This window comes from Aethalodelphis obliquidens, unplaced genomic scaffold, assembly GCF_003676395.1.
Source record: "Aethalodelphis obliquidens isolate GAN/ISIS:26980383/991018 unplaced genomic scaffold, ASM367639v1 scaffold4, whole genome shotgun sequence".
Lineage (NCBI taxonomy): Eukaryota > Metazoa > Chordata > Mammalia > Artiodactyla > Delphinidae > Aethalodelphis > Aethalodelphis obliquidens.
This window is the reverse complement of record NW_020837948.1, coordinates 74,381,837-74,495,847: the sequence shown is the minus strand read 5'-3', so window position 1 is coordinate 74,495,847 and position 114,011 is coordinate 74,381,837. Positions and strand designations below refer to the sequence as shown.

General features: G+C 37.3%; 1 protein-coding gene and 1 pseudogene across 1 annotated transcript; one reads left to right on the top strand and one right to left on the bottom strand.

Moving 5' to 3' along the window:
- Positions 1–13,471: 13,471 nt before the first annotated feature.
- DDX4 (DEAD-box helicase 4) lies at positions 13,472–81,975 on the top strand. Its single transcript, XM_027101094.1, has 22 exons — positions 13,472–13,576; positions 14,616–14,701; positions 23,537–23,597; positions 40,518–40,595; positions 43,456–43,533; positions 45,784–45,834; positions 50,028–50,087; positions 55,045–55,146; positions 56,111–56,191; positions 57,254–57,301; positions 58,939–58,986; positions 59,091–59,138; positions 59,364–59,506; positions 60,135–60,287; positions 61,422–61,576; positions 64,738–64,867; positions 66,250–66,416; positions 73,315–73,460; positions 78,518–78,617; positions 79,770–80,040; positions 80,501–80,611; positions 81,280–81,975. Exons 2-22 carry the CDS (start codon positions 14,630–14,632, stop codon positions 81,364–81,366), a joined length of 2,190 nt encoding a protein of 729 aa, XP_026956895.1. The 5' UTR covers positions 13,472–13,576; positions 14,616–14,629; the 3' UTR covers positions 81,367–81,975.
- On the bottom strand, positions 68,175–69,300 carry LOC113617534 (inorganic pyrophosphatase pseudogene; annotated as a pseudogene).
- Positions 81,976–114,011: the final 32,036 nt, after the last annotated feature.

Genomic DNA, 114,011 nt, shown 5'->3' with positions numbered 1-114,011 from the left:
CATGCATGCCTTGGTCTGGACCCATGCTCAGAAAAGACCTGAGAAGACCCTAAGCTCTCTTCTGGCTGACTTTCAGACTCTGTACAAGCAGGAAGTGAAGGCTAATGCAGAAATGTAAAGTATCCTGCTAAGCATTGAAGGAGTGCCCCAACACACAGCTAGCTGACAAAGACTGGGAGAGATTTTTTGCATTTTGGCTGGTTTTTTCTTTTTCTTTTTTGCTTATAAGCATTTAATAAAGATATCTCTGCTAAATCACTAGCTGACCACTAAGCTAATGGAACAGAGTGGTCACACAACGAAGAATACAGACTTTATAGAATTAGCTGACTGGTAGTTAAGTCTAGAAGCTTGATCACATTTAAACTTGATTTTTAAAATCAAGCATTTATAGTTGGTGTTATAGACTTCCCATCACATCAGGAAGCACATTTCTGGAATTCTTTCATTTGTGATATTAAGACTATTCAGTGGGCTCAAATATTGTCTCTTACAAAGTTCGCCTTTAGCTTTTCACCAGTCATTGATGATCAGTAGCCATTGATGATCATCTTCTAGATCAGAGGTTTGTGTCACCCTTAGTGTCTGAGTAAATTTTTCTCAGTGTCCTTAGTTTCTGTTTACTAAGTGGTTAGGTCCAAACAAATTAATATGTGTTTATTTAAATATATATGGAAATTGAAAGAAAAAGATTTTATTTCATTCTTTAATAACCACAATTGCTTACTAATTGGGTATATACACCTATTGGGCACTGCATAACTTCTCAAACCTTGAAATCAGATGGGACATCACTGTCTCCATTTCCTCTTCCACATTGGATTTTGCACAGCACTTGCTTGAGATCATAGGAATTGCTGAAAACTCAATTTTGAAAAGGTACGTTAGCCAAAAGAATTAACTTGATCTAATGTTGAAATTGTGAAGTACCTCAAGCGTTCACATGGTGTCTGACAGATATTGCTGTTTTCCTCAAAAATTTAAAATACTCTGTGAAGTCCTTGTGAGTTCCCTGTGGTAACCTCATAGCTTAGGGACTGCAGGTCACTAGCAATTATGTTCCTGGCCTAAAGCAAGAATTGACAAACATTTTATGTAAAGGGCCTAGTAGTAAGTATTTTAGGTTTTATAGCCATATGGTCTCTGTTAACAACTACCCAATTCTGCCTTTATGGCGTGAATGCAGCCAACATAGGCAATATATAAACCAATGAGGTGGCTATATTTTAATTTATTTATAGAAATAGGTATTAGACTGGATTTGTTCCCAGAACTGTAGCTTTCTGACCCTCTGGCCTAGAGAACACAGAGTGGAGATTTTCCTTTATTAGCTGGATTCTTCAAAGGAGAGGACTTTCCCCTTTCCTCCAGGATCTGAGCTCACTCCCTTTTTGCATTTGAAGCTCTCCAGCTTTGTTTGGGATTTATTTAAAGGTTTCATCTTTCTTGGTAAGGCCTTGTTTTGAGTACTCGTTTGGCACTTTGGTCTGATCTTGAGATCAGAATGTTTCAACTGAAGTTAGCTGAAAATGACTTTGGCCCAATTTCTTTGGGAAGGGGCTGCTTCAAATGAAACTGCTGGTTTAGCCTTCAGCCCATTCCTCTGGAAGGGCTGTTTTCTGGAGAATGGCAAAAGAAGGGAGGAAGAGAGGGAGGAAGGAAGGAGGGAGGGAGGGAAGGAAGGGAGGGAGGAAGGGCCTTTGTCCTGGCTCCTCAGGGACCAAGCTGTCTTCTTAAGACTGGCTGGGATGAGCTTGCAAGCTGTTTGAATTGAACCTATTGTGCTGTAAGCTGTTTAAACTGTTTGAAAATTGTTCTTGACTCTAGAGGAAAAACACCTAGAAAATGAGATCCCAGTTATCTAAGTATTTTGAGGGCACACCCTCTACAGGGACTTTAGCCAATTTTATGTTTAAAACCAAGGTCCTACGCGGAGGAGGAAGGGTAAGCTGGGACAAAGTGAGAGAGTGGCATGGGCATACATACACTACCAAATGTAAAATAGATAGCTAGTGGGAAGCAGCTGCATAGCACAGGGAGATCAGCTTTGTGTCCACCTAGAGGGGTGGGAAAGGGAGGGTGAGGGAGGAGTGGGGATATGTGTATATGTATAGCTGATTCACTTTGCTATAAGGCAGAAACTAACACACCATTATAAAGCAATTATACTCCAATAAAGATGTTAAAAAAAAACCCAAGGTCCTTCCCTTTGTGCACTTTTAATTAAATAGACTGACCTGACCAAAGACAATTGAGAATATCAATAGTCATTGTGGGGAACTTTTGAAATCCCCAAACTTAATATTCTTAAAACAGAATTGGACTACAACAGCTCAAAAATTTACAATTGAGTGGAATGCTTATTTCTATGGGTATTTTGAGGCTTTCTGAAATTATCAGGAGTCTAAAATTGCTTCTGCAAAATAAGACTTTAAGATTAACTGAGGCAGACAAATGATTAAAGAAAGGTAAAATGGCTCCTGAAGCCTCAGGCTCTTCTTCCTTGGCTTCTTTGTCTCAGGCTCTGCCTCTGGCCCCTTCTTGTTTCCCACAGCTCCGTCTTCCTCTTTTTTACCACCATCCCCATACTAATTCTCTCACCAAACTTCCCCCTTTCTCTGAAACTCTCCCTATTCCCTTTTTCTCTGCACTTGTCAGTACCTGTTGCTTTAAAATTTAGCATTCTGAGGATCGAGGCTAAAAGCTTAATTTCTTGATATTCTCTGGACTAAAGCTGAACTGCGAGCCATAGCCAAAGATTTTTCCAAAGTAACTGAAGGTTTACACAGATTCGCTGAGGAATTTAATATAGCCATTCAAGTGTATCAACCTGGTTTCTCTGATTAATATCAGCTAGTTGGTATATGCTTGTTGGTAAAGGCCAGGTCCAGCATTGGATGAAAACTGCTAATTGGGAAAGTCCTGAAAGAGCTCTAGAATTACAACTGAGAAACCAGTGCGCTAACTTATTTTATGATTAGGCTCAGGCAATTGCTAGATGACTTCATCGAGCAATTCCTAGGGCTTTTCCAAAACGGGAAATTTGATTTGAACAAAATTCAGACTTGCACACAAAAATCTAATGAACCTGCTCATGAATATTACAATTGACTTCAGAATGTTTTTAAATAAAATTCTGGTCTTCCTTCAAATGTTGATTCCACCTGAGTAGTTTCTAAATTTTTTTACTCCTAATTTATCCCTCATGCACCCCCTTTCTGCTTTGATAACCATAAGTTTGTTTTCAATGTCTGTGAGTCTATTTCTGTTTCATAAGTTCATTTGTATCATTTTTTTAGGTTCCGCGTATAAGTGATATCATATGATATTTGTCTTTCTTTTTCTGACTTGCTTCACTTAGTATGATAACCTCTAGGTCTATTCATGTTGCTGCAAATGGCATTATTTTATTCTTTTTTATGGCCGAGTAGTATTCCTTTGTGTATATATATATACCACATCTGCTTTATCCATTCACCTGTCGATGGACATTTCAGTCGCTTCCACATCTTGGCTATTATAAATAGTGCTGCTATGAACATTGGGGTGCATGTATCTTTTCAAATTAGAATTTTTGTCTTTTCCAGATATATGCCCAAAAGTGGGATGGCTGGATAATATGGTAACTCTATTTTTAGTTTTTTAAGGAACTTTCATGCTGTTTTCCATAGTGGCTGTACCAATTTACATTCCCACCAACAATGTAGGAGGATCCCCTTTACTCCACACACTCTCCAGCATTTATTATTTGTAGACTTTTTAAAGATAGCCATTCTGACCCATGTGAGGTGATGCCTCATGGTAGTTTTGATTTGCATTTCTCTGATAATTAGCAATGTTGAGCATCTTTTCATGTGCCTATTGGCCATCTCCTTTGGAGAAATGTCTATTTAGGTCTTCTGCCCATTTTTTGATTGGGTTTTTTTTTTGTTTTGTTATTGAGTTGCATGACCTGTTTATATATTTTGGAAGTCAAGCTCTTATTGGTTGTATCGTTTGCAAATATTTTCTCCCACTCCATGGGTTGTCTTTTCATTTTGTTTATAGTTTCCTTTGCTATGCCAAAACTTACAAGTTTGATTAGGTTCCATTTGTTTATTTTCCCTTTATTTCTATTGCCTTGGGAGACTGACCTAAGAAAACACTGGTACAATTTACTTTAGAGAAATGTTTTTTGGTTTTTTTAAAAGATTTATTTATTATTTATTTATCTATTTTATTTTTATTTTGGGCTGCATCGGGTCTTAGTTGCAGCACATGGGGGATCTTCGTTGAGGCATGCAGGCTCTTCGTTGTGGTGTGCAGACTTCTCTCTAGTTGCAACATGTGGGTTTTCTCTCTCTAGTTGTGCTGCACAGGCTCCAGGGTACATGGCCTCTGTAGTTGTGGTGCGCAGGTTCCAGAGCATGTAGTTTGCGGCATGCAGGCTCTAGTTGAGGTGTGCAAACTCAGCAGTTGTGGCACACGGGCTTAGTTGCCCCGTGGCATCTGGGATCTTAGTTCCCTGACCAGGGATCAAACCCGTGTCCCCTGCATTGTAAGGTGGATTCTTTACCACTGGACCACCAGGGAAGTCCCCATTTCAGAGAATGTTTTGCCTGTGTTCTCCTCCAGTAGTCTTATGATGTCATGTCTTATATTTAAGTCTTTAAGTCATTTTGAGTTTATTTTTGTGTATGGTGTGAGGGAGTGTTCTAACTTCAGTTATTTACATGTGGCTGTCCAGTTTTCCCAACACCACTTGCTGCAGAGACTGTCTTTTCTCAGTTGCCTCCTTTGTCAAAGATTGACTGTAGGTGTGTAGGTTTATTTCTGGGCTCTTTATTCTGATCCATTGATCTACATGTCTGGTTTTGTGCCAATAGCATGCTGTTTTGATTATTGTAGCTTTGTAGTATTCTCTGAAGTCTGGGAGGGTTATGCCTTCAGCTTTGTTCTTTTTCCTCAGAATTGCTTTAGCAATTCTGAGTCTTTTATGGTTCCATCCATCCGTATGGTTTTTAACTCTTATGGGTTTTTTTTCTTTTTTTTTTTCCAATGGGAAACTAGCTAAATTAATTATATTGCATATACACAATAAAATACCAGCTACTCCAGTTTTATTTTGATTTCCATTTGCGTGGAATACCTTTTTCCGTCCCCTCACTTTCAGTCTGTATGTGTCCCTAAGTCTGAAGTGGGTCTCTTGTAGACAGTATATATATGGGTCTTGTTTTTGTATCCATTTAGCAAGGCTGTGTCTTTTGGTTGGAGCATTTAATCCATTCATGTTTAAGGTAATTATCCATATATATGTTCCTGTGACCATTTTCTTAATTGTTTTGGGTTTGTTTTTGTAGGTCCTTTTCTTCTCTTGTGTTTCCCACTTAGAGAATTTCCTTTCGCATTTGTTGTAGAGCTTGTTTAGTGGTGCTGAATTCTCTTAGGTTTTGCTTGTCTGTAAAGCTTTTGATTTCTCCAACGAATCTGAATGAGACCCTTGCTGGGTAGAGTAATCTTGTTTGTAGTTTCTTCCCTTTCATCACTTTAAGTACATCATGCCACTCCCTTCTGGCTTGTAGAGTTTCTGCTGAGAAATCAGCTGTTAACCTTATGGGAGTTCCCTTGTATGTTATTTTTCAGTTTTCCCTTGCTGCTTTCAATAATTTTTCTTTGTATTTAATTTTTGCCAATTTGATTACTATGTATCTCGGTGTGTTTCTCCTTGGGTTTATCCTGTATGGGACTCACTCTGCTTCCTGGACTTGGGTGGCTATTTCCTTTCCCATGTTAGGGAAGTTTTCGACTATAATCTCTTCAAATATTTTCTCTGGTCCTCTCTCTCTCTCTTCTCCTTCTGGGATCCCTATAATGCGAATGTTGTTGCGTTTAATGTTGTCCCAGAGGTCTCTTAGGCTGTCTTCATTTCTTTTCGTTCTTTTTTCTTTATTCTGTTCCGCAGCAGTGAATTCTATCATTCTGTCTTCCAGGTCACTTATCCGTTCTTCTGCCTCAGTTATTCTGCTCTTGATTCCTTCTAGTGTAGTTTTCATTTCAGTTATTGTATTGTTCATCTCTGTTTGTTTGTTCTTTAATTCTTCTAGGTCTTTGTTAAACATTTCTTGCATCTTCTCAATCTTTGCCTCCATTCTTTTTCTGAGGTCCTGGATCATCTTCACTATCATTATTCTGAATTCTTTTTCTGGAAGGTTGCCTATCTCCACTTCATTTAGTTGTTTTTCTGGGGTTTTATCTTGTTCCTTCATCTGGTACATAGCCCTCGGCCTTTTCATCTTGTCTATCTTTCTGTGAATGCGGTTTTCGTTCCACAGGCTGCAGGATTGTAGTTCTTCTTGCTTCTGCTGTCTGCCCTCTGTTGGATGAGGCTATCTAAGAGGCTTGATGGGAGGGACTGATGGTGGGTAGAGCTGACTGTTGCTCTGGTGGGCGGAGCTCAGTAAAACTTTAATCTACTTGACTGCTGATGGGTGGGGCTGGGTTCCCTCCCTGTTGGTTGTTTGGCCTGAGGCAACCCTACACTGGAACCTACCTGGGCTCTTTGCTGGGGCCAATGGCAGACTCTGGGAGGGCTCACACCAAGGAGTACTTCCCAGAACTTCTGCTGCCAGTGTCCTTGTCCCCACAGTGAGCCACAGCCACCCCCCACCTCTGCAGGAGACCCTCCAACTCTAGCAGGTAGGTCTGGTTCAGTCTCCCCTGGGGTCACTGCTCCTTCCCCTGGGTCCCGATGCGCACACTACTTTGTGTGTGCCCTCCAAGAGTGGAGACTCTGTTTCCCCAAGTCCTGTCAAAGTCCTGCAATCAATTCCCACTAGGCTTCAAAGTCTGATTCTCTAGGAATTCCTCCTCCCATTGCCAGATCCCCAGGTTGGGGAGCCTGACATGGGGCTCAGAACCTTCACTCCAGTGGGTGGACTTCTGTGGTATAAGTGTTCTGCAGTTTGTGAGTCACCCACCCCAGTTATGGGATTTGATTTTACTGTGATTGCGCCCCTCCTACCATCTCTTTGTGGCTTCTCCTTTGTCTTTGGATGTGGGGTATCTTTTTTGGTGAGTTCCAGTGTCTTCCTGTTGATGATTGTCCAGCAGCTAGTTGTGATTCTGGTGTTCTCGCAAGAGGGAGTGAGAGCATGTCCTTCTACTCCGCCATCTTGGCTCCTCTCCCCCAACTCTTATGTTTATTAATGGGTGGAACTGGGACCTTTTCCTTCTAGTAAAAATGACCAGGTTGGAATGGAAAACTTTGTTCACTCCAGATTTAGTAAATCTGGCAAAACATCTCTCTCATTCTCTAGATGTTACCTTAAAGGAATACAGTCAAAATTCTTAATCTCCAACTCCAGCAAATGAATGATCCTAAATATAATCAAAACCTGCCTAGTTTCTAGATTGTTACAAAATTAAGCACTTGTCTTCCAACATCCTCCCAATTCTCAGTGACAGGGCTCCAAGGAACTATAGGTGGTTTTCCCAGCCCTCCTTCTTAACTGGCTTGAAGGAACATTTCTCCAGATTGGGGGAAAATCTCTTCTAGTCCTAACTGACAAAGGAGCTACACTCATTGCTCAATTCTGCTACTATAAAACAGCCCTGCCTCAAAGTACTAAAACAGTTCAAATAGTGCAGATCTTTAATGAGCCTCAAGAGGTTCTTGTCTCTGAACCTATTCCCTTTAGTTTAGGGCTTTTGAGAGATACTCACCCTTTTCTCCTTGGCTCCTCTGCCCCTACCCACTTATTAGGCTAAGACTTCTTAGAGAATTATCATGCCAGTATTCTTTCTCCCTGAAGGGGAAAATATAGAAATTGACAGTAGTCATCTAAGCAATCCACCAAGTGAATTAAATGACCCTTTGATATCTTTTATTCCATCTCTGACCGTGCTAGAGCAGATTCTGGCAACGCTGATCATTTGTCCCTATTGAATCAGCTCACACTTTCCTTATGAGCAAAATCTCCAAATGATGTTGGCAAAATTCATAGCACATTTCCCATTAAAATTCAGAGAGACTCCTCAAAATCTCTTCCCAGAATTAATTGATACCCTAAGAGTAAGGAAGCCATTCAAGGTGTAAAGCCTATAATAGAAGATTACAAGGCTCAAGGCCTCATTATCCCTTGTACTAGGCAGACACTCCCATTTTACCGGTGAGAAAACCTAAGGGCCAAGGGTGGAGGTTTGTCCAGGACCTCCCAGCAACAAACAACATTGTTATCTCTGTTGTTCCTAGCCCTCATAGTTATTAGGTAGTAAATTCTTTACTGTAACTGATTTATATAACGCAGTCTTTAGTATTTCAGTTGGTGAAGCTAGCCAATACCTTTTTGCCTTCACTTTGCAAGAAAGCCAATTCACCTGGACTGTAGTGCCTCAGGGTTATACGGAGCCCCTATTTCTTGGGCAAATCCTCAAGGTTGATCCCTAGAAATACTGCTTTGTTGCAACAAGTGGATGATTCACTTCTTTGCTCTCGTTCTCAAGCCTCCTTACAGGAAGACAGCATCCACTTGCTAAACTTTTAGCCTTAAAGGGACATAATATCACCAAAGAAAAATGGCAGTTTGCCCCAAACCAGGTTTGATATGTAGGGCGTCAGATATCAGAACAAGGGATACACTTAGATCCAGATAGACTTCATGGTGTCTTAGTTTCCCAAAACCCAAAACCAAATGCCAACTGTGAGATTTTCTTGGTCTAGTTTGTAATTGCTGAAATTGTGACAGGTTTCCTTGGGCTAGACCTTAATGGCTAAAATTTGATTCCAATTTTTCCCTCTTATGGCCAAACTTCTGTACGTTTTACTCAACAATAACAACACAACTTAATTTTATGGGAAGAATTGGATGACATAGCCTCAAGGTCTTAGAGAAGAGTTTGCTGAACCCACCTGCCCTTGAGCTTCCCAATTATCAAATTCCATTTTTCCTTGTTGTATATGAAAAGGAAGGGAATGCCCTTGGGGTACTCACCCCAAAACATGGATTCACCATTGACCCATAGGGTATTATAGCCAACAGCTGGACCCTGTGGCACGAGGATAACCCCCTTGCCTTGCTGTGATCCTTCTAAACCTCACATCCACCCCTTTTGGAATTCATAAACTCTCAACCTTTGAGCTAGTCACAGTATACCCAATGAACTTGGCTCCTACTTCTTTAACCTACAACTGATAAAAGGAGAGATACTCCAATATTGCAAAGGCCTAATTGCTTCTATTAAAAATAACCATGTTTTGGTGGATCAGTCTTTTCACAGTGCACCCTTGGGGGACAAAGACCTTAAGCATCACAACTTGCAACCTGGAGATTTCATCTATCACAAAAGATACATCCAGAAGAACTCTCTTCAACCTTGCTGGAAAGTACTCTATCAAGTACTCCAAACAATCCTTGTGCTTCCAGACTCGAAGGAATAGACCCCTGGATTCATGAGACACACCTAAAGAAAGCATCGAACCTTAACTGAAACTGCACATCATCTGGTGACCTGAAAGTAAAGATTTTCCAGAATTGAAGCAGATGACATCTGATAAGACAGCTTTCCCAAGATATCTGGACCAGGCCTGTTGGAAGTTTGTCACCAAGCCTTTGATGATGGCATAATGCCTCAGGAGATCTCTGATGTCTATGATTTTGATAACAGGACTTTAGATAAAAAGTGCCTGAGAGTCCTCCTTCCTCCTCCTTGTTACTCAAATGTGACCTTAATAGGCTTCCAATCTGTGCACTTTCCCTCTGATGTGAGACACTATACCCAGGAATGGTCCTTCTTGACATTGAGGGACAAAAAGCCATTGAAACTAAAACCCCTGACTCTTGATAGCAGTGCTTTCAGAGAAAAATCCTGATCAAAAGGGGAAAATGTAAAAAATTAATAAACAGAAACCTCAATTAAATAGAGTTGGGAGACCAGAAGGGGGAACTCTCACACCCTCTGGTGATAGAACCTAACAGGAAGAAGAAAGACTCCTTTCCTGGCAGGGACTCAGCCAATGAAAAGCTATGAGCTCTTTGTTTTATTTATGGTCTGTATGTTTTCACACTGGACTGAAGCCTTTCCTTGAAGACAGACGGCCTCTTCTGTGGCTAAAGTCTCTTTAGAAAAGGTTATCCCTACCTGGGGAACTCCTCTAGAACTGTGAGGAACCCATCTTACTGGCCAGGTGCTTTGAAAAGTCCTTTTCCTCTCTATAAAAGTGTTCTCCTTCCTTTGCCATGCCGGGACTTGCATGTGGTTTGGCATGGTTGCAGACCCCAAATTGCAATTCTCTGCTAATCCTGAATAAACCCATCTTTGCTGGAGAAATATTTGGCAGTGTTTTTGTTTCAGGTCAACAGTAGTCTGTGTGCTAGCATGTGCACTGCTAATGGGTTTGTCATTGTTTCTATGCTTTTTCAGTGGGCAGAGTAAGGAAATCCTTTTTATTTTATGAAGATAATATATCATGAGTTCATAATGATATTTCCAATTCAAGTTTAAGAGTATAGGGCTATTTCTTAACCTCTGATTTCTATTTCAATCTCTTTTCTCTCACACTAAAAATCTTAATTCTTAAACAATATTAACTTAATTATGTACTAGTTTATTACCAACAATATGATTACAGAATTAGTTTATTTTTTGCAGTTCTTTTTGCCTTATGATATATCCCACTAGGGACATATGGTCAAATTACTGTATTTTAAATCACTTGAAATAACTCTTCTCTGTGTGGTTAAGCCACTAACTCTAAATACCCACTAAAAAGCCACTAAATAAATATACATTTATTTAAGTGTATTTGGTTTTTTGCTTTAAATTCTAAAATAGCTCTTTAAATTTCAATTTAATTTAGTTTTATAGTTTTGCATAACAATCACATGGTTTCACAATCAAATCCACTCACTCAGAGACGTCTGGCACACATTCTTATCCTTTTCAACCTGTTCTCTCATCTCATAGGTAGTCTAATATTTGGCTTATCCTTCCATTTTTTAAAAATATAAACAGATACATCTCTTTATATATAAGCTAGCATACTTGACACCCTACTCTGTACCTGGCTTTTTTCCAATAATATATCCTAGTGATCACTCCATAGCAATATACAGAGATAACCCTCTTTCCTTTGTACAGCTGCAGAATACTCTGAAGGGGAGCACCCCAAAATATGCCACTTTGGCATATTGATTGGTTTGAATTAAAGGTACTTGAGAAACAAGTACCTTTATTATATGGGATTTAGAGAATTTGGAGAAAATAAGCTTTCCAGGGAATTTTGAGACACGAATCTTAAGGTTTTAAGTTCTGTTAGCCATTGCCATTCTTTTCACTAGAATGTCCCTTGATAGGTTAATTTTACCTATAGCATTTAGCATAGTACCTGGCATACAGTAGGTGCTTATTTAAAGCCTATTTAAGAGCTGAATGAATCCCTGCCTTTTCCCTATGTTGTGATTTAATACCATCACTAATTTAAGATCTGTTAGATGGAACCAGAAAATGGAATATACTGGCTTCACTTTCTTGGGACACACATTAAGGAGCAAGTGTTTACTAAATTGTTTGTCCTTTTTCACTGTTTATGTTCAATTTTTGAATTTCATTATCTTCATCCATTGTTTATCCTTTCCTCAATATTGAGCTTCAGTTCTCATCAGAATTCACTTTTTCTTAACCAGGGCTAGCTCTCAAAAATTATATACATTGAGTGTTTCATAAAGAACTATTTCATTGAAAGCAACAAAAATCTCTTCTCTCCAAGATTTAACAGCAGAGAATGTTTGCTAAATGTTTTAAAAAATATGCTCATTTTAGAAAATATCTCCAAACTTTCCATTCCTAAAATAAAAAATCTAGTTGGTTATCATTCTCTCTATACAATTTCATATTTTGCTCTTTTCACTTAATAAGTATTTTCCCGTGACATAAAAAATTTTGAAAGAATATTCAAAGTGAGTTAAAATACCTCAGAGGACCCTGTGTACAAATTCAGAGCACCAGAAAGAGTATTTGTGTCTCTCCCCCTTACGTATACAGTGATTGAAAGTGTCAGCTGCCTCAAGGGTATGATGTGAAAATTTTGTTTAAAAATAGAAATTGCAGGGGGTGTGGGTTCCATCCTTGGTCAGGGAGCTAAGATCCCACATGCCTCGTGGCTAAAAAACCAAAACATAAAACAGAAGCAATATTGTAATAAGTTCAATAAAGACTTTAAAAATGGTCCACATCAAAAAAAAAAAAAAAAAAGATAATTCACCTTGAAAATAGTCTGACAAAGTTTGGTGCTAACTAAATAAATCCTGACATATTTTTTACGGAAGAGACAGACCAGTACTGGTGGTTCTAGAGCTGAAAAGTATGAAGCGTGCCCATAAGGTTCCTCAACCTCTGTGCCTGAGTGCTCGACTGTGTTGGGACTTATATTTATGAAGTATTCGGGAATTTATTCAAAGATTCAGAGAACAGAAAGTGATGAAAATAGAACCCAAAATGAAAATGACACTTTTCAAGTAGACCGTTGTTATGCCTTTTGGAGGGATGGGAAAATACGGAGGGATTTCCCTGACTTTTTGTGGGGCAGAACAAGAATATCTGATTGGTGAGAACATAAGTACCAAAATGACCTTCGGTCACCCTTACGTTTGGCCAGTAACTCTAGGGATATAAACAGGTGGGCCACAAATCCAAGCGCTGATGAACGACCTACACCAGCAGAATTTCCTTCTTCCTTCTGGATCAGAGAGCGTATCCTTCCCAAAGTTGGACCCCCAACTCTATAAGACAAGCTACTTTCTTCACAGTTTTCTGGGTATCAGCGTGACAGTCTCATCCCTGCCTTCACTGGGAGGAAAAGGAATGCAACCTCCACCGGCCTCAGCCGTACGTTGAAGCACTCGGGAATCTCCCGGATGTGAAGCAAGCGCCTCAGAAATACGCCAACTGCCAGGGACTGCAATAGGCAAAAGGGGAGAGAACGCTTAAAGAGGTAGGTGAGAAGGCATTTTATTCCTCTAATTTTTTTTTTTTTTTTGCGGTACGCGGGCCTCTCACTGTTCTGGCCTTCTCCCGTTGCAGAGCACAGGCCCCAGACGCGCAGGCTCAGCGGCCATGGCTCACGCGCCCAGCTTCTTCGCGGCATGTGGGATCTTCGCGGACCGGGGCACGAACCTGTGTCCCCTAGCATTGGCCGGCGGACTCTCAACCACTGCGCCACCAGGGAAGCCCTGTTTTCAACTCTGACTCGCAGCTGTCGCATACGGAAATTCTATAGCCACTCCAGTTTGAGGACCCCACCCAAGACTCTAGAGACAAGCGGCGCACGGCCAGCTCTCTACCCCAGGCCTAACGGACCACTCTGGGAGGAGCCTAATGGGTCCCGCCACTGCGGCCTAGAATGCCAACAAGTAGGGTAGGAGAGGCTGGAGATGGGGGCGGGACGGCGCGTCTGCCTGACCGCTGATTGGCTGAGGGCACTCGTTGCCTGGCGCCATTTGTTGTTGGAGGGGCGCGCCTGACGCAGCCTGCGTCCTGCACGTGCAGCCGTTTACGCGGCGTCAGCGCCTGCGAGAACTCTGGGAGAGCAAGCAGCGGAGAGGTGAGTGGCCTAGCGGCTTTTTCCATCCCGTACGCGCCTCGTCCCGACCCTCTGGGCTTCCCAGTAGTTGGACTTTGGGCCGACTGAAGGACGGACGAGGTGGGCGGGGGTTTGAAGCCGTCCTTTGGCGTCATTCTGCTTTCTGCCGGAGGGTCCAAAAGCACCGTGGGTGCCCAAAGTCTGAGGTTGAGGCCTGCAGAGGAGGTGAAGGAGCCTTTTTGACCAGCCCCTGCTTGTCTTTTTCTCTGAGTAGGGATGGTTGTAGTAACACTGTGTATAAATCCTCCTTGGCGAAGCCAGTCCTTTGTTGGAGGTATTCGGCCCACCTAACCACTGCTTCCTTCCCTGCCAAACTTCGAGGCCTTGATCCCCGCCCCCCCTCCAAGAAACTAAGTAAAAAACCTCAAGCTAAACGGCTTACCTAGTTTTGAAGGGAGGCATGTGAAGGGAGAAACCTTGAGTAGTATCTGAAAAATGTCCCCTCCCCTTAATATACAATAAGACGTTTGAGGACCCTTCGATGGAGACGATAAATTCTTAACAACAGATTTTGGGAGAAAGCCTAAACATCAGTGGGGACATGGTGATTAGGTAAGTGGTTCAACTGATTTTTAAAGAGAAAAAGGATGGACATAAATGCTGTCTCTAGGGAAGAAACAAAACTTAATTGCTTGTTTTTTTTTGTTTTTTTTTTTTTGCGGTACGCGGGCCTCTCACTGTTGTGGCCTCTCCCGTTGTGGAGCACAGGCTCAGCGGCCATGGCTCACGGGCGCAACCGCTTAGCGGCATGTGGGATCTTCCCGGACCGGGGCACGAACCGGTGTACCCTGCATCGGCAGGCGGACTCTCAACCACCGCACCACCAGGGAAGCCCTAATTGCTTGTTTTGCAAAAACTTTTTGGGAGGATCAACACTTAGTTGAGTAGTTTGGAGGGGTATATGTGAAATGATGAGGGTTTATGCTTTTAAAGATATGATTCTGATCTCTCTGATTCTAATTGAGGCTAAATGTGCATGTTTGTATTTTTATGAAAATAGAACTGGAAGCCACCATGGGAGATGAAGATTGGGAAGCAGAAATAATCAAACCTCGTATGTCTTCCTATGTTCCTGTATTTGAGAAGGTAATAAAATTCAAAGTTTGCAGTTATTAAATGCTGCAGATTTTATCGAAGTTGAAAATCACTGTGGTGAGAAAGTTCTAAATTACAGTTTGTTGTGCTTATCTCGGTGTGATTGTTATTAACTATCTCATGGCGAATGATGAAGAGGCACGCTAAGCCTCAAATAGAATAAAATAGTCTGAGGTAATTTGATAATTAAAAACTAAAATGTATATAATAATATTAACAATTTAATTTAAATCTCAATGATTTAGGACTTGTGGGTGAAAGCAAGCTTATGCTAATGTGGTTGAATGTTTCTGAGATACAGTCATATAGAAAACTGAAAAAATTTAATTTGATTTTGGTTGATGTTTTGAATTCTGAAAATTGGTTTCCTACAAGCAGGGCTCTCAAGATAAAAACATTAGGCTGATTCAGATGGTAACATCAGTTTGATCTTCAAATGTACAAATCAGCAGATCTTTTTTCTCAATGGTGTTTGAAGAGTTACATTGGAATTCAGAAGAAGGGGTTATGGAGTGGGTTTTGGATTTCAGTTTTCACTTGAAAATTGACTTAATAAGGTGAACAGACTCTACTTTAGAAGATAGTGTATTTTAACGGGTTGCTTTTACATAAGTGTTACATACTTGAAAATGTCTCCAAAAGTTGATTTTTTTCCTTTTAGAATTTCCAGTTGGTGTTTATGTTAGTCAATTCTGACACTTTCTATTTCAAAGTGATGTCTTAGTGGAAATTCTTAATTTACCCCAAATCATAAGATAAGTAATTCTTTGTCTCAATTGGATTTGATCTGTATGTATATAAAGTTTATGTTAAAATATCTAAAATGTTAATCTGAATTTATCGTGTTTCTTGTTTTGGGACTTACTTTAGAAGTAACATCTTTTGTATGTTATCTTTTTACAGTCTTCCCATCATAAAAATATTGGAACACCATTGGGAAAAGAGGAGAAAAATCACCTAACAGTCTTGCTCACTAGCACAAATGCTCTGTTTTTAGTAAATTTTCTTCTATTTTTCCCAAACATGTTTTTATATAGATTGTAATGATAGTACATAATAATAATTTTTGATTTCAGCTTTTTCACTCTTCAGCATTAACTATTCCATATTACTAATTTCCTAAAAATAATTTCTAATGGTTATATAATATTTCATGGACTAGAGCTACCATAACATAAATAATTTTCTGTTGGTGCGAATTTAAGATGTTGTTATCTTTCCACTGTAATATTGTCATGAATATCTACAGTTTATTCTTTGTTTTAATTTGGGAGTATTTTTTTTCTAAAATGGAATTACTTGGTCAAAGAATATTTTATGGTTCTTTCTTTCCCTGGTTCTCAACAGATTTGTTCTAATACAAAGTTTAACTCACAAATACAGATGTTCTTCCACTTGGACTTGTCTAATTTTTATTTTTTCTTACTCTGAGATTTTGTCTTCACTAAATACTCTTCAAACAGTATACTTACTGCACTGTAGCATGTTGTGCATGGTTATTGCAAAGGGTGTCTGAAATTGAGGATGGTCAACTGTCAGGCTTCTAGATTTACCTTTTGGAAATCTTTGTGCTATTCAGTAACATACTTTGTTTCTTGATATTGGTCATACTGAGTTGAATATTAATTTATGTTAACATTTCTACCTTATGATTCTTAGTATCTATTTGTGTGGGGCCAGTTTGTAGTAAACTTTTTGCACTTGTCTGCAAACTTAACACCTGGTACTGGTTGTGCAATTAGTTATTTGGCCTACTTGACTTGAAGGAACATGGTGCAATCAGTGGCTCTGTTTGCCTGCCTTGGTTGAATAAGAAATGTAGAAACTTAAGGATAAATATATGACGTTTTTATGTAGGAAAAATGAGGTCTTTTCTTCAGCCTATTTTCTTTTTTTTTTTTTTTTTTTTTTTTTTTTTGGCGGTACGCGAGCCTCTCACTGTTGTGGCCTTTCCCGTTGTGGAGCACAGGCTCCGGACGCGCAGGCTCGGCGGCCATGGCTCAGGGATCCGTGTCCCCTGCGTCGGCAGGCGGACTCTCAACCACTGCGCCACCAGGGAAGCCCGCAGCCTATTTTCTTTTAAAGGCACCATTTTGATTGGTTGTTCTAATTGAATTTCCATTTCAAGAGACAGCTGGGCTTCCCTTTTGTTCAATTTATATTGGCTCTGAGACCATCTTAGATTGGTAACAATATCTGTGATCAGCCTTTTCTTTCTTTTATTAATTTTTAAAAATTGGAGTATAGTTGATTTACAATGTTGTGTTAGTTTCTGCTGTATAGCAAAGTGAGTCAGTTATACATATACACGTATATCCACTCTTTTTTAGATTCTATTCCCATATAGGTCATTACAGAGTATTGAGTAGAGTTTCCTATGCTATACACTAGGTCCTTATTATGTGATCAGCCTCTTCTGAATGCTTCTCAGGATCCTTACTTGGAGATTTAATATTGATACATGCTTATATAATTTTGAACTAACAGGCTACTATTCTGGTAGTTCTCAGAACTTCCCAATTCTAGTTTTTGAAGTGAGTGTACCACCTGAAGATAGAATAATAAAAGATGTGGGGTTGAGAGAAATTTGATAATGTTAACAGTTACAGCAGTCCAGAAAACCCAGTGGTTAGGCATTTGCACGTTGCATGCAAACTTGTTGGGATGAGTGGTGGAATGGATGAGTATGATGACTGTAACAGGATGCTGGGTTTGCTTGCTAGTTGTAATGTTTCTTGTTAGATGACCCTGGGAGTAAGTCTACACAGTGATCACTTCTGTCTGATCTTTTTGCCTTTTTTGTGGCATATTTCAAAGGCAGATACTCTTGTGATTAAAGTGGAAACAGCTTGAGATAATTAGTCCATCCACAATTATTTTATTAAGTAGTAAAAGCAAAGTTTGTAATAATTGTTTAGATAAGAAAGTAAAGTTCATGGCTTCTTTGTTCATGTTCATACTGCAGTTCTGAAGTAGCAGGGGAAAATGTGGTGGTTGGACATCGTTGGGTTGGCAGACCTAAGGAAGTTGATGTGCCGGAGCCTGAGGAAGATTTCCAGCAATTTCTGCTTCTAGTCATCAGTGAGATGTGGGAAGATACTGTGTCTCTTACTCAAGAGCACAGAAAATCATATATGTGGAATAGGAGCAAGTTGTGGGAGATACATAATATGTTCATCCAAATAAAAACCCAGGAAAGTGCTCTCACTCATCTCCCAAATCTAAATGACGGCATCAAGGGCAGAGTGACAAAAAAGTATGGGAAGGCTGAGAAGAAGGCTAAAGAGATTGCAATGATGGTAGAAATGTTGGTCGAGTTAGTCCAGGGGATAGAGAAAAGTGAATCCTCTTGAAGGAGGATTGGCAGTTTATGACCAAAGGATTCCAATGAACTGATGGAGATTGGCTGATGCCCACGAGAACCTAACACCAGAGAGAGAGTCTTTCGTTTTCTCCCTTTTTTCTCTGTATATACTCTGTCCTCACAGTAGGTTTGTGGTGTAGTCTGCAGTTGATAACGTCGACGTGAGTTTTGATTGCTAAATGTTTTTGTTTGGGGAAATAACTTTTATTTGGAAAATGCTGTCACATGCAGAAATTAGGGCTTAGGTTGTAAGCATTTGCAACAGACACATTTGTTCCTGGGCTTTGGTTATTGTTTCTATTTTGAGGTGATTTGCTCTTTCTTATGTGACATGATAGGTCATCTGGAACCTTAGGTCTGTGTGTGATACATGACACTCAGAGTTGGAGTTCTCTAGCTCTGGAGGTGCTGAAGGAGCTGCATTAATTCTAGAAGATGACTCCATGCAGCAATTGCTGGAGAAACTGAAGAAGGGACCAGACTTCAACTGGGAATGTGAATGGGGCTGATCTGGCTGGGACTGATGAATCAGAAGAAGGGATGGAGGATGGTATTGTCTGTATTTGGGGGCTTTAATTTCTGTTTTAGATCATAGGAGGAGAGATGTATTTTGTTCAAAATTTAAATTTTACATGGCATGCTATCTGATGCAACCTATCTGGTCAGTTTATTTGGACAATGTAACTCGGCTTTATTTGACATGGAACCTAGAATAGGAGATGAGATCTTGGTATTGTGTACAAGTTGATTTAGTACTCTGATGCATTTCAGGGTATTCTGGGCATAAAATGGAGGATATTTGCAAAGGTCCTTAAAGGGCTGGGGAAGAAACACATGGAACTGTCTGCATAGGTCACTGAATGGACAGGGAAGAGGCATCTTCAAGGTTCATAAGCTGTCCAGCTATAAGTTCGCTTGAGTAGCAGACCTGACAAGTAATTGAGATCAAAATTCTACCATGTTTTAAAAAAAAACAACTTAACATGTTAATGGAAGTATTCATTTGTTTGGAAAGACAAAAGATCTAAAAAAAAAAAGTAAGATATTCCAGAATAGAAAATAATAAGAGTACGTATAAGGTAAAAAGAAATGTGTTCATCAAAATGCAAATAGATTATTTGTAGCTACCTGTGAGAATCCTTATGTTTAAAACATTTTGAAATTTCTCAGTTGGTTCATTTGAATGGATAAAGAGGTTATAAATATTTTATAGCTAAGTGTTCTAAAAATAAGGTAATGTTAAGACCTGAGACTCATTCAGCACATTTTTATTATTATTATTATTTTTTGGCTGTGTTGGGTCATTGTTGCTTTGCTGGCTTTCTCTAGTTGCAGTGAGCAGGGGCTACTCTTCGTTGTGGTGCGGTGGCTTCTCTTGTTGCGAAGCACAGGCTCTAGGCGCACAGGCTTCAGTAGTTGTGGAGCGCAGGCTCAGTAGTGTGGCACACAGGCTTAGTTGCTCCGTGGCATGTGGGATCTTCCCGGACCAGGGATCGAACCCATGTCCCCTTCATTGGCAGGCAGATTCTTAACCACTGCACTGCCAGGAAAGTCCCAGCACATTTTTATTTCAGCCATACTTGGTGCTGGAGAGAGTGGTGAACGTGATAGATAAGGGGCTCACTGTCATGGATGTTCTGTTTTACTGGGGGACACAGAATAAGCACATTGAAAATCAAATATAGAGTGAAAAATATTATGAAAAAAATCAGGAAACTCTGTGTGTGTGTGTGTGTGTGTGTGTGTGTGTGTGTGAGAGAGAGAGAGAGAGAGAGAGAGAGAGAGAGAGAGAAAGGGAGAGAAAGAGAGGGAGAGAGAGAGAGAGAGAGATATTGGGATGGGGTAGATTTAGATTACTTGGAGAGGAAAAGCTTCCCTGAGACTATGACTCATGAGCTGGAGACCTGAAGGAGTCCCAGTAGGACATGATGTGTAAAGATCCAGAGAAGGGAACAAACTTGGGGTATCAGGGCAACAGGAGGAAGTACAATGTATTAGTTTCCTATGGCTGCTGTAACAAATTACCACAACCTAGGTGGCTTACAGTAACAGAAAAATTTCTCTTACAGTTCTGGAGGCCAGAAGTTAGAAATCATGGTGTCAGCAGTGCTGTCTTCCTTCTGTAGACTCTAGGAGATAATCCATGCCTCTTCTAGCTTCTGGTGGTTATGGGCAGTCCTTGGCTTGTGGCTGCCTCTTTTTCTGCTGTCTTCACAGGCCTTCTCTGTGTTTGTCTTAATACCCTTTGCCTCTCATAAGGACACTTGTGATGACATTTAGAGCCCACTGTGATAATCTGGGGTAATCTCCTCATTTCAGAATTCTTTTTTTTTTTTTAAATTTTTGGCTGCGTTGGGTCTTCGTTGCTGCGTGTGGGCTTTCTGTAGTTGCAGCGAGCGGGGGCTACTCTTCAGTTGCAGTGTGCGGGCTTCTCATTGCAGTGGCTTCTCTTGTTGCAGAGTACGGGCTCTAGGGCACGTGGGCTCAGTAGTTGTGGCACACGGGCTTAGTTGTTCCACGGCATGTGGGATCTTCCCGGACCAGGGCACGAACCCGTGTCCCCTGCATTGGCAGGCAGATTCTTAACCACTGCACTTCCAGGAAAGTCCCAGAATTCTTAATTATATCTGCTCGATCTCTTTTTTCCAAATAAGATAACATTTACACCTTTCAGGAATTAGGACAATATCATTGAGTGGCCATTATTCAATCTGCTATAGCTAGTATGGCTGAAGCACAGTGAGATAAGACAAGATTGGTAGAAAATGAAATCCGAGAAGGAAAGAGAAAAGGAGAGGGAGAGGACCCTGGAGATAGTGGTGGACATAGAGCTGATAGGACTGGATGGGCTGGATATGGGGAATGAAAGAGAGAGTGATGCCAGGTTTTTAAATTTAAGCAACTAGATGGATGATGGTGCTCTTTACTGAAATGGGAAATATGTGGAAGATGAACAAATTTGGGAGGGGAAAAAAATCAAGAATTCTGAATTTGCTGTGTTCATTTTGAGATACCTAAGAAAACATGTAAGTAGGAATGCCAGTCAGTAGATAATATGAATTTGTTGCTTAGGAGAGGGATCAGAGCTATAGATACAAATTTGGGAATTACCTATATATTAATGGGGTTTAAAGCTGTGAGATTGGGTAAAGTTAGATAGAGTAAAATAGACTGAGGGCTGTGCCATGAACTGTGGGGCACTCCAACTTTAAAGGAACGTTAGAGGAGGAGCTGGCAAAGGAGATTGAGGAGGGAGTGGCCAGTGGGGCAAGAGGAAAACCAGGGGAGTGTGTGTTCCTTAAGCCAGAGAAGAATGTTGGAAAGAGGAAGGAGAGTCTGTTGTTTCAAATGCTGCTGAGAGTTCTGGTAGGATGAAGCATAAAAGTAGTAATTTTATTACATAATATCCTTATTATAAGCTTTTTCAGAGCAGAGGTGAGGATGGAGGCTAGACTAGAGTGGCTTGAAGGAAAAATGGAATATGAGAAAGTGGAGGCAGCAACTGTAGACAAGATGTTTTGCCTACAAAGGAGCAGAGAAGTGATGCAATAGCTGGAAGGAAATATGAAGTTAATTCATTTTTAAGGTAATGAAAAAGGTTAAGGATTTTTTATGATGAAAGGTGAATTCTGTTGAAAAAATTTTTTTTAAAAAATTTGCCTTGGAATGTATTTGGGACATTAAATTCCACAGTCTGAAGATTGTCTAATAATAGTAATTTTTCGATTCTTTGGTGCCAGAGTGTTTCATTACTTTTTTATCAGTTATATAATGCTGAAAGCATTATAACAGTTATAAAACCAGCCCTTTTTGGGGCTCTATTCATCCAGTAATACTTTGGCCACTAGAAAAGAGAAAGAAGTCTTCAGGGTTTCAGTTTAAACAGGGAAAACTGGATTACTTTTCTTGTTTTAATGTCTATGGTAATCATAAATTGGAACTTTTTACTGTAGCCCAAGCCATTTCCAGGATTCTATTGTCTATTTTTAATAAGTTGGAAAAATAACTGGATGACTTTTGAGCTTTATAAAGGTAGTTTTTAAAGTCATTTAGTGTCTTTTGTGAAAGAAATTTTAGATAAAAGTATTACCTGAAGAGACCTACCTTGGTACGCTCCCTCCAGCTTTGGGTTTATTTAAAGGAATTTATTTGAAAAAATATTGTGATTCTTCTAATGCAATCAGTTAATTAAAGTATCATCTGTAAATTTTAGGTCACTTTTCGTTTTTAAATGATTGAATTCTGATTTTGATGTGCAAGAATTTCAGAGCTCTGTTCAAAAGTTTTGCCTTAAGTAGAGGAAGCTTGTTTGAGAGGAAATAAAGATTTAATGATGATAAGGACATCCTAGGAGTTGGAAGTGAGAAAAATGTTACTCATGTTGTCATTAACCCAGGAATACCCTGAGAAATGTTGGGAAGGTTCCAAAATTAACTTGACATTTAGCTATGAATTTTCTGAGTCCACCAGTCGTTACACCATTGCAAGCATAACGCATATGTATTAATAGCGAATAAATTTTGAGACTGAAGTAGGGAAAATGGGACAGTCAGTATTTGGGAGCATTGAAGGCAATCTTGAACTATTTCTGTGACAAATTTGATTGAAATTAACCATGAATATTCTGACCTGTAGCTGGCGTCCACCATTTCATTGGATTTTTAGTGCACCTGCGAGATAACATCTGTAGATACACTGTTTTTAGTGCATAAGTGAGGTTTTCTTTACTTTAGAATTAATTCTTTTTTTAATAATGTGAGTACATTAGTTTCACTTCATATAAAAACAATTGAAGTTTAAAAATAAATTTCTGTAGTGCTTTACTGTAGAAATTGTTATCTGCCACTCTCCTTCTGTGCTCTACTTTATTCTGTACAGATTTGATGAGTATACTGTAAAATACTGAACTCTGTAACCTATATTGTGTATTGGCAGGTATTGATTTACTCATGTATTACTTTGGTTATTGTAGTTATATAATAATAGTATTTGATTATACTTTTCAAGTAGGGTGGCTAAAGTTTTATTTGAAGTTGGGTGTCAGCAAACTCCATACAGGGCCAGGTAGTAAACATTTTAAACTTTGAAGGCCTTATGGTCTCTGTTGCGACTTTGCTATTGTAATGCAAAAGCAGCCATCGACATACCTAGATGAATTGAGCGTGGCTGTGTTCCAGTAAAACTTTATTTACAAAAACTGGTAGCCCACCAGATTTCTCTTGTGGCTGTAGTTTGCTGACCAGTGTTTTAAGTGATATATTAATACGCTATACGTACAATGTTAAAGTGGAGGTGTTTTAGAGTAATTAATAAAGGAACATGCAGTGACTCAGAAAATCTTACATTCTGTAATTGTTTTGTTCTGAACAAAACCCAGTTGTTAAAATTTTGTAGTATTTGTGAGATAGATTACACATTTTTATTATTCAAAGTAGAAAACTAGTCTTTTTTTTTTCTTACAGGATAGGTATTCTTCTGGAGCAAATGGAGACACTTTTAACAGGACTCTGGCTTCATTGTCAGGTATGTGTTAAGGCAAAAATGTAAAACCGTTTTTAGGTTAAGGGCTTCATCCAGTGGATGAGGAGCTGACTAGTAGATGTCTTGTAGAGGATGTTTTCTAAATTTTCTAGTGAGAATTCATTCTGACTTGAATATTTTGGGTTGGGGGCCACTTACAGCTAAAGGAGAGAGGAGAGAGTGTAGTGCTGTAGAGTGTATCCTTTGATTTAGTAGGTTTGCTGTAAAACCTTTGCCCGACCTGGAAGTTGCATGTTTGGCTTTCAGGCTGCTTAGGGAATTGTCAGGGTTCCTGATATAAGGCAGTAGGAGATTGGACTCTGTAAGGTGTTGAAGCAGGTTGCAGTGGTGGTGACCTGTCAGGATAACTGTTTAAACCAAACTCATATCTAGATAATATGAGTTTCTTTGGGATCTGAAAACAAATTTAGGGGAGGTCCTAGGCAAATAAGAGAAACAAATCAAGATAAGGGAGCTGTTGTTTTCTCCTACCATTTATTTCCATCTGGTTCGCCTACATATTTTATAAAGTTGATGGGAAGATGGGTGGAAGTGGTAGGTCCTGGGCTAGGAAGTTAAACTTATGGCAGTAGTGTTTCATTTTGTTGAAGTCCAAAGCAGGCTGAAATGCTATTTCTACTATTTTTCTTCAGTTTTTCTTATTGTGGTAAAATACACGTAACACAAAATTAACTGTATTAACCATTTTTAAGTGTACAGTTCAGTGACATTAAGGACATTCATATTGCTGTGCAGCCATCACCACCATCTACCTCTGGAATTTTTTCATCTTCCCAAACTGAAACTTCGTGCCCATTAAACAATAACTCGCCAGTACTTCGTCTCTTCAGCTCTTGGCAATCATTGTTTACTTTCTATGAATTTGAGTTACTGTGAATTTACTGTGAGTCTCTATGAATTTGAGTAACTACTACTTTTAAGTCTTACTCTGATGCAAGAGAGGGCCTGGTGACACCAGGTAGTTTCATTTCTCTCATCAAAAATTAGTGGATGAAGTAAAACATTTTATAGTCTAGGAAGCTACTGGCTCACTGAAGCCTGTCCCAAAGTGAAAAAACCTGTGGAGAGGTAGTTTCTAAAATGTGAAGGGGAGTTCGAGAATCAGAGTTCATTGGGTTAAAGCAAATTTAATTCCCATGTTCACCTTAATTTCAGAGTAATTCTCTCTCTCTCTCTTTTCTTAGAGTAATTCTCTTGATAGAAGGAAGTTGAGTTTAGAAGAAATGCTTTTGCTATTACCAAGATGCATTTGTCTTTTGTAAACATTTAAATGCAGCGGTTTAATATAGAATATTCAGATTCTCAGAAGTTTATGAAATTTATGCCTGCTGAAACCCCAGCAGAAGGCTAACCACATGCATGTGTGTGTACTTGAAGTATGCAAAAAAGAAAATTGGGTAAAAGTAATCTATACTTCTTAACACATCTATATGCATAGATCATTGCGTAATCAGGAGAAACCTTGTTCTGTGAGGTGTCAAAGATAATTTTTGTAAGGGAATGAAAGTTTGGGTCTATAGTATATTAAGGTATAACGTGACTTTGTAGTGAAATCATCAGTAAACTAGATTGAAATAGCCACCAACTAAAACCCTGGACTTTTCTTAGCATTAGATCTTGAATGTTCAGGCTAATGATATAAAATCAAATAATGAAAAATATAGATTGCCTGCTCACCTTCTGGATAACAAATACTTTGGTAGCTCTTTTTTAAGTAAAATATTTTTTTCATGAAAATAGATTTCCTTATTACAGAAATACATACTAGGCCAATGAATGCTATACTAAGTTAATACCTACATACTCTTATTGCAAAAAAAAATAGTGGAAAAACTTAAATATAGTTGTGAAAAGAAAGAAAATGAAGTGAAATCTTGGCTCCCAGGTTTAACCATGAGTGTCTGTTGACAGTCTTTCAACTCTGATTGTTTAGATTTCTGCATGAATCAACCAACTATGGATGAAAAATACTTGGAAAAAAATTCCAGAAAGTTCCCCAAAGCAAAACTTGAATTTGCCCTCCACTGGCAACTATTTATATAGCATTTACATTGTATTTGGTATTATATGTAATCTAGAGATCATTTAAAGTATGTGGAGGATGTTAGGTTATATGCAAAGATGACACCATTTTATATGAGGGACCTGTGCGCCTGGGGATTTTGGTATCCTTGGGGGTAGGGGGTGGGTGGAGGGGATTAGGTGGTGGATCCTGGATCCAACCCTCCTCCGATACCAATATTTAGCTCCCCCCCTTTCCCCTGTATACTCCACTCACACTTCTTCCCTTCGCACTCTCCTAATAGTTACCACACTTTTTGCATAAAAACCTATACTCAGTTTTTATATCATGGCTGTGTATATATCATTCATACGTGAACCATGTAATATATTATGGTTGCATTTCCTTTATTATTCAATCTTCTGTTTTGTTTTTTACTAGAGTTAATCATTACCTTGTTTACTTGATCTGTGTTTCTATTGCTAATTTACTTCAAAACCCTCTGCCAGAAGCACAGCTATTTATTCATATCTATTTATGTTCATAGTTTTTAACACATCTTTCTAAGCATGGATATGCATCAGACTATATTCATGGTTAGGTTCTATGACGTATACAGTGATCTATCAGTTTCATTTTTTCTTGATTCCTCTATCCTCTCCAGGATAGACTTGCCTCTCTAGCCTCTCATCCCAAGAATTACCCTTCACCTCTTTCATGTGTCACCTTTCTTTTCCCTGAATCCCATGTTTTTTCTATCTTGATTCCCCTGCCTCCCCACTTCAGTGGAGCCCATTTTCCTGCAGCTTCTTGGGAAAGGAAGCATGGGAAAGAAATTTGAGAGATTGCAAATATCTTTACTTTCATAATTGATTCATAAAAACAGAAGATTGATTCCCACTTTGAGTAACATTTTAGGTTGGAAATAATTTTCCCCCAAAACTTTATAATTGCTTCATTGTACGTGAAATACTAGTGATGCTGCTTAGTTTGATATGAGTTCTGGTCCTTTGTATATGACTTTTTCTAAACTCTTCTAAAGCTTTTAGGATCTTACTTTGTCTTCTGTATTCTGAAAATTTTATGATTGTGTAACTTGATGTGGAACTTTTTATTTATTATACACTTAGTCTATATAGACACTTAGTGAGTGGGCCTTTTAAATCTGAAATTCATACCCTTTACTTATTTTCTTATTTTTTTCTCTGAGGATTATTATAATTTCATTTGAATGTTATTTCTGTTCCCTGTGCTGGTTCTTAGACTTCTTTTCCCTGTGTTTGTTTTGTTTCATGTAGGTGACTTTCTTCAGAAGTCTGGTGATCCTTGCCTGCCTTTTTGTATTTAAGAGTGGAACATTAAAAACTCACCCCTGTGCCTGGACACAGCTTCTTGACTGATGGGTTCTACTCTTAAGTGATTGGGCCAGGGCTAGGCTGTTTTGTTGGGGAGAGCAGTTTTCTTAGAGAGGAATCATGTTGTGCTTTTCTAGAGGATTTAAGTTTTTTAAGCTCTCATTTCTTGTTTCATCCTTCCCTCCTCTCTCTTTCCTTGTTGTATTGAACAGATCCTGTGCTGCCTTTGCTGATTTCTTTTTTACCCATTTTTGAATGATTTGAATTCTTCCTAGACTAGCTATTAGAAGTGTCAGGGAATTCTTACTCCTCTACTTCCCTGAAGCAGCCATTCTTCTTGTGTGTGTGTTTTAAAAGATATGTTGTTACGTGTGCCTATTTTTTTGTGTGCTTGTAATTTTAACTTAGAAAAATGTTACTGTGCTGAAGATCTCATAATTTTTTCTTACCCCCCACCACTACGTTTATGACATATTCCTAATTGATAATTGATTGCATTATTTCTAACTACTGTATGGTATTTCATATACTTTATCACCAAGTTTTATATCCTCCCTATCCCCATGATGGACACTGTAATTACCTCTTATTCCCCTCCAGCACCACAAGGATGAACATTCTTTTACATGTCCCTTTATGGGTCTAAGTGAGAATTCTTTGGGTAATGGACTCAGGAGAGGAATTACAGGGTCATGGGGTGTATAAATACTTAATTTGATTAAATATTTAATAATTGCTTTCCAGAATAGCTATGTCAGTCTATACTCCCATAAGTAGGACCTGAGGGCTCTTATATTCCATTGACATTACTATTCAGTCTTGTGCTTTTAGCCAGCCTATTGGGTATATAGTAAAATCTCTGTTTTAAATTCGCTTATCTGATTATTTATTAGCTTAACTGTCTCTTCATATGCATGCATGTTATCTTTTTGGGTTTCCACTTCTGTAAGTTGCGTATCATATATTTAGTCCATTTTTCTATTGGGTTTGCTTTCTTCCTCTTGTTGATTGGCAGGTATTCTTTGTATGTTCAAGATTTTACACTTTTTTCTGATTTAGACGTTGTGAATATCTTCTTCCATTTATTATCTGTCAACTTTGTCCATGATATTCCTTGCTGATCAAAAATTTTAATTCAAAGCCATTAATTTTTTTTTGCTTTCTGATTTGCTTTTGCACTTTTAGTTAAGATGCTTTTCCCTACCTCTGTGTCAAAAAAGTAACCACCTAAGTTATCTTTAGAGTTTTACCTTTCATGTTTAAATTTTATTCATCCGAATCTGTACTTTAAAAAAAAAATTCATGATGGCCATATTTATTTGGGTGCCAAATCAGGACATAGTATATGTAGTATGAGTGTACATACAGGGCTCACAAAAAATAATCTTTGACGTTAGGGTTTTTCTCGTCAACTTGGGCCATGGGTCTTCAGTGATAGTGGAGGTTTTTTTTTTAAATCTTGGTAACATAAATGTAACATAAAATTTACTGTCTTAATCATTTTTTAAGGTAAAAAATGATTAAAAATTACTTTTTAGAGCAATTTTAGGGTCACAGCAAAATTAAAGGGAAGGTATAGAGTCCCCATAAACCCCCTGTCCTGACGCATGCTCTGCTTCCCCAACTACCAACCTCCCCCACCAGAGTAGTACATTTGTTACAATTGATGAATCTACGTTGGCACATCATTATTACCCAAAGTCCATAGTTTACATTATGGTTCACTCATTGTGTTGTATATTCTGTGGGTTTGCACAAATGTGTAATGACATGTATCCACCATTATAGTATCATACAGAATATTTTCACTGCTCTAAAAATCCTCCATGCTCCACCCATTCATCCCTGCCCTCTCCTTCAACTCCTAGCAACCACTGATCTTTTTATTGTCTCCATAGTTCTACCTTTTCCAGAAGGTCGTATAGCTGGAATCATACAGTATGTGGCCTTTTCAGATTGGCTCCTTTCAGTTAGTAATATGCATTTAAGCTTCCTCCATGTCTTTTCATGGCTTGATAGGTATTATTTTTTTTTCTTTTTTCTTTTTTTAGTACTGAATAACATTCCATTGTCTGAATGTACCACGGGTTTTTTGTTTTTTTTTTAAACATTCACCTACTGATGGACATCTTTGTTGCTTCCAAGTTTTGGCAGTTATGAATAAAACTGTTAGAAACATCCATGTGCAGGTTTCTTTGTGGACATAAGTTTTCAACTCCTTTGGATAAATACCAGGGAGCATAGTTGCTGGATGGTATGGTTAAGAGTATGTTTATTTTTGTAAGAAACAACCAGACTGTCTTCCAAATTGTGTCTGTAACATTTTGCATTCCCACCAGCAATAAATGAGAGTTTTTGTTGCTCCACATACTCCTCAGCATTTGTTGTTGTCAGTGTTATTGATTTTGGCCATTCTAATAGGTATATAGTGGCATCTTATTGTTTTAATTTGCATTTCTCTGATGTCCTGTCATGTGGAGCATCTTTCCATATGCTTATTTGCCCTATATTCTTCTTTGATGAGGTGACTGTTAAGGTCTTTGACCCATTTTTTAATTGGGTTTTCTTATTGTTGAATTTTAAGAGTTGTTTATTTTGGATAACAGTCTTTTATCAGATATGTCTTTTGCAAATATCTTCTCCCAGTGTGTGGCTTGTCTTTTCATTTACTTGACATTATCTTTCACAGAGAAGTTTTTAATTTTAGTGAAGTCCAGCTTATCAATTATTTCTTTAATGGATTATGCCCTTGGTGTTGTATCTAAAAAGCCATTGCCATTCTCAAGGTCATCTAGATTTTCTCCTGTTATATTCTAGGAGTTCTATAGTTTTGCATTTACATTTAGGTCTGTGATCCATTTTTAGTTAATTTTTGTGAAGGGTGTAAGGTCTGCTCTAGATTCTTTTTTTTTTTTTTTTTTTTTTTTGCGGTACGCGGGCCTCTCACTGTTGTGGCCTCTCCCGTTGCGGAGCACAGGCTCCGGACGCGCAGGCTCAGCGGCCATGGCTCACGGGCCCAGCCGCTCAACGGCATGTGGGATCTTCCTGAACCGGGGCACGAACCTGTGTCCCCTGCATCGGCAGGCGGACTCTCAACCACTGCGCCACCAGAGAAGCCCTAGATTCCTTTTTTCTTTTTTTTAATACCATGTGGATGTCCAGTTGTTCCAGCACCATTTGTTGAAAAGATTTTCTTTGCTCCATTTTATTGCCTTTGCTCTTTTGTCAAAGATCAGTTGACTATATTAATATGGGTCTATTTCTAGGCTCTCTGTTCTGTTCCATTGATCTATTTGTTATTTTGCTAATACCACACTGGCCTGGTTACTATAGCTTTATAGTAAGTCTTAAAGTTGGGTAGTGTCAGACCTCCAACTTTGTTCTCCTTCAATATTGTGGTGGCTATTCTGGGTCTTTTGTCTTTCCATATAAACTTTAAAATCAGTTGTTGATATCCACAAAATATATAACTTGCTGCAATTTTTTTTTTTTTTTTTTTTCTTGCTGCAATTTTGATTGATGTTGAACTTATAGATCAAGTTGGGAAGAACTGACATCTTGACAATATGGAGTCTTCCTATCCATGAATGTGGAATTATCTCTCAGTCTATTTAGTTTTTCTTTGATTTCATTAACCAGAGTTTTATAGTTTCCCACATATAGATCTACATATTTTGTTAGGTTTATACCCAACAGTTTCATTTTTTGGGGTGTTAATGTAAATGGTAATGTGTTTTTAATTTCAAATTCTACTTGTTCATTGCTGGTGTGTAGGAATGCAGTTAACTTTTGTGTAATAACCTTGTATCCTCCAACCTTGCTGAAATTGCACGTTAATTCCAGGAGGTTTTTTTGTCAGTTCTTTTGGGTTGTCTACATTGGTGATCATGTCATTTGTGAAAAAACAGTTTTATGTTGTATGTCTTCCTTCCCAATATGTATACTTTTTAGATAGAACTTCCAGTATGATGTTGAAAAGGAGTGATGAGAGGGCACATCCTTGCTTTATACCTGATATTAGTGGGAAAACTTTTGAGTTTCTCATTATTAAGTATGATGTTAGCTATAGGGTTTTTTTAGCTATACTTTATCAAGTTGAATAAGCTCTCTCATCTTAACAATTTTTAAGTGTACAGTTGAATCCATCCTTTTGAATATGCTGTGAAATAGAGATCATTTTATCTGCATATGGTAACCCAGTTTTCCCGGCACCATCTGTTAAGCATTCTGTCTCTTCCCTCATGATGTCTGTTGCAGATTCATCTCATGCAATTTTATTCTTTTTTTTTTTTTTTTTTGTCTTGAAGCACTGGACAAATCTACCGTTCATTGAATAGTAGTAGAAGTAACAAGCATTTAGGCTTTTCCTCATTTCAGTGGGAATGCACCACATTTTTTATAATTAAAGTGTAATGTTTGCTTTAGGCTTCTGTTAATTTTTTTTTCAGTCATGCCAAGGAAGTTTCTTTCCTTTCTGCTTGACTATTAGTTTTGTTCAGGAATGGCAGTTGAAAGTTAGCCAGTGCTTTTTTTTTTTTTTGGAATTACTGATTTCTGTTGTTTTTCTTCTTTAAATATGTTAGTGTAGGGAAATAAATGGATTTTCTATTTTATTTTTTAAATTAATTTATTTAGATTTTATTTATTTATTGGAGTATAGTTGCTTTACAATATTGTGTTAGTTTATATTGTACAGCAGAGTGAATCAGCGATATGTGTACATATATCCCCTCTTTCTTGGATTTTCTTCTCATTTAGGTCACCACAGAGCACTGAGTAGAGTTCCCTGTGCTACATAGTAGGTTCTCATTCGTTATCTATTTTATACATAGTATCAATAGTGTATATATGTCAATCCCCATCTCCCAATTCATCCCACCTCCCCCTTTCCCCCTTGGTATCTGTATGTTTGTTCTCTACATCTGTGTCTCTATTTCTGCTTTGTAAATAAGATCGTCTATACCAGTTTTCTCAGATTCCACATATATGTGTTAATATACGATATTTGTTTTTCTCTTTCTGACTTACTTCACTCTGTGTGACAGTCTCTAGGTCCATCCGTGTCTGTACAGATGACCCCATTTCATTCCTTTTTACGGCTGAGTAATATTCCATTATATATACATGTACCACATCTTCTTTATCCATTCCTCTGTTGATGGACATTTAGGTTGCTTCCATGTCCTGGCTGTTGCTGATAGTGCTGCAGTGAACATTAGGGTGCATGTGTCTTTTTGAATTATGGTTTTCTCTGGGTATATGCCCAGTGTTGGGATTGTTGGGTCATATGGTAGTTCTATTTTTAGTTTTTTAAGGCATCTCCATACTGTTCTCCATAGTGGTTATATCAATTGGATTTTTTTTTTTTAACTTGAACTAACTTTGTGTTCCTAGGATAAGTTTCTAGGATAAATTCATTCCTTGGATAAATAATTTTATTGCAGTATTGGATGAAATTAGGTGTTTTATTTAGCACTTTTTGAATTATATAAGATTGGCCTGGGGCTTCTCTGGTGGTGCAGTGGTTGAGAGTCTGCCTGCCGATGCAGGGCACGTGGGTTCGTGCCCCAGTCCGGGAAGATCCCACATGCCGCGGAGCGGCTAAGCCTGTGAGCCATGGCCGCTGAGCCTGCGCGTCCGGAGCCTGTGCTCCGCGATGGGAGAGGCCACAACAGTGAGAGGCCCGCGTACCGCAAAAAAAAAAGAAAAAAGATTGGCCTGTAGTTTTCTTTAAGTTGTTCTCATTTGATTCTGTTTTCAGGCTTTTCATTTAAAAGAAAAATAAGCTCTGGAACATGGAAATTACCTGCTTTTTATAAGTTTAGTAGAATTTGTCCACAGAAGTGTCTAGGCCAGGCCAGGTTCTTCTTGACTAAATAATTTTTTTTTATTGAAGCATAGTGTACACACAGATTCAGTATTTTTAATTGAGTAATATACATATCATAAATGTACAGGTCACTCCCTTGTAACCAGCACCCAGATCAAGAAACAATGCATTATAGGAGAACCCTAGAAGCCCTCCTGTGTCTCCCTTCAAGGTACAATCCCTCTGTCAGGAGTAACTACTATTCTGATTTCTAACAGAGACAGGAAATCTTGGGAAGAGTATACAGAAACTTTAGTTGATTGAAAGGTATGTTAGTCTGTTTCTTGAGCCTAAAACATTTCCTGTTGACTCTAAGGGCTTGCCATTTCTTATACACAAGTTACTTTCTTATGTATTTGAGTACCATTGCAACATTTGCTTTATATGTTGATTCACTATAGAGAATGAGTGAGTACTTTATTCCTTTTTCCATTTATGTCTTAGTGATATAGCTTGGGAACTACCCGTCTTAGACCAGTGCTGTTCATTAGGACTTTCTGCAAGGATGCAGATATTCTCTAGTTGTACTGCATTTGGCTGTTGAACTACAATTTATATTTGATTGTTGAGCACTTGAAACATGACTAACATGACTCGTGCAACCGAGTAACTGAATTTTTGATTCTATTTAATTTTAATTAATTTTGAAGTTAAATAGTCACATGTGGCTAGGCACTACTGTATTATACAGCATAGCTTTAAAATTTGAGCCAGCTAAGGCATGGCTATTCTCATCTTGTATATTTGGGGAGAGCCTGGCAAACATTAGAAACTAGTGTTTGGAAAATTGTTAATTTTTCTTGCTGTGTCCTTGCCTGGAATGTTCTTGTCCTTGTAATGTCCCCTTCCCTTTTCTCTTTACCAAAAGCAAAGCTACTTCTTACTGTGATGCTGAAATTGGTACTTCCTTCATGAAGAGTCCCTTGAATGTTGGAGCAGTTAGATTTTTGAATAGATCTTCTTAAGTTGGCTTTGAGCTTTCCGTCATCTGAGAGCATCTGAGCTTTACCTATTTACTACCACCTGGAACTCAGAAGCCTTTAGGTTGCTTGATGAAATGTTTAGCCTGATCAAGAGAGAAGGAAACTAGTATGAATTGTGATACCAGAATATAGCTAGAGGAGGAATGTACAGAGGAGGGATATGTGACTTAAATGTCTTTTAGCATTTTTTATTTTTGAAAGTTTTTTTTTACCCTAATATGTGGCAACTAGTGACAGTAAGAATTCAAAGAATAATTGTTACCTTGTGACTTTATTTTATTGATAGAACCTTTATTGAAGGACTTTTCATAAAAAGAAATACCTACTATATTAAAAATGTCACATTTGCAAATTATAAAGCTTCATAAATGTTTTGAACTACCACCCATTTTTAAGAACACTACTAATATTGTTATATTGTTTATGTATTATTTTCCTGTTCTGTTGTCCAGTCCACATCCTGCGTTGTTTCTTTCCCTTCCTTTTCAAAAAAAAGCTTTATCACATACGTATGTCTCCCCAAACACTATATTTAAGTTTGCTTCTTTAAGTTTTACAAAAATGGTGCTGTACCATAAATAGTTTTTGTTCCGCAATTTGGATTTTTCACTCAGTATTCTTTCTTTATTCTTTATCTGTGTTGCCAGTTCTTGTAGTTCATTTATAATTATAATCTGCTGTGTGAATCTATCATATATATAATACTATATAATATAGAACACAGTGTATGTAAAACTCTGTTGTGTGACTATATACCACATATTTTAATTCGTTTCTTGGTGCACATTTGAGTTGTTTCCTTTTTTATTGTTATGAACAAAGCTGCCATGAACATCTCTTTTTTTCCTTGTTTGCTAAGTATATGTTTTCAGTCGTGAATGGTGTTGAATTGTATTATTTACTTTAATCTGTGGGGATAATTAGTTTTTTCTTTTCTAATCTGTTAAGGTTGTTAATTACCTTTTTAGATGTTCTGATGTTAAAATACCCTTGCATATTGGAATAAACCCAACTTGGTCATAGTGTTTTATCTGTTCAGTTACTGTTGGGCTTGATTCGCTAATATGTGTTTTTGAGATTTTGTATCTACTTATGAGTAAGAGGGGTTTATAATTTTCTTCTGTCTTGTCATATCAAAATTACGATGGCCTTGTGGAATGAGTTGGGGTATAATTCCTCTTTCTATTTTCTGGTGGACTTGTATGACATTGGAATGATTTGTTCTTTGAGAGTTTGGTAGAATTCACCTGTGAAACTACATTTAGGTGTGATGCAGAGATTTAAGTACTGGTTCAGTTTCTTAGGACAATTTTGTTTGTATTTATTGCTTCTTGAGTCTGTTTTGATGAGTTAATTTTCTTGGAACTTTTCTGTTTAAGTTTTAAATTTAGTAGTATGAAGTCGTTCATGGTAATTTTTATTTTATTGTGGTAAAAAGCATATAACATGAGAGTTATTCTCTTAAACTTTTAAGTATACAGTATTACTGTTAACTACAAGCACAGTGTTCAGCAGAACTCTAGAAACTTTTTTATCTTACATAATTGAAACCTTATATCCATTTAACAGCACCTCTCGCTGTTTTTGAGGTTATTTCCTTTTTAAAAAAATTCCAAATACTGTTCAGTTATGTCTTTTCTTTCTTTCCCTTCCCCCTGCCTCCATCAGACTTCTAGTGATTTGTCACTCTGGCAAGTCTTTATTGGTTTCTTTAAAAAAAATTTTTTTTTAATTGAAGTATAGTTGACTTAAATGTTGTGTTAGTTTCTGGTATACAGCAAAGTGATTCAGTTATACATATATATACATACATATGTTCTTTTCAGATTCTTTTCCATTATAGTTTATTACAAGATCCTGAATATAGTTCCCTGTGTTATACACTAGGACCTTGTTGTCTATTTTATATATAGTAGTTTGTATCTGCTAATCCCAAACTCCTAATTTATCCCTCCCTCCCCTTTTCCCTTTGGTAACCATAAATTTGTTTTTATGTCTGTGAGTCTGTTTCTGTTTTTTAAATAAGTTCATTTGTATCATTTTTTTAAGATTTCACATATAAGGGATATCATATGATATTTGTCTTTCTTTTTCTGACTTCACTTAGTATGATAATCTCTGGGTCCATCCATGTTGCTGCAGATGGCATTATTTCAGTCTTTTTTATGACTGAGCAGTATTCCATTGTACATATATGCCACATCTTCTTTATCCATTCATCTGTTGATGGACATTTAGGTTGCTTCCAAGTCTTGGCTATTGTAAATAGTGCTGCTATGAACATTGGGGTGTATGTATCATTTTGAAGTAGAGTTTTCTCCAGATATATGCCCAGGAGTGAGATTGCTGGATCATATGGTAACTTTATTTTTAGTTTTTTAAGGAACCTCCATACTGTTTTCCAGAATGGCTGCACCAGTTTACATTCCCACCAGCAGTATAGGAGGGTTCCCTTTTCTCCACACCCTCTCCAGCATTTATTATTTGTAAACTTGTAAATGATGGCCATTCTGACCCATGTGAGGTGATGCCTCATTATAGTTTTGATTTGCATTTCTCAGATAATTAGCAATGTTGAGCATCTTTTCATGTGCCTATTGGCCATCTGTATGTCTTCTTTGGAGAAATGTCTGTTTAGGTCTTCTGCTCATTTTTTGATTGGGTTGTTTGTTATTGAGTTGTTTGTATGAGCTGTTTGAAAATTAATCCCTGGTCATTCACATCATCAGCAAATATTTTCTCCCAGTCCATAGGTTGTCTTTTCATTTTGTTTACGGTTTCCTTTGCTGTGCAAAAGCTTGTAAGTTTGATTAGGTCCCATTTGCTTATTTTTGCTTTTATTTCTATTGACTTGGGAGAGTGATCTAAGAAAACATTGGTAAGATTATTTCAGAGAATGTTTTGCCTGTGTTCTCTTTTAGGAGTTTTTGATGTGATTTGAAAAGGGATTTTTTTTTTTAAACTTTCCCTTTCTGGTATTTCATTGTTAGTGTAAAGAAATGCAACAGATTTATGTATGTTAATCTTGTTCTGCTACTTTGCTGAATTTGTTTATCAGTTCTAGTAGTTTTTGTGTGGAGTCTTTAGGGTGTTCTATATATATTATGTCATCTGCATATAATGACAGTGTTACCTCTCCCTTTCCAATTTGGATATCTTTTATTTCTTTTTCTTGTCTGATTGCTGTGGCTAGGACTTTCAATACTATGTTGAATGGAAGTGGTGAGAGTGGGCATACTTGTCCTGTTCCAAATTTTAGCGTGAAGGTGTTGTTTTTCACTGTTGAGTATTATGTTGGCTGTGGGTTTGTCATAAATTGCTTTTGTTATGCTTAGGTATGTTCCCTCCATACCCACTTTGGTAAGAGTTTTTTTTATCATGAATGGGTGTTGAATTTTATCAAATGCTTTTTCTGAGTCTATTGAGATGATCATGTGGTTTTTGTCTTTTGTTTTGTTGATGTGGTGTGTCACATTGATTTTGTATGTGTTGAACCATTCTTGTGACCCTGGGATGAATCCAGCTTGATCATGGTGTATGATCCTTCTTATGTGTTGTTTGGATTCGGTTTGCTAATATTTTGTTGAGAACTTTTGCATCTATATTTGTCAAAGGTACTAGCCTATAATTTTCTTTTTTGGTAGTGTCTTTGTCTGGTATCAGGGTGATGGTGGCTTCATAAAATCACTTTGGGAGTATTCCCTCTTCTCAGTCTTTTGGAAGAGTTCAAGAAAGATTGGTACAAGTTCTTCTTTGTATGTTTGATAGAATTCTCCAGTGAAGCCATCCAGTCCTGGACTTTTGTTTGCAGGGAGTTTTTAAATTACAGTTTCTATTTCACTTACAGTGATCAGTCTGTTCAAATTATCTGTTTTGTCTTGATTCAGTTTTGGTGGGCTGTATGTTTCTAGAAACTTGTCCATTTCTTCTAGGTTGTCCAATTTGTTGGCATATAATAGTCTATAGTATTCTTTTATTTTTTTTTGTATTTCTGCAGTGTTAGTTGGTATTTATCCTCTTTCATTTCTTACTTTGTTTATTTTGGGTCCTCTGTCTCTTCTTCTTGGTGAGCCTGGCCAGAGGTTTCTTGATTTTGTTTATCATTTCAAAAAAACCAGATCTTGGTTTTATTGATTTTTTCTTTTTTTTTCTTTTTGTAGTACACGGGCCTCTCACTGTTGTGGCCTCTCCCATTGCGGAACACATGCTCCGGATGTGCAGGCTCAGCGGCCATGGCTCACGGGCCCAGCCGCTCCGCAGCATGTGGGATCTTCCCGAACCGGGGCACGAACCTGTGTCCCCTGCATCGGCAGGCGGACTCTTAACCACTGCGCCACCAGGGAAGCCCTCTGTTGTTTTTTTAATCTCTGTTTTATTTATTTCCTCTTTGATCTATATTATTTCTCTCCTTGTGACTGTAGTTTTTGTTCTTCTTTTTCTAATTCTTTTAGATGGTAGGTTAGGTTGCTTGTTTGAGAGTTTTTCTTGTTTTTTGAGGAAGGCCTATATCACAATAAACTTCCCTCTTAGATTTTGTGTGTTTGTGTTTTTGTTGTCATTTGTCTCAAGGTATTTTTAAAATTTACTCTTTGATCTCATTGTTGACCCATTGGTTTTTGTCATAGCATGTTGTTTAGTCTCCTTGTAATCATTTTTTTCTTGTTTCTCTTTCTGTGATTGATTTCTGGTTTCATGCCATTGTGGTCAGAAAAGATGCTTGAAATAATTTCTATCATCTAAAATGTGTTGAGGCTTGTTTTGTGTCTTGGTATGGGTCTAACCTAGAGAATGTTCCACGTGTGCTTGGAAAGAATGTGTAGTGTGTATATATTTTGACCGTAATGTCCTGAAAATATCAATTAAGTCTAATTGTTCTATTGTGTCATTTAGGACCTCTGTTGTCTTATTGATTTTCAGTCTGGAAGATCTGTCCGTTGATGTCAGTGGGGTGTTAAAGTCTCCTACTATTATTGTATTCCCATCCATTTCTCCCTTTATGTCTGTTAGTATTTGTTTTATGTATTTAGATGCTCCTACATTGGCTGTATATATGTTAATGAGTGTAATATCCTTTTCTTGTATTGATCCTTTTATCATTATATAGTGTCCTTCTTTAGCTTTCTTTATGGCTTTTGTTTTAAAGTTGATTTTGTCTGATATGAGTATTGCTACCCCCACTTTCTTGTCATTTTCATTTGCATGAAATATCTTTTTTCCATCTCCTCACTTTCAGTCTATGTGTGTCCTCCATCCTAAAGTGGGTTATTGGTTTCCTAAAGAGCTAGGTTTTGGTTTTGTTGAGCCGCTATTATATGTTTGTTTCTCCTATTTCATTAATTTCTGCTCTTACCATTTTTTTCCTCCTTTACTTTTGTGTGATTTATTTTGTTCTTTTTCTAACATTCCTATTAGTTGAGATGGCTGTTTAGCTCATTAATTTTGAGTTCTTTTTTTTTTTTTGAGTTCCTTTTTTTTGTATAAAAATTTAAGTTCTGATATATGTCATTTTTATCATACAATTCTAAGTATTTCTAAAGTTCCATTGTAATTTTTTTCTTTGCACTATGTTATATAGAAGTGTTTTAGAAATACATTTCCAAATGTAAGAGGATTTTAATCAAGTTTTTTTGGTATTTAATAATTTCTAATTTTTTTAAATTGACGTATACTTGAGTTATAATACCATATTAGTTTCAGGTATATAACAGTGATTTGATTTTTTTTGGGTTACACACCATACAAAGTTAATATAAGACATTGACTATATTCTCTGTGCTATACATTACATCCCTGTAACTTATTTATTTTATAACTGGTAGTTCGTACCTCTTAATCCCCTTCACCTATTTCGTACCTTCCCCCACCCCTCTCCCATCTGGCAAACCACTATTTGTTTTCTGTATCTGTTACTCTTTCTGTTTTGTGTATTTGTTTGCTTGTTTTGTTTTTTAGATTTCACATATAAGTGAAAATATACAGTATTTGTCTTTCTTTTGGTAACTTCCAAATTGATTGCATTGCAATTAGAGAATTTTGTGTATATGATATTGATTTTTGAAATTGTTGAATTTGCATTTTGGCCTTCCATGTGGCCAGTTTTTATGAACATTCTATTGTTGAATGTCAACTTCTTTAATGTTTTTAGTTCTGTGAATGTGCACAGTGTTCTGTGAATGACTGTAATTTACCTGTTCTCCTTTGATTTTTTTTTTTGGCTATTATAGACAATGCTTATAAAAACATCTTTGTGTGTATCTGTTACCATCTGAGTATATCCACAGGGAAAATCATACTAGTATACTTCCAAAAAGTATTTTCTTTTAAAATCAATCAAGATTGATCCAGTTTATAGTTTCAATATTGTATATGATTTGTGCTTGTTTCGCTATGTCCTTGATTAGTCTCAGTATTAGCAAACTGTTTTCCAGTCAGTTGTGGTTGAGAAAATTATATCCTTTTTTTGATTTCCAATTTCTTTGGAAAGTGAGAGACGCTTTTTTTTTCTTTCTTTCTTTTGGAGAACTACCTATTCTTATTCATAGCCCATTTTTCTACTAGGCTTTTCATCTTTCTTAGTGCTATATAAAATTCTTCCTTTGCCACGTGGATGGCACTTTGAGAAGGTTTAAAGTTTGCTTACCACCAAGGTATTTTTTTGTTATTTTGACTTGCTTCAAATGTTATTTGCTTTAGAAATGGATGATGGATCTTCTCGAAGAGATCATTTCATGAGAAGCAGATTTGCCGCTGGGAGGAGTTTGGGAAACAGGGGTAAGTATCTTTCCCTAATCTTCTGTTAGATAGTTTTGAATAGTGGAATGAATAGAGGCCTTTATGGCTGTTTAGTGCAAGGTAAAATCTTTTATAACTTAGTGTACAGTAGACTTTGTTGGGATAATGAGTTTTTTTTTTTGATGTCTGTTATTTTTTGCTGCTTTACTTTTTTTTTTTTTTGCGGTACGCGGGCCTCTTACTGCCGCGGCCTCTCCTGCTGCAGAGCACAGGCTCCGGACGCGCAGGCCCAGCGGCCATGGCTCACGGGCCCAGCTGCTCCGCGGCACGTGGGATCCTCCTGGACCGGGGCACGAACCCGTGTCCCCTGCATTGGCAGGCGGACTCTCAACCACTGCGCCACCAGGGAAGCCCGCTGCTTTACTTTTTTTAAGATAGTAGGCAGTAGTTAAATTGATTAGATAGATTGGTTAAAGAGAGTTGCTTCCCAGAGCTTCTTCAGGTGTTGGTGATTATTGTTCCCAACAATTGGCATAGGAGGAATGTTTGTAAAAGCTCCAAAGATTATGGTGTGAAGGACTTCTTTCTTAAGTTTTATATTTCTCAAGAAGAGGAAGTATGGAAAGCAGTTCTGTTAACTCATTAATATTAAGAGGTTGTTTTCCAAAAATTGGAATTTTTTGTTGTTAGTTTTAGAACAACCAGTGCTAGATTTGACAGATAATGACCCAGCAAAATACCTTCCTCCAGTCCATTTGATATTAAAATGCTGAAAATATTCTGCACTATGTTTTATTATAGTTCAACAAAATATTTATTATTAGAGCCTCAAATTAAATGGTCATATGGATTTTTAAATCAATTTATTTCTTTTATGGGATGCTGTAAGCTAGGGTTAATTGGCAGTTTTAAATATACACGACACTTATTCTTGAACTTATTATTATTTTTTGAAAAACGTCAATCCTTCTAGATATTTTTATTCATTGGAAACTAAAGGTTGATGCATGTATTTCATTTGCCATTTGGAAAATTTAATATTTTTAGATACAGTTAACATAAATGTGAACTTTTATGTTTTGACATGTTTCTGCTACTAATGGAAATAATTTATTTGTTAAATATGTCTATATACATTTTGTTTTTTAAGCCTGCATATTAAGTAAGAGTCGTTGATGATTTGGAGCATGTAGTTGTGCTAAGAGGTTGAAGTGTGGGTTTTGTTTGCTACTACTAAGATTAGAAATACAAATACCTTAATATTATACTCAGGGAACTATTTAATATTTAGATATATTTTAAAATCCTAATTTAGAATGGGTTATAACTTTTTGATGAAGACTTCTAAACATTGTTGAATAAAACCTTTTTAAATGAGAAAGCCATCACTGAGAGAGACTTTACTATAAATTGTTAATTCCATATGTTGTAGGTTGAAATACATTAAATTTCTGATCAAAACTCTTTGTAAATGTTAATACTTTAAAAAGTTATCTTTGAAAAGAATCTGAAAAAGAATAAACATATGTGTATGTATAACTGAATCACTTTGCTGTACACCTGAAACTAATGCATTATAAATCATCTGTACTCCAATAAAATTAAAAGAAAAAAGAAAAAAAAGCTATCTTTAATACTACATATAATCCTGGAAATTCATAGAAGACCCATGAGTATAACCCCTTTCCCGAATGATCCATTTAACATTTTCGCTATTTTCAATCTCTGTGATATTTGTTCTCAGAACTTGCATATCTAGTCACATGGTTTTGAAATTGACTCTTAATTGCTTAACATATATATTGATTAGCTTTTTATCTTCTGTGAAGTATGGCCTAAAAAGCCTTAACTTCCTGAATCACACACTTCTTTAGAATCTGATGAAAATACTGATAGTTGCATATATGCAATTTTGCATTTGGCATTAGGAGTTTCACAGATCCCTTAACTCCTCTGAACTAGGATATTACAGATGGAGGTAAGACAGTTTATGAGGATCACAAGATAATGATAGTTAATCCCAATGATAGTTTGAAGTGGCAGTTTATGATGTTTTGGATGTCTGTTCTAAGTTTTTGTTTTAAATACCTGTGCTGCTTGCCATAGCAACTATGCCCTCAAAATTCTTAATTTAGTGGTAGAGAAACACATGGAAAGAAATATTGCTAAAAAAGAGATACACATAGTGTATTGTGGGAATGTGACTGAAGGATTGACTATGGCTGGAGGACTGAAGGAGGACTTCACTGAAGAGGTGGCTTTTGAACCCGGCTTTTGAAGAGTGAAAAGAATTTTGCTAGGAAAAATATGGGAAGTTGTTTTATGAATTAAAATGTTGGGTGTTCAGAGCCATGTAGTGGGGGATAAAGCTAATAAGGCTGATATGAGGACATACTATGGAGGGGTGGGAGGTAAAGGGGAGTGGTATTCATGGCATTTTTTTCTTTATTATGTAGTCCCTTCCTAATTTTAATTTTAAAAAGTGGAAAGACTGAGAGCGACTGAAGTACTAGAAAAATGAATAAGTAACAATAATTACAGGACAGCAGTGTAAAATTTTCAGTAGCAATGACTTTCACATAGGGGTATAATGTAAATAGCTATCAGGGTGAGGTTTCAATATATAGAAAATCAGAGTTGAATTTCTTGATTAAAGGTCACTAGTAAAATAACACCTAGTAGACAGTTGTATTTCACCAATAGTATATTTGTTTTTACTTTGGTGTAATTTAATGATTTTAAAAAGTTGCAGGTGTATTTTATCTTTATAAGTTCCTGTACTACTCTCTCCCTGTCCTTGGGAGTTCCCTTAACCCACAGATTCATTTAATTCCTAGTTATTGATGGCACACTTGATTTTGTATGTTGAAGAGTTTTAACTCTCTCTGAACTTTTTCAGATCCTGGCGAGTCTAATACAAGAGAGAATACATCCACAGTGGGTGGCTTTAGAGTTGGAAGGAGTTTTGGAAACAGAGGTAACCTGCTTATGATATCTTACAATCAAAACTTAAGTGACCCCAAGTTTTATAGTCTTTGAATTCTGTTTCCCTTTAATATACATAGAAAGTGTGTGCCTTTCCCAAGACTTTGTGGAGATCACAAGGGAGTGCTTTCACTTTCCTAGTCATAGTTTAGAGCAGCAGTTTATGCTGCTTTGGATGTGTCTGCTACTCTATTTCGCTTTTTTTTTTTTCTTTTTAATAGCCATGCTACTTGCTGCAACATCTCTTCAAATTGATTTACCCCACAGGTGAACCCCAGTTCTTTTCTACTATACTCATGACTTGCTTTCCCTGCTCCCACAAGCAAGAGATCTATCTTATACTTCCAAAGGTGAATCTGAGTCGCCATCTTTACTTGAGCAAAGAACCAGTAGAAGCTTTGAAATTACATTTTTTTCCATAAAAACTTTAAAAACTGTAAAGTAGAACTTAGGTAAGAGTTTAAGATCAAGACCAGTAGTGTGTAGGTGGAAGACTTTCTCAAGCATTTTGGAGACCCAGCACTTGACTTTTCTGGGAGAGGTGTATGGAGGGGAAGGGGCAATTGTAGAGGGCAGTAGAACGTAATCCTTTTCTGAACCAACTTCAAAGATTGCAAATATTTAAATGAATAAAATAACTCAAAATTCAAGTTTTGTGATATATAGTCTTTTTGTAGGGATTATCTTTATTTTGAAATTACATATCTGTTCAAGGAAAAAGTATCATCCAATCATATATTGAGGTCAAAGGGTACTTATTTTTTATATGCTAATTGGGTATTAAATTTCCAAGAGGTTTAATGCTGGAGGGTACATAGGTTTGTTGAACCTGAGATGTTAAATGACTTTACATGTAGACATTTTGCATATATATGTATTTTTAAATTTATTTTTTATTTATTTACTTTTGGCTGTGTTGGGTCTTCATTGCTGTGCAGGCTTTCTCTAGTTGCAGTGAGCGGGGATTACTCTATTGCGGAGCATGGGCTCTAGGCGTGCGGACTTCAGTAGTCGTGGCACGCGGGCTCAGGAATTGTGGTTCGTGGGCTCTAGAGCACCGGTTCAGTAGTTGTGGCACACAGGCTTAGTTGCTCCGCGGCATGTGGGATCTTCCCTGACCAGGGCTTGAACCCGTGTTCCCTGCATTGGCAGACGGATTCTTAACTACTGTGCCACCAGGGAAGTCCCTGAATATAAATTTAACATCTGTCAAACAGTAACTGATTGGTCTCTGTAGTACCAAAGCCATAATTTAATGTATTTTATTATTTAGGTTAGATACTAATTGATACGCATTGCATATTGACATTAGTTTTTTGTTTTTTTTTTGCGACATGTGGGCCTCTCACTGTTGTGGCCCCTCCCGCTGCGGAGCACAGGCTCCAGACGCGCAGGCTCAGCGGCCATGGCTCACGGGCCCAGCCGCTCCGTGGCATGTGAGATGTTCCCGGACTGGGGCACGAACCCGTGTCCCCTGCATCAGCAGGAGGACTCTCAACCACTGCGCCACCAGGGAAGCCCTGACATTAGTTTTAACTTACATTATTCCCTGAGTATCTCTGCAGTAAAGATCATTTTATCAAGACTCAAATTTTTAAAATTTTATGAATTGTTTTGATGGATGCTTTTAAAATGAATTTTAGAGATATATCTATATGCTCCAGAGATGCATAAATCTGGAGATACAAGTTTTTTATTAAATGAGAAATTTGAAAGCAGAGCTTGATGAAAGATTGTTTCTTTAAAATTTTATAAACAAAAAGAAGTTGGCAGAATTTCCTTGTTATTGAGAAGGGGAAAATTATTGAATATTGAATTATAATTTAGTTGTATTGTCCTCCAGCAGATGAAGAGATTACAAGTTAATTTATAAAGTTTAAAAAGTTTTTATATTTTGAATAGAAAGTACATAGTGGTTATAGTGATATATATACACACACACAGCCATGTACGTATAGAGGAATATGTGACATTTGAGGTAATATAAGATTGGCTGGTATTTTAATAAACTGACACAGGAAGAAGTTGTCATACAATGTGTATGAATTCTCATTCACTATTTATATATACAGTTGTATGTGGTTTATACTGTTTTAAAGGGGCATCAAGACTAGAAGTCCCTGTAAAGAGAGTGTTTCTTTGTTTCTATGTTTCTCTTTCTTTCTTTCTTTCTTTCTTCTACAAAGGTATAGGTAATTGTTGTTTTCAGAAATGTGCAAGTTTAATTTTATATTTTTTGTAGGTTTTTCAAATAACAAGTTTGAAGAAGGTGATAGCTCTGGTTTCTGGAGAGGTAAGTTCATTGTTTTTTGTAGTGACTTTAAGAATTTAGTGTCCAGAGTACATGCTAAAGAGAAACTAAGATTAATTATCTTAGTCTGTTCCAGTTCTATTTTATTTAAACCCATTTTATAAAGCAGCTATAGCCAGAGCCTTAACCAAGAGTTCAGCCATCCTAATTTGGCCTATTGTCACCTGCCTTAATTAATCTATAAAGTGCAACTTTTGAATGCTGTGCTTCCTTAAGAAAAAGAGGATAGTAGAAAGAGCAAGTCAAGAATCAGAATTTCAATAAAGATGTAAAAAAAAAAAAAGAATAGCTAAAACAATTTGTGAAGGAAGATTAAAATGGGAGGAATTAATCTACCCAATTTCAAGATTTTGCAGTAATGATGGAGGGTAGATACATAGATCAATGGAATGGAATAGAGAACCCAGAAATAGACTGACATAAATACATTTTACTTGTTTTTGACAGCAGTGCAAAAGCTATCAAGGAAGAATAGACTTTTCAAAAAATGGTACTGAAACAGTTGGACATCCCTCAACAAAAACAAACAAAAAATGAACCTTAAGCTAAACCTCCACACCTTACATAAAAATTAAGTCAAAGTGGATCATAATCTTAAATGTAAAAGCAGGACATTTTTAGAAAAAAAAATAGAAAATCTTTGGCATCTAGAACTAGGTGAATAATTCTTAGACTTGACACTGCAAGTATGATCAATAAAAGCAAAAACTGATAAATTGAATCTCATCAAAATGAGTTAAAAATGCTTCATAGAAGATCCTTTTAAGTGGATGAAAACTAAAATTACACAGTGGGAAAACATATGTGAAAATCCCATATGAGACAAATGACTTGTATCTATAATATACAAAGAACCCTCCAAACAACTTAAAAAAATCCAACTAGAAAATAGGCAGAAGACAGGAACAGACATTTCATGGAAGAGAATATACACATGGCAAAGAAGCACATGAAAAGATGCTCAACATCATTAGCCATTAGGGAAATGCAAATTAAGACCATAATGAGATATCAGAGAATAACTAAAATTAAAGTATAGTGACAACATCAAATGCTGGTGAGTACGTATAAAAATTATATCACATCACTGGTGGGAAAATAAAATGGTTTTAGCCACTCTGAAAAAAAAAACGAATCAGAATTCCAGTTTCATATATAAATATAGTTTGAGACATATAGGTCTTTATTCAGATTCATGAGACTGTGGATCACTGCTGAAATCAAAGACATTTCTGTCAAAGGTACTGACACTCTGGTTTGGAGGAATACAGAGAATGATGAGAATAGAGTAATGTTACCATAAGGTAGACTACAATAATTAACATTACTCTTCCAGGAGAGCCTGGTTGAGTAGATTTGGGTGAGGCCCTGGAACCTGTATTTAAAAAGCATCCCTGGTGACTCTGATGCCTCTTTTGTTTGGTAACCACTGATCTATGGAATCTTTATAACATAATACACTTTGGAGTTCCAAACTTTGTTTCATGTCCCTGCTCTGCTATCTGCTAGTTGAATAACATAGAGCGAGTTGCTTAATTTCTCGGAGCCACAATTTCCTCTTCTGTAGAATGGAGACCATTCATTTTGTAGCTTGTTAGGCACAGTAAATGAGAATGTGTGTAAAAGCACGAAGCTTAGTCCCAGACACATTCATGGTAACCAGTAAATGTCATCTATCTTCATTAAATATTTGAAACTTGATCTTTTTTTTTTTTTTGAAACTTGATCTTAACTGTGATTCTCAAAATCAAAACCAAACCTAGACCTGATCACCTTAAAACCCTTTTGGAACATGGTGGGGTTTTAATATATCAGTTAAGACTGCTTCTCCAAACTACTCTGTCTCATTCTCCCTGCTTTTGTCTGCTTTTTCTCCTATCCTCTTTTAATGAAAACATAATGTAACATACAACTAATATTTGAGAGAAGAAAAACATCACCATTTTTATCCTTTTCCATTTCTCCTTGTCCTAGTTTTCCAACTTTTAATTAGTATTCAAGATCATTTCTACTCACCAAAGACATTCCTTCCTCCCCAGTTGATTCTTTAGTGATGAGCCAGAGTGCTTTTGAGCACAAATTCCAATTTCTCACAGCACTTGAGAGAACTTCTCTCCTCCAAAATGGTCTACTTTCTTCCTTTGATCTATTTACTTCTTTTTTTTTTTAACATCTTTATTGGAGTATAATTGCTTTACAATGGTGTGTTAGTTTCTGCTTTATAACAAAGTGAATCAGTTATACATATGTTCCCATATCTCTTCCCTCTTGTGTATCCCTCCCCCGCACCCTTCCTTTCCTTATTTACTTCTATTCTCAGTTTTAGTTCCCCTATACTAAAAAACTGTGTATATTCCTAAAAATTTCTTTCACTCTCACAGTTGTTGGCAAGCCCAGGAGCAGGTTTTGCTATCATTATAGAAGCTTTTTCTCTGCACACAGATGTATAGAGTGTTCTGTGGTTATTTTCTCTGCAATCTCATGTCCCATAGCTGGTATAGTATGGCGATAAGGAGCTCAGACACCTTGGATTTGAGACCCAGATGCTCCTCCTGTCAGTTGTATTATCTTAAAAAATTCTGCATTTCTTTTTCTTTGTTTATAATTTGAGGATAATACCCACCTCGTAAGGTTTTTGTGAGGACTTAAAAAGTTAAAACAGACTTCATTTAGAGCAGTGCCAGACAGATACTAAGTTCTATTTGTTGTTATTACTATTATTTTTATATAATTAATAGATTATAACTGATCTTGGGATCATCGTCTCATTTTTGTTTGCGCTTGGCTTTATTTTTTAAGCTACAGAAATAATTTTTTTAATTTTTAATTTTGAAATTATTTGACTCAAAAGAAGTTTCGAAAATAGTACAGAGGGTTTCCTCCACCCTTCTTCTTCTAATGTAATTGTACCCTTCACCCAACTGCTAATGTCATCAGCCTATTTTAATTCCCAGTGTGGTAAAAATAGCTTTGGGCTTGTTTTAGAACAGTTGGCCAAAGATTGTATGAGACCTTTTTCTCCATGTCAGGCCCCAGATTAATTCATAGTTTTTTTTTTTCTGTAAGGCAATAAATATTAGCTAACGTCATCATTATTCCAGAATTATTATTCCAAGTATCTTTCCAAAATTCTTTCTTTACTGTTCAGCACGCTTGTCATATTATATCTTGCTTCTAAGAAAGTTGTCTTGATGTTAGATGGCTCTTCAGGAATATTTGTCAGTTGTTGATGTCAGCTCAAATAGGAGCCTGCAACAAGAGCTCTGGGCCATTGTTTATTACAAAACAATATTAATTGAGCAGATTAGTACTTTTGCGCAGAAACTTATCTGATAGCTTCTAATCTGTTCAGCCATTTGTGTCATCACTGGGACCTAAAGTTCTCAGGTGCTAAACGTTAGTGATATGTACAAAGATCCCTTGAAACCATCTCGGTATTTCCCAAACATGGCTTTATTGGAATCTTCTAGAAAGCTTAAAGTTATTACTAAAAGTTATAATTTTTTAATTTAGAAAAATCATCCATTCCTTGCTGTCACTCTACACGTTCAAAATAAACATCTCTGGGGGTGGGCTCTTTCCAACTTACTAATAATTTTTAGGCAGCCTTCAGTGTAGTGATCCTCATACCACTATTTAGAAACCCTGGTAATGTTACTTGATAATGTCACTAAAAACAGAAAACCAGGATATCCCCCAATTTCTCCATTAAGATGAATGGGAGAAAGTTTGCATATATTAAAAAAACACTGACATCTCAGATTTATTAAGAAAGACAAGTTACAGAAATAATGATGACGTTATAAGAAGAACAGTCATGCATTTCTGAGATCCCCACTACTTAATGGTTAGATATTTCTGAAACTGTTTCTACTTAAACTGATATTTATGAAATTCTTATTTTTTGGCTGTGCTCAGATTTGACAAATTATACGCTTAACATTTAATATTTAGATATATTAGGTGATTTCTATAGGGAATTGACTGAATAATGTCTTTGTATTTCTGTGGTTACAATTATTTTAAAAATTAAAATGTTCATATTTTAACTTATAAAGATTTTTATTTTTTCTTACTAATTTCTCTTGTGACAGTGCTATTCTTTAGATGCTACATTAATGTAAATACTAAAGTAATTATTTAGATGCTATTCACATGTTAAATTTTTATTCAAGAGTCTAATAATGACCGTGAAGATAATCAAACACGGAACAGAGGGTTTTCCAAGAGAGGCGGTAAGGACCATGTTTTGGAACAATTTGTACTTAAGACAGAGATACGAAACTGAAAACTACATTCCTTTTTATGGCTGAATACTACTATTCCATTGTATGTGTACTTTTTTTTGTTGTTTTTGCGGTACGCGGGCCTCTCACTGTTGTGGCCTCTCCTGTACTTTTTAAAATCCATTCATCTGTTGATGTACACTTGGGTTTCTTACTACTTTTGGCTGTTTTGAGTAATGCTTATGTGAACATTCATATACAGTTATCTGTTTGAGTCGCTGTTTTTGCATTTTTGGGGTATATGTCTAGAAGTGGAATTGCCAGGGAATGGGACTGTGGTAAGTTAAAATATGCCACAAAATCACTGCTCTTACCAAGAATCAGCCTTTTTTTTTTTTAACATCTTTATTGGAGTATAATTGCTTTACAGTGGTGTGTTAGTTTCTGTTTTATACAAAGTGAATCAGTTATACATATACATATGTTCCCATATCTCTTCCCTCTTAGATCTCCCTCCCTCCCACCCTCCCTATTGCACCCCTCTAGGTGGTCACAAAGCACCGAGCTGATCTCCCTGTGCTATACGGCTGCTTCCCACTAGCTATCTATTTTACGTTTGGTAGTGTATATATGTCCATGCCACTCTCTCACTTTGTCACAGCTTCCCCTTCCCCCTTCCCATATCCTCAAGTCCATTCTCTAGTAGGTCTGTGTCTTTCTTCCTGTCTTACCCCTAGGTTCTTCATGACCTTTTTATTTTTTCTTAGATTCCATATATATGTGTTAGCATACGGTATTTGTTTTTCTCTTTCTGACTTACTTCACTCTGTATGACAGACTCTAGGTCCATCCACGTCACTACAAATATCTCAATTTCGTTTCTTTTTATGGTTGAGTAATATTCCATTGTATATGTGTGCCACATCTTATTTTTTTGTTTATTTTTTCTTTTTTTTTTTTTTGCGGTACGCAGGCCTCTCACTGTTGTGGCCTCTCCCGTTGCGGAGCACAGGCTCCGGACCCGCAGGCTCAGCGGCCATGGCTCATGGGCCCAGCTGCTCGCGGCATGTGGGATCTTCCCGGACCGGGGCACGAACCCGTGTCCCCTGTATCGGCAGGCGGACTCTCAACCACTGTGCCATCAGGGAAGCCCTGTGCCACATCTTCTTTATCCATTCATCCAATGATGGACACTTAGGTTGCTTCCATGTCCTGGCTATTGTAAATAGAGCTGCAGTGAACATTTTGGTACATGACTCTTTTTGAATTACCGTTTTCTCAGGGTATATGCCCAGTAGTGGGATTGCCGGGTTGTATGGTAGTTCTATTTTTAGTTTTTTAAGGAGCCTCCATACTGTTCTCCATAGTGGCTGTATCAATTTACATTCCCACCAACAGTGCAAGAGGGTTCCCTTTTCTCCACACCCTCTCCAGCATTCATTGTTTGTAGATTTTTTGATGATGGCCATTCTGACCGGTGTGAGATGATATCTCATTGTAGTTTTGATTTGCATTTCTCTAATGATTAATGATGTTGAGCATTCTTTCATGTGTTTGTTAGCAATCTGTATATCTTCTTTGGAGAAACGTCTATTTAGGTCTTCTGCCCATTTTTGTATTGGGTTTGTTTTCTTGTTATTGAGCTGCATGAGCTGCTTGTAAATCTTGAAGATTAATCCTTTGTCAGTTGCTTCATTTGCAAATATTTTCTCCCATTCTGAGGGTTGTCTTTTGGTCTTCTTTATGGTTTCCTTTGCTGTGCAAAAGCTTTCAAGTTTCATTAGGTCCCATTTGTTTATTTTTGTTTTTATTTCCACTGTAGGAGGTGGGTCAAAAAGGATCTTGCTGTGATTTATGTCATAGAGTGTTCTGCCTATGTTTTCCTCTAACAGTTTGATAGTGCCTGGCCTTAATTTAGGTCTTTAATCCATTTTGAGTTTATTTTTGTGTATGGTGTTAAAGTGTTCTAATTTCATTCTTTTACATGTAGCTGTCCAGTTTTCCCAGCACCACTTACTGAAGAGGCTGTCTTCTCCACTGTGTATTCTTGCCTCCTTTATCAAAGATAAGGTGACCATATGTACGTGGGTTTATCTCTGGGCTTTCTATCCTGTTCCATTGATCTATATTTCTGTTTTTGTGCCAGTATTGTACTGTCTTGATTACTGTAGCTTTGTAGTATAGTCTGAAGTCAGGGAGCCTGATTCCTCCAGCTCCATTTTTCGTTCTCAAGATTGCTTTGGCTCTTCGGGGTCTTTTGTGTTTCCATACAAATTGTGAAATTTTTTGTTCTAGTTCTGTGAAAAATGCCAGTGGTAGTTTGATAGGGATTGCATTGAATCTGTAGATTGCTTTGGGTAGTAGAGTCATTTTCACAATGTTGATTCTTCCCATCCAAGAACATGGTATATCTCTCCATCTATTTGTATCATCTTCAATTTCTTTCATCCGTGTCTTATAATTTTCTGCATACAGGTCTTTTGTCTCCTTAGGTAGGTTTATTCCTAGATATTTTATTCTTTTTGTTGCAGTGGTAAATGGGAGTGTTTTCTTAACTTCATTTTCAGATTTTTCATCATTAGTGTATAGGAATGCCAGAGATTTCTGTGCATTAATTTTGTATCCTGCTACTTTACCAAATTCATTGATTAGCTCTAGTAGTTTTCTGGTAGCATCTTTAGGATTCTCTACGTGTAGTATCATGTCATCTGCAAACAGTGACAGCTTTACTTCTTCTTTTCTGATTTGGATTCCTTTTCTTTCTTTTTCTTCTCTGATGGCTGTGGCTAAAACTTCCAAAACGATGTTGAATAAGAGTGGTGAGAGTGGGCAACCTTTTCTTGTTCCTGATCTTAGTGGAAATGGTTTCAGTTTTTCACCACTGAGAATGATGTTGGCTGTGGGTTTCTCGTATATGGCCTTTATCATGTTGAGGAAAGTTCCCTCTATGCCTACTTTCTGGAGGGTTTTTATCACAAATGGGTGTTGAATTTTGTCGAAAGCTTTCTCTGCATCTATTGAGATGATCCTATGGTTTTTCTCCTTCAGTTTGTTAATATGGTGTATCACGTTGATTGATTTGAGTATATTGAAGAATCCTTGCATTCCTGGAATAAACCCCACTTGATCATGGTGCATGATCCTTTTAATGTGCTGTTGGATTCTTTTTGCTAGTATTTTGTTGCGGATTTTTGCATCTATGTTCATCAGTGATATTGGCCTGTAGTTTTCTTTCTTTGTGACATCTTTGTCTGGTTTTGATATCAGGGTGATGGTGGCCTTGTAGAATGAGTTTGGGAGTATTCCTCCCTCTGCTATATTTTGGAAAGTTTAAGAAGGATAGGTGTTAGGTCTTCTCTAAATGTTTGATAGAATTCACCTGTGAAGCCATCTGGTCTTGGGCTTTTGTTTGCTGGAAGATTTTTTTTTTTCTTTTTTTGCTGTACGCGGGCCTTTCACTGTTGTGGCCTCTCCTGTTGCGGAGCACAGGTTCCAGACACGCAGGCCCAGCGCCCATGGCTCACGGGTACCAGCCGCTCCGCGGCATGTGGGATCTTCCCAGACCAGGGCACGAACCCGTGTCCCCTGCATCGGCAGGTGGACTCTCACCCACTTCGACACCAGGGGAGCCCTGCTGGAAGATTTTTAATCACAGTTTTAATTTCAGTGCTTGTGATTGGTCTGTTCATATTTTCTATTACTTCCTGGTTCAGTCTCGGTAGATTGTGCATTTCCAAGAATTTGTCCATTTCTTCCAGGTTGTCCATTTTATTGGCATACAGTTGCTTGTAGTAATCTCTCATGATCCTTTGTATTTCTGCAGTGTCGGTTGTTACTTCTTATTTTTCATTTGTAATTCTATTGATTTGAGTCTTCACCCTTTTTTTCTTGATGAGTCTGGATAATGTTTTATCAATTTTGTTTATCTTCTCAAAGAACCAGCTTTTAGTTTTATTGATCTTTGCTCTCGTTTCCTTCATATCTTTTTCATTTATTTCTGATCTGATCTTTATGATTTCTTTCCTTTTGCTAACTTTGGGTTTTTTTTGTTCTTCTTTCTCTAATTGCTTTAGGTGCAAGGTTAGGTTGTTTATTCGAGATGCTTCCTGTTTCTTAAGGTAGGATTGTATTGCTATAAACTGCCCTCTTAGAACTGCTTTTGCTGCCTCCCATAGGTTTTGGGTCGTCGTGTCTCCATTGTCATTTGTTTCTAGGTGTTTTTTGATTTCTTCAGTGATCACTTCGTTATTAAGTAGTGTATTGTTTAGCCTCCACATGTTTGTATTTTTTACACATCTTTTCCTGTAATTGATATCTAGTCTCATAGCCTTGTGGTCAAAATCACTGCTCTTACCAAGAATCTGCCTTTTTTTAAAAAAAAGAAATGTTCCTTGGGTTGATGCAAGTCCTTGTTGAATTTTCAGTTTGGAAAATGTTAATTCTAACAGTTTTTTCAATTTTTTTTCTTCTTTGGAGTAGCAGCATTTGGAGTCCCTTACTTTGCCATTTTCATTGATATCAGTGATACATACCATTTAATAATTTTCATTTTGTTTGCTGGTATATAGAAATACAATTAACTTTTGTATATTGAAGGTTCAGTAACCTCACTAAACTTATGGTAAGTACTTTTTCTTCCCATGGATTGTGGAAATACCCTGTTAATGGTGCAGTTGTGGCAACTTTGAGTGTTTTACAACTGTCATTTTTTCCTTTTAGTCATTTTTAGTTTTTACTCCCAAAGCAAGTAGCAGGTTTTTAAAATACTGTAGTATATCTATTTATACTAATGAAGTTGAACATTTATAGGTCACATACAGCGTTTCTTTTTAGTAACTATCTGTTAATGGCTTAAAATAGTAAAGTCATTGAATATGCAAGACTTGAATTAACTTGGCCACCATGTCCCCAGTATTTCTTTCTTGTTGTTTTGTGTTGTTTTTGCGTGTATGTTTTAATATTATAGGCTGTCAAGATGGAAATGATTCAGAAGCTTCAGGGTCATCCAGAAGAGGTGGAAGAGGTAGTTTCCGAGGTTGCTGTGGAGGGTTTGTTCTAGGAAGTCCAAGTTAGTGGTGGATTGCAAATAGTGTGTTCATTTATTACGAAAGAAATGATAAAAAATAATACTTATCATATAAGGTTGTTATGATGATTATATGAGAATAGTTAAGCATAGTGGTTGGTACATAATCACTTATATTGTATAAAATATTATTTTTTAGACACATGTAATTCCTTACAGTTAAGTGGGAATATATGAATCTTTTTAGCAGTGTGTGTGACTCATTTCTTTAATATTACATACTGTGAAGCATTTTAGAGCTTTGATAAAGATGGCTGACCTTACAAATAGGTGGCCTTCTCTATGGCTCTGTGTCCCATTATACCTCTTTTATACCAATGTGGCTTTCTACCTAAATTCTACCAGTCATCATTCCTTGGTGCTAAGGTATTGTTTTCTGAAGTCACTGTTGGAATGCATTTGTCACTTAACAGAGGAGGACAGAATAGTGGAAGCTAAAAACATAAATTGTAATAATGATTTAATAGATGTATAGTGGATTAGTGAATTGTCACTTTAAAAAAAGTGAAGGGATCTGGAGGGTTGCTGTTCAGGACTGATAAAGTTTGATTTGGGAACTGTGGGTGCAAGGGGTGCTTTTCCGGAGAATAAGCAGTGAGATTATGTAATGTGAAATTTCTGGGGGCAGTAACCATGCTGTTTTTCAGAGGTAATTTAACTTTTGCTTATATCATATTTTGGTGTAGTATTGACCCTAACTACTTTTATAAAATAATTTTAATAAAATAAAAATTTTAAGGAAGTAATTTGTAATTGAAGGAAATAATTTGTGGAGAAATTCTTTTGTGTGCTTCCTAGAAAAATACTGTAATTCCTGTTAAATTTAGATTATTTTATTCTGCATCTTTTTAACCTATGGCACCATAAGTTGATTTTTTTTCTTTGCTGCATGATTTAAAAGCTTCTTAAAAGTAACATAATCTAAATTTATTATCTGTAAATCTAGATAGCAAATATGAACAAGATGAGGGGACCCAGTGCACTGGTGGCATTTTTGGCTCTAGAAGATCAGCATTAACTGGTGTAGGTGAGAAATAGAATTTATTACTGAATATTAATCATTCACATTTGCTTTTATCTCTAGGATTAATAAACCTAATATATATGTTTAAGTGTACTAGATTGGCTCATGATTTTCTCTGCTTTTTAGATTTGTAGGCAAAAATACATGGACAGTTTTGCCTCCCTTACAAAGTTTGTGCTCTGTGAATTATTTCTTCTTTCTTATCTACCAGTTAATTTGAGTTATAAATTATACTTTTAATTGGAGGAAGGAAAATGAAGTTTGCTTTGATTTCAAAGAAAGGATTCTGAGTTAGGGGATTTGAGGAGAAAGTGAAAAAAAGGAACATAATTATTGACGAAAAATGTTGAAATGTGGATAAATAAACTGTGGTACTAAAAAGAAATGAGCTATTAAGGTATGAAAAGACATAGAGGAACCTTAAGTATGTATTCCTGAGTGAAAGAAGCCAATCTGAAAAGGCTACATACTGTATGATTCCAGCTATATGAAATTCAGGAAAAGGCAAAACTATAAGAAGAAGGGTGAAAAAAATAGGTGGTTGCTAGGGGTTGGGGGAAGGGATGAATAGGCAGAGCACTGAGGATTTTTAGGGCAGTGAAGTTACTTTGTATGATACTGTAATGGTGGAGACATGCCATTATACATTTGTCCAAACATAAAGAATGTATAATACCAGGAGTGAACTGTAATGTAAATGATGGACTTTGGGTGATTATGATGTGTCAGTGTAGGTTCATCAATTGTAACAAGTTACCTCTTTGGTGGAGGATGTTGATAATGGGGGGAGGCCATGCAGGTGTGGGGATAGGAGGTATATGGGACATCTCTGTACTTTCTGCTTAATTTTTCTGTGAACCTAAAACTGCCCTAAAAAAAAATGAAGTCTTTAAACAAAATGTTCAAATGAGAAAAAGGTTTAAGTATAGAATTAAGAGATGGGTGGATTAAGGGACTAGAATCCTGAGTAATTACTCAGTATTTGAAAAGAAATAGCTATATGGTTTATGTGCTTGAGGAGGAGCTGTGATTTCTCTAAATCTTCTGTAAAACAATGCCTTACAGGTAAGGGTGACACTTATCAAAGCAGAAGTGGTAGTGGAAGTGGACGAGGTGAGTTCTTATCTGGTTTACCTGTAAGTGGTTAAAATTACTGTAATCGAAGCTTAATTTTTGAAGTTAAAGGTAACTGTTGCTGCTTTTATACACTTTGTGGAGTATGCATTTGCACAGCCAGTTTTGGGGAGTTGTTTACTACTACTCTTTAATCCAACAATTCTGTTATAGGAATTACATACTGTAGGTGTATTTGCTCAGTACATGTAAAAGTGTGTTCACTGCAGCTTCATTTATAATAAGTAAAAACTGAAAACCACCTAAAAACTCATCAGTCTGTTTAATAAATGATATAACCATAAAATGGGAGATACCATGCAGATGTTAAAGATTGAGATGTAATCTATATGTATAAATTCTTACTAAAATAATGTTTTTTCTTATGAGATCGTTATTTGGCTTGGCATAGGGGATAAAGAAAGTTCAGTATAGATGATTTTATACTATGAAAAAATTTTTCAGAGTTAAAAATATTTAAATGTCATATAAAAGTTGAAATGTTTTCCAGACTAGTAAAACCATAAAGCTTGTTTGATGTCTCTGAAAAATTCTTAGTGATCATTATTAGTCCCCACTTCCTTCCTTTGGATTCTTGGATTCTTCACTATAGAAAAAGATTATTAATGGCTAAACCGTATCTTCTACAAATGCTCAGATGTTGTTTGAAAAAGGATTTCAAGACCTATGGACATACAGGACAAGAAAATTAGCTCACATGTAAAGATGCTATATCTAGTTAGCCTTTCAAATCTAATGCAGTCCTTGTTCTTTTTTTGTGATAGTACCTGAAAGTGGCACAATAGATGACTCCTTGTCTAAAGATCAGAAAGATAGTGTATAGAAAGGAGTCAACACGGCAGACCTGACTGCTGTTCTTTGAAAGACCTGGCTTCTGAGAACTTGAATTTAGGGTTCTCACCACTCTTAACTGGTGTGAGTGGCTCACTGTGCCTAAACAGTTTGTACAACTGTGTGGTTTATGCTGAATACCTGCTTTTCTTCTGGGAGTCTGGAAGTTTGGTACATGCCAGGCAGAAGGTTCCTGCATTATCAGCACCTCATAAGAACCCTGGATATTGAACCTCTAATGGGCTTCTCTGGTAGACAGCATTTCCAACATGTTGTCACAACTTGTCCTGTGTGATACCAGTGGAAGAGACTCTTGAAAGCTTGGTTGCCTGGTTTTCTCTGGACTTTTCCCTGTACACCTTTTTCCTTTGCTGATTTTGCTCCCTATCCTTTCTATGTAATAAGTCACAGCCATGGTTATGACTATATTCTGAGTCCTAGCAAATCATAGAACCTATGGGTTGTAGTGGGGACATCCCAACAAAGATGGATTTTTAGTTCCTTTTAGAAAATACATTCTTTTGCTGAGGAATATAGGGATTAGGAAAGAGACATAACAGTTTAAATGAAAGAATAGTAATATAACAGTATAATCATAAAATCAGCATGTTGAATGCTAAGGAAACAAAATGTTCAGGGTTCTATTTATCTTAATTGTGTCAAGTATTATTTGTACGAAGGGACTTTATGCATTTTCAGAACTTTTTCTCTTTGAAGATAAGCAATGAAAAGAAAGATGTGCATAATCTTGTATCTTGACTGTATCTTGTGGATTTCTTTAATAGGTGGTTACAAAGGTTTAAATGAAGAAGTAATTACAGGCTCTGGAAAGAGTAAGTTTTACTTTAGATAAGGTATTTGATTTTTATAGTGAGCATTCTTTTACTCTTCGATTTTTAAGAACATTTATCTGTTTTTCGATTTGATTCCTTTTAAGATTCTTGGAAGTCAGAAGCTAAAGGAGGAGAAAGTGGTGACACTCAAGGTATATTAATTTTTGTGTGATCCACATGAGTGTATATTGCATTTTAATACAAATACAGAATATTTAAAAACAGAGGTAACTTTTTAAAATTTGAAGTGAAAACTTTAATGGTAAACATTGGGAATTACTACAGTATTTAAAATTTGAGTTTGTCAGTTTTTGTATGTTTTCCCTCTTATTTTTATTCTAGTCCTTGAAATGTAAATTTTCTTTTTAAATTCTAAGGACCAAAAGTGACCTACATACCACCTCCTCCACCTGAGGATGAGAACTCCATCTTTGCACATTATCAGACAGGCATAAACTTTGACAAATATGATGCTATGCTTGTAGAAGTATCTGGACATGATGTACCACCAGCAATTCTGGTCAGTGTAATAATTGTTTCTATAATGACTGTGTAGCAAACTTCGGTTTTTAAAAATTTAGTACATTTCTTTAAGTTGGTATTAAAGAATACAAAAATTTCATCTTATTCTCTAATGTCTTAGGTTGGAAATTTAGAACCATGACTACCATCTACATTAGAATTAATTGCTATATTGAAAGGGAGGGTACTATATTTCCTCCCCACCTCCCAAAACCAGGATGAGAACTTTATTTAAATTCACTAAAAAGGATACTTTTCCTAGAGATCAAGATTTCTGCTTCCTAAGTGTGTGAGAAAGTGTGTCTTAGGGGAGTGGTTTTCTAAGGAGTGGGGGAGCCCAGAGTCCCTTGTTGGTAATGAACCATTTTTACTGATTAGAGTTATTTGTATCTCACAGGTTTTAAGGGGACAGAAAAGAGTTTCTAGAACCACTGTCTATACGGAATATTCCTTAATTCTATCAAGTAATAACATACAGGTTCTGGATACTACTTTTGAGTGGGGGCATATTTGTAAAGTATATAAAGTGGAATTAACAACTTGAAACTAATTCAAATAGAATATGTTTATGGAATGACCTGTATATGATATATGGAATTTAATCACTGCCACCTGCTTTTTTTTAGACTTTTGAAGAAGCTAATCTTTGTCAGACACTGAATAGCAACATTGCTAAAGCTGGTTATACTAAGCTTACTCCTGTGCAAAAATACAGTATTCCTATTATACTAGGAGGAAGAGATTTGATGGCTTGTGCTCAGACAGGGTCTGGAAAGACTGTAAGTCACTTTCCTGCATGTATTCTGCCCCATATTCAAACTGCTACTTTTTGAACTTTGGTTCTTCCCAAGTAGAAGATTTCAGTGAACTGTCATAAATATTCATGTGTGTTTGCTTCTGATTTCTGGTTTTATTGAGGTTTGTGTGCTTCTGAAGAAAGAATTTTGAACTATTTCCAGAGTACTTCATAGATTTTTAATCTCTAAGTGTGGTCAGCTTGTTCTGTGCAACATAGTATCTAAAACAAAATGATTGAGGGTCAAAGCACCAAAGTTTATAAGCCACAGAGAAAGGTAAAAAATAATTTATGTAATACAGCTGATACAGTTTTGGAGTCAAGAGAATGAGAAATAGCTGTAGGTATTATACCTGTTCCTTAGTATGAAGTGACCTCCGGTTATGCTAATTCTAAAAGAACTCTGATGGGACCAGGTTGGTCTTAGGACTAAACTGTGGTGTTTGTCTATTAAATAGGGTTCCATGAGATGAGTATTAAAGACTGTCATTTCCAGGATGATAGACTCTTGGTTCATACTGTATTAGTCTTAAAAAACTTCCATAGTAGAGTTGAAGGGAAAATAAGTGAGTTGTATAATACAGCAGCTGTTGTGTGACTTAAATGTGGTTTTGGAGGTAGATTTTAGTGTCTTATTTGTTTAATGAGAAAACTATAGCACAAAGTTTCTTGCCACATGTAACTTTAATAAGGGTGATATGTTTAGTAATCCAAATGAATGATTTCCCAAGTTTTGCTCTGCTTGTGGACCACTTTTGTCATGCATTCTGATAATTTTATTTCTACCCCAAAAGGAGTCATTTAGAATGAATGCTGCATGCTGCATTAACCTCTAAAAATAAGTTTATTTAGAATCTATGGCTGTGCTTTTTAAAAAAAAAACAAAAGATATTTTCATAGGGTAGATTAACTATCAGACATTTTATATTGTATAATATGAGCATGAAGACCTAAATGTTAAAAACTCGTGGAAATAAAAATAGTTTTCCTTTCTCATCTTAAATTTACCAAAAAGATGAAAGAAGAAGCTAAAGGATATGAAGACATGAGGAATAGGTTGCCATAGGGAGAAGGATGATGCACTATACATTTGTAATTTATGGAATTTAACTTCTAGGCAGCTTTTCTCTTGCCAATTTTGGCTCATATGATGCGTGATGGAGTAACTGCCAGTCGTTTTAAAGAGCTGCAGGAACCAGAGTGTATTATTGTCGCACCAACCCGAGAATTGATCAGTCAGATCTATTTGGAAGCCAGAAAATTTTCTTTTGGGTAAGTACATCTAGAATGCCACTCACAAACAAGTTTTTCTTTAGAGAATTTTCTTACTTATTTTGGGAAGAACACAGTGCATGAATAAGAATGCACTCATGTAATTGATTGAAGTTTCCTTTTTCATAATCTTGTTTATGGAATCTCTTTATTTTAAAAAGAAACATTCTTATTAAAAATTAGATGATAATAGAAATAGATAAGACAATAGTGAACATATTGGTGTGTCTTCTGGTAGTTTTTAAATGTATGTTTAAAAAATGAACTTAGGGTGTTCCTAATAATTTTCTGTTCTTTACACGTAACTTAATAAAATGGATAACTGCTTATTTAACAACCAGACCTAATTTTTAATGACTTTAAGATTGCCCATGTGTATGTATTTTATTTCTCTATTTTGGGGGATTTAGGTTGTTTCTAATTTGGAGCTACTATAAATAAAAATAATTCTTGCTGTAATGAACAGCTTGCTATATAAATTTTTTCTACTTTTATGTTTTAAGTATTTTCTTAGAGATTTTTATAAATTTAATGTTAAAGAATATGGACTTATTTTAAAGCTTGCCTTCTACCAGCAGTATATGAGAATGCCAATTTCACTACACACTTTGCCAGTATTTGGTATTAGTTATTTGTTGCTGCTTACCTTAAAACCTAGTTGCTCAAAACAATAAATATTATCGGGCTTCCCTGGTGGCGCAGTGGTTGAGAGTCTGCCAATGCAGGGGACACAGGTTCGTGCCCTGGTCTGGGAAGATCCCACATGCCGCAGAGCGGCTGGGCCCATGAGCCATGGCCGCTGAGCCTGTGCGTCCAGAGCCTGTGCTCCGCATCGGGAGAGGCCACAACAGTGAGAGGCCCACGTACTGTAAAAACAAACAAACAAAACAAAACAAAAAAACAATAAATATTATCTTACAGTTTCTGAGGGTTAGGAATTGCGAAACAGTTTAGCTGGGTGTTTCTGACTTGGGATCACTTATGAAGTTGCAGACAAGATGTCAGCTAGGATTGCAGTCATCTGAAGGTTTGACTGGATCTCTGTGTAAGGATGCTTGATTGTCCTTAGGAAATGACAACTGGCTTCCCTTAGATTGAGTGGTCAATGAGAAAGAGCAAGGAGGAGGTTGCTATGACTTTTATAAAACAGTTGCAGTCACTTTGGCCATATTCTGTTAGTTACTAAGCAAGTCAGTAAGTCTATCCCATACTCAGGACTGGCTATATATTTTGCTAGAACTAGTGCAAAATGAAAATGCAGGGTCCTTTGTTTAAAAATTATGAATTTTAAGCAGCAAATATAGAACATTAAACCAAGCACAGGGCTCTTCTAAGCTTGGTACCCTGTATGACTGCACAGGTTGTACACCTATGAAGCCAGCCTTGTACACACCTATAGGGGAGCGGAGTTAGGATCTATATTTAAAGGAAGGAGTATTGAAGAATTTATGTACATATTTTAAAACCACCACAGGTATCTTCATTTTTTTTTCATTTATTTGGTTATTGAGAGGTTGAACGCTTTATACATTTTCTTTTGTGAATTATGTATTATCTACCAGTTTATCTATTGGGATATTAGTGTTTTTCTTTACAATTTTTTAGAGTTTTCTCTGTATAGAAGCTTAACCTTTTATTTTGTATAAATCAGTTTATTTAAAATGAGAGTAGAAAAAATTAAAATTATTAAAATCCCTTTAATGTCAAGTTTGACAGATCTTTTGGAAAAAGTAGGTGTACATTGCTTATATCAGTGTTTATTTCTTGCTTATCCCCATGTAGTATGTTGCTCTTCAGTCTTTTAATTTTACTTTTTTTTTAAAGCTTTTCCAGTAAATTTTTTAAAATTTTTACTTATTTATTTTATTTTTGGCTGTGTTGGGTCTTCGTTGCTGTGCGCGGGCTTTCTGTAGTTGTGGCGAGTGGGGGCTACTCTTTGTTGTGGTGTGTGGGCTTCTTATCGTGGTGGCTTCTCTTTTTGCGGAGCACGGGCTCCAGGTGCGCAGGCTCCAGTAGTTGTGGTGCGTGGGCTCTGGAGCGCAGGCTCAGTAGTTGTGCCGCATGGGCTTAGTTGCTCTGTGGCCTGTGGGATCTTCCTGGACCAGGGCTCAAACCCATGTCCTCTGCATTGGTAGGCAGGTTCTTAACCACTTCGCTACCAGGGACGTCCCAACTTCAGGCTTTTAAATCACGTAAAAGATAACAGTTTTCTTTTTTTAAAAACGAAAGCATATGTATGATAAATTCAGATAATTATGCACAAAATGAATATTAGTACATGGATATTTGTTGGAACATTTTTGTGGCAAAAAACTGAAAAGTATCAATGTTTATCTTTAATTCTCCTCTTCAGAGTTTACACACTATTAACAGTTTATGTGAAATAGCTGGTGCACATGTATGCACTTTAATTCTCTCAACAAATGGTGGCATACTAAGCTTGTTGTCACCCTGTTTTTTAAAAGTTGTGTATGTTGGAGCTATTGTTTACTCTAGAACTGTACTCCTTTTTATGAATGCACAGTATTTCTTTGTATGGGTGGGCTATAATTTTAAGTCTTTTATTGTTAGACAATTAGATAGGTTTCAATCTTTTGATACTAAAAATAATGTTAGTAGTGAATATTATTTTACAGTCATCTTTACCCATGTGTGGGGACACATCTGAAGGGAAAATTCCTAGATGTGAATTTATTGGGAAAAAGATATGTTTTAAAATTTTAATAGAGATTAAAATTGTGAAAGGTGTTGTATCAGTTTATCCTCCTGAATGCCAGTTTCCCTATGCCCTGGATAACATGGTATTATCACACTTGAGGGAAAATGTTGTTAGTCTTCATTTATTTTGCTTTTAAAAGTAATGTTGAACTTAACGTGTTTAAAAACCTTTGTATTTTCTGTGAACCATTTGTTCATGTTTTTGGCTTATTGCATGAGTGTTGGTCATGTTTATCATTGTTTTTGAAGAGCCCTTTATCAGACAGGTTGCAAATATTTTTTTCTCACAGCTTTTCAGCTTCTTTCTGGGAAGAATTTAATTTTTTAAAAATTATGTTGAATGTATTAGCTTTTCCTTTATGGATTTCATTTTACATCTTGTTAGAAACAAATGGCTAATTTTCAAGTAACTAGAAAGTGGCATTTACTTTTATTGTTAATAGGACTTGTGTAAGAGCTGTTGCTATATATGGGGGAACCCAGTTGGGGCATTCCATTCGACAAATAGTACAAGGCTGTAATATATTATGTGCTACTCCTGGGAGACTGATGGATATCATACGTAAAGAAAAGGTAGGCTCTAGAGGGATAACAAAGTTGTGGTATTGATTAATAATTTTTTTTGTTTGGGGAAGAGAGAGATTGGTATAAAGATACATATATTTATTACAGCACCATTTATATATTAGGCCCCCATCAGATGCTTTGAATGCATTCTCATATAAATCTTAAAATAATGAAAATAGGAGGTAAATAGTATTTTCCATTTTATACTTGGGAAAACAAGCTTAGTGAGATTATGTAATTTATTTTAAACCTCTCAGTTAGCTCTAGTAAGTGATAGAGCTAGGGTTAGAATCTGGATCTGATTCCAGAATCTATATCCTATACCCCACTACACCGGGAGAGAAATGTAATAAGTGGTTTTATCTAGTTTCATATATGTCTTGATGAAATAAATTTTTTTTCCTGAAAGAAAGCCTTTGTGGCATCAGTAATTTTGTCTTCTGTTTTAGGTGTGGGAGTGATTATTATCCAGGACTATTAATTTTCTGTCTTCAGAAAGAGATTTTAGGGCTACGTATTTCTTTTTGGTATTCACATACCACAGTATTACATCTCTGTATCAATATTTTCAGTTCACTTTCATGACTCTGATTTGCTTTTTTAAGGCCCTTCTCTAAAGGGATTGTTCAAAACATGCTGTTTCTGCATAAAGGGACTTTTCTTAGGATACTTATTAAGAGTATCCAGAGAAATCCACCTTGATTAAACATCTTCCCTGGGGTACCAAAATAACTTGTTTTCTTTTTGCAAATGTGTGTCTGTTTTTAGCACTAAGTATCCATGATAGGTTAGAAAAGTTTCCCAGTTGTTCCTGAGTGATTAGAGAATGGGGGATTTATTAAGGGTTTAAAGGAGTTAGAAATAAGTTTAGCAGTTACAAGACATTTGAATATGTCATGCTGTTAAGCAATTTTATTTTTTACATTAAAGAGTCTGACTTTATCAGATAATATAGTCTAGATCTGTGCTGTCCAATACAGTAGTCACTAGCTACATGTGGCTATTTAAATGTCAAAGTGATATAAAATTAAAAATTTATTTCTTCAGGCACACTAGCTACATTTCAAGTGCTTATAGCTGCATGTGGCTACTGGCTAACAGTGAAGATACAGAATTTTTAAGTAATTACAGAAAGGTGTATTGTGTAGTACTGATCTAGATGTTTTGGTTTCTTTCTTATAAAATGTTTTATAACATAAGGCAAAATTGAGAACTGAAATAAACACTGGTAGTATTACCTAAACATAACAGTTCTCTTTGTTGTATGCATTTATTTCTAATCTTCATCCTTAAGAATATATTAATAGTTGGAGTTGTAGAGAATATTTTAGTTTAATACATTAACTAGTATGCATTCTCTGCCCTCACCCTTGAAAATATCCTTAAAGATTGGTCTCAGACAAGTCAAATATATAGTTTTGGATGAAGCTGATCGCATGCTGGATATGGGTTTTGGACCAGAAATGAAGAAGTTAATTTCCTGCCCAGGAATGCCATCAAAGGAACAGCGTCAGACCCTTATGTTTAGCGCAACTTTTCCAGAAGAAATTCAAAGGTAAATTTTTTCTTCTTAAAAGTAGTTGCTATGTACTTGATGCTTTTATAGCAGGAGAAATACTGTGAATATCTTATTTTTGAGAGATTTACTTCATTTAATCCTAAATTTAAGATTGTAACGTAGGTAGTTTAGAAGTATTTCCAGGAAGTTTACCCTATTTTTCATTGTTTCTTACCTTAATTCCTGGCTTTACATTAGCATCACATTTTATTAAAGTCTGTGTGTGTGTGTGTGTGTGAGAGAGAGAGAGAGAGAGAGAGAGAGAGAGGGAGGGAGGGAGGGAGGGAGGGAGAGAGGGAAGGGAGAGGGAGAGCGAGCGAGCGAGCGAGCACATGAGTGCAACACCTAGCTAGGATTTAATAAGTGCTTACTAAATGAAATTATTTTTATTGTTGTGCCTTCTCCTCAAACCAAATAATAGAGCTTGGGGGAATTGTGCTTGTGTTGGAAAATTTATATACCAATTTCCGCAGATATTTGAGTATCATACCACGTACTCTGTGGTCTGTGAGTTCTGAGATTAGGATGACACATTCCTGCTAGAGTGGTGACTCTACCTCCTGCCTGCTGATCCCTTGGCCACAGGGAACCTGAAATGCCCATGCAGCAGCTCTAGCTTACAGTTCAGTAAGACTCTTCCTGTTTTCTCTGGTGGAACCATTCTCTCTTTGGGAACCAAGACCTCCAAAACTGCAGAACCTATACTTGTAGTGGGGGTAGGAAGCACAGATTTCCCATGTGGGTCACTGGAAGTGATGGATGGTATGTGGACCACCCTTGCTTGTATCTCTTGGTTCACAGACCCATGTACCACATGAAGATCTTTGATTCCTACTGAAAGATATTCCATCCTCATAAAGAATCACTTCCAAGCTTGTCCCTTTAGCTGTTCTTTCAGTGGACAGTTCCAGTTTGTCAGGCTGGCAACTTCTGGGTGTTGTGATATGATATGGACCCCATGGTTGTGCACCTGCTGCAATACCACCTTTGCTGAAAGTGGATCCCCTGGTCTGATAGAATGTTACGTGGGGTCAAACACTATCAATTTGTATTACTTATTAGATGATTTTAAAAGCCTTTGTATAAAGTTAAAAAGAGCTCTTTACTGAGGAAAAAGTCTAAATCGTAATAAAGCATTTGGCCAGTTGCCAGGATTTTTTTCTTTCTTAGTGGTACATAAAAGAATAGTTTCTTATATTTAAATGGTGTCTTAAATTTGAAATAGGGTATCTACATTCCCATCATCATCATAGGTAATTAATACTAGGTGGGTAAATACCTACCTAATTAGCAGGTAATATTCCTGCTGCCTATCACTTTTTTTTTTCAACAAAATAATTTTATTTCCGGGACTTCCCTGGTGGCACAGTGGTTAAGAATCCACCTGCCAATGCAGGGGACACGGGTTAGAGCCCTGGTCCGAGAAGGTCCCACATGTTGCGGGGCAACTAAGCCCGTGCGTCACAACTACTGAGCCTGTGCTCTAGAGCCCGCGAGCCACAACTACTGAGCCCACGTGCCACAACTACTGAAGCCCGAGCACCTAGAGCCTGTGCTCCGCAACAAGAGAAGCAACTGCAATGAGAAGCCTGCGCACCGCAACAAAGAGTAGCCCCCGCTCGCCGCAACTAGGGAAAGCCCGCACGCAGCAATGAAGACCCAACACAGCCAACAATAAATAAATAAAATTTTTTAAAATTTATTTTTATTTATTTATTTCCTAACACGTGGCAAACATATACATCCAGTACGTACTTATCTTGGACATTTATTCACAGATGACTTCCAAACTACAACTGTCTTGATATTTAAGCAGGAACTAAAAGTTATCTTAGTTGATATGAAAGATGCTTTTAGATGGATAACAGTATGGATATATTGCATTGGTCACAGCAGAATTTGATTGATTAGTTCTATAAATTTAAAGCTTGGAAAAGTTACTACTTTTGCATCTAATGCTTTCAGACGAATAGGATGCAGCAATATCAACTTGTATTCCAGAGTAATTTCCTTAGTTTTTCTGGTGATGGAACCACTTATCCCCATCTGTTGGTATTGTGCAGGCAGATTCACATGGTGGTGGTAAAGCATCCACAATGGCTTTGGCAGCATCAGTATCACACTGGAAGGGGCTCTCAAACACTGTGGTATTCATGCAACTGATTCCTTTTCCATCAGTTTTCTAAGTCACTAATGCTCTCCAGTAGTCATGAGTGCTTTTAATAATATCAATTGCAAAGTCCTTATCTTTAAATTCTGCGTTGAAAGCAAACTGGTTCTCAGGTTTTCTATCAGGAACCTTGTACCTTCTAAACCAGTCCACAGTAGCTTCCAGGTAGCCAGGTTTCAGCCGCTTGACATCATTAATATCATTATAATTGGCTGCATCAGGATCATCCACATTAATGGCAATGACTTTCCAGTCAGTTTCCCCTTCATCGATCATAGCCAGTATGCCCAGAACTTTCACCCTGATTATTTCCCGTCTTGCACATACCTTGCTTCCAATTTCACACACATCAGTTGGATCATTGTCATCACAGCAGCTGGTGTGTTCACAATTGTGTCCTGGGTCTTCCCAAGTCTGAGGGATGGCACCATAGTTCCAGATATATCCTTTATAAGGGAACAAATTTGCAACATAACGGAGTTTTCCTTTTTTCACATCTTGTTTAATTGGGTTTAAAGGATCCTTTGTAGCAATCTCCATTTTTGCATTCGACCAGCGTGGTACTTCAACCACCATGTGGAACACATCCTTATCTGCATAAATTGGAATATCATGAAATGGAGATATATATTGTCCTGTTTCATTTTTGAGGAAGACTCAGTACTCGAGGGTGAAGGGTGTGGCGTGCTCCTCGCTGCTGAAGCCGCTCATGATGCTGGAGACCAGCCGCCGCTGCTGCTACAAAGCCACTCTATTTTTTTTTTTTAATTTTAATTTTTTTTTTTTTGGCTGTGTTGGGTCTTCGTTGCTGCACGTGGGGCTTTCTCTAGTTGTGGCGAGTGGGGCTACTCTTTGTTGTGGTGTGCGGGCTTCTCATTGTGGTGGCCTCTCTTGTTGTGGAGCATGGGCTCTAGGTGCGCGGGCTCAGTAGTTGAAGCATGCAGACTCTAGAGCACAGGCTCTGTAGTTGTGGCGCACCGACTTAGTTGCTCCACAGCATGTGGGATCTTCCCGGACCAGGGGTTGAACCTGTATGCCCTGCATTGGCAGGCAGATTCTTAACCACTGCGCCACCAGGGAAGTCCCATCTATTTTTTTAATTTACCCTGAAATAGGAAAGTGTTTGGCCAGATATTGGCCAGCCCAAATGACTAATGTATACTACCGTCAGTCAGTAATATTTGTTGAGGACTTTTTATGAGCCATATTTGATTATAAGCCCTGGGGCTATATGATAAATAGGATAGAGTTCCTGACCTTGAGTTGTTTATATTCTTGAGTTCTTGATGACTTCTCAGTTGCTTTACTGTCTGCATTTAAATGTTACAAGTTGCCTATTATTCTGTCTAAAGTCCACTTTTTTCATTCTACATATTCACTGAACCATTGAAGCATCCATTTCCTTGGCTTGCACTTGTACCTGTTTACTCTCCCAAACTTATTACCTGTATTTTTTTGATTGACGTATAGTTGGTTTACAATATTATATTATTTTTAAGTGCTCAGTGTAGTAATTCAGTATTTTTGTAGAATATATTCCATACAAAGTTATTTTAAAATATGAAGTATATTCCCTGTACTGTACATTACATTTTTGTAACTTATTTATTTTATACTTAGTAGTTTGTAACTCTTAATCCTCTTCGCCTCCTTTACTCCTCTCTCAGCCCCCTCCCTTCTGGTGACCACTGGTTTGTTCTCAGTATCTGTGAGTCTGTTCCTGTTTTGTTATATTTGTTCCTTTTATTTTTAGATTCCACGTATAAGTGAAAACATACAGTGTTTGTCATTCTCTGACTTATTTCACTAAGCATAATAATCTCCAGGTCCATCCATGTTGTTGCAAATGGCAAAATTTCATTCTTTTTTATGGCTTAGTAATATTCCATTGCATATACGTATACCCCACATCTTCTTTATCCATTCATCTGTTGATGGAAACCTAGGTTTTCATATCTTGGCTATTGTAAATGATGCTGCTGTGAACATTGGGGTGCACATATCTTTTCAAATTAGTGTTTTTATTTTCTTTGGATATATACCCAGGAGTGGAATTGCTCCATACGATCGTTCTATTTTTAAGTTTTTGAAAAACTTCCATACTGTTTTCTATAGTGGCTGTACCAATTTACATTCCCACCAGCAGTACACAAGGGTTCCCTTTTCTCCACATCTTGCCAACCCTTGTTATTTCTTGTCTTTTTGATAATAGCCATTCTGACAGGTGTGAGGTGGTATCTCATTGTGGTTTTGATTTGCATTTCCCTGATGATTAGTGATATTGAGCATCTTTTCATGTGCCAGGTGGCCATCTGTATGTCTTCTTTGGAAAACTGTCTATTCAGGTCCTCTGCCCAGTTTTAAAAATTGGGTTGTTTGTCTTGTACTGTGAAGGAAACCATGAAGAAACACAAAAAGACAATGTACTGGTTGGGAGAAGATAATTGCAGATGATATGTTCCATAAGGGATTATGTAAAGATCTTCTACAACTTAATATCAAAAACAAACAACCCAATTATTACTTGTATGCTTAATCTCTCTCCTCAGCTCCAGACTTTTAGATTTAACTCTTTAGGATTGTTTTTCCTCTTAGATGAATTAACCGGTAACTCATGTTCATCAAGTCCAAAATTGAACCTATTCTTCAGCTCCCTCTTTCCTTTCCAGTTTTCCTTATTGGCATTGTGGTCTTTGGCAGCCAGAGTCCTTTGAATCATGTTGATTCCTCCCTCATACTCCTTTAATTCTGCCCTTCAAAAGTGTTCAACTTGGCAGTTATCTCTAAAATATTTCAAATTCGTTAGTTTCTTTATTTCCCACCTTATTTTAGGTCCTTTTCAGTTTCCCTCTGCTCATTGGTGGTAGCTTTCTTTCTAACCTGTCTCCCTGCCTGTAGTTTCATTTTTATGCTGGTAAAAATTCCAAAACAAAGTCTGATCTTTATAGCTATTTATTTAAGATAAACCCTCCCATGTCTTTCCATCTCCACAGACTAACCAACTTTCAAATTCTTTTACACAAGAGTTTCTGCCTCATTTGCCACTTTTTTACCTGGACCGATGTATTTCTGGCTTATTTAGACTATTTCCTATCAGCCACACAAGCCAAATTCTGTTCCTCCTCATTATTTATCCTTGTGTCTTCTTATGCATTGAGTGCCTTTCCCTAGTCATCATTTTTTCACATTCTTGCTTGCTGCTTCCTTAGATGAAGCTTCAAACTTGAAGACTCTTTAACAGACATCATTTCATCCATTTCCTGCCAGTCTTGTGAAAGAATCCTGTATCTTGTGAAAGAAACTATTTAAAACACTTTTCATGTTTCTTGGAATATAGTTAGGTTCAATAGATATTAACTATTGTAACACTGGATTATTATAGTAAATCATTAAATAATTAAAATATGTAAATATTAACCTATATAAATATTTTAGATTATAGTAATTATTTTTTAATATAATTATATTTATGCTACCTGATATGAGCACCTCAGAGGCAGAGACCATCACATTCATCTTTATACACCCAGTGCCTTGTACCATGTATGCCTGACACGAGGCACTCAGAATATGTTTTCATGAGTGTAAAGGATGATTGACAATTAAGACTTGCAGATGATCTCAAGGTTTGAGAGGGTTCTTGTCTCTAGAGGTAGTATATCAACAGTGTTTTTCTTTTATGGTAAGAGAGCAGATGAAGAGAGAGAAGCAGCAGTGATTTATTAAGATTATGGATTTACTGAGTTTGAACTATTTTCTTGATATGCTAGGAGGTGGCTAGAAAGGGACTGCTTTTGGCACTGCTACATAGGAGAGTATATACATGACTGCTACATGACCTTCCCTTTTTTTCCTTCCAAACTTGCTCTGTAATTGGCAATTCCCCTTCTCCCTACTCCATGTTCCTGGGTGATCTAGAGCAGGGCTTCTTAATTGTGTGCTGTCAGTGAGGTGTGTGTGTGTGAAGATGCTGATACCCCCAACCTTTGGGGTGAGCCTCCACAACTTGGTGTGGCCCTGGCCCCTAGTCTCTTCACATCATCACATTTTTTTGCCCAATTATGCTGTACAAATATTATCATTTTCTATGTTTGTCATGTTACAAAAAGCACTGACTTAAGATCTGGTTTGCTTCTAATACTTCATTTGAAGTATACTAATTTGACAACTAATATTTTCAGGAAACAACTCCTAGAAATAACATACATGAAAGCAATGAATGAAAAACAGAATTTCTGTTGTAGGGTTACATTTTAATTTTTAATAAAAAAATTCCTGCTTGTAGTCTGATACTTAGCATACTTTTTTTTATTGTTATATACACGTTTTATATAGTTTTGTATGGTGAGCACATCCACTTGAGATTACTTATCCGTAATTTGACACAGACTTTTTCACTAGTAGTTGTTAAGTATTTTGCAAAATCTTAACATTTAATACTGATATTTGAATGTACTTGGATGTACATTGGATGTACTGATATTTGAATGTACTTGGTACTGGTATTTGAATGTACAAAGTACTGATATTTGAATGTACTTGGATGTACATCTAAGTACTTGGATGATGTAAGTATCCACCTTCTCTTATTATAGCTGTTATAATCTGGCTTATTAATATTGAGGTAACACTTGCAGGAATTCAGTAAATATTATGAGTATTAATGGAAGAGGATAAGTTAAGGAATACTCTCTTGTCTTTCTTTCTTGTCTCTTGTCTTTCAAGGTTGGCTGGGGAGTTTTTAAAGTCGAATTATTTGTTTGTTGCTGTTGGACAAGTGGGTGGAGCATGTAGAGATGTTCAGCAGACCATTCTCCAAGTTGGCCAGTACTCAAAAAGAGAAAAACTTGTCGAAATTCTACGAAACATAGGTACCTTACATTGATATAATTATCTTTTGTTATGATTTTGATTTTTACAATAATGACTTATGGAAATGACTTCAAACGTTATTTGACATAAGTTAAATAAATAAGTTTTCACTGTTTCCTCTTTCTCTAAAGCTCTTTTTCTTATGATTCGATATTTTGGATAAATGATGTAGCAGTATAATCCTTTCTCCTCCATAAATGTTAAAAATAGGAAGAATTTGAGACTTTGTTTGAACAGTGTTTGACAAAAAACTATTCCAGCAGAAATACATATTTTCTTGTTTTAGAAAATAGAAAGGAAGAGTAACATATCTACATCAAGCTCTGTTTACTCCACTAAAAGTGAAATCTTTGTTGTATTTCTACTTCCCAGTTTCTGCTCTCTAAGGCTTCCTGTATTCATAGTTCAAAGAATTTTGGAGATAGAAGGGACTTTAAAGCTCTAGTTCTGTTCCTTCACAATGTTGATGAGAAATCTATCTCTTTACCCTCAAAAAAATTTTTTTTCAATAGAAAGTTGTATTTCTTTGAGATAGCTTTAGTTTGTGCCTTGAAATAAAATTTTCTAATATGGCCTTTTTTTTTTTACTTTGCATGGAAATGTCATGCCATATATCCTAGTATTTTACATATTTTTGTTCATATAATTTATCTCTTTTTCTAATTGTTAAATCTGCTAGCTTTCCTCTTCTGCCTTTAAAACGTGTAGGTTTCATTATTTCATAGTAGTGTACCATCTGCCTTTTTCATAATTTTAAATGAACAGGTGTCAAAGATTTTGTTGAGCTCATTAATTACAAAGGGAGCTAGTAAGATGTTACAGCCAATTCTAAGGAGAATTGAAAAAACACATTTATGTTTATTTATTTTTAGTTTTTTGGCTGTGTTGGGTCTTAGTTGAGGCATGCAGGATCTTTCATTGTGGCACGTGAGCTTCTCTTTAGCGTGCGGGTCTTTTCTTCTCTAGTTGTGGCGTGCGAGCTCCAGAGCACATGGGCTCTGTAGTTTGCGGCATGTGGGCTCTCTCATTGAGGTGCATGGGCTCGGTAGTTGTGGTGCGCAGGCTTAGTTGCCCCACGGCATATGGGCTCTTAGTTCCCCGACCAGGGATCGAACCTGTGTCCCCTGCATTGGAAGGCGGATTCTTTACCACTGGACCACCAGGGAAGTCCCCAGAGAACACATTTATGTATAGGATATCAGGAAAGCTAAGATGGATTTACAAATAGATGCAAAAGTGGTCAGTATCCACAAAGCAATAATCAATTACATTTGAGGGAAAATTTTCATTTGTATTTTTATTGATAAGAATCATTTGCATTGCTCTCAGTTGCAATAGAGGTATAAAAAAATAAAAGACAGTAAAAGACACAGACAACCCTGAAGGGTGTGCTCATCAGTGATCATCTTTGCTCTTTTCTTGAAAAACAAACACACAAATGGTTTATATTTCTTGGTCACTGTTACTCCAAGTGTAGTCTCAACCACTTATGTTAATTATTTTAACTGTAGTAACTTCTATTTCAGAGAGTAAACTAGAGGCAGGGATGGACAGTTGAGAGATGTCATACACAAACATTGTAGCTGACTACCAGAGCTCATGACCTTTCTATACCACACATATATCTTTCTACACCACACATATTCTTTTACACTTAAAGTAGCAAAATTGAGTAGGTTCTTTTTTTTTTTTTTTTTTGCGGTATGCGGGCCTCTCACTGTTGCGGCCTCTCCCGTTGCGGAGCACAGGCTCTGGACGCGCAGGCTCAGCGGCCACGGCTCACGGGCCTAGCCGCTCCGTGGCATGTGGGATCTTCCCGGACCGGGGCACGAACCTGTGTCCCTTGCATCGGCAGGCAGACTCTCAACCACTGTGCCACCAAGGGAAGCCCGAGTAGGTTCATTAATATGACTCAAAGATATTGCCTCTCTATAGTATATGAAAAATAACAAGCAAAAGGATATAAACTTATGTTTAGTAATTAATGTTTGAGAATTCTATCCTATATTCAGTGATTATTGAGTTAATTAACTCAATATAGTCTACTATTTTAAGTTATCTAAAGCCAAAGATCTTGGAAATTATCTTCCAGATGACAGTATACAAAACGGTAGATAGTGTTGAATAGTCAGTTTAGTTGAACACAGATTTACATTTTCATACACTTAAACAAAACATTATGGAGAATGTTAGTTATTTTGACTGGCAAATCTCTATACATTAAGAAAAACCCAAGTAAAATAAGATACATGTTTGTTTTCTACTTAACACTGATAAATTCGAGAAAATACATTTGTATTTTTAAAACCAAGTAAGTTAGTCTTGTTTACCAAAGATTTCACTTAATTATGGGAACTTGGAATCTTAAAATATTTCTGCTTTAGCTCCTATAGGAAGAATTTTTTTTTAAGTTTAATATAGTTAAAGTATTATGAGTCAATTTCTTTATTTTCCAGGAATTTTAGGAGTATTTATCTCTATAAATTCTCTAATTTATCTCTGTAAACCAATCAGAATTGAGCTCCTTTAAGAGACTTTATGATTTGTTAATACTCTCCATAGAGTATTAACATAATGCTTATACATAGTGGTGGGTAAAGCCCTTTCTGAATTATAGGTACATAAAGAGCTTATAGCTTCATTTCTACCACTTCAGCCACAGGTAAAGAGTAAACACAGAAATACAAAAAATGGCAATCTAACTACCAAAGCTAGAATTCTTTTTAGATTCTTAATTGATTTTAGTTCACAATGGACTAATAGTCAAAAAAGGCTAACAAGATGAATTGTCTATTATTTTTCACGCAACAAAATACGTAACTATAATTCATTAATCCATTTACAAAGATCACCAGGTGGTCTGCTTATAAAACTAAATTTGCATTATTGCTGCCACCAAAGGGGTATAGCTTATTGTCTGAAGGAGAAAAAATACCAAATCAGTAGAGGAAAAAAACTAGAGAAGTGTCAGGGGAGTTAAATTTTTATTACCATTTGAGATTCACACTGGGAACCAAGAAAAGATGAAATCGAGGCTTTAAGCTGCACAGTAGTATTAGGTAACTGACTATCAAATTTATCAGTTTTGGCATTGGGCATCTTGTTGGATTGAAAGGTAATTTTTGATAAAACATAAAATCATTACTCTGATAAATAAAATGACTATGTCTCAAGGATATAACTCATTTATTACTGTAAGAATCAGTTGCTCTATTGATTTCCTACCTGGTTGTCTAATAGATATCTGTGATTTATTGATAATTAAATATCACCCCTAAACCTTCCTTTCTTACAGTCCTCCTATCTCACTTAGTGTTTGTTCCATTCTTCCAGTTGCTCAGACACAAAATCTGAGGCATCCTTGAGTTCTTTCTCCAGTGTGCACATCTGATCTGTTAGCAAAATCCTCTTGTTTCTATCTAGCATCAAAGTATATCAGAACCGGGCTTCCCTGGTGGAGCAGTGGTTGAGAGTCTGCCTGCCGATGCAGGGGACGCGGGTTCATGCCCCGGTCTGGGAAGATCCCACATGCCGCAGAGCGGCTGGGCCCGTGAGTCATGACCGCTGAGCCTGCGCGTCCGGAGCCTGTGCTTCGCAACGGAAGAGGCCACAACAGTGAGAGGCCCGCGTACCGCAAAAAAAAAAAAAAATAATAAAATAAAAATAAAAAGTATATCAGAACCCATCAGCTGCTCAGTTAAAACAAAGATCAGATCTTTCCACTTCTCTTCTCCAAACCCAGTGGCTTCCCTTCTCAAAGTAAAGATCTTTCAATGGTTTTCAAGGCCCTTCATGATATGGCCTCCATTACCCCTCTGTCTTCAAATCCTACTGCTCTCCCTTGCTCACCCTATTCCAGGCACCCTTTGCTCGTTACTATTCCCCACACATAGCAGACATGGTTCTGCCTCATTGCCTTTGTTCTTGATGTTCCCTCTGCCTAGAACATAAAAACCACATGGGGACCTCTTTTCTGTTTGTTTTTTTTTTTCTTTGAGCACACCAAGAACACCCATACCTTAGATCGATCCTTTATATTTGTTCTTACCCTCTGGCTTGTAATACTGTTTCCTCGGGTATCTGAATGGTTCACTTATTTTAGTAATATCTCTACTCAGATGTCATCTAATTAGAGAGGGTACATCCGTCCACTTGGGCCCTTTATTCTGCTGATTTTTTTTCCTTTTTAGACTTAATGCATAATATTTGTTATTTGCCTCCCCACAGTGAGTGCAGGGGCTTTGTTTTATTGCTGTGTTTTCAACACCTAGAATAGTTACTGGCATCTACTAGGCACTAAATATTTGTTGAATAAGTGAAGCCAGCTCATAGGAAGATGGGGGAGTGGGATTATGAAATGTAATACCTTTTTACTTTAAGGCTATAAATATCTTTCCTCTCTAACATTTTATAGAAAAGTTCCTTGTGTGGAAATGTCTCTGGCTCATGCTTGAATTTCAGCCAATTAAGTACTTATAAAATAACAAGTAAATATTCTTTAATGCGTTAAGGCCCTGGGATAATTTTCTGTATATATAAGATACTTTGGGGATTAAGGGGTTTGAATTAAGAGATAATGTTGGAACATGGAATATTGTAGAGTTTGTCAGCCCTGGGTTGGATGCCATTATTATGAATACCTCTGGTAGTCAAGGTAGAATAAAAGATTCTGTGATCTTGGGAAGTAAAGAACAAAAGCATTTATTTATAGAGAGGGAAACGAAGGGCCTGAGACAAAATTGTGGAACTGTTAAGAGTTGGCAGGTAGATATCATTTATCTTTCCCTAAGTCTCTACTTCTTGGTTGGCTTAGGAAGTCAAAGGGCAAGCTGATTTTTTTTTTTTTTTTAGTCCTAAAGTAGGAAAAAGTCCTTGTCTCTCCATCTTTGACATTCATCCATTCAGGAAATATTTGAGTTACTATTACCTATTAGGCCTCAGTCTAGGTGCTAGGAATACAGTGGTGGATGAGACAGTTTCCTACTCACCCTACCCTTTTCTTTTCTTTTCCTAATTTTGTAGTTTGAATGTTAATCATTGTTTCATTGTCTTGTAGGAGATGAAAGAACTATGGTCTTTGTTGAAACGAAGAAAAAAGCAGATTTTATTGCCACTTTTCTTTGTCAAGAAAAAATATCAACAACAAGTATTCATGGGTGAGTAGATTGATATGATTTCCTAGTAAGGAGGTAACTTCTGTTTGTCATTTGTTAAGAAATGTCAGTATATTTAACTCGTATAAAATCCTAGATTAAGATCTCAAGATCTAAACTGTTATTCTTCATCTTCATTTTAAGTTTTTATAAGAACCAAGTGGCGGGGATGGGCGAGTTAAAGGTGTGTCTTAGACTTCTTATTATGAGAATTGGTAACTTCTCAAGACATCTATTTAAAAGGCTCTTTGATAGTTAGAGCTAGGTGTTTCTTCAGCTGAATCTAATCTTTCTGATTAATCAGTGAATATATAGAATTCAGAGATTATGCTCTTTAAAAAGCAGCAATTTTTTTTTAACTGCTCAATCGACAGTACTGTATTAGTCTCCATCTGAAAAAAAAACCACTAAGAATTAAATAAGAAAAGTTTCAAGACAAACGTTAAAAGGCACTCAACTATGTGGAATTGGCTTCGCCTCTGCAGGTTGTTTGGGTACATCCTTGATATGACAAAACTTGTCACACTCTTCCACGTTCTTAAATGTTGGTAAAGGGGCTAGACTAGAAAATGACATTCATAGTTGCCAAAATCTTTCTCATACATCAGGGCATGCCAACGACCCCACTTCTTCTCAGGTAAGAGCACCGCCTCCACCTTGGTCCTCTTTCGGGGGCTGGACTCCACCTCTCTCTCTGCCATGTTGAGCCCCGCTCGGAACCACTGCGGCTCCCAGCGCTGCGGCGGCGGAACCTCTCGGGCCCCCGGCCCCCACCCACACTCAAAAAGCAGCAGTTTTTGAGGTGGCATTCTGATCAAGTAGTATATTTTTTGTCAAGACTAGAAAGAGATTATTAATAGGTAAGATTTGATGTTTGTCATATTTGAGTTTGTATTTTGGCTCTGTGTATTAGCTGTCACCTTACCTCATCTGCAAATGGGGTTAATTGTCCTAACCTCAAAGTATTATTATGAGAATCAAACTAAATTATGACTTGAAAGGAATTAGTATAATACTTGGTATGTAAGAAGTAGACATTAATGTTAAATGTTGCTGTTTTTTACTGTTATTAAAAAGAAATTTGTGTCGAACTTCAATGTTTCTTTTAAATTTTCTTAAGTGCTGTCCTAATACATACTTTTATCTTCTTTCAAGTGATCGAGAACAGAGAGAGAGAGAACAAGCCCTTGGAGATTTCCGCTGTGGAAAGTGCCTAGCTCTTGTTGCTACTTCAGTAGCTGCCCGAGGGCTGGATATTGAAAATGTTCAGCATGTTATCAATTTTGATCTCCCTTCTACCATTGATGAATATGTTCATCGAATTGGGCGTACTGGTCGTTGTGGAAATACTGGCAGAGCTATTTCCTTTTTTGATCCTGAATCTGATGGCCATTTAGCACAGCCTCTAGTGAAAGTACTGTCAGATGTAAGTTTTTAATTTTTTTTTAAAATTTTATTTATTTATTTATTTATTTATTTGTGGCTGTGTTGGGTCTGTGCGAGGGCTTTCTCTAGTTGCGGCAAGTGGGGACCACTCTTCATCGCGGTGCACGGGCCTCTCACTATCATGGCCTCTCTTGTTGTGGAGCACAGGCTCCAGACGTGCAGGCTCAGTAATTGTGGCTCACGGACCTAGTTGCTCCGCGGCATACGGGATCTTCCCAGACCAGGGCTCGAACCCTTGTCCCCTGCATTGGCAGGCAGATTCTCAACCACTGCGCCACAAGGAAGCCCCAGTTTTTAATTTTTAAAACTGAATGGATAGTGTTCTTACCTTGTCATTGAAAGCGGACATTTTATATATATGTATTTTAAGGAAAAGTAAACTGTGCCAATCTTTGAGACTTTATGCATGTTGTATATGAAGTTAATTTTTTCTTTTAAAGGCTCAACAGGATGTTCCTGCATGGTTGGAAGAAATTGCCTTTAGTATATATGTTACTGGCTTCAGTGGTAGTACAAGAGGAAATATGTTTGTATCAATTGATACTAGAAAGGTAAGTTGAAGGGAAAAATTTAGAACTTGGCTTTTAGTTATTCTTTGTAAATGTTGTGCTATTGTGAAGTAACTATAACATTCAGTAATTTACCTATTCCATTATTTTCATACCTGGAAGAATAATAGTTCTCTAAAAGTTTTATATACATATTATATAGTTTTGGTCTTAAAGGTGAGTTTGAGATTTATGCTCAGACACCTTCCTTTCCCAATTCTGCTGGCATTTTAAATTCTAATTTGGGATCTTCTGAGATTTTTGTAGGAATTCTTTATTTTTTGAATTCTGACCACATTATTAAGTAAGAAAATAATAAGAGATGTGGTTGCAATATCTTTTCTGTTGTCAGTTTATAGGCAACATCGTTTTTATACAGAAACAATGAGCATACTAATCATTAAATATTTATGCTTATTCATTGAAGTGAAGAGATTTGTTTTTCCACTTGCCAAAACTACTGGCTTAAAGTTTTCTTGAAATCCTCTGTGCATTTAGACTTTCCAGGTTTATACGTACCGTTTTTCAAATGGATTGGAGTCAGTTGGAATGAAATTTTTTATATATTTGGGGAAGACATGGTGGAAAGCTTGAATCTCAGTCTAGGCAGTGTAACTTTAAAGCTACATTAAAATTAAATGTTTGTTTCTTTTTTTTTTTTCTTTTTAAAGAATTACCAGGGCAAGAGCTCTTTGAACACAGCACGGTTTTCTTCTTCACAAGCTCCTAATCCAGTAGATGATGAGTCATGGGATTAAAGCTAAAACAACCTTCAAGTTTGTGGTACAGTTTTGATGCGGAGATGAAAATAGTTTTGATTTTTGATTTTTTTAATAGAAGTATGAAACCTGACACTCTTGTTTCTCCTGTCTTCTGTTCTTACTCCCACCCTTAAAAAGACATCCTTGTTGACTAGTTATGTGAAATGCTGAAAGTTACAACGTTGCAGTTACTGATACAAATGGTGTTAACTGGAAAGATTAAAGCATTCTAAATGTCTTGCTTATTTTTATTGTATTCTTCAGGGGTTTTAGACATATTTTATGTCTAAATGCCATGTCTTAGTATAGTGTTTATTGATCCTATAACAAACAGGACGAACGATACACTTTTGGTTAAAAATTATTGGGTCCTATTTTTACTTAAAAGGAGCCTTTAAACAGTAGTGAGTCACTGAAATATAATGACATGATTTTCATGACAAATAGACAAGCTTTTAAAAGTAATTTTGATTTTATATCATCAGATATATGATGAACATAGTTAAATGTTTGCAATGTGAGCTCTGTACTCAATGATACAACTGTTTGTAGTTATACTATATAGACATTCCTTGAAAATAAAGGATGAAACTCTTTTCCCCCTAAGTTTTCCAACAGCACTTTTAATTTTTCTTGTTACAGGTCATAGTTCTCAACTCCTGTCTTTTGAAATTTTATTGAGTCTTGTGAAACCAATGAAGTGAACAAAAAGTCATATAAGTTGAATATAATATACATTAATACACAGATGTAATAATGAATGTCATTCTTTGAACTCAAACTATATCAATAAAAAACATTGCTGTTCACAGTTATAATTTTTTGATATTTTAATATTGAGGGAAAGTACTCTGTTTTTTTCATTTACTGTTATATACCTTAAACTTACTATGTCTAGAATGTAAGAAATTCTTAATAAATCATTAAATGAGTAAGCCAAAACATTAGGACATAAAACAAGTGAGATGTAAATATTTAGGGGGACAAAAATAATCAGTTTCAAATGTATGTTTTTATCGCTTAAAATATCCAAAGCAACATTTCCCCAACATATATGTCTTGTTATAGGAATTTGGTTAATAAATGAGGCATCACATATGAAAAGAGGAATGGAATATTCAACAGATTCTGTTGGGATAACTAGTTAGATGCCTATAACTAGTTATATCCCCATGCCATATTAAAAATAAGCCCTATGTGAATTACATAAAAAATTACAACTACAGAAAAATACAGTTAAATATTAAACCTTTGAATTGGGAATGAGAGTTGACATTAAGCTCAAAGGACAGAAATCATGATGGAAACAACAAACAGATTTGATCACAAAAGAATTAGTTGCTTATGTAAAAAGGTTAAACAGTAGACAAGGAAAAGTATTACCATGACTACAGTGGATTATCAGTGTATAGTTATTTATATGTGGATATTTAGGAATTCTAGTAGATCAATGCGCAAAGAACAGACAACTCAAAAAGGGAGGTTCAATTTTAAAAAACATGGGACAGGAATTCCCTTGTGGTCCAGTGGTTAGGACTCTGTGCTTTCACTGCCAGGGGCCTGGATTTGATCCCTGGTCAGGGGAGCTAAGATCCCACAAGCTGGAAAAAAGAAAAAAAAGGGGAAATATTTAACTTGTACTGTTAATCTCACTTCTGGGAAAGGCTAATTTCCAGTTTGTTTTGTTTACAAAGAGCATTTATAAGTCATTTCTTTTTTTTTTTTTTTCATTTCCTCAAAGAGCTTCTTGGTCATAGCCTGATTGCCTTAAAACTTTTTTTAATTTGCTTGATTTGTCAGATTTACCATAATAGCATTACTGAAACAAATGTAAAAAGAGAAAGAAAATCATACATGATCCTACCATCATTGTAAACCAACTGTAAATGTCCCAGTGTTCAATTACTTTCTTCATTTCTAGGTATAGATTTGAATAATTTCTTTTAAAAATATCAGAGTAATGGATACACACATGACTAGAAAAAAAATCAAAGTAATGGATACACATATGACTAGAAAATAAAATTCTATAGAAAGATTAATAATAGAAAGCAATATTCTGCTGCCTCTCCCTTTCTTTTTTTTTTTTTTTTTTGCGGTACACGGGCCTCTCACTGTTGTGGCCTCTCCCGATGCGGAGCACAGGCTCCGGACGTGCAGGCTCAGCGGCCATGGCTCACGGGCCCAGCTGCTCCACGGCATGTGGGATCTTCCCGGACCAGGGCACGAACCCATGTCCTCTGCATCGGCAGGCGGACTTTCAACCACTGCGCCACCAGGGAAGCCTGCCTCTGCCTTTCTAAATTGCTCTTCCACATCCCACAAATACCTTTAATCATTTACAATGGTTGCCATCACATCTTTTGTTTTTGTCTCACCAAGTTTAGACTTCTATTGACTTTGTGTGTGATAGATAAAGATCACTCACCTCACTCTTACTTCCTTGGTAACTTTATTACGTTTTTCAAGTTTTATTGAGATATAATTGTTATACATCACTATATAAGCTGAAGGTGCATAATGAGCATAATGGTTTGGCTTACACTGTATTGTGAAATGATTACTGCAGTAATCATCATCTTATATAGTATATAAAATAAGAAAGCAAAAGAAGAAAAAAAATCGTAACTTTAATATAGTTAGAAGTACACTTTGTGAGATGATTGATAAAGGCACCCTTTTCCTTCCCTCTATTTCTGTTTTTATATTACAGCATCTGTAAACTATATATTTACATTTCCAAAGTTAATATTTGCATTCTATTCTATAACAAAAAGTCTCCCTTGTTATATCTACAGGTTGATTCTAAAATTGGAAATCAATAGACAAGGTTTACATTATACAAATATTGTTCTCTGAATGGGCCAGTTAACATAGTCTGATTATCTTTACTATTTTTCCAATTTTGTCACCTCTGTGTTTCAAGGGAGAATTATTATAATTATTATAAATGCCAGGGTCAAGTGAAAATTGATCAAAACCATTTCACATACCAGTTTGCTTTAACCTTGGGCCATACTCTTAGAGCAATTTATTTACCCTGTAGTTTGATTGTCTTTCTTTTTTCTTGTTGGGAGAAGAAACATGCCCTTTTCATCATATTATTACCTTTCTGGGTTCAAAGTTAGTATTGTCTGGAAGCTATATCCTCAAATATGTTGGTGTTGTTAACTTTTATGAATGGACATTTTAATTTTGGCGAGTACTTGGTGTGCTTTGCAGATCCCTGGGAGTGTGTTGTATTTCTTTGATAATTTTTCCTAAGCTTTCTCTGTTCTTTCTTTATGGAACTTCTATTAATTTTGCTAGAACTGCAAAATTAATCTCTAAATGTCCTATCGTTCATGTTTTTTCATCTTTTTGCTTATGTTTTGGTAGAATACTTACCATCTTTAAACGCGTTTAAAACATTTTTAGCAATTTTATTTCCAATCTTACTTTGTTTTTCTAAATGTTGCTTAATAATGAATGTTCTGCTTTACTAATACTTGTTTAATCCTTGTAATTTAACCTGAGAAATCTTTTTTTTTTTGCATTAAGCATTTGTTTTCCTGCTGCTTGGCATCAGAAATCTTAAGCCTTTATCAACTTCTAAGTATATTGAATGCTGGCTTTAGTCAAATTCAGTAATCTCTTCATTTTTGTGCATTTCCGTCCAACCCCTAGAGTCTAGTGCCCTCTCCTCTCTCTAACTCTGTTCATCAAGGCCTCCTCTCAAGAGAAGGGATAAGTTGAGATGTGAATAATAAAGCTTAGATTTTCTTCTATTGAATTCTTTGCATTTTAAGAAGTCAAAGGTTCTGGCCTGAAGTGGGAAGCTCAAACTAAAGTGGGAAGCTCAAAATGTGGAATAGCTGTACCAGTGAAGGGATAAAGATGAAGAATGGTCCTGATTTCGTATTGGGTACATGACTTACTGCATCTGTCTGTTAGGGTCTTGGGGTAGAATAGTCCTTGTTTTCTGGTTTAACTTTTCAGCATTGATAACATTTCATCATAGGGCAGCAGCATAAGTTTACCCTCCCACATTTCCCCTAGCTTTACACTTTGAGCTGTTTTTATAATCTCTTTATTGGTCCCCTAATTCGGGAGAAGACAGCTCTTCATGTTGTTTGGTTTGTGTGCTCTTTATAGATTTTTAAATATGTTTAAAATGGCACTATTAAAATTTCAGCCACACAACAGCGTGCATGATGGTCGACAGGGGTTGTCTGTGTTCAACGTCGGCTTTAGATTTCCCCGCTGTATCCCACGCAGAACAGGAAACCTAGTACCTCCTTTGTAAAAGTCCAGAATGGACTCGTATTATGTCCCAGGGTGCTGGTGGTGAGATAAGGCGCTCGTTTTACGATCCGGCCAGCAGAGAGACAAGCCTCGGCGGCCAGACGGCTGTGTGCGGCCGTGGCCACCTCGAAGCAGCCAGTGCTGGAAAGCAGCTTCGTCTGCATCCCGCCTCCGGCTTGTGGAGGCGGCCCCCGGGGGCGGCCCTGACCTGGTGGTCCTTCCTCTCCCGGACCTGGCAGCGTTCTCTCCGTTCTCTCCGCGGCCTCGGCTGGGGAATGCCAACTAGTACTGGGGGCGTGGGGCGGCAGGAGCCTTCCCCCCGGGGCGGAGCCGGAGGTTGGCCTCAAGGGATCTGAGGGACTGCGATGAGCAGCTGTTAGGAAGGCGTCCCTGCCGCCGGGAGCTCTGGCTGACCAAGTCCAGGTGAGTGTGGGGCGTGCGCGCGTGGTGGGCTGGCACCGCGGGGCTTTCCTCCGGCCTTCCCTTTAGAATCGCAGCTCCTAAATCACTTTGGACCGCGTAGGTTATCGACCCAAGTTTTACTTCAAATCTCGGGGGATTTATCAACCTATGTAAAACCCATTCGTAGACCCAGCGAAAGGCCCCAGAACCGAAGATTAAATGACTCCTGCTTTAGAGACAGTTGGTGGTGCCCCGAGGAATTCCTCGTGAAGAGAGAATGGGGGTGGGTGGGTGTGGGTTGGAGTGGGGGAAACAGCAGGGTTAGTGTGCTGAAACACTGCGGAGGCTGGAAATTGCGGTGAGCAAATGATTTGTCTTAGAGCTTGGGGTCTGGCGATTCAGGTTAATCCTTTAAGCGACTCATTACTTGTTTTACTGTAATTTAGGAGACTGCCAAATTGTCAGCGTAGGGCATTGAAATCTTTTCTGTGGGGGATTTTGCATGTGAGAATTCCTTGAAAGATTTTTTTCTGCTGTCAGTATTTTCTGGATTTGGAGTCTCATGTGTTTGTAGAATTCTTTTTCAGCATTCAGGAACAAAACCCAACTTTTTCTCCCCTTCTTTGTATATGAACTTGTTAATTCTCCTAAAGTCTTGGCTATATCTATTTAACCTGATTTTCTCCTTAGTTTTGGGAGGGGGTTACCATGTGGGGGGTAAATTCTCAACAGAGGTAAGAGCAGTTTAAAATACTCAAAAACTTGTATGTGTAGGATGAGAAGCTCCTGTGTGACAAGGTAGGTATGATGCTTTATTATAAAGAACTAGTTGGAGTAACCTTAACACTGGCTTTAATGTTGACTTGGTGTTGCCTAGCACTATCAGTGATCTGTTTTATGCCTCAGTTTGCTTTTATGTAAAAGAAAGACAGTAACTGGATTTTTCTTCGTTTGGTGTTCACCCAATGAAGATGCACACAGTCAGTGCATGCAGTTACAATAAAATACTTTTAAAGAGGCAGCTTTGTGTAAGAATGCAGGGTATCATAGCCAAATGCTGGTGCACTTGTATTTTTATGTTCATATTCTAATATTGAATTAGCTGATATATCTTTTTAAAAAATTTTTTTAAAAATTTATTTTTTGGCTGCGTTGGGTCTTCGTTGCAGCATGTGGGCTACTCTTTGTTGCAGTGTGCGGGCTTCTCATTGCGGTGGCTTCTCTTGTTGCAGAGCACGGGCTCTAGGTGCATGGGCTTCAGTAGTTGTGGTGCACGGGCTCAGTAGTTGTGGCTCACGTCAGTAGTTGTGGCGCATGGGCTTACTTGCTCTGCCACATGTGGGGTCTTCCCAGACCAGGGATCGAACCCATGTCCCCTGCATTGGCAGGCAGATTCTTAACCACTGCGCCACCAGGGAAGTCCCTAGCTGATATATCAACGTTCAATAAATAGTTGATTCTCGAGAAATATGTCAGAGATCACATTTGCAACTATAGTGCTTGAATTGCTTATAAATATCACAGGGGCATGAGTGACGCTTGTTAATTGACTATTTCTGCATCTTACTATATATCTCATCTATCGATTGTTTCATCAGTCATAGGATGCTCCACCACCGGAGCATCTACAGATACTAATCAACTAATGCATTTGTACCAGTTAAATGCAGTGCAGGTTCTGACAATTTTAACATGTTTGTTCTTCAGCTGAATTATCTTACTATATTACTAGTCATGGGGGATGGTGGAAAGTTTGGATTCAGTCATTTATTTCAATTCTGTAGACAGAATTACTGCTGCTATAGTGCAACAAAGTTAAAACCAGCATTTGAAGTACAGAATGTTTTGGTGCCAAAATAAGTACAGTTTATCATAATATGGATATTATGAATGAAATATGTAGAGAGAATGATGCTAATCACATTTAAAATAAGTAGTAACAGTCTTCTTGTAGTTTTCTCTGTATATAATTGGGTAGGAAAGTGAACCCTACTCAAGTCAGAAGACGCAGATTGACCTAAGTTTGAACCCGAGCTCAACATCTTACTATTTGTGTGCTTTGGGACAGGTTAACTTTTTAATCTTTTTATTTGAAATAAGATTTTCATATTATAAAATGCACAGATATTTAGTGTATGGCTTAAATTTTTACCTACATATACTTAAAACCATTGTGTGAATCAAGGTGGGTAACATTTCTATCACCTTCTTGTCCCTTTGCACTCAACTCCCTTGCCCAGAGGTAACCACTATTCTGATTTTTATAACCATAAATTATATTTGTTCCTGAATTCTATATAAATGGAATCATACAGTACGCTCTCTTTTGTGTTTGGTTTTGTTTAGGATAGTATTTGTGAGATTCATCCATGTTGTGTGTATCAGTAGGTCTCTTTTATTGTGTGGTGTTCTGTCATGTGAATATACTATAAATTGTTTTTCCAGTTTCTTGTTGATGAGCATTTGAGTTGTTCCCAGTTTTTAACTACTATAAATAAAGCTTCTGTGAGTATTCTACTACAAGTCTTTCGGTGAACACAGCCCTCAGTTCTCTTAGGCATGTACCTAGGAGTGGAATTGCTGGATCATGGGGTAGGTATGTGTTTAACTTTATTAGAAACAGACAAAGACTTTTCCAAAATGGTTGAATCATTTATTATAGCTACCAGCATTGTAAGAGTGTTCCATTTGCTTCACATCCTCACCATTTTTTGGTATTGCTGGCTTTTAAAATTCTAACCATTTACTGTGGTTTTAATTTATGTTTACCTGATAATTAGTGATGTCGAGCACCTTTTCATGTGTCGGTCATTTATTTCATTCGTTCTTCACCTGTTTACATGTCTACCTGGTCACAGTCTTGGCAACAGTACACCTGGGAGTGGTAAAAGGGGTGGAGAAAAGGTGGAATCAAGGGGTGGGGTGCTATCTTGCTGCTTGGTGGTGACACCAAGAATTGTGAAATGGTTTATCTTTTTTTGAGTCACTGATTATATCTACTAGAATGACACTAGCTGCTTTTACAACTCCCAAAACTTCAGTGACTTAACAAGATAGAAGGAGGTTTTTGCTCACCTAACTGTCCAAGGAGGGTGTTCCTGCAAGGTAGGTGGCCTCTCAAATTGTTACTTAGGACTTCAGGCTTCTTCCATTATGTGGCTCTGTGATCTTTGGTACATGGCTTCCAAGGTCTTTATGCTTCTCTTCATCAAACCAGGAAAAGGGGAAGAGGTGGGTGGGGGAAGGCAGAGGTGCACATACGGAAGATATTTATGGATTAGGCAAGGAAATGGCATATATACCTCTTCTCACATTCCACTGTTGAGAATTTAGTCACATCTAATTGTAAGGGAGACTAGGTAAAGTAGCCTTTTCTGTACACCCAGGAAACTGGGAATCAGCTAGCAGTCTCTGCCAATACTGGTGAAATGGGATGTTCTTAGGAACAGTCACTGGATTTCTGTACTAAACTCAGGACAAAGACTAAATTCTTGATTTGTTTCAAGTAGCAAAGAACCTGTGTAAACTGCTAAGAAGATATTAAATAAGATACCTCCCCATTCTGTGTTTTTGCAACCTGCCTGTGCTGTAGGAGTTGGAGAGTGACCATAAAAGATAATGATAACTTAATAAATCCACTTTGTGCTGGCTTAAAATGCTTTGGTGAAAGCTGTTATCCAGTGTAATTTTATTTATGTAATATCTTACATTTATGAAATGTAATTTAGGATAAGGTAATAAAATTTATCTTTCATTAATATTTCAGGACTTTTTGATATTAAAACTTTAAAAAAGTGTTTAAGTATTTTTTAGTGACTTATTAGAACACTACTTCTAAGACTGTCCATGGGGAAATGCGAAGTTGTTTCTTTCACACCTTTCCCTTGAGCTACTAAGATACTCCTAATATATTGTAGTTGCTAAGTCATTCCACTGATCTTTTGTAATTAAAATCGTCAACGAATAAGCAGTTGCCTTGAATTATTTAAACCTTGGGTCAGCAATCTTTCTAGCTCTTGAGTCCAGTGCACAGCATTGTTAGAAGGAAGAGAGGGAGAAGAAAACAAAGGAAGAAAGAAGGGAACAGAAAGAAAATGAGTGTGAGGTGAGGTGCAGTAGAGCTTCCTAAGTAGCCCTGCTTTTAAGCCTTCCTTGGGCAAATCATTGCTCTAGAGCAGTACTGTCTGATAGAAGTATATTGTGAGCTACATATGTGATCAGTATATCCCAAATATCATTTCAGTATGTAATCAATATAAAAATTAAGGTACTTTACATTTTTGTACTAAATCTTTGAAATCCAGTATATATTTTATAATTACCTCATATCTCAATTTGGATGCTGTTTTCATTGGAAATACTTAGGATCGATATTTAGATTTTATAAACTATACTGAATATAGCAAATTATGATTCATGTACCCAATATAGATTCACATACTCAAGTTGTTCCAGACATACTTAAGTTTTACAGTAGCTGAATCATGTCTCAGGTTTTAAATTTAGATTAAGTAAAATAAAATTTTTAAAAATTCAGTTTTTCAGTTGTACTAGCTGTGTTTCAAGTGCTTAGTAGCCATATGTGGTTAGTGGCTATGGCTACTTTAGTGACAGTGCAACTCTAAAGTCTAGACTAAGTTAACTGTAAGCTCTAGGAAGGCAGGGACTTCTGCCTGGCACTGAGAAAGTGCTCAGGAAATATTTGTGGTTTGCAAATAATATCCTATTTTAAAGTTGGTAGAGTTGAAAGTGAGACTTAATAAATAAACTAATTTAATTAATTGAATAGCTGGAGGGAAGCCAGGCTTCCAAAGCTACATCTTTGTTTCCAAAATTTAATTATTCCTAATAAGCATTTAGTGTGGAGCTATTTAGGCCAGAATGGCTATACATTTTTGGAGCATGCCTCTTTCCACTCCAGTGGCTGACAACTCTGGTCAAATTGCATATTAATTGCCACATAGTGGATTAGCTAAACAACTATGGGGGAAAGTAGTCAGTCTGATCTTTCTGTACTTCATTGGTTTGAATTTGGGGAATATGAACTAAAGGAAAATGAATGAAGTCAAAATAATTAAGGTTTTAATTCTGAAAAATAATCATACATCCTATTCTATGTTGCTCGGCAGAGGAAACTATTTTGTTGTTACAGGGGCAGACACATCTAATTTAACAACAACAACAACAAAAATCTAACTTGCACAATGTTCCATAGTGTGAAAAAAGGACTATATTCTCTGAGAATGGGAGTTTTATGTTTTAACATCCCTATGTTTTTTCCCACTAATTACGCAAATTTTACTAGTTTGGTGCTCTACTCACACTTCTTCCACAAAGCCTTCCTTGGTTACTATAGTTCATAATGCTTCCTCCCATTCCTGGATTCTTTTCTCATAGACCCCAATATTTTGTCATCCAAATATATATCTACAGTGTTGTGAATTGTTTCCCATTTGACTCATGTCATATCATATCTAGCCATGCCAACTCAGTGTTCTCAGTGTTTAATGAGTAGCAGTTCCTCAACATTTGCTTGAGTACACAGAAAACAAGTGGAAATCCTGGCTGATAGACTTCTTAAGAACCTGACTGTTCCCATGGTTTGTGTTCAAATTGCTTTACCGCATTCTGTTTGACTTGAGTAGTGGCAGCAGCTTGGCTGAGATGGAGAGAGAGAGCTGAACTGCCAGGTATTGGGAGTACTGGATTAAACAACAAGCCAAAGTGAAAGTGACAGTCAAGTCGTTAATCACTTACTGAGTTTGTATAAACAAGGGTCTAAACTAAAGAAAGACTCCCTCTGTTCCACTTTTCCCTATGGAATGGCCTACTGGTTGAGGGTCAGGTGGATCAGCACAGATGTTGGGGGTTGTCTCACTCTTCAGGGAGCCCTGAACAAAAGGCACCTGCAGATTTATGGACCTAGGGGCTGGGAGAAGGAAGAAGGAAGAGCTAGGAGTGGGAAAGTACTGAGTCGGGTGAAGAAAATTGTCTTCAAGTTTTCCACCATAGGAAGACTTCCAAATAGAGACGCCTGGGCCAGGAATGCAGATGTGTGTAAGAGCATGGCCATCCATGGGGACCTGAGTCCTTGTATGCAACAACTTTCAGAAATGGCAATGCATTGTGTATTGATTTTGTACCAAATCTGATATGGAGAAGGCCTCTTTCTCCTGTGAAGCCTGCCAGGGAAAGCCTTTGTAATTGCCTATGGTCAGCCTGAAAAGTCAGGTTTTTTGGGCTGGGAGGTGGACTCCTTACATATGAAATCTAAATACTTCTATTCTCAGGACCTGAAACTACTCTCATCTATTCTAGGATGGACATTTCCTCACGTTTTAATATCTTTGAAATCAGAATGCATTTTACAGTTGACATCATCCAGGTAACAGCTGTGATCTAACTGATGCTTTTGGATAAAAATCAAGAAAAGTACCAGCAGATAGAGAGCAAGAAGGCCAAGAAGGAGAATATGGAGCTCACCTCCCCTGATGAACACATAGAAATACATCTACATGTGGAGCAATTCTCATAGAAAACAAACTGGAGACTGGCAGACTTACGTAACCAAGGCTGTAAGATCCACATGGAGTTGAGTAGGAAGGAAAGAAAAGTGGTCAGGTCAGGACCTGTGTCCCTGGGAGGAGACACAGAAGAGGAGCAGGATTATGTGGGCTCAGATCCTCCCTGGGGAGTGAACAGTTCAAACCGTGTATTGGGTGCCTTAGCCCTGAGGTCTGACACTGGGAAGACAAGTCCTTTTAGCTGGTGTGAAAACCAGTGGGACTAACAATAGAACTCTTAGGAAACTAGACTTGGCTCACGAAGAGCATGCACATGCTTGCTTACTCCTGAAACAGGGCAGAGGACGTAGACTGAAACTGCCTGGGACTTAGGCTGGTTTCCTTCGACCACTCAGTGCATGCCCCGGCCGATGCCAAGCACCTGCTCCAGCTCCTCTTGCTCTGCAGTGCAGCTTCCCACTAGGGTGAAGGCTGCTGTTTCTGAGGAGAGTACACAGTTGTGGGGGATGGAGTGGCTCAGACCCAGCACAGCACCCATACAGGGTGAGGGCAGGCATTACTGGCATTTATGGGGGCAACAGATCGGGAGTGGTGTGGAACTCTGGTGTGCTGGGACTGCCCCAGTGTGCACCCTGGCCTGCACCAGTCACCAACTCCCATCACTCACTTGAGTCCCTCTTGCTCCAGCACTGCTCCCCTCTGGGGTAAAGGTGCTGATGCTGGGAGGGGGAAAGCACAGACTTAGAAGGAACAGAACCAGCTCAGACCTGACCCTCAGGCCTTTCGTTCCAGCAGTTTGGGACCTGCCCCTGACCCCAATAGAATGATGTTGGTCATTGAGCAGAGGAGATACCCTGGCTCACACCTGGCTCTGACTCTAACCCCTCCATCTCCAGCCCCACCTCCCACCAAGGTTATAGCTGCCAGCACACCCTGGGGTAAGACGTGACTCATGATCACTTCAGATCCAGCTCTCCCAGGAAAGGCACCGGGCACATGCAGACAGTATAGGCATGCTCCCACACAAGGACACCCTTGCAAGACTGGGATAGGTAACTGGTTCACCTAATTTCAAAAGAGAAAGTTAAGCAAAATGAGAAAGAGGCTTTTTTTTTTCCAAATGAAAGAACAAGAAAAAGAAAAAACCCTGAAAAAACTAATGAAAACGATAATTTATCAGGTAAAGAGTTAAAAGCATTAGTAATAAATGCTAACTGAATTAGGCAAAAGAATAGATGAACACAGTGAGAATTTTAATAAGGAAGTAGAAATGTAAAAAAGAACCAGTCAGAACTGAAGAATACAATAACAAATGAAAAACACACTTGAAGAAATGAACAGCAGACTAAAGTGATACAGAAGGACACATAATTGATCTGGAAGATAGAATAAGGGAAATCACCCAATCAGAACAGCAAAAAGAAAAAAAATGAGAACAGATTAAGGGACCTGTGGGAAAACACCAAGTATACTAATAGTCACATTATAGGCATCTCAGAAGAGAGAGAAAAAGGTACTGAAAATGTAACTTGATTAAACTGTGGCTGAAAAATTCCTGAAACTGAAGAAGGAAATAGATATCCAGATATAGGAAGCACAGAGTCCCCCAAAAGATATGAACACAAAGAGACCCACAATAAGACATAATTAAAATGGCAAAAAGTTAGAATTCTAAAGGCAGCAAGAGAAAAACAAGAGTCACTTAAAAGGGAGCTCCCATAAGGCCATCAGCTGATTTTTCTGCAGAAACTTTGCAGGCCAGAGGGGAATGGCATGATTTATTTAAAGTGCTGAAGGGAAAAAGCCTGAAACTTAGGATACTCTACTGCGTAAGGTTATAATTCAGAATTGGAAGATAGATAAAGAACTTATTAGACAAGTAAAAAAATGAAAAGAATTCATCAACACTAAACCAACCCTAAAAGAAATGTTGAAGGATTTTCTATAAGTGGAAAAGAAGGCTACAACAAGAAGTAAGAATTTATAGGAAAGGAAAAATCCAATTAGTAAAGGCAAATACATAGTAAAGGCTGTGAATCACTTTAAATAACCTAATACAAAGATTAAAAGATAAAAAAATTGTAAAATCAACTATAACTACTAAAAAGGGATAAACATGAATATGTAAAATATGACATCAAAAATACAAAAATGCAGGGGTGGGGAGTAAAAAAATGTAAGTCTTTTAGAATGTGTGTGAACTTAATGACTACCAGTTTAATTAAAACAGGTAGATATAGGTCAACATATGAACTCCATGGTAACTGCAAATCAAAAACCTACAATAGATACACAAAAGCTAGAGAAAAAAGAACAAGCATACCACTAAAGCAAATAATCAAACCACAAGGGAAGAAACTAAAAAAGAAGAAAACAGAACTACAAAACAACCAGAAAACAAGTAGCAAAATGGAAATAAGTATATTTAAATGTCCGTGGACCAAATGTTCCAATCAAAAGACATAGAGTGCCTAATTGGATAAAACAGTAAGACCCATGTATATGCTGCTTACAAGATACTCACTTCAGAGCTAAAGACACACATGGAATTAAAGTGAGGGTATGGAAAAAAATATTTCATGCAAGTAGAAACGACAAGAAAGCTGGGGTAGCAATACTCATATAAGACAAGATAGACTTTAATTTTTGAATTTTACTTTATTTACTTTTTTATACAGTAGGTTCTTCTTAGTCATCAATTTTATACACATTAGTGTATACATGTCAATCCCAATTGCCCAATTCATCACACCACCATCCCCACCCCACTGTGGCTTTCCCCCCTTGGTGCCCATACATTTGTTCTCTATGTCTGTGTCTCAAGTTCTGCCCTGCAAACCAGTTCATCTGTACCATTTTTCTAGGTTCCACATACATACGTTAATATACGATATTTGTTTTTCTCTTTCTGACTTACTTCACTCTGTATGACAGTCTCTAGATCGATCCACGTCTCAACAAATGACCCAATTTCGTTCCTTTTTATGGCTGAGTAATATTCCATTATATATATGTACATCTTCTTTATCCATTCGTCTGTCGATGGGCATTTATGTTGCTTCCATGACCTGGCTGTTGTAAATAGTGCTGCAGTGAACATTGGGGTGCGTGTGTCTTTTTGAATTATGGTTTTCTCTGGGTATATGCCCAGTAGTGGGATTGCTGGATCATATGGAAATTCTATTTTTAATTTTTTAAGGAACCTCCATACTGTTCTCCACAGTGGCTGTATCAATTTACACCCCCACCAACAGTGCAAGAAGGTTCCCTTTTCTCCACACCCTCTCCAGCATTTGTTGTTTGTAGATTTTCTGATGATGCCCATTCTAACTGGTGTGAGGTGGTATCTCATTGTAGTTTTGGTTTGCATTTCTCTAATAATTAGTGATGTTGAGCAGCTTTTCATGTGTTTGTTGGCAATCTGTATGTCTTCTTTGGAGAAATGTCTATTTATGTCTTCTGCCCATTTTTGGATTGGGTTGTTTGTTTTTTAAATATTGAGCTGCATGAGCTGTTTATATATTTTGGAGATTAATCCTTTGTCCGTTGATTCATTTGCAAATATTTTCTCCCATTCTGAGGGTTGTCTTTTTGTCTTGTTTATGGTTTCCTTTGCTGTGCAAAAGCTTTTGAGTTTCATTAGGTCCCATTTGTTTATTTTTGTTTTTATTTCCATTACTCTAGGAGGTAGATCAAAAAAGATCTTGCTGTGATTTATGTCAAAGGGTGTTCTTCCTATGTTTTCCTCTAAGTGTTTTATAGTGTCTGGTCTTACATTTAGGTCTCTAATCCATTTTGATTTTATTTTTGTGTTTGGTGTTAGGGAGTATTCTAATTCCATTCTTTTACATGTAGCTGTCCAGTTTTCCAAGCACCACTTATTGAAGAGACTGTCTTTCCTCCATTGTATATCCTTGCCTCCTTTGTCATAGATTAGTTGACCATAGGTGCGTGGGTTTATCTCTGGGCTTTCTATCTTCTTACATTGATCTATGTTTCTGTTTTTGTAAGATAAGATAGACTTTAAAACAAAGTCTATAACAAAAGACAAATAAGGTCATTATATATTGATAAAGGGATCAATACAATAAGAGGATATAACATTTGTTAACATGTATGCACCTTACATAGGAGCACCAAAATGTATAAAGCAAATGTTAACAGATGTAAAGGGAGAAATTAACATTAATAATAGGTGACTTTAACACCCCACTTACATCAGTGGACAGATCATCCAGACAGAAAATCAACAAGGAAACAGTAGTATTAAGTGATACATTAGATCAGTTGGACTTAATAGATATCTATAGGATATTCCACCCCAAACCAGCAGAATACACGTTCTTTTCAAGTGCACATGGAACCTTCTCCAAGGTAGATCATATGCTAGGCCACAACACAAGTCTCAACAAATTTAAGAGGATAGAAATTATATCAAGCATTTTTTCTGACCACAACAGTATGAAACTAGAGATCAGCTACAATAAGAAAAATAGGGAAAAAACCCCAAACACATGGAGACTAAACAACAAGCTATTAAAAAACCAATGGGCCAATGAAGAAATAAAAAGAAAATCAGAAAATACCTTGAGACAAAATAAAAGCACAACTTTCCAAAATCTATGGGACACAGCAAAAACAGGTCTATAAAGGGAAGCTTTTAGCGATACAGGTCTACCTCAGGAAACAAGAAAAATCTCAAACAACCTAACCTACCATCTAAAGGAATTAGAAAAAGAAGAACAAACAAAGCCCAAACTCAGTAGAAGGAAGGAAATAGTAAAGATCAACAAGGAGGGCTTCCCTGGTGACGCAGTGGTTGAGAGTCCGCCTGCTGATGCAGGGGACACGGGTTCGTGCTCTGGTACGGGAAGATCCCACATGCTGTGGAGCGGCCAGGCCCGTGAGCCATAGCTGCTGAGCCTGCACGTCCGGAGCCTGTGCTCCACAACAGGAGAGGCCACAACAGTGAGAGGCCCACGTATCGCAAAAAAAAAAAAAAAAAAAAGATCAACAAGGAAATGAAAAAGAGCCCCTCCCCCCCCAAAAAAAAACCAATGGAAAAGATCAGTGAAGCCAAGAGCTGTTTTTTTGAAAAACAAAACAAAACAAAATTGATAAGTCTTTAGCCAGGCCCATCAAGAAAAAAATAGAGGACCCAAATAAAATAAGAAGTGAAAGAGGAGAAATAACAGCTGGTACCACAGAGCTACAAAAAATCGTAAGAGAATACTATGAACAGTTATACACCAACAAATTGGACAAGCTAGAAGAAATGAACACATTTCTTTAAGCATACAGTCTTCCAAGACTGAATCAGGAAGAAATAGACAATCTGAACAGACCAGTCACTAGTGAAATTGAATTTGTAATTTTAAAAACTTCCAGTAAACAAAAGTCCAGGACTGGAAGACTTCACAAGGGAATTCTATCAAACACATAAAGAAGCACTAATACCTGTACTTCTCAAACTATTCCAAAAAAGTTGAAGAGGAGGGAACACCCCCCAATTCATTTCTGTGAGGCTTGTATTACTCTGATACCAAAACCAGACAAAGACACTACAGAAAAAAAACAAAATCACAAGCCAGCATCTCTGCTGAACATAGATACAAAAATCCTCAACAAAATATTAGCAAACCAAATCCAACAATATATAAAAAGGATCATACACAATGATCAGGTAGGATTTATTCCAGGGCTGCAAGGATGGTTCAATATTTGCAAATCAATCAGTGTGATACACCACCTTAACAAAAGGAAGGATAAAAAAATCACATGATCATCTCAATAGACTCAGAAAAAGCATTTGACAAAATTCACCATCCAATCACAATAAAAAAACCTCTCATTGAAGTTGGTATATAGGGAACATACCTCAACATAATAAAGGGCATTTATGACAAACTCATAGCTAACATCATTCTCAATAGTGAAAAGCTGAAAGCTTTTCCTCTCAAATCTGGAATAAGACAAGAATGTCCACTCTCGCCACTTTAATTTAACATAGTATTGGAAGTCCTAGCCACAGCAAACAAGAAAAAGAAAAGTCATCCAAATTGGAAGGGAAGAAGTAAAACTGTCTCTATTTGCAGATGATGTGATACTATATATGTAGAAAACCCTAAAGTCTCCACCAAACTCTATCAGGAGTAATAAATGAATTCATTAAAGTTGCAAGATACAAGATTATTATACAGAAATCTGTGTTTTTCTAGCCACTAGTAATGAACTTTCAGAAAGAGAAAGCAAGAAATCAATTCTATTTAAAATCACATCAAAAGAATAAAATACCTAATAATAAACATAACCAAGGAGGTGAAAGACCTGTGCTCTGAAAACTTTTTTTTTTAGGCCATGTGTGAGGGCATGTGGGATCTTAGTTCCCTGACCAGGAATTGAAACTGCATACCCTGCATTGGAAGCGTGGAGTCTTAACCACTGGACCGCCAGGGAAGTCCCTGAATACTATGAAACATTGATGAAGGAAATTGAAGATGATACAAAGAAATGGAAAGGTATCCCATGTTCATGGATTGGAATAATTTTGTTAACATACCCATACTACCCAAAGCAATCTACAGATTTAATGCAATCCCTGTTTAAAATACTCATGACATTTTTCACAGTAGAACAAATAATCCTAAAATATATATGGGACCACAAAAGACTCTGAATACCCAAAGCAATCTTGAGAAAAAAAGAACAAAGCTGTAGGTGTTACGCTTCCTGACTTCAGACTGTACTACAAATCTACAGTAATCAAAACAGTATGGTACTTGCACAAAAACAGACTCACAGATCAATGGGACAGAATAGAGAGCCCAGAAATAAACCCACACACTTATGTTCAATTAGTCTTTGACAAAGGAGGCAAGAATATACAATGGAGAAAAGATAATCACTTCAACAAGTGGTGCTGGGAAAACTGGACAGCTACATGTAAAGCAATGAGATTAGAACATTTCCTCACACCATATGTAAAAATAAACTCAAAATGGGTTAAAGACCTAAATATAAAACTTGAAGCCTTAGAACTCCTAGAGGAAAACAAAAGCAGAACACCATTTGACATAAAGTGTAGCAATATTCTTTTGGATCTGTTTCCTAAGGCAAAAGAAATAAAAGCAAAAATAAACAAATGGGGCCTAATTAGACTAAAAGCTTTTGCACAACAAAGGAACCCATCAACAAAGAAAAGACAACCTACTGAATGGGAGAAAATATTTGCAAATGATATGACCAACAAGGAGTTAATATCCAATATATATAAATAGCTCATACAACTTAGCATCAGAAAAACCCAATAGCCCAATTAAAAAATGGGCAGAAGACCCGAATAGACATTTTTCCAAAGAAGACATACAGATGGTCAACAGGCACAAGAAAAGATGTTCAGCGTTGCTAATCATTAGGGAAATGCAAATCAAAACCCAGTGAGATATCACCTCACACATGTCATGGCTATCATTAAAAAGTCTACAAATAACAAGTGTTGGTGAGGATGTGGAGAAAAGGGAACCCTCCTATGCTGTTGGTGGGAATGTAAATTGGTGCAGCCACTATGGAAAACAGTATGTAAGTTCCTCAAAAAACTAAAAACTAGAGATACCATATGATCCAGCAATTCCACTCCTGGGTATGTAAAAGGAAAACACTAATTTGAAAAGACATATGCACTCCAGTGTTCAAAGCAGCATTATTTGCAGTAACCGAGTTATGGAAGCAACCTAATTGTCCATCAACAGCTGTGTGGATAAAGAAGTTGTGGTATATATATACAATGGGATATCACTTGGCCATAAAAAAGAATGAAATTGTGCCATTTGCAACAACATATATGGACCTGGAATATATTATGCTTAGTGAAATAATTGAAACAGAGAAAGACAAATACTGTATGTTATCATTTATATGTGGAATCTGAAAAATAAATGAACGAATATAACAAAACAGACTCACAGTTATAGAGAACAAATTAGTGATTACCAGTGGGGAGAGACGGGGGTAGAGGATTAAGAAATACAAACTATTATGTATAAAATAAGCTACAAGGTTATATTGTACAGCACAGGGAACATAGCCAATATTTTGTAATAACTTCAAATGGAGTATAATCTATAAAAATGTTAATCACTATGTTGTACACCTGAAACTAATATAATCGTGTAAATCAACTATACTTCAATTTTAAAAAAAAACAAGTACAGAATCAAAAAGTCTTAATCTTGGTGAGATACAATATCTTTTTATATTTTCTTACCTATCTTTCTTTTAAACATTTCCTACATAAATCTTGAATTTGGCAGTTTATGTCTTTGGCATCTGTGTTTTAGACTGTCCTAACATGTTCTGTTGAGATAGATTGAGGTGTAGGGTATAGAATCAGAAGGGAATACAGTGGACATTCTGAAGCAGAGAGGCCAATGTCTAATTTTTCTTTGATGATTGTTCCTCCGTATTTAATTATGAGAGCTTCCCATGGCTAAGTAAATTATTTCTCAGTCACCTGAGAAGAGTAAGTTTTCCTTTTTCTTTTTTTGGCCCAAAGTCCTTATCTTGTAAAGGTCAAAGTAGTAAAACATCTAACTGTCAAATCTTATGTCCTCTTTTTTCCCCCACTCACTAGTGTTTTCTAGGGATTGTTAGCACCTCTAACCACGCCAAGGTTTTCTGGGAATGACTTGAAATCTTGCTTAGTAGTTTTGGGAAACATGATATGACTGAAAATGAGACTTTACTAATTTCAGTAGCTCATGGGTCTCACTAACTGGAGGGAGTCCTGAAGAGACTACACATATGAAAGGAAACTTTCACTTTACTCTGTGTCAGGACTGCCATGAGCTGTTTCACAACCTCTGCCAGGGCAGAACAAACTAATTAAACTGTGGAATGTTGTAAGGATCCAACTGGAGCCATTTCCCCAAATCTGACTGCTAAGCCTGTCTAGGAATAAGGACTGGGGATAAGATTCTGATGATATCACAACAGTGTTCCTCTTCACTTGCATTTATCTTTTTTTAATTTTTTAAAATTTTTATTTATTTTTGGCTGCATTGGGTCTTTGTTGCTGCACATGGGCTTTCTCTAATTGTGGCGAGCGGGGGCTACTCTTCATTGTGGTGCTCGGGCTTCTCATTGTGGTGGCTTCTCTTGCTGCGGAGCACGGGCTCTAGGCTTGCAGGCTTCAGCAGTTGTGGCATGTGGGCTTCAGTAGCTGTGGCATGCAGTCTTCAGTAGTTGTGGCTCACGGGCTCTAGAGTGCAGGCTCAGTAGTTGTGGTGCATGGGCTTAGTTGCTACGCGGCATGTGGGATCTTCCCAGGCCAGGGATTGAACCCCTGTCCCCTGCAAGGGCAGGCAGATTCTTAACTACTGCTCCACCAGGGAAGCCCTTGCATTTATCTTTAATGCAATTTGGAAACCAAATTCAACTGGTAGATAGCAGGAAGCCAAAGGATCCTGAAAGACCACATAAGAAATGTGGTGAACCAAAGCCCTTTTGTAACAAGGAGAGCAAATCCTGAGACAGTGGCTCTGACAGCCTCACCTGCTATGGACTGAAGCAGAGGCTTGGGCAGTGGAATCTCATTGGAAAAAAATGGACTTCATTTTCCTTATTTTTTATTACCCCATTTTACCTTTTCTGTATATTTCTGTCTTCTAACACTCCTCTTAGCCCTGAGTTATTCTGATGTGCACCCCTGCTTAAGAAGCACTGGCTAGATTTTACTTTCTATAGAAATATCACCTATAGGTAAATGTATATTAGCACATTCTCTTTTCTACTTTTTCTCTTGAAATCTGTTTTAGTTATCTATTGCTGCATAATAAATTAGCCCCAAACTGAGAGGCATAAATCAACATTTATTATCTCACCATTTCTGTGGGTTAGGAATCTGGGCATGACTTAGCTGGGTCCTCTGGTTCTGTGTGTCTCACAAAGCTGCAATGAAGGTGTTGGCTGGGATGGTCATCTCAGGACTTGGTTAGTAAGGATCTGCTTCCAAGCTCACTCAAGTGGTTGTTGGCAAGATTTAGTTCCTCTCAGGTTGTTGGACTTAAGACCTCAGTTTCTCACGAGCTGTTATCAAAGGTTGCCCTGTGAGTTCCTTGCCATATGTGCCTCTCCATAGCACAGTTTACAATGTGACCACTAGTGTCATCAGGGTGAGCAAGTGAGAGGGCAGGAGAGAGTTGAGAAAGAAAAAAGTTAAAATTTTATAAACTGATCACAGAAGTGACATCCCATCACTTTTGCTGTGTTCTGTTAATTAGAAGTGACTCACCAATTCCAACCTACACTCAAGAGAGCATTACACAGAGCATGAATAACAAAAGGCAAGATGATTGGCAGACATTTTTATTTTTTTAATTGAAGTCTGATTGACATACAACAGTATATTAGTTTCAGGTGTACAACATAATGATACGGTATTTGTATACATTAAGAAATTATCACAATCTGTCTAGTTATGCTCTGTCACCATACAAAGTTATAAGAATTTTTTCTTATAATGAGAAATTTTAAGATTTATTTTGTTAGCAACTTTCAGACTTGCAGCACAATATTGACTATAGTCACTATGCTGTACATTACATTCTCATGACTCATTTTTTTTTTTTAAATGTTGAGCCTTCTTTTAATTTATTTATTTTTATTTTTGGCTGTGTTGGGTCTTCGTTTCTGTGCGGGGGCTTTCTCTAGTTGTGGCAAGCGGAGGCCACTCTTCATCGTGGTGCGTGGGCCTCTCACTGTCGTGGCCTCTCTTGTTGCGGAGCACAGGCTCCAGACGCGCAGGCTCAGTAGTTGTGGCTCACGGGCCTAGTTGCTCCGTGGCATGTGGGATCTTCCCAGACCAGGGCTCGAACCCGTGTCCCCTGCATTAGCAGGCAGATTCTCAACCACTGCACCACCAGGGAAACCCGACTCATTTCTTTTATAACTTGAAGTTTGTACCTTTTGATCCCCTTCTCCCATTTTGCCCTCCCCTTAACTCCTCTCCACTCTGGCAACCATCAGTCTGTTCTCTGTATCTGTGAATTTTGTTTGTTTTGTTTTTAGATTTCACGTGCAAGTGAAATCATGCAGTATGTATCTTTCTTTGTCTGACATATTTCACTTAGCATGGTACCCTCAAGGTCCATCCATGTTGTCTCAAATGACAGAATTTCATTCTTTTTCTATGGCTGAGTAGTATTTTACTGTATATTTATACCACATCTTCTTTAACCATTCATCCATTGATGGACACTTAGGGTGCTTCCATATCTTGGCTATTGTAAATAATCCTGCAGTGAACATAGGTGTGCATGTATCCTTTCGAAATACTGTTTTTGTTTTCTCTGAATAAATACTCAGAAGTGGAATTGCTGGATCATATCGTAGTTTTATTTTTAGTTTTTTGAGGAATCTCCATACTGTTTTCCATAGTGGTTGCATCAATTTAAATTCCAATGGGAGACGTTTGAGAATCTGTCTACCACAGAATGTAAATTATTACATGAATGATATACAGTTTGGAAATTGGAACACATAGGGGTGTGACTCCTATTCCATAACTCTTGAAAGTAATATAACAACTTTAAAAATTCAGCCTGAATCTGATAGTCCCTATCCTGTTGGAATGGCAGGAAATTTGATCTCAGGCATTATTAGGGATCACCTTCACCCCAACACATAAACTCATAGTTATGCTGAGGTTCCAGGTTCATGAGCACCACCAAAGTCCTGGGGAAGCCCTTCAGATCAAACTCTTGAAACCTAGAAAATCCTTTACCTCTCCATGGTCTGGGGCTGGGTGGGGGTTTTCTTCCTCTTATTCTCTGCTGCCTCTCTAGACACTCTCTTCTCCCTTCCTTGAGGTACCTCTCCCATTAATCTGAGCCCTCCCTAAAGACTGGAAGAGTCATTGACTTCAAGTGGACATTTCCAGCCTGTTCACATTCCCGAGTAAAAGAAATAACAAGGGTCCTGTCTTCTTGCTTATAATGGGGAAGGAAGGAAACATAAGAGAGTGGAACATTAACATCTCAAAATTAGCCTGTTGGACAAGATGAAACCTCTTAGATACTGTTGAAATATTGTTTCACTAAACTATTAATATGGTTGTTATTTTTAAATCTTTTTATTTTATATTGGAGTATAGTTGATTAACAATGTTGTGTTAGTTTCAGGTATACAGAGAAGTGATTCAGTTATACATATACCTGAATCTATTCTTTTTCAAATTCTTTTCCCATTTAGGTTGCTACCTAATATTGAGCAGAGTTCCCTGTGCTATACAGTAGGTCCTTGTTGGTTATCCATTTTAAATATAGCAGTGTGTATATGTCAATCCCAAACTCCCTAACTATCCCTCCCCTCCCCCCACTTTCCCCCTGGTAACCATAAGTTCATTCTCTAAGTCTGTGAGTCTGTTTCCGTTTTGTAAATAAGTTCATTTGTATCATTTTTTAAGATTCTGCATATAAGTGATATCATACAGTATTTCTGTTTCTCTGACTGACTTCACTCAATATGACAATCTCTAGGTCCATCCATGTTGCTGCAAATGGCACTATTTCATTCTTTTTAATGGCTGACTAATATTCCATTGTATATATGTACCACATCTTCTTTATCCATTCCTCTGTCGATAGACATTTAAGTTACTTCCATGTCTTGGGTATTGTAAACAGTGCTGCAGTGAACATTGAGGAGCATGTATTCTTTCAGACTGTGTTTTTCTCCAAATATATGCCCAAGAGTGGGATTGCTGGATCATATGATAGCTCTATTTTAAGTTTTTAAGGAACCTCCATGCTGTTCTCCACAGTGGCTATACCAATTTACATTCCCACTAACAGTGTAGGAGGGTTCCCTTCTCTCCACACCCTCTCCAGGATTTATTGCTTGTGGATTTTTTGATGGTAGCCATGCTGACTGGTGTGAGGTAATATCTCATAGTAGTTTTGATTAGCATTTCTCTAATAATTGGTGATGTTGAACATCTTTTCATGTGCCCCTTGGCCATCTGTATGTTTTCTTTGGAGAAATGTCTATTTAGGTCTTCTGTCATGTTTTGATTGGGTTGTTTGTTTTGATGATATTAAGCCGCATGAGCTGTGTGTAAATTTTAGAGACTAATCCCTTGTCGTTCACATGATTTGCAAGTATTTTCTCCCATTCTGTGGATTCTCTTTTCGTTTTGTTTATGGTTTTCTTTGCTGTGCAAAAGCTTTTGACTTTAATTAGGTCCCATTTGTTTATTTTTGTTTTTATTTCCATTACTCTGGGAGACAGATTGAAAAAGATATTGCTGTGATTTATGTCAGAGAGTGTTCTGCCTGTTTTACTGTAAGAGTTTATAGTGTCCAGCCTCAAATTTAGGTCTTTAATCCATTTTGAATTTATTTTTGTGTATGGTGTTAAAGAATGTTCTAATTTCATTTTTCTACATGTAGCAGTCAAGTTTTCCCAGCACCATTTATTGAAGAGGCTGTCTTTCCTCCATTGTACAGTCTAGCCTCCATTGTTGTAAATTAATTGACCATAGATTCATGGGTTTATTTCTGGGCTTTGTATCCTGTTCCACTGATCTATATTTCTATTTTTGTGCCAAGTAGCATACTGTTTTGTTGACTATAGCTTTGTAGTATAGTCTGAAGCCAGGCATCCTGATTCCTCCTGCTGCATTTTTTTTTTTTTTTTTTTACCTCTAGGTTGCTTTGGGTGTTCAGGGTCTTTTGTGTCTACATACAGATTTTATGATTTTTTTTGTTCTAGTTCCATGGAAAATGCCATTGGTAATTTGATAGGGATTGCATTGAATCTGTAGATTGCCTTGGGTAGTATAGTCATTGATTCTGCCAATCCAAGAACATGGTATATCTTTCCATTTGTTTGTGTCATCTTCAATTTCTTTCATCAGTATCTTGTACTTTTCAGAGTACAGGTCTTTTGTCTCCGTAGGTAGGTTTATTCCTAGGTATTTTATTCTTTTTGATGGGATTGTTTCTTTAATTTCTCTTTCTGATCTTTCATTGTTAGTGTATAGAAATGCAAGAGATTTCTGTGTATTAATTTTGTAACCTGCAACTTTACCAGATTCATTGATGAGCTCTAGTAGTTTTCTGGTAGTGTCTTTAGGGTTTTCTATATATAGTATCATGTCTTCTGCAAACAATGATGGTTTAACTTCTTCTTTTCCAATTTGGAGTCCTTTTATTTATTTTTCTTCTCTGATTGCTGTAGCTAGGACTTCCAAAACTATGTTGAATAAAAGTGGTGAGAGTGGGTATCCTTGTCTTGTTCCTGATCTTAGAGGAAATACTTTCAGCTTTTCACCATTGAGTATGATGTTAGCTGTAGGTTTGTCATATATGGCCTTTATTATGTTGAGGTATATTCCCTCTATGCTCACTTTCTGGAGAGTTTTTATCATAAATGGGTGTTGAATTTTGTCAAAAGCTTTTTCTGCATCCATTAGATGATCATATGGTATGTATTCCTCAATTTGTTGTTGTGGTGTATCTCACTGATTGATTTGCAGATATTGAAAAATCCTTGCATCCCTGGGATAAATCCCACTTGATCATGGTGTATGATCCTTTTAATGTGTTTTTGGATTCTATTTGCTAGTATTTTGTTGAGGATTTTTGCATCTATGTTCATCAGTGATATTGGCCTGTAATTTTCTTTTTGTGGTATCTTTGTCTGGTTTTGGTATCAGGGTGATAGTGGACCCATAGAATAAATTTGGGAGTTTTCTGTCCTCTGCAATTATTTTGGAACAGTTTCAGAAGGATAGTTAGCTCTTCCCTAAATGTTTGATAGAATTCACCTGTGAAGCCATCTGATCCTGGACTTTTGTTTGTTGGGAGTTTAAAAATCAGTTTCAATTTCAGTACTTGTGATTGGTCTGTTCATATTTTCTATTTCTTCCTGGTTCACTCTTCAGAGATTGTACCTTTCTAAGAATTTGTCCATTTCTTCTAGGTTGTCCATTTTATTGGCATACACTTTCTTGTAGTAGTCTCTCATGGTCCTTTGTATTTCTCTGGTGTCCATTGTAACTTCACCTTTTTCATTTCTAATTTTATTGATTTGAGTCTTCTCCCTTTTTTTCTTCATGAGACTGGCTAAAGTTTTATCAATTTTGTTTATCTTTTCAAAGAACCAGCTTTTAGTTTCATTCGTCTTTGCTATTGTTTTCTTCGTCTCTATTTCATTTGTTTCTGCTCTGATCTTTGTGATTTCTTTCCCTCTACTAACTTTTGGTTTTGCTTGTTCTTCTTTCTCTAGTTGCTTTAGGTGTAAGCTTAGGTTGTTTATTTGAGATTTTTCATGCTTCCTGAGGTAAGATTGAATTGCTATAAACTTCCCTCTTAGAACTTGTTTTGCTGCATCCCATAGGTTTTGGATCATTGTGCCTTTGTTTTCATTTGTCTCTAGGTATTTTTTTTATTTCTTCTTTGATTTCTTTAGTGATCCATTGGTTGTTTAGTAGCATATTGTTTAGCTTCCACATGTTTGTGTTATACAGTTTTTTTCTTGTAGTTTACTTCTTTTTTTTATTTCTTGTAGTTTACTTCTAATCTCATAGTGTTGTGGTCAGAAAAGATGCTTGATATGATATCAGTTTTCTTAAATTTATCAAGGCTCGCTTTGTGGCCCAGCATGTGGTCAATCCTGGAAAATGTTCCACGTGTACACAAGAGGAATGTGTATTCTGCTGCTTTTGGATGGAACGCTGTATAAATTACAGTTAAGTCCATCTGGTCTAATGTATCATTTGAGGTCTGTGTTTCATTACTGATTGTCTGTCTGGATGATCTGTCCATTGATGAAAGTGGGGGTTAAAGTCCCTCACTATTATTGTGTTACTGTCGATTTCTCCCTTTATGGCTATTAGTATTTGCCCTGTATATTGAGGTGCTCCTATTTTGGGTACATATACATTTACAATTGTTATGTCTTCTTGGATTGATCCCTTGATAATTATGTAGTGTCCTTCTTCGTCTCTTATAACAGTCTTTATTTTAAAGCTTATTTTATCTGCTATGAGTATTGCTACTCCAGCTTTCTTTTGATTTCTATTTGCATGAAATACCTTTTTCCATCCCTTCAGTTTCAGTCTGTATGTGTCCTTAGGTCTGAAGTGGGTCTCTTGTAGACAGTGGGTCTTGTTTTTGTATCCATTCAGCCAGTCTGTGTCTTTTGGTTGGAGCATTTAATCCATTTATATTTAAGGTAATTATCGATATGTATGTTCCTATTTACATTTTCTTAATTGTTTTGGGTTTGTTTTCATAGGTCCTTTTTCTTCCCTTCTTTTGTTCTCTTGTGGTTTGATGACCATCTTTAGTGTTGTTTGGGTTGCTTTTTCTCTTTTGTGTGTGTATCTATTGTAGCTTTTGGCTTTGCTGTTCCCACTAGCTTTTGATATAGCAATCTTTATATGTGCAATATTGTTTTAAGTTGCTAGTCTCTTTCTCCCCTAGAGAAGTTTCTTTAACATTTGTTTCAAAGCTGGTCTGGTGGTGCTGAATTCTCTTAGCTTTTGCTTGTCTGTAAAGCTCTTGATCTCTCTGTCAAATCTGAATGAGCGCCTTGCTGGGTAGAGTATTCTTGGTTGTAGGTTCTTCCCTTTCATCACTTTAAATATGTTCTGCCACTCCCTTCTGGCCTGTAGAGTTTTTGCTGAGAAATCAGCTGATAACCTTATGGGAGTTCCCTTGTATATTATTTGTCATTTTTCCCTTGTTGCTTTTAATATTTTTTCTTTGTCTTTAATTTTTGTCAATTTGATTACTATGTCTCTTGGCATGTTCCTCCTTGGGTTTATCCTGCCTGGGACTCTCTGTGCTTCCTGGACTTGAGTGACTGTTTCCTTTCCCGTGTTAGGGAAGTTTTCTGCTATTATCTTTTCAAATATTTTCTCAGGTCCCCTCTCTCTTTTCCTTCTGGGACCCCTATAATGCAAGTGTTGATGTGTTTAATGTTGTCCCAGAGGTCTCTTAAACTGTCTTCATTTCTTTTCATTCTTTATTCTGCTCTGCAGCAGTGATTTCCACTATTCTGTTTTTCAGGTCACTTATCTGTTCTTCTGCCTCAGTCATTCTGCTATTGATTCCTTCTAGTGTATTTTTCATTTTAGTTATTGTTTTGTTCATCTCTGTTTGTTCTTTAGTTCTTCTAGGTCTTTGTTAAACATTTCTTGCATCTTCTTGATCCTTGCCTCCATTCTTTTTTCACGGTTCTGGATCATCTTCACTCTCATTATTCTGAATTCTTTTTCTGGAAGGTTGCCTACCTTCACTTCACTTCGTTGTTTTTCTGGGGTTTTATTTTGTTCCTTCATCTGGGACATATTCCTCTGCTGTTTCATTTTGTCTAACTTTCTGTGATTGTGGTTTCCATTCCACAGTCTTCAGGACTGTAGTTCTTCTTGCTTCTGCTGTGTGCCCTCTGGTGGATAAGGCTGTCTAAGAGGCTTGTGCAAGTTTCCTGTGGGAGGGACTGGTGATGGGTGGAGCTGGGTCTAGTCCCTCTGGTGGGCAGGGCTGTGCTCAGTACAGTTTTAATCTGCTTGTCTGCTGATGGGTGGGGTTGTGTTCCTGCCCTGTTGGTTGTTTGGTCTGAGGTGACCCAGCACTGGAGCCTACAGGCTGTTTGGTGGGGCTGATGGTGGCCTCCAGGAGGGCTCACACCAGTGAGTACTTCCCAGAACTGCTGCTGCCAGTGTCTTTGTCCCCACAGTGAGCCACAGCCACCCCTCACCTCTGCAGGAAAACCTCCAATACTATCAGGTACGTCTGGCCCAGTCTCTTATGGGGTCACTGCTTTTTCCCCCTGGGTCCTGGTGCAGACGAGACTTTGTGTGCACCCTCTAGGAGAGAATTTCTCTTTCCCCCAGTCCTGTGGAAGTCCTGCAATCAAACCCCGCTGGCTTTCAAAGCCAGATTCTCTGGGGACTCCTCCTCTCATTGCTGGACCCCCAGGCTGGGAAGCCTGATGTGGGTCTCAGAACTTTCACTCCTGTGGGATAACTTCTGTGGTGTAATTGCTTTCCAGTTTGTGGGTCGCCAACCCAGTGGATATGGGATTTGATTTGATCATAATTGTGCCCTTCCTACTATGTTGTGTGGCTTCTTCTTTGTCTTTGGATGTAGCGTATCTTTTTTTGGTAGGTTCCAGCATTTTTTTTTTTTTTTTTTTTTTGCGGTACGTGGGCCTCTCACTGTTGTAGCCTCTCCCGTTGCTGAGCACAGGCTCCAGACGCGCAGGCTCAACGGCCATGGTTCACGGGCCTAGCTGCTCTGCGGCATGTGGGATCCTCCCAGACCGGGGCATGAACCCGCGTCCCCTGCATCGGCAGGCGGACTCTCAACCACTGCGCCACCAGGGAAGCCCAGGTTCCAGCATTTTTTTGGTCAGTGGTTGTTTAGCAGTTAGTTGTGATTTTGGTGTTTTCGTAAGAAGGGGATGAGCTCATGTCCTTCTACTCCTCCATCTTGAGCTAATCCTGGTTGTTATTTTAAAGTTCCTGTTTGATAGTTCAGTATCTAAGTCATCTCTGAGTTTGATTCTGTTAACTATCTCTTGACAAGTTTTGCTCAAATGCTAGTCATGTGTAGAGACTCAGGTAAATAGTATTACCCCTGGAAATAAGTATGCCTGTTCTGGCAGGCTGTTAATGGGATTTTTATGTTTATCAAAATTGAGAGTGGATTTTTAAAAGTTGAGAAATATGACTATAGAAGACACATAATTTGGATATGAAAGATTGCTGTGAGATTTGCAAGACATGGAGACTGGTCTATTCATTCACTTGACAGATATTTATGGAGTGCCTAATATACTGACATATGCTGATCTGCACAAAAACATGGCAGGCTTTCTCTTGTATTGTGGGAATTTACTGTGGTTGCTTTACTTTGGGGCATAGCATATTTATCAATGCCTGTGAAAGGGAGGGGTAGGAATCAGGATTGGGCAGAGGGAGAACTCAAACTGAGATGCAGTTCCAACAAACTTGAGAATCTGTGTTTCTAAACAAGTTCCTAGTTAATGTTCACGTGGCTGATCCATGGACCATACTTTGAAAAGTCAAGTTCTGGGGCAATTTGACTGGTTCTCAGCTGATAATAAAACAATGAAAGAAGAAATGAGTGATGACTATCTGTGTACATCTGTTTCCCATTTCTTTTTTTTTTTTAGTTATAATGATGTGGGAAAAAGCCATTTGGTATTTGTGGGAGGTGCTTAGTTATGTGAAAATGCAAATGTTTTCCATTCATGTGCCTTAAACATTTTTTGAATTAATTAATGAGGTAAATGCTTAAAAGGCTTATAAAGTTTCCCAGAGAGCATGGTACATCATTAGTGTTTGGCATAATAATGTAATGGAGTCTACTTGTGAGAGTTTGCTTGGAAGGTTGTTATTTGATTCTATTATATTTCAAGAAAGTAGATTTCAGAAAACCACTTTAAATTGCCTCATTCACATCACTGTTCAAATTGAAGTGGGACTGTGTGCCCAGTGGTTTTGCAGTTTTACTGCAGTTTTTCTTTTGTAATTAGTGGAAGTGCAGAAGTGGAATTTTGAGTTAGTGGAATCACAACCACATTCCTTGATTAGCCTATTAAAATCCCAAGCCCTAGAAATGGGGTCATTGCTTCTTGCAGGTATAGAGTTGGGAGTAAGAATTACAGAGGACATAACTATAATAGTTTAGAAATTTGTTTTGGAAATAAGCCAGAATTTGTTAATCTAAAGGAGTGTTATCTTTTACAAGTCAGTTTACAGGATCACAGGTGTATTTCAAGGATATTGTAACTGCTCAAAATTCAGTAATTCCAACTACTTTTTGGATATCTACCTCAACTTGCCTTTCTCAGCTGAAGTTATATGAGAGATTTAAGCTTAATGCCCTAAAGGCATCCATTGTATATAATATTGATATTATATTGTATATGATATGAATGAACTTCTGTGCATCTGGATTGGTACTAATTATGTTGCATTCTTTGTAAAATGAAATAGGCATTTAAATTCTTCTCTGTTTGTGGTTCAGATGAGGAACCCAGATGAGAAAGGTTACCAGTGATTCTTTTTTTTTTTTTTTTTTTTTTATTTATTTTATTTATTTATTTTTTGGGCTGCATCAGGTCTTTGTTTCTGTGCGCGGGCTTTCTTCTCTCGTTGCGGTGAGCAGGGGCTACTCTTCCTTGCGGTGCGCAGACTTCTCATTGCGGTGCCTTCTCTTGTGGAGCACGGGCTCTAGGCGCGCGGGCTTCAGTAGTTGTGGCACTTGGGCTCAGTAGTTGTGGCTCGCGGGCTCTAGAGCGCAGGCTCAGTAGCTGTGGTGCACTGGCTGTTGCTCTGTGGCATGTGGAATCTTCCCAGACCAGTGCTCGAACCCATGTCCCCTGCATTGGCAGGCGGATTCTTAACCACTGTGCCACCAGGGAAGCCCACCAGTGATTCTTATAGTGAATAAGATTATAATGATTAATTAATTTGCAGATATCTATGTAATTGCCTTCCACTATAATTATTAAAGCAGGAAGAGGGAGGGAGTTAGGAGTTTAAAGAAATGGTAACAGGTTTATAACCTCTTTATGTGCTGTGCCAGGAAAATATTCTTTGACTTAACACCATAGTTCTTGTCTCTTGAGATAATATCAGAGAGCTGAAGTTTTTAGATGAGTGCCATAGAAATATGAAGTTATTTTTTAGCAATGAGTATCTGAGAATAAGAATGTTTCATTTCTCAGTTACGTAGGATCCTGGATGCCACTCAGCTGTCCTTATCCTCAGCAAGATCCAGTCCCTAGTACGTTCCTCTCATTAGCTATTCCAAATGTAATTACTGTCCTTAGATACATTCTCTTAGCAGGTGGCCATTTCTCCTATTTAAGTGGGGCTGTCAGGTGGAAAGGGCTCCAATCTACAAACACATCTACTTTCAAGCCCATTCTTAATTCTAAGAGGACAAATAGACACATCCATAGCACTCTGCTGTGCATACCACAAATGTATCCTTTTTTATTTTTGCAACCTTCATTTCAGAGTTAAGCTGCTTTCAAGAGTCATGCTGCTTCCTCATTTCCCATCTACTCCTCCTGTTGCATATACTCCATTTCAGCCTGCTCCGAGAAGACTCTTCAAAGAGAAAATGGATTTACTTTAAGAAAATGTGTGATGAAGAATTTGAACGATTTTAGTATTAGATGAAAGTATAGGCCCCTCATGTCAGCAAGAAAATAGAAAACAAAAACTTCAGGAAAAATAAAAAGTTCTATTAGAGAGTCATTGTCCAAATGGAAGAAAAAAGTGGCATAGTTTTGAGGAATCATTAGAGTTTAGAAAAAGATAATCCAATTGACTTTCATTCTTGAAACATAATCTAGCGTTATAGTTCGAGGGACATGGGGTTGCATTTC

What these genes read in the sequence shown, in the direction of transcription:
- DDX4 (XM_027101094.1), top strand. Translation starts at nt 14,630, where the DNA reads ATGGGAGATGAAGATTGGGAAGCAGAAATAATCAAACCTCGTATGTCT. An exon ending in ATGTTCCTGTATTTGAGAAG is followed by an intron (nt 14,702 to 23,536) that starts GTAATAAAATTC and finishes TTTTTCTTACAG; the next exon opens with GATAGGTATTCTTCTGGAGC. An exon ending in GACTCTGGCTTCATTGTCAG is followed by an intron (nt 23,598 to 40,517) that starts GTATGTGTTAAG and finishes TATTTGCTTTAG; the next exon opens with AAATGGATGATGGATCTTCT.